This window comes from Carassius auratus, chromosome 16 (assembly GCF_003368295.1).
Source record: "Carassius auratus strain Wakin chromosome 16, ASM336829v1, whole genome shotgun sequence".
In the NCBI taxonomy this organism is placed as follows: Eukaryota; Metazoa; Chordata; class Actinopteri; order Cypriniformes; family Cyprinidae; genus Carassius; species Carassius auratus.
Window position 1 is genome coordinate 22,205,638 of NC_039258.1, and position 132,871 is coordinate 22,338,508.

A 132,871-nucleotide genomic window follows, 5' to 3' on the forward strand; every position below is an offset into this window, starting at 1 on the left:
CACAACAAGACGACATTTTAAGCTCCTTGAGTAGCCGACCCTGTGTTGGTTTGTATTAGCCGCCTCCAGTTTTCCGTTTGTTTTGCCTCCAGCTAGCGCCGTGACGTACCTCTGACGTCCGCGCAAAAGGGGTCTATAAAGGGCTCCATTACCTTCTATGTTACATTATGGCCCCGTATAAACAGTTTTTGTAAAAAATAGGCTAACGATTGCGTCATAACCACTCGGCTCTCTGTCGCATTACCGTACAGACAGGAGGAGAAGCTCGCAGGCAATTAACTTAATATGGCGTACTGGCGTTACATTTTAAAATACTATACAAAATAATTAATCAGAATACTTACTCCTGCTCACTCACGACAAAGAACTCCCCGCTCAAGCTCGCCGTCTCTGCAAGATTAACGATGGCAGTTTGCACGCACAGCCACTTAGAAGATTTACGTCTGTCAGACAGGTTGCTGACGTCGTCAAGCTTCGTTTGAGTCTGCGCGTCAGAAACGGAAGTGCTAAAAAACGCTAAAACTGGGCTTAATTTGTCTCAATTGAGTTCCAATGGGGTCGCTGTGTCCATTTCTTTTACTGTCTATGTACCGTACAGACAGGAGGAGAAGCTCGCAGGCAATTAACTTAATATGGCGTACTGGCGTTACATTTTAAAATACTATACAAATAGGGCTGGGTATTGTTCAAAATCTTTCGATCCGGTGCCAATTTCGATACCTCAGTTTCGATACCGGTTCCTAACGATCCTTCACACTCAGGATAACATTATTAATACAACTGGTTGTGCTTTTTGGATAGGGGTGCGCCATTTAGGGGCAGACTGGGACCAAAAAGTGGCCCTGGACTTTCTGGCCCACAGCAGCCCACCACATCATAACCCAAACGCTCCTGTTTTGATGTCATTTATTAATTTAATATTTAAGTAAACAGTTTGGGGATTTTAACCAATATGGCAACTGATCCTCCGTAAAAGAAAAAAAAAAGAAAAAAAAAAAGAACAACAGCTGTTCATTTAGCGACTCCTAGTGAGCTATACTTGCTCATCAAGACACAAACATTATTCTAGAACTCACACTTTGCATTCAGTTATCAGGTCCATACAAATCATGCATGAAATTGAAGTTTATAAACTCAAACGATAGCTTTATGTGCTTTACAGATGAACTTGAAGTCTTTATTCATTCGAGATGTTCAATAATAGATAATCTTTTAAATCTTTTAAAATAATTATTTTGTTTAACGAAACCAGTGTGGAAACCAGTATTTCACAAACTGGATAGATCTGAGGTGCAGGGCTCGCAAAATCGCTAGCCCCACGTCCCGAGGCTATTGTGTTTTCCAGTCCGATGGGCTATCGTGAATAGTGATGTAAAATTCCTAACTTGCTTCGCGTTGTTCACTCGCTTGAAGGGGTGAAACGGTATCATAGCTGATCGTTTGCACTCGTTTCTAAATATTGCTGATTCAAGCGTTTTAAACAATTCGCGCGCGTTGAGCTTGCGCTCACTCATTCAAAGCATGCGCTACGAGCAGCATTTTAGACAATGCGCGTACAGATAATGAATTCATCTTTCGCGTTTCGTAGCTTCTGAATGAACACATACACACAATTATATCAAAGTAATTGTCTCTGCAAGTATTCTCGTAAACACAGTCGGTTATGTTTTAAGTGAACGTATACAGTGGCCTGCTGCTTAGAGAAATTCGCTGTACCGGATAAATCTGTCTCTCTCTCTGTTTTTTAGACAACGTGATAGGGGGCGTGTTTCAAGATACGCAATGGAGTAGACCAAACTAAACAGGGAGGGAGGGCAAGCCGGCTTTGGTTGCAATACTCTTATCGCATATGTTGCACTTTGCTGACTCGGCATCCACTTTTAAAAAAGTGTAGCCACACTTTAGACCTTTTGACATCGTAAAACGGAAACGTCCTCCCCGTCAAGTCACGTGGTGGTCGACAGCCATTCACGGCAAATTTAGGTCCTTACATGCACGTATGCTACAAGCTCACACAGACACAGCCGCTTGGCAAAAAAAAAAAAAAAAACATGGCCGCTTGGTTTTTGGAACCGAAATTTGGCACCGAAAGATAAATAATTTTTATCAAGGATCAAGGATTTAATCCAACAAGATAAACATCGGGCCACGCCGCTAGCGAGAACGCGGCAGCTGTGTGAGCCGTCATAAACTGGCCATCTTTGCCAGCCTCTTGTGCCGTCCCTCAAACTCTGAAGAGTGTCTGAGGGGGAGCTCAAATGATTGCTCAGTTCAATGACGCTCGAGGTGCCTTTGCTGCAAGACAGTCAATGTTAGAGCGTGGGGTTTGAGAACGAGAGGCTTTTCGTTAAGAACCGCCATAAGAGAAGTAAATTTTCCGAAATTAGACACGACTCGATACGCCTTCGACGAGACTTAGGCCGCGGCCGAGTTCGGCGTGATCCGTTCGGCTAGAGAGGTAGTCAACACGGCATCGCTGTATAATAGCAGTCATGTCAGTGTCATGGCGGCGTTCGTGACATGTGTTGATTAAGGTTGCTGCCAGGACCTCAAAAACTCTTGGTGGAGGTCCGTGAGAAGGGTAGCGGCTCATGGGGGCGGGGGGGTGGGGGGTTGGGGGTGGCGATAGTTTATCCATCACGCGGATAGCCACATAAATAGCTCACCGAGGAAGGGGAGGCGCTTTTCTCCTGTCCACTCGGAGGGAGAGAACCGTGTATGCCGGCCAGAGCCTACTCTGAGTTCGAAGCCGCAGTTAGACAAACATAGTAGAAAAAGCAAATCTGCTCTGATTAACACGCTCGAGTGGGGGAGAGCGAGCAAGTGGAAAAACTCCAGTGCATCACTGTATTCATAGTCAAGCCGCACATATCGCCCCAAACAACACCTCGTGCGGGGCCTCGGCGACCACAGAAGCGAACGGTGGGGGTTAGACACGAGGCGACTTAAGAAATACACTACAGAGCGCGGATACCTTTATTTTTTATTCTTCTTTTTTTTACCATAGCCGTAGGCTATCACAGAGAGAACATGTAGAGACGCTGCTAACGAATCTCTCATGAGTGCCTCTTTGTGATAAACCCATTATACGGCTCTTACCTTTCGTTGACTCATCGCGGAGGAGTTAAGGAGTTAAACACTGCTCGTAGAAACCGCTGGAGAATGCGAGATGATTCTTAGGGCACAGATGATTCGTTTCCCTGAAGGAATGAAATCTGAGTGAAATGGCGCACGGCACCCAGGTATACGATGCGTGCGCATGCGTAGAGCGGTGACAAGCACCATTTGTCCAATAGGATTGGCGGGATTGTATAGGGCTTCAGACATTCGTCACACCGAAAGTGTTGTCATAGTGGTGACGTCACCGCAGCATTGAAGTGACCTATGAAAGGGAACTTGAACATCTCCACAAGCTGTGAGGAGGCTACAGTAGCAAAGACCTTTTCAATTAGGCCTATTGTTTATGCTTTTGGATCTGAATCTTTTCTATCAATAATCAGGCTTAATATTTTGTATTTTAGGTTCATTTTGATCACAAAGTATGCGCTGCCTGCAAATGTAATTGTGCAAGTGTAATTTGTTTATTATTTCTCATAATATTAATATCGGAGCTGTGAAAGTATACGTTTCAGCAGGGGTGGTTCTAGGGTGAGTGGAGATCCTGGGCTTAGCCCAGAAAAATACATGAATGTGACTTTTTATTTTAATAAATCAGAAAGATTTACCTTGTTTAAAATATACAAAAACAATAAAAACAAAAAACAAATTTAAAACATTTTATTTAAAGTTTATCTCTTGTATCCTGACACATATGCTGATGTTGTGTCTCTATCTCACTTTTTTTTTGTCTCTGTCTCTGTTTTATTTTATTTTCCAATCAAGCCTGACTGGCTACACTCGTCCTGGTAGAAAAGGAATAAGAAGCAAACATTAAGCAGTGCACTGACATACTCTTACTCTACAAAGATATCTGGTCAAAGGACTTTATCTCTGTGTTTATGTACACCTAAAGCCAAGTATAATTATAAACGCAGGGCTCTATACACTTATATTTTTGAAGGAGCACTTACACAGCACTTACAAATTGCATAAATAATTTTATGAGGCTAATGTATCAAATATAACATTTGGAATACAGAAATATGAAATTATGAAGAAAAAAAATTAGAATGGTACTTTGCCACTAGGTGGGGGCATGCCACTGCCTTAATGAGTGAGTCGGTCAGTCATTTAATCAATGGATTCGTTAGAAACGGATGATTCATTCAGAAAAAGTGTGTGTGTGCGTGTGTGTCCTAAAGACTGTGCTGCGCGACCGTTAACTGTTAGATGTTCAAAATGTAACGTTAAATCAGACACAATTTAAAACCTAAAAATAAATATAATACTATGATTAAAAGTTACAGATACCTGAAGCTGATGTATCTTGGTGTTCAAGTGTTTTGGCTGGGGGGGGGGGGGGGGGGGGGGTTACTTCCTTTTTTTTTTTGAAGAAGATTAATTTTGAAATATCCATTTTAATTTTCAAATAAATTGATCTAGTAAAATACTACACGCCATCAAACCGCCTGGCTCCAAAAGATCTCATTTCATTGGCTGGATCGTACAGACGTTCATCGCTGGTTGGCAAAGTTTACATGTCAGTCAGAAGCACTAGACTCAGTGGGCGGTTTTCGTCGGGTTTGAATGACAACGCGTTACGTACTTGGGTAAATTTACAGACACTGTGGACGTGAAAATCGAGAGATATTTATTTAAATTCTAATATAAATTACTTTATTGGGCATGAAAACTCATTGATGGCATGGTGGTAATAAAAATATTCGTGGCTTTACTGAAAACATTCGGGGCTCCAGCCCCCTTAGCCCACCCCTAACGCCGCCCCTGAGTTTCAGGATGATTAATATTTTTTGCAAATCAATCCTTTTACATTATCATGCTTTTTTTATACAGTGCACACAAACAATTATGTTTTAACATGTTTAGTTAGTGTGTGTCTACCCTGTGTCTCTCTTGATAACTGATGATGATGATGATGATAATAGCGCTCTGCTCTTCGTTGTTCATAATCTCTAGGACTAGCTCACAGCGCTCTCTGCTGGTGAAAATAATCACAATCTAATCATAAATTAATCGTATGATATAATAATCATTATCTCAGTGAACATATTTTCCAGCTCTTAAAAAAGTAACTTTGTAAAGGTTTTATTTTACAGATATCTCACCAGTCGGCGCACATTACGTCACGAAAGTAACGTTACACGACGTCATGCTACAGTCTGCAGCGCGAGCTCGATTGTGCGTGAATCGAATCTGAGTTGCTATAGCAACCTGTAAGTTCCATCTGCAGCTATAAAAGTCTGAAGTCTTCTGTTTCTGATTGTTGTGTGTTTGAAGACGAGACTCTCGAGACACACTTTTATGTCTGAAGGAGTTCGGAGCATTTCTGAGTTTCGATTATTCTGAGGAGAGTTTTATTTCATTTATTTGTTTTTATTTGGTTTTAGGAATTTCTTCTTTTTCTTATCTATTCTTTTCTTTTCTCATTGTGAAGGAGAGATATTAAGGATATTTTCGATGGCTCACATGGGCGAAAGACAAGGTGAGTGTTTTAATTTTTCATATTTGTTGTTGCTTTGGTTTGAAGTTGTATTGTTAGATTACCCTTACATTAATAACGTTGTGCAGTTTAGCAGATTTATCTCGAACACTAGTGAAATAAGCACATATTGTACTCATTGAATATGAAAAACTACCTTTTTATACAAAAGTGTATTATGTGTCACTTCACATGATTGTTTTCATCTTGGATGTGCATTATTTTCAATAATAATCTGACCAGAGTCAATTATTCCACTTATACCACGGTTAACAAACCTCAAGACATTGTTGAGCTGATTTATTTGAAGAAATTCATTAAAAGCAGAAGAAAGTCAAACAGTGTGAAACAGTGAAGTGGTGCTCTCTCAGCTTTGGGTCGCTCCAGATCCACTGCTGCTTTAACCCAGATGGCTGCTGGTCAGGAGGCTGGGAGACCGTGTGGAGACCACATTCAGAAAGCACTGTCAACCCCGACCCGGCCTGGCTATATCTGTCCTGTGCCTTCTGAGTCGACTCAACGGAAGAGGAAGAGACAGAGCTCGGAGGATGAAGATCCCAGACCCACCAAACGCTCTGCTGAAGGTCAGGCTGATTCTCAAGACATGGCTGAATTAAGTGATTTTGACATGTTCATTCACTGATGATGATTACAGGAACAGTCTTGTAGTCGCCTGTTTTCTCATTTCTTGTGATCGTGTGATTGTTGCAGATGCGTATATAAAGGGCCCAATGCTGGGTCAAGGTGGATTCGGCTCTGTGTTTGCTGGGACCCGCAGCTCTGATGGATTGCCAGTAAGACATTTTCTTTCCTCCTCGATTCATTCAAACAGCCCTCATTCACGACACTCGTGACATAAACTGTATTTAATCTGTACGGAGCTTGAGGTTATTGTCATCATTAGCAGGTGTAAAATACTGTGGTTCATCTGTCTGCAGGTGGCCATCAAGTACGTGACTAAAGACGAGGAGCACGAGGACGTGGAAGTTGTAAGTTCAGTCACATGTAGGGTTTGATACACACATAAAGCCACACTCAGGCCTCTAGCGATGACTCAAGGGTCTGCTGTCTCTGCCGCTGCAGGAAGGTCAGGGTCTGCTGCCGCTGGAGGTCGCGTTGATGACCCGAGTCAATTCAGCTCCTGTCTGTCCCAGTGTCCTGAAGCTGCTGGAGTGGTTTGACCATCCCGAACGCTACGTCATGATCCTGGAACGGCCGGATCCTTGCCAGGATCTCCACAGTTTCTGTGAGGAGAACGGCTGTCTGGATGAGAGCCAGGCCAAGAAGGTGCTGCTGCAGCTCATCGACGCTCTCAAACACTGCGAGAGCCGCGGCGTCTTCCACCGGGACGTCAAGCCACAGAACCTGCTCATTTGCACCGATACCAGCGAGATCAAGCTGCTGGACTTTGGCTGCGGACACCTCCTGAAGGACTCGCAGTATGAAGAGTTTGCAGGTTGGTCAGGAGGAGATCTCTGTGGAAGTGTGTGTTTTGGACTGGAAGCGTTTGAGCTGATCTCTTGCTCTTCTGGGGTCTCTCAGGCACTCTTTCATACGCCCCTCCGGAGTGGTTTCGTTCCCACAGCTATCGTGCCGGAGCAGCCACTGCTTGGTCGCTGGGTGTGACGCTCTACAAGCTCCTGTGCGGCTCTCTACCTTTCCAAAGCGCACGGAGGGTTCGCAGACTGCGCTTCCCGAGTCACCTGTCTGCAGGCAAGAGATGGCAAACATGCAGCTGTTCACAGTCAGAAATCAGGGCCGGAGCGAGCAGAAGTTGATGTTGTGTTGCTCAAGTACTGTGTTGTATGTGACAGACTGCCGTCAGTTGATTAGATGGTGTCTTAGAGCAGCAGCGGACGAGCGTCCCAGCTTACAGGACATTGAACAGCATCCCTGGTTACGCTCCACAGGTGGCCAATCACAGCACACTCATCTCAATGACTCCGTGTTGATTGGACAGTTGGATTGTCCTGTCAGGATCAATGTAGGTAACTGTCTGTAATTGTGAACATAGTGTGAGCAGGAGTGCAGGACACAGGAGCAGCAGAGACAGCTGGACACCTGCAGTGAGGACGAGTGGACAGCAGGCGTTTCATGTGTTTTGTAATGCTGTGCTTCACTCTGGAGCGTGACTGAGGGCTCTGTGTGGATGCTGGAGGAGCTGGACACGCAGCGCCGGCTCAAACCAGAGTCCTGAAGCTACAGAGATCCGCTCCAGACTGAGCCTAAACCAGCATGAAGAGACAAAAACATCAAAACCTTAGGAATTATTTAATTACTTAACTGAAACCTACAGAAAACATTTCTGTTATTTGAAATAAAATAACCTTTAACTGAATCTAAAAATCTAAATCTTAATAAAAACCATAATAGCATCTCATTGTCACAGCTTGTTAAAAATAAAGTTGATGAGAGGATCTCAATGTTGCAGAAGTCGTCAGAAGAATGCAGATCAGATTTATTTTGCGTTAGCATGAAGCTGCAGTTTCACAAAACATGAATTACACTTACGAGTGACAGTAAAATGCTGCAAATCATTTTTTCTTACGCTTGAAGCACGATTTACACCTTTACAAATCTTCTCTTGTGCATGCAAATTTAATTTAAACTCACAGTCTTATGTACACTTCCACAACTCCTGCCCTGCAAATATAAATATAAATATATGCAAATACTGTAGGCATTGCTTTACCTTCATAAATGACTGTGTTATTTAAACTAGTTTAAAGCCAAACAGGAGAAACACTGTGCAACAAACGAGACAGCCAGAAGGCTTTTCAATCTAAACATTGCCATCATTTACCATGGTAACACTCACTGCACCATGGGATTGTTGACAGAAATGTGGGATATTCACACTGAATTTCATTAAGTAAAAAAAAAAAAAGAAAAAAAAGAATGAATTTAACCTTTTAAAAGGTTGCTATTATTATTATTACTACTACAGATGCTACTGATTTTGATGAACAAAAATTTTATCTCTGCATCCTAATGTGCATTTCTAATAGACAAAAAAGTGGTTTTATTATTAATATTATCAGGCAACCCACACCTATTTCTTGATTTTAAACCATATCACTCATTAGAACATGCAGAAAACCAAGAAATACATTTTTCTATTTAGATATGTATTTTGTAAAGAAACAATAATGGTCTGGTTTCTACAACTTTCACTTTAGAACATAAATGTAGCTTTAAACTGGAGAAAAATAAAGATTTGACTTATATTGTGATAATTATCGATATCAACTTATGTGAAAAAAAAATCGTGAATTTTTTTTTGGCCATATCGCCCAGCTCTTAGATGAAGATACAGAAGTGCCTTGATGCCTTCCTTGGAGTGTGTCCTCTAAAGACAGCATTTTTGAGTTTAAAGGGGGGGGGGGGGGGGGGGGGTGAAATGCTCGTTTTCACTCAATATCCTGTTAATCTTGAGTGCCTATAGAGTAGTACTGCATCCTTCATAACTCCAAAAAGTCTTTATTCATAAGAGAAAGATAGTCTGTACCGATTTTTCCCGGAAAAACACGAGCGCCTGGAGGCGTGACGTGTGGGCGGAGCTAAAGAATCACGAGCGCCAGTAGGCTTTTGCGTTGAGAGCATTTGGAAGCTGTGACATTACCGTGAGGGAAAAACCATCATCCAAAACAAACCATGGCTAACAGTCAGATTCAGCTGTTTATTTATGATCCAGAATCAGATCCAGAGGCTGAAATTTAACAAGAGCAGCATCAGCAACGACGTCTCTATGTGGTATGTACTGAAACTGTATATATTTGCTTAGCGGTTTTGGTAAATGACTAAGTTCCACTTTATGTCGTCTTTTTTTTTTTTTTTTTTTTTTTTTTTTTAAGCTGTACATGTGGAAAGTGCAGTTTGATGACAACATCGCATGTTGTTTACTTGATGTGCTTACACGCCGATAGCTAAGTTAACAACACAGAGATATTTGAAGCAGTTTTACTCACCGCCTGCGGTTCCAACACACGATCGTGACCCTTTTTCGTTGGGACTGCATTATCCTTACGGAATAAACGATGTGCAAATCCGGCGTCAAACTGGGCCTTGTTTGTAAAACAAGCATCTTCGAAATGCAGGAAACAAACACAAACACTTGCACAACTCCGTTGATGCTCTGTAAAAATAAACTCCATCCACTGGTCCCTTAATGCTGTTTTTTTTTGGTAATCTGTGCAGGGTTGTCTTGCCCTGGCAACCAAAAACACACTTCTTTTGTGACATTTTGCGACGCTCTCGCTCTGATCAGTGAATCGCTCTGTTTTGCTCTCTGTGCTCTGCTATACGGGAGCGCGCTCTTCCGGGAGAAGTGCCTCAGGACCCATATAAGGAAATTCCACTCCATCTAACGTCACACAGAGCCATACTCGAAAAAAACTTTCCGAAACTTGTGACAAACCGGTAGATGTATTTTTGGAACAAAAATACTCCTTCAAACGTACAACTTAATTTTTGAAACTTTGTCCATGTTTAGCATGGGAATCCAACTCTTTAACAGTGTAAAAAACACCCCCCCCTTTAAGAATGTAGCCGAAATTTCAATGGTTCGGCTCTGGGGGTGATCTCTGTGAATCCGTCAATCAGGCGAGTACATTGAGAACCACTGAACCAGTGTCTATGAGTGTTTTTATAGTCTATGAGTTTACCTGATCTCGGATCAGTTTCATCAATTTTTTGACATTTTAATGAGACATCTGAGAAATTTAAAGGATGTGAAGTAGTTAATAGTCTCTAACTGGCCTCTTTATAAACATATAAAGCAAGCCCTGCTAATGAATATAAAACATTTTTAAAACTACATACTATACAGGCATTTCATATTTAATGGTATTTTATTATTTTTATTGCATTTAATGTATTTAACTTTCAATAAAATGTGCTTATGAAGCGGTGTAAGCATGGTTTAGCCTGAAGTGTTTTATTTGTTTGCATGTACACAGTTTTGACCAGCAGGCGTCACTAGCGATCAGTAGGCGTTTCAAAACCAGTGATGCCAAGTCCGCTTGTTATACACAGGCGGCAAGGAACTCGACCGGAAGTTGAAGTCGGCCGCGTGCCGCCATCTTGTAGCAGAACTTCACTTGCGTTAGCATTCCCATTGACTCCCAATCATTTTGGCGTCACTTTGACAGCGAATAACTTTACATCTGAGGCGTTTAAAGACTCCGTTTGTCCATTATTTATTTCTAAAGATACAAGACAATGTATAAAGTGCTCCATTACCTTCTTTGTTACATTATGGCCCCGTAGAAACAGTTTTTGTAAAAATAGGCTTACGATTGCGTCATAACCACTCGACTCTCTGTCGCGTTACCATACCAAGGGGCAAGGAACTCGACCGGAAGTTGAAGTCGGGTGGGGGCTGCCATCTTTTAGCAGAACTTCACTTGCGTTAGCATTCCCATTGACTCCCATTCATTTTGGCATCACTTTGACAGCGAATAACTTTACATCTGAGGCGTTTAAAGACTCTGTTTGTCCATTATTTATTTCTAAAGATACACGACAATGTATAGACCCTTTTACAGTTGGTAAACAAGGTGACGTATTTGTGTGGGCGGGGCTTAGCTGGAGGCAGAAAGATTCCCCTCAACACTTGAACAAATGGTAGCTAGCGAGTTTTCTTAGCTTGTTTTTTTAACAATGGCTGGAGAAAATCTGAATATATCTGCTTTATCTGAATATTTAAGGTGACTCACTGTCCGGGACTGCGATAATTATTTGAAAAAGTTAACTTTAACGGACGGAACCAGATTGGTCGACCCGTACACAATCACTCATTGGATGGACGATCTGACAGGATTACCTCCGATTGAGTGGCCTGACATCTACACTTACCTGATAGAGAAACCGAGCGTGTATAGTAAAGAGAAACTGAGGGTTTATAAATCCTTAGATTAAATAAAGAGTGACATTACAGTAAAATTATTATTAAGATGTAAATAGTTTCTAGAAATAAAAATTCTGAAGACTGCAAATTAATTATAAACTTTCTGTATTTATTCTTTCTTACCATGTTCTTAAATTCCGGTCACAATTAATCACAACAATGTATATAAAATGTTCTCCGTCGATTCTGGCAACCAACAACACAACAAGACGACATTTTAAGCTCCTTGAGTAGCCGACCCTGTGTTGGTTTGTATCAGCCGCCTCCAGTTTTCCGTTTGTTTTGCCTCCAGCTAGCGCCGTGACGTACCTCTGACGTCCGCGCAAAAGGGGTCTATAAAGGGCTCCATTACCTTCTATGTTACATTATGGCCCTGTATAAACAGTTTTTGTAAAAAATAGGCTAACGATTGCGTCATAACCACTCGGCTCTCTGTCGCATTACCGTACAGACAGGAGGAGAAGCTCGCAGGCAATTAACTTAATATGGCGTACTGGCGTTACATTTTAAAAAACTATACAAAATAATTAATCAGAATACTTACTCCTGCTCACTCACGCCAAAGAACTCCCCGCTCAAGCTCGCAGTCTCTGCAAGATTAATGATGGCAGTTTGCACGCACAGCCACTTAGAAGATTTACATCTGGGCAGACAGGTTGCTGACGTCGTCAAGCTTCGTTTGAGTCTGCGCGTCAGAAACGGAAGTGCTAAAAAACGCTAAAACTGGGCTTCATTTGTCTCAATTGAGTTCCAATGGGGTCGCTGTGTCCATTTCTTTTACTGTCTATGTACCGTACAGACAGGAGGAGAAGCTCGCAGGCAATTAACTTAATATGGCGTACTGGCATTACATTTTAAAATACTATACAAATAGGGCTGGGTATTGTTCAAAATCTTTCGATCCGGTGCCAATTTCGATACCTCAGTTTCGATACCGGTTCCTAACGATCCTTCACACTCAGGATAACATTATTAATACAACTGGTTGTGCTTTTTGGATAGGGGTGCGCCATTTAGGGGCAGACTGGGACCAAAAAGTGGCCCTGGACTTTCTGGCCCACAGCAGCCCACCACATCATAACGCAAACGCTCCTGTTTTGATGTCATTTATTAATTTAATATTTAAGTAAACAGTTTGGGGATTTTAACCAATATGGCAACTGATCCTGCGTAAAAAAAAAAAAAAAAAAAAAAAGAACAACAGCTGTTCATTTAGCGACTCCTAGTGAGCTATACTTGCTCATCAAGACACAAACATTATTCTAGAACTCACACTTTGCATTCAGTTATCAGGTCCATACAAATCATGCATGAAATTGAAGTTTATAAACTCAAACGATAGCTTTATGTGCTTTACAGATGAACTTGAAGTCTTTATTCATTCGAGATGTTCAATAATAGATAATCTTTTAAATCTTTTAAAATAATTATTTTGTTTAACGAAACCAGTGTGGAAACCAGTATTTCACAAACTGGATAGATCTGAGGTGCAGGGCTCGCAAAATCGCTAGCCCCACGTCCCTAGGCTATTGTGTTTTCCAGTCCGATGGGCTATCGTGAATAGTGATGTAAAATTCCTAACTTGCTTCGCGTTGTTCACTCGCTTGAAGGGGTGAAACGGTATCATAGCTGATCGTTTGCACTCGTTTCTAAATATTGCTGATTCAAGCGTTTTAAACAATTCGCGAGCGTTGAGCTTGCGCTCACTCATTCAAAGCATGCGCTACGAGCAGCATTTCAGACAATGCGCGTACAGATAATGAATTCATCTTTCGCGTTTCGTAGCTTCTGAATGAACACATACCCACAATTATATCAAAGTAATTGTCTCTGCAAGTATTCTCGTAAACACAGTCGGTTATGTTTTAAGTGAACGTATACAGTGGCCTGCTGCTTAGAGAAATTCGCTGTACCGGATAAATCTGTCTCTCTCTCTGTTTTTAGACAACGTGATAGGGGGCGTGTTTCAAGATACGCAATGGAGTAGACCAAACTAAATAGGGAGGGAGGGCAAGCCATCTTTGGTTGTGTGACGGCTGGTGAAAGACAGTCCGGAAACAAATGCGAGTAAACAGGATTTAATGAAATGAAGACAAGTAGAACAATGATACACAAAGACGATGGGACGATAACACTCCAGGGAGACGGTGGTTGGTGAGAAATCCGGCCTGAGGTGGAGTGTAGGTGGGAAGTCCGGGTCTTGGTGGCGTGAGGCAGCAGGAGAGAGTGGCACAGGAACTGCGGGGAATAGAGCCGAAGGTAAGTGTCCGTGGCTGAGTGATCGTGCGGAGAGTGGATGAGGTTCTAGGAAAAAACACAGACATCCAAACGCAAACTAACACTTTAACCAGACGGGGGTAACACAACGACATGAAACAACGATCTCACAAACACAAGACGTGAGACAAGCCATATATATAGGAGATGAGTAATGAGTGGCAGCTGTTGCTGATACAATTAACGGAGACGCCCACAACTAATCAGTGCAAACGCAGAACACACAGAATTCACCACAAAGTGTAAACAACCCGAGATCACGGTTTACCAACCGTGACAGTACCCCCCCTCTAAGAACTCCTCCTGGAGTTCCCAGAAGGGCCTACCTGCTGATTGAATTCATCAATAAGGGAGTGATCCAATATGTCCCTAGCAGGTACCCAACTCCTCTCCTCCGGACCGTAACCTTCCCAGTCCACCAGATACTGGAATCCTCGTCCCCTCCGTCTCGAGTCCAGAATACGATTAACCGAATATGCTGGTTCCCCTTCTACGAGACGCGGCGGCGGGGGAACCGGAGTAGGCGGATTAATACGTGCATAAAACACGGGTTTAATTTTGGACACATGAAAGGCGGGGTGTATCCTCTTGTACGCAGGAGGTAGTTTGAGGCGGACTGTCACCGGACTAATGATCTTGGTGATAGTGAACGGGCCGATAAATTTGGGAGCTAATTTGTTAGAAACGGATCGCAATGGAATGTTACTGGTAGAAAGCCACACTTTTTGACCCACGACGTAGACGGGAGGCTTTGACCGGTGGCGATCGGCCTTGGCCTTAGTGCGCTCCCTCACCCGGAGCAGAGTCTCACGGGCTCTGGTCCAGGTGCGGTGGCACCTCTGGACAAACGCGTGAGCGGAGGGGACCGTGACTTCAGATTCCAGACTGGGAAATGCTGGTGGCTGGTACCCTACACTACACTGGAACGGAGGGAGGCCCGTAGCAGACACTGGCAACGAATTGTGGGCGTACTCCACCATAGAGAGTTGTTGACTCCAGGAAGAAGGATTCTTGGAGACCAAACATCTCAACGTCCTCTCTAAATCTTGGTTGGCTCGCTCAGACTGTCCGTTGCTTTGGGGATGATAACCCGACGACAAGCTAACTGACGCTCCTAATAACTTGCAAAATTCTCTCCAAAATTTGGATATAAACTGGGATCCCCTGTCTGAGACCACGTCTACCGGGAGGCCATGAAGCCGAAAGACGTGATCTAACACAGTAACCGCTGTCTCCTTGGCTGTAGGTAATTTGGGCAAGGGAATGAAATGTGCCGCCTTCGAGAACCGGTCCACTACAGTCAAAACGACTGTCATGCCATTAGAGGGCGGGAGGGCGGTAACAAAATCTAGAGCGATGTGTGACCAGGGTCTCGAAGGGACAGACAGCGGTTGAAGGAGCCCATCAGGAGGTCGGTTAGATGACTTACCACTGGCACACACTGAGCAAGCCAAAACAAAATCGCGGACGGCGCGAACCATACGTGGCCACCAGAATCGTTGTCTAACCAACCCATTAGTTCTACTTATCCCTGGATGACAAGCCATGTTGGAACAATGACCCCACCGGACAACTTCGGACCTTAACTCCTCCGGCACAAATAAGCGGTTCGGTGGGCAACCGGACGGAGGCGTTACCCCTTCTAAGGCCGTCTTGACCTTCGACTCGACCTCCCATACGAGTGCTGAGACAACTAATCTCTCAGGCAAAATACACTCAGGAGTAACGGGACGGGCGGAGGGATCAAAAAGACGTGACAAAGAATCGGGTTTAACATTCTTGGAACCCGGGCGGTACGATAGGGTAAAATCAAAACGACCGAAAAAAAGTGCCCACCGAGCCTGCCTGGAATTGAGTCTTTTAGCAGTTCTAATGTATTCTAAATTCTTATGATCGGTCCAAACAATAAAGGGAACCCCTGAACCCTCTAACCAGTGGCGCCACTCCTCCAACGCTAATTTGACCGCCAACAACTCTCTATTGCCAATGTCATAATTACGTTCGGCAGGAGATAATCGATGAGAGAAAAACGCGCAAGGGTGGACCTTATCGTCTGAAGCAGCACGTTGGGACAACACTGCTCCTACCCCCACCTCTGATACGTCGACCTCCACCACGAACTGCCGTGTGGGATCAGGGGCGACAAGGATGGGAGCCGAAACAAAGCGGCTCTTTAGGTTGGAAAACGCAGTTTCAGCTGCGTCAGACCACCTGAACGGAGTACTGGGGGAACTCAAGGCTGTCAGAGGTGAGGCTAGTTGGCTGTAATTACGAATAAAACGCCGATAGAAATTGACGAACCCCAGAAACCGCTGTAGGGCCTTACGGGAATCTGGAGATGGCCAATCTATCACAGCCTTTACCTTGTCAGGGTCCATTCGTATTCCCTCAGACGACACGATAAACCCTAGGAAGGGGACCGACTGTGCATGGAATACGCACTTCTCCGCCTTGACAAAAAGCCCATTCTCTAGTAACCTCTGGAGCACTCGTCTGACATGTTGGACATGTTCCTGGAGAGATGAAGAAAAAATCAGTATGTCATCCAGGTAAACATATATAAACTGATCTACCATATCTCTCAACACGTCATTTACGAGTGCTTGGAAAACCCCGGGCGAGTTGGAAAGCCCGAACGGCATAACCAAATATTCAAAATGCCCTCTAGGGGTATTAAAGGCAGTTTTCCATTCATTCCCCTTCCTGATGCGGACCAAATGATAAGCGTTACGTAAATCCAATTTTGTGAATACCGATGCTCCCTGCAACCTCTCGAAAGCTGAAGACATGAGTGGTAATGGATAAGTTTTCTTAATAGTAATGTTGTTCAGCTCCCGGTAATCAATACAAGGTCGCAGAGAACCATCCTTCTTACCCACTAAAAAGAACCCCGCCCCCGCTGGAGATGAGGAAGGACGGATGAATCCAGAGTCTAGGGAATCAGAAATGTATTTCTCCATGGCCTCCCTCTCAGGAATAGAAAGAGAGTATAACTTGCCTTTAGGCGGAGATTTACCTGACACTAAGTCTATGGCACAGTCATAGGGACGATGCGGAGGAAGAGAAGCAGCCCGGGACTTACTGAACACTTCCTTCAGGTCCAGATACTCTACGGGCACGTTTGGCAACGCCATGATCTCCTTCTGAAAGACAGACACAGGAACAACAGGACAGGCAGAAACCAAACAAGACTCATGACAACTTTCACTCCACAATGTGATAGTGTTCGAACCCCATTCCACTCGTGGATTATGTTTGGACAACCAGGGGTGACCTAAAACAATGGGAGCAACAGGGGAGTCCATGAGAAAAAAGGATATAGTTTCTTGATGATTGCCGGATGTGATGAGTGTGATGGGTTCAGTATGATGGGTGACAGGAGGCAGTTCCTGGCCGTTGAGTGCGGTGACATGGATGGGGAGAGACACAGGAAGGACAGGAATGTTCAGGTGATGTGCAAGTGAAGAATCAATGAAATTACCTTCGGCTCCAGAGTCCAGAAGAGCTTGGCATTCATGATGTTGATTCCTCCACCGCAGTTTCACCGGAAGGAGGGTCGAGGATGTGGGTGAGGACTTCTCGGCGGAGATCCCACCCGATAGTAGCCTCAGGTTTACTATCGGGCTGACTCTTTTACCGGGCAAGAGTAGTTGTTATGATTAGCGCCTCCACAGTACAAGCATAGTCCTTGGGACCTCCGCCGTTCCCTCTCCCTCCGGGATAGCCGAGCTCGACCCACCTGCATGGGCTCGTGATCGTCGACTGAACCGACCGTGTTCTCTCGACTCAAGCGCCCCCTACCGGAAGAGAAGGGTTGTCTGGAGGGACCGTGTTGACGGCCCAGGCGATTAAACCTGGCCTCCACCCGCAACGCCAGGTCAATGAGTTCGTTGAGGGTAGGAGGCAGCTCGAGGAGGTAGATCTCCTGCTGAACACGGTCGGATAACCCATGCAGGAATCTATCCCACTGCGCCGCCTCGTTCCACTGGCACGCGGCCGCCAGGGTCCGGAACTCGATGGAGTATTCAGTGACAGATGAGTGTCCTTGTTGGAGTTCCGAGAGGCGATGGGCGGCCTCCCTGCCGGTCGCGGCCCGGTCGAAAACTCTCTTCATCTCTTCAGATAGGAGGTGGAACGAGGCACAGCACGGATGTTGATTCTCCCACACCGCCGTTCCCCATAAGGCAGCCTTGCCTGATAATAGTGTGAGCGTGAACGCTACCTTGGATTCTTCTGAGGCGAAAGTGCGGGGCTGCAGAGCAAAATGCATAGAGCACTTGTTAAGAAATGTTCTGCAATAAGTTGGCTCACCAGCGTAATTCTCCGGTGCCGGAAGTCGCGGCTCAGGCCGGAAGTGGTCCTGGGGAATCCCCGGGGGAACGGTCGGCGCAGGCGGGGCGATGGGCGCAGTGGGAGACGTGAGCTGATGGATCTGCTGGGTGAGCTCGGACACCTGTGCCACCAGCGCTTGGACAGCGCGTCCGGTGTTCGAGATGCTCTCCTGCTGCTGATCCATTCTCTTGACGCTATGGTGCATGAAATCGGTGAGGGTGTTGGTGCTCGCTGCTTCCATGTTGGGTGAGATCGTTCTGTGACGGCTGGTGAAAGACAGTCCGGAAACAAATGCGAGTAAACAGGATTTAATGAAATGAAGACAAGTAGAACAATGATACACAAAGACGATGGGACGATAACACTCCAGGGAGACGGTGGTTGGTGAGAAATCCGGCCTGAGGTGGAGTGTAGGTGGGAAGTCCGGGTCTTGGTGGCGTGAGGCAGCAGGAGAGAGTGGCACAGGAACTGCGGGGAATAGAGCCGAAGGTAAGTGTCCGTGGCTGAGTGATCGTGCGGAGAGTGGATGAGGTTCTAGGAAAAAACACAGACATCCAAACGCAAACTAACACTTTAACCAGACGGGGGTAACACAACGACATGAAACAACGATCTCACAAACACAAGACGTGAGACAAGCCATATATATAGGAGATGAGTAATGAGTGGCAGCTGTTGCTGATACAATTAACGGAGACGCCCACAACTAATCAGTGCAAACGCAGAACACACAGAATTCACCACAAAGTGTAAACAACCCGAGATCACGGTTTACCAACCGTGACAGGTTGCAATACTCTTATCGCATATGTTGCACTTTGCTGACTCGGCATCCACTTTTAAAAAAGTGTAGCCACACTTTAGACCTTTTGACATCGTAAAACGGAAACGTTTTGAGAAAAAACAACTACACTTGTGTTGTGTGACTACGAGTATCTTCAAAAATCCTCCCCGTCAAGTCATGTGGTGGTCGACAGCCATTCACGGCAAATTTAGGTCCTTACATGCACGTATGCTACAAGCTCACACAGACACAGCCGCTTGGCAAAAAAAAAAAAAAAAACATGGCCGCTTGGTTTTTGGAACCGAAATTTGGCACCGAAAGATAAATATTTTTTCGATACTCATAGTATCGAAGTTTTTCGTTCGATACCATAAAGGTATCGAAGTTTGGTACCAAGCCCTATATACAGAATAATTAATCAGAATACTTACTCCTGCTCACTAACGCCAAAGAACTCCACGCTCAAGCTCACCGTCTCTGCAAGATTAACGATGGCAGTTTGAGTCTGCGCATCAGAAACGGAAGTGCTTAAAAATGGGGGAGGTGCTTGTTTCTAATGTGTAGTTACTTATTTGGGCTTGTTTCCAGCTCCATAATAAGTTATGAAGCAGATAGTTTCTATAAGTTATTAAAACGTAGTTCTAGCCTGTTCTCTCTGTCCCTCCCTTTTCCCCATACACACAGGAGACAGCAGAGTTTTTTCCCACCCACGTCCTGCTTCTAATTGGCTCTGACCCAGTACTAGCCAATCAGAGGCAGAGCAGGGCAATCTGATTTTTTTTTTTCTGGTTAGGAAAATGTCAGTCAGTGAGTGACGTAAACTTTAAATTAAACATGAAGGAAAGCGCATGCTCCAAACTCGCTACGTTTCGTTGTGTTTAATCCTGAAGCGTGTCCACGGCAGGATTTAATCCAACAAGATAAACATCGGGCCACGCCGCTAGCGAGAACGCGGCAGCTGTGTGAGCCGTCATAAACTGGCCATCTTTGCCAGCCTCTTGTGCCGTCCCTCAAACTCTGAAGACTGAATTGTGCAGAGTGTCTGAGGGGGAGCTCAAATGATTGATCAGTTCAATGACGCTCGAGGTGCCTTTGCTGCAAGACAGTCAATGTTAGAGCGTGGGGGTTGAGAACGAGAGGCTTTTCGTTAAGAACCGCCATAAGAGAAGTAAATTTGCCGAAATTAGACACGACTCGATACGCCTTCGACGAGACTTAGGCCGCGGCCGAGTTCGGCGTGATCCGTTCGGCTAGAGAGGTAGTCAACACGGCATCGCTGTAAATTAGCAGTCCGCCATGTCAGTGTCATGGCGGCGTTCGTGACATGTGTTGATTAAGGTTGCTTCCAGGACCTCAAAAACTCTTGGTGGAGGACCGTGAGAAGGGTAGCGGCTCATGGGGGCGGGGGGGTGGGGGGTTGGGGGTGGCGATAGTTTATCCACCACGCGGATAGCCACATAAATAGCTCACCGAGGAAGGGGAGGCGCTTTTCTCCTGTCCACTCGGAGGGAGACAACCGCGTATGCCGGCCAAAGCCTACTCTGAGTTCGAAGCCGCAGTTAGACAAACATAGTAGAAAAAGCAAATCTGCTCTGATTAACACGCTCGAGTGGGGGAGAGCCAGCAAGTGGAAAAACTCCAGTGCATCACTGTATTCATAGTCAAGCCGCACATATCGCCCCAAACAACACCTCGTGCGGGGCCTCGGCGACCGCAGAAGCGAACGGTGGGGGTTAGACACGAGGCGACATAAGAAATACACTACAGAGGGCGGATACCTTTATTTTTTATTCTTTTTTTTTTTACCATAGCCGTAGGCTATCACAGAGAGAACATGTAGAGACGCTGCAAACGAATCTCTCATGAGTGCCTCTTTGTGATAAACCCATTATACGGCTCTTACCTTTCGTTGACTCATCGCGGAGGAGTTAAGGAGTTAAACACTGCTCGTAGAAACCGCTGGAAAATGTGAGATGATTCTTAGGGCACAGATGATTCGCTTCCCTGAAGGAATGAAATCTGAGCGAAATGGCGCATGGCACCCAGGTATACGATTCGTGCGCATGCGTAGAGCGGTGACAAGCGCCATTTGTCCAATAGGATTGGCGGGATTGTATAGGGCTTCAGACATTCGTCACACCGAAGGTGTTCCCATAGTGGTGACGTCACCGCAGCATTGAAGTGACCTATGAAAGGGAACTTGAAAATCTCCACAAGCTGTGAGGAGTCTACAGTAGCAAAGACTTTTTCAATTAGGCCTATTGTTTATGCTTTTGGATCTGAATTTTTTCTATCAATAATCAGGCTTAATATTTTGTATTTTAGGTTCATTTTGATCACAAAGTATGCGCTGCCTGCAAATGTAATTGTGCAAGTGTAATTTGTTTATTATTTCTCATAATATTAATATCGGAGCTGTGAAAGTATAAGTTTCAGCAGGGGTGGTTCTAGGGTGAGTGGAGATCCTGCGCTTAGCCCAGAAAAATACATGAATGTGACTTTTTATTTTAATAAATCAGAAAGATTTACCTTGTTTAAAATATACAAAAACAATAAAAACAAAAAAACAAATTTAAAACATTTTATTTAAAGTTTATCTCTTGTATCCTGACACATATGCTGATGTTGTGTCTCTATCTCACTTTTTTTTTGTCTCTGTCTCTGTTTTATTTTATTTTCCAATCAAGCCTGACTGGCTACACTCGTCCTGGTAGAAAAGGAATAAGAAGCAAACATTAAGCAGTGCACTGACATACTCTTACTCTACAAAGATATCTGGTCAAAGGACTTTATCTCTGTGTTTATGTACACTTAAAGCCAAGTATAATTATAAACGCAGGGCTCTATACACTTATATTTTTGAAGGAGCACTTACACAGCACTTACAAATTGCATAAATAATTTTATGAGGCTAATGTATCAAATATAAAATTTGGAATACAGAAATATGAAATTATGAAAAAAAAAAAATTTGAATCGTACTTTGCCACTAGGTGGCGGCATGCCACTGCCTTAATGAGTGAGTCGGTCAGTCATTTAATCAATGGATTCGTTAGAAACGGATGATTCATTCAGAAAAAGTGTGTGTGTGCGTGTGTGTCCTAAAGATTGTGCTGCGCAACCGTTAACTGTTAGATGTTCAAAATGTAACGTTAAATCAGACACAATTTAAAACCTAAAAATAAATATAATACTATGATTAAAAGTTACAGATACCTGAAGCTGATGTATCTTGGTGTTCAAGTGTTTTGGCTGGGGGGAGGGGTTACTTCCTTTTTTGAAGAAGAAGAAGATTAATTTTGAAATATCCATTTTAATTTTCAAATAAATTGATCTAGTAAAATACTACACGCAATCAAACCGCCTGGCTCCAAAAGATCTCATTTCATTGGCTGCATCGTACAGACGCTCATCGCTGGTTGGCCAGTTTCCATGTCAGTCAGAAGCACTAGACTCAGTGGGCGGTTTTCGTCGGGTTTGAATGACAACGCGTTACTTACTTGGGTAAATTTACAAGTACAGACACTGTGGACGTGAGAGTCGAGAGATATTTACTTAAATTCTAATATAAATTACTTTATTGGGCATGAAAACTCATTGATGGCATGGTGGTAATAAAAATATTCGGGGCTTTACTGAAAACATTCGGGGCTCCAGCCCCCTTAGCCCACCCCTAACGCTATAATAACCTTATAGTAATCATTATCTCAGTGAACATATTTTTTCCAGCTCTTAAAAAAGCAACTTTGTAAAGGTTTTATTTTACAGATATCTCACCAGTCGGCGCACATTACGTCACGAAAGTAATGTTACACGACGTCATGCTACAGTCTGCAGCGCGAGCTCGATTGTGCGTGAATCGAATCTGAGTTGCTATAGCAACCTGTAAGTTCCATCTGCAGCTATAAAAATCTGAAGTCTTCTGTTTCTGATTGTTGTGTGTTTGAAGACGAGACTCTCGAGACACACTTTTATGTCTGAAGGAGTTCGGAGCATTTCTGAGTTTAGATTATTCTGAGGAGAGTTTTATTTCATTTATTTGTTTTTATTTGGTTTCAGGTGTTATTTCTTTTTCTTATCTATTATTTCTTTTCTCATTGTGAAGGAGAGATATTAAGGATATTTTCGATGGCTCACATGGGCGAAAGACAAGGTGAGTGTTTTAATTTTTCATATTTGTTTGTTTGGTTTGAAGTTGTATTGTTAGATTACCCTTACATTAATAACGTTGTGCAGTTCAGCAGATTTATCTCGAACACTAGTGAAACAAGCATATATTGTACATTTTTTATAAAAAGTGTATTATGTGTCACTTCACATGATTGTTTTCATCTGGGATGTGCATTATTTTCAATAATAATCTGACCAGAGTCGATTATTCCACTTATACCACGGTTAACAAATCTCAAGACATTGTTGAGCTGATTTATTTGAAGAAATTCATTAAAAGCAGAAGAAAGTCAAACAGTGTGAAACAGTGAAGTGGTGCTCTCTCAGCTTTGGGTCGCTCCAGATCCACTGCTGTTTTAACCCAGATGGCTGCTGGTCAGGAGGCTGGGAGACCGTGTGGAGACCACATTCAGAAAGCACTGTCAACCCCGACCCGGCCTGGCTATATCTGTCCTGTGCCTTCTGAGTCGACTCAAAGGAAGAGGAAGAGACAGAGCTCGGAGGATGAAGATCCCAGACCCACCAAACGCTCTGCTGAAGGTCAGGCTGATTCTCAAGACATGGCTGAATTAAGTGATTTTGACATGTTCATTCACTGATGATGATTACAGGAACAGTCTTGTAGTCGCCTGTTTTCTCATTTCTTGTGATCGTGTGATTGTTGCAGATGCGTATATAAAGGGCCCAATGCTGGGTCAAGGTGGATTCGGCTCTGTGTTTGCTGGGACCCGCAGCTCTGATGGATTGCCAGTAAGACATTTTCTTTCCTCCTCGATTCATTCAAACAGCCCTCATTCACGACACTCGTGACATAAACTGTATTTAATCTGTACGGAGCTTGAGGTTATTGTCATCATTAGCAGGTGTAAAATACTGTGGTTCGTCTGTCTGCAGGTGGCCATCAAGTACGTGACTAAAGACGAGGAGCACGAGGACGTGGAAGTTGTAAGTTCAGTCACATGTAGGGTTTGATACACACATAAAGCCACACTCAGGCCTCTAGCGATGACTCAAGGGTCTGCTGTCTCTGCCGCTGCAGGAAGGTCAGGGTCTGCTGCCGCTGGAGGTCGCGTTGATGACCCGAGTCAATTCAGCTCCTGTCTGTCCCAGTGTCCTGAAGCTGCTGGAGTGGTTTGACCATCCCGAACGCTACGTCATGATCCTGGAACGGCCGGATCCTTGCCAGGATCTCCACAGTTTCTGTGAGGAGAACGGCTGTCTGGATGAGAGCCAGGCCAAGAAGGTGCTGCTGCAGCTCATCGACGCTCTCAAACACTGCGAGAGCCGCGGCGTCTTCCACCGGGACGTCAAGCCACAGAACCTGCTCATTTGCACCGATACCAGCGAGATCAAGCTGCTGGACTTTGGCTGCGGACACCTCCTGAAGGACTCGCAGTATGAAGAGTTTGCAGGTTGGTCAGGAGGAGATCTCTGTGGAAGTGTGTTTTGGACTGGAAGCGTTTGAGCTGATCTCTTGCTCTTCTGGGGTCTCTCAGGCACTCTTTCATACGCCCCTCCGGAGTGGTTTCGTTCCCACAGCTATCGTGCCGGAGCAGCCACTGCTTGGTCGCTGGGTGTGACGCTCTACAAGCTCCTGTGCGGCTCTCTACCTTTCCAAAGCGCACGGAGGGTTCGCAGACTGCGCTTCCCGAGTCACCTGTCTGCAGGCAAGAGATGGCAAACATGCAGCTGTTCACAGTCAGAAATCAGGGCCGGAGCGAGCAGAAGTTGATGTTGTGTTGCTCAAGTACTGTGTTGTATGTGACAGACTGCCGTCAGTTGATTAGATGGTGTCTTAGAGCAGCAGCGGACGAGCGTCCCAGCTTACAGGACATTGAACAGCATCCCTGGTTACGCTCCACAGGTGGCCAATCACAGCACACTCATCTCAATGACTCCGTGTTGATTGGACAGTTGGATTGTCCTGTCAGGATCAATGTAGGTAACTGTCTGTAATTGTGAACATAGTGTGAGCAGGAGTGCAGGACACAGGAGCAGCAGAGACAGCTGGACACCTGCAGTGAGGACGAGTGGACAGCAGGCGTTTCATGTGTTTTGTAATGCTGTGCTTCACTCTGGAGCGTGACTGAGGGCTCTGTGTGGATGCTGGAGGAGCTGGACACGCAGCGCCGGCTCAAAACAGAGTCCTGATGCTACAGAGATCCGCTCCAGACTGAGCCTAAACCAGCATGCAGCTCTTGTCATAAGGAAGATTTGCCTTCTGGCAAATTGCACCCTGGGCACAACACTAATTAGCCCATAAGAAACCATAGTGACTAACGAATAAAGACAAAGGAAATTAATATAGAAAAAGTCAAACTTAAGCAAACACAAACATGGGGTTGGTAAAATCTATTCCAATTCCAGAATCGGATACTTGTTGTATAATTAAAATTTCCATTATGCCTATACATTCCTGTGTGCTCATCTTTTTTTAGGTGGCAAAATGAGGCTTTTAAAAATTTATTTATCTTTGAATCATTCATTCAAGAGATTCGTTCAAAAACACTGATTCAGTCAGTTATGAAACAAGAAAGGATCAGATTTGTTATCTTCTTGTGCCAGCGCAAAACCCTCATTTGGTGTTAAAAATCTACTGTCAGGATTTACTAAAGACACCTGGGACATTATCGCTGAAAAGGCATGAACAGTCATTTTTGCGACTCGTTAAATTGAGTGATTCATCTGCGTATCAATAGAGCGAGCCTGAGTACCACTAGTCACTCTAGTACCACTTTGAGCATCACTGGTTTAAACTATTATCTCTTTGATTAAAGCCCTGTCCCAAATGGCAACCTAAACCCTTGTAGAATTTCGGGTAGAAGTCTGCTACGGACTCAAATGTGCACCAACTACTGATCTATAGCAAAGTCCTATCAAGACAGGTCATGTAACTCAGTGGCCATCTTTGAAATGCCTCTGTCATGCAAGTGCAGCTCGGGGAACATCAAATTCTCCAAAACTGTTCAGTAAGCTTACTATTAAATTTCATATTTAAAATCACCAAAGCAATATGACAACAGCTGTGTCATAAATGTTGCTACTTTTGCTCAAATAGTGTTATAAAAAAGCTTATTTCTCAGGCTAGATCAGGCAGTGTGCACAGTCCTGAAAGCACGTCTCCGAGTGCTGACTGTTTCTATAGCAAGCGGGACACTTCTAACAGCAGCTGCAGTGACCCGCTGATTTTACCGATTAGTGATTGGCTCTTTCATTCAGAAGGCGGGGCTTACTGTGATTGAACAGCTATATTGAGTGTAGCATTTTTCCCCATTCAAAACTATACGAGTGACTTGTCTTGGGTATATTATCTTTGTCTATAATAGAGAGCAGGATTGCTCAGTCCTGTTTCCCTTTCAAATGTTTACTTCACGTTGTGTATGGGTAAAAATCCTGTTTACTCTGTTAATGAAGCCTGATTTGTTCATGTTTGTGTAGCTGCACAAACCAATGCCACATTAGCCTGCTAGAAAGGGCAGAGCGACATGTATAAAAGTTGGCTCGCAGTGGCATTTCATCATAATCTTCTCCTTCAGCAACAAGGATCATCTCTTTAAACTGTGCAAGAAGCAGAAGAAGGAAGATGGAAAGAAACTCAACCTACTCGCTGCTGTTGAAAGAGCCACAGCAGAGGACAAATCTCCCCTGTGGCCATCCGGCGCTTTCTAAAAGAGTAAATTAGAGTATGCCCTCGACTAGTGCTGGACCCTGAGACCCAGAAGCCATCCTGATCCATCAGAAAGGAAGAGGAAAAGGTCAGTTCTCGTCTCGGCCAGAACTCCCTCAAAACCAGCTCACTTTCACCTCACACCTCTGAGCGATGGAGTTTTGTTTCCCACGGGTCACGTCCTGCAGGTGCAGCCCGTACCCCATCATCATCACCACCGCTGTGAAAGGAGTCCCCCATCCGAGAATTGCTACACAATGGAAGAAGTGAATTGTCGCAAATCAAAGCATTGCCAGGCTTCACCACAGACCTCTTCCTTTCTAACAAAAGAAGAAAGCCCACCTTGCCTACCCCCGGGAAGGGTTCATCCTGTCGTCCCTGAGCGAAGCGAGATGGCATTTTGATCGCACCAGAGCCTGGCTTAATGTACCAAGATAGTGATAGCAAACTCACTAAAAATCATACTAATAAATTATACTATCTACAAAAGTCTGATGAGCCCTGAATATGAAAGTAACGCTTTTAATAACACGTTAAGCCTTTTCCTCCCATAGAAAACCATTATAAGAAAGCACTTAAGGTGGCTTAATCTACTAGGACAGTGATTTTATTAAACCAAACTCACTAAGCATCATACTAATAAAGTATACTAGTATGTACAAAAAAATCAGATGAGCCCTGAATATGAATGTAACGCATTTAATAACATGTTAGTACATTAAGCCAGTTTTCTTATAACGTGTTTCTATGGGAGGAAAAGGCTTAACGTGTTATTAAACAAGTTGCTTTCATATTCAGGGCTCATCTGTTTTTTTTATGTTTTTTTTATAGTGTACTTTATTAGTATGAAGTTTAGTGAGTTTGGTCTGTTAATATCACTGTCTTAGTACATTAACATTAAGCGTTTTTCACGTTAAGGGTTTTAGAATGTCCCTGGCGCACACGTATTCCGGCAGTTCAAACTTACATCACAGTCTGTTCATTATCAAAATAAAAGAGTCAACTAAACATTTAAAAGGTTACACTAGACAGTTTAAATAGTTCATAATATACCGATTCACTGTGCTGTTATGCCAAGGACGTTTTTGCTCATATGAAGAGGATGATCTTTTTCGTCTATGCGAATGTGTGTAAAATACAAGCCATTATTACATTATAATTAATAGTTTAACATTCAAATACATTGTGAATATGGAAACATTTGGAGTTGTGCAGAATGAGACATGAGCAATAACCTCCACATTGTCACGATCATCAGCAGGAGTGCCAATGAACTCCAGCAGAGGGCACACCACTCAGGACTTTTACATTTTGTGTCCATTCTCATCTCCAACTCCAAGGGCTAATCACCACCAGGTGTTCCCCATTACCACTCCCCTATATAAACTGTGTTTGGACTCTCATTAAGTGAGAAGTCTTGTTTAGCTTGTCTTACATTTCTGAGCAGTTTCCCTGTGTTTCTTCCTTCCTTCCGTGTCTGACTTTTGGATTGTTATACAGACTGTGATTCTTTGCTGCCTGCCCCGATCTCTGCATGATTATTGTGACCGATTCTGGATATCTCTGACATACCTGACACCGTTCCTGATTACTGCCTGTCTGACCCTTCTTACTTTCAAATTTCTGCTTATGGATCCGAACATATTTGTCTCCACATTACACAAATAAATCTAGCCAAAGCCCTGTCATCATAATCACATAAAAAGATTTTATGTGAGCAACAGTGTGTTTGATGGAAACGGTTCACTTACTGCGCAGCACAACCACACATGTGCCACATTAAATGCCATAATGTCAGTTGAAAACACTGCAATTGTGCTTTAAAATACAACAATGAGCACCACAAAACCATTTAAAGAGGCGCGTTCAGTGGCCTCCATGTGGGATAGGAAATAGTCAACAAATTAAAATGACCTCAAATGTATGGAGCGCTCTCTTAATTTGATCAAATGATCATAATCACATCTATTCATTTTATAATCCTGCTACTAGCATTTAATTGAAAACTCCTTTAATTCAAGTGAGAAAGCGTTTTGGGTGTGTGTGTGTGTGTGGCTTTTGCACATCCTCTCATCGGTGGCTGCAATAGGTGCATTTTGCAGCATTAAGGTTAACTATTAATTGATTAATTGATCGTAATAACTTGCGGTTTGGCTGGTAAGGGACTACAACAAGCTTCTTCCTGGGTCTGTTATGTCATGAACCTAGATAAACCCCGCTCCCAGGGAACATGCAACACAGAGGGTGAAGCCAGGTTGTGTTGCTTTAGAGAAGGGGAAGAGAAAACTATGGGTGCATATATGAATCGCAGTTCTGTCTTCTAATGACTGTAATTGATTCATGTCTAAATGTTCTAAAGCAGCTGTTCTCAATCCTGTTCCTCTCTCTCTCTCTCTCTCTCAGCTCCAACAAACTTAACACTTATTTTCACATAGCAATGAGAAGCGCTATACATGGATGCTGTAATCAGAGTAAAACCATATTTTAAAAGCTAACAGAAGCAGTAGCATTTACAAACAACAGCGTATCTAAAAGTTTGAGACAACAACAAACAAACCTACCATTAAGAGCCATGCTTCCGCATGTTCTTCACGATCCTTTTCATTAATATTCTCTGTGTCTCAATTGGGCTCAAAATTATAAGCAATAAAGAGGACAACTGGAGGACATTCTGAGCTTGAGGGGTGGGATGTTCAGATGCGGTTGAGGCAGTTTAGCGAATCATAACACACTGAGCCATCCGACCTGTCTCAGGCCAGCATATTTCTGAGGCAGGGACTTCATAAAAACAGGAAATAATTGAGGCATCTTTGAGAAAAGGGACAGATCGGTGTTGAATAAAGGTAAATTATGTGAAAAATAATGTGTTTTTAAAAAAGCAAAGCATTGGCACATGTTAGGCTGCAGCCCATAAACTCAATCAAGCCTAGAAAAAACCAAGTCAACCACCCCTTTAACATATGGATCCTCAACGGGGGCTTACGCAGCTCCCAGCGAGAGTGTGTTATACCATTTAGAGACTAGACAACCATCTACACACTTATGGCATCAAATGGTCAGTCTTTCGTGACTGGTGAACTGCACAAAGTGTCTGAACCCAGTATCTTGTGATGTGTCCCAAGGGCTATACTTTCTACAAGAGTTGTTGGACAATGGGCACGGCCCTTCCACACTCAAAGTTTACGTGGCTGCTATCTCAGCGAATCATTACCTCGAAGCTGGCAATTCAATTAACAGAAACGATCTAATCATTAAGTTCTTGAAGGGCACCCAGAGATTAAACCCTCCTCGTCTTCAGACTGGTTAGGGTTAGGGTTAGCCCTTTCAAGCCAATACATTCAGCTGAACTACGCCCATTGTCACTGAAAACTGCTCTGCTTCTGGCACTAGCATTGGTCAAATGAGTGGGTGATTTACCAGCACTGTCGGGCAGTGCTTCCTGTCTGAAGTTTGGGCCAAGCAACTTTAAAGTCCCCTTCAAGCCTAGACATGGATATGTTCCGAAGGTACTCTCAACTCCGTTCAGAGCCCAGGTAATTACCCTTCTGGTGCTCCCTGCTGCAGATGGTGACCAGGATCTCAATGTTTTATGCCCTATCTGGGCCATGAGCCTGTTCAAACAGTCAGAGCAGCTTTTTGTTCACAATGTTAAGTAAACATTTGAAAGAGAATGCTCCAGTTACTGACATAACCTCAGTTCCCAGAAATAAGGTAATGAGTGTTGTTTCATTTGCCATGCAATAAACTGCACACAAGTCGATGACTGTCGCTTCAGTCTAATTATTCTGATGAAATGGTGCTGCAAGCCAATTTACAAATTGGCTCTGCCCTTTCTGGTGGGCGTAAGTGCCATTGGTTTGTGCATCTACACAAATGTGAACAAATCAGGCTGCAGTAACAGAGTAAACAGGTGTTTACCCATACACAACGGTCTTTCCCTTATCTCAGGGAACTGAGGTTGCATCAGTAACCAGAGGATTTTCGGTGTCTGTTTTAATTCCTTTTTTAAGGGAACTTTGAACAGCGCTATGGGGAACACCTTGTCGTGACCCATGTCTGAAGCATAAATTGAAAAAACACCAATGAGTTGGCCGGCGACAGCCTCTGATGTCACTACCGTTGCGACTATAAACAAGCACCGGGTGAACATGTCATTCTCTTCTTCTTCTTCACTGTTTGTTCTGTTTGAAGTGTGCATCTGAAAGAACTGGTAAGAGTGATCTTTCTCTGTCTATCATGGCAACTACTTGCAAGCATTTAGACAATGTATTCATCTGTGTCTGCGTTATTTGACTACCGATGACACACACGATCTTTGCGTCATTTCTTTGGTTGAAGAGCATGCATGCAATGTCTTTGAGGAAGCAATCTGCGTGCATTGTTAGCGTTTTTTTCAATGAAAAAACCTCTGTTCTTGTTCGTCTCTCTTTCTGAGAAAAAAAGGCAGCCATCTGATTCCCGCGGTTCAGGACCCATCACTGCTGAGGCACGGTGGAGAATGTGCTTGTGAGAATTTCAGGCGGATCTGTCTGAATGTTTTAGAGAGGGATTTTCCCTTTCACCCTCGTAATGGCGGCGGATATCAGAGAGCCTTGGGAGGTTGATGTTATATCTTTACCACTTTCGAATAAAGAGGTTAGTGCTCTGTTGGGGTTTTACCTAGGAAAAGCAGGAGATATTTGAGGATGGTGAAGAAGCTGAGGTTGAGCCTTCCCAATCCTCCTACCCTGCGTATGTAGAGCTGTTGGAGGTTGTGGATTATGCCACGGCAAAGTTGGACTTGCCATGAAAGTGCGCTAACAAGGTGATGCCGTGAGGCCGCCTTGATGAGTGTTATCTTTCTGACCATAGCCCTCCAGCTCAGGTGAGCCTTCCATTTCAGCCTGATCACTATACAGAGATCGAAAAGAAATTAAAGAGGTCATTTTCTTCTCGCATCCATCAGTTTCGGGATAAGAGATGTGCCAACATCAAGGTGATGCGCAAAGGCATCTATGAGAGAATGCCCCCTGTAGAAAAAGCTTTCTTTCTGCAGGGGAAACATCCTCTCTTAATCTCCCTCCTTGCCATCTAAGCCCTTATAAGAAGTACATCTCACTTAAATGGCAAGGCATACACAGCAACAGGTCAGGCTGTGGCTTTATTACACACTATGGTGGTGCTTCAAGCATATCAGACTGGTCTGCTAAGAGACCTGGATAGAGGCTAGGGCCTCTCTGCTGATCATGTAGCCAAGCGGCGGATCTCTTTCCATGCTACCAAGCAGGCCGACTATGGTGGCCATGGTGGTAGCGGAGAGACATCTGTGGACGAACCTGGCAGACACCGAGAAGAAAGAAAAGGCTTTCTTTAGGGATGCACCGAAATTTCGGCCACCGAAAATTTTCGGCCGAAAATGGCCTTTTCGGTTTTCAGCCGATAGACTTTTATCACCGAAACAACACGGCCGAAATGTTGGAATAATTTCTTTCGGTGTTTCGGTTTCGGCCAAGAATTTTCATTTCGGTGCATCCCTAGCTTTCTTTCTTCTCAATGCTCAGGTTTTGCCTTCTGAACTTTTCGCTATTTCCGTTGAGGCGGTGATCGAGAAGTTCAGGGAGACGAAGGCGTGCTCTGCTGCTTTCAGATCCTTCATTCCACGAAGGACCAGTTCTGAGCCCAAACAACATAGGGGTCCTGGCCTGTCTCGATCTGAGGATCAAAAACAGGCACAGACGGCTAGTGTTGCGACTCGTGTTCCTCCCCTACCTGCGGGCAGGGGATAAGACGAATCGTGGGTCACTAGGAGGTAAGCAGAAACTAAGGGATGTGATCCAGGCAAGGCAGCGTTCTCATCCGAATCAGAGTGATACCTAGGTATTTATGTAACCCCTCTCACCCGGGTCCTCTCTGACGCTCCTCGAACCCGGGTCTTCCGGTATGGGAGGCGGACGCACTAACAAGGAGGCTAAATGGCTACAGCCACTAGTGTCTGTCGCTAGTGCGTCTCTTCAGATCGGGGAGTGAGGTTTACCTGCACAGCACTACTCACTGGCCTCCGTTACACTCACCCCCCTAAACCTCACTCCCATCCAGGTCACGGCACCAATGTAACCCCTCTCACCCGGGTCCTCTATGATGCTCCTCGCACTCGCTCCGAGTGGGGCTCGAACCCGGGTCTCCGGCATGGGAGGCGGACACACTAACAAGGAGGCTAAATGGCTACAGCCACTAGTGCGTCTCTTCAGATCGGGGAGTGAGGTTTACCTGCACAGCACTACTCACTGGCCTCCGTTACACTCACCCCCCTAAACCTCACTCCCATCCAGGTCACGGCACCAATGTAACCCCTCTCACCCGGGTCCTCTATGAAACTCCTTGCACTCGCTCCGAGTGGGGCTCGAACCCGGGTCTCCGGCATGGGAGGCGGACAAACTAACAAGGAGGCTAAATGGCTACAGCCACTAGCATCGGATACCTATTTAAACAGGGTGTTGCTACTAGGGATCTGTTGAGACAGCTCCTTCAGCAAGCTCCCTGCCATGCTTCGGACGCAAGCTTCAGACCGAGAAGTGAATGACGTGTTCTCCCGGTGCCTGTTTATAGTCGAGCCAGTAGTGACATCAGAGGCTGTCACCGGCCAACTCGTTGGTGTTTTTTCAACGTATGTTTCAGACACGGGTCACATCGAGATGTTCCCCATAGCGCCCCTAGAGGACGCAGTGTCTCGTTCCCTACTCAGGGAACCATGGTTACATTCGTAACCTGAGACATTTACAGCAGTTTGAAAGCAATCCAAAAATACACTGTAAAAGCCATAAACTATAAACATATATATATATTTATGTTATGTTTATTGGTACATAGAAATGCAAAACATACAGTTTACATACAAAACATACAAAACATACAGGCAATATTTTATATTTATAGTCCATTGCACTGTTTACCAGACTGCATTGTCAGGGGCGGCAGTGGCTCAGTGGTTCATGTAGGTTATCTACAAACCGGAAGGTTGGTGGTTCAATCCCCGGCTCCACCTGACCAAGTGTCAAGGTGTCCTTGAGCAAGACACCCAGCTGCTCCTGATGAGCTGGATGGCTCCTTGAATGGCTGACACCTAACCCCAGCTGACACCGCAGTCGGTGTGTGAATGGGTGAGTGTGAGGCAAATTGTAAAGCGCTTTGGTTGGCCATGTGGTCTGTTTAAAGCGCTATATAAATGCAGTCCATTTACCGAATACAGATTAAAGATTATTACAGAAATACAGATTATTGAGCGGTGCAGTAGGACTATCTAACAGTAGTTAAAATTCTTCTGATTTTGTCTTGTGATAGTCTAGTAAACTATATATAAGCCTTCTTTGCACATTTATAACACCTTTGAAATAGCAGAGAATCCGTGCTTTAAAACCAACTAAAATAGAGCTGTGAGTAGAGGAACCAAGGTGCACTAGTTTTTTTTATATCATTATATTGAGTGCTATTGCAGAATTTGTAAAAACTGTCCATCTACTCCGCTCCTGCAATCAGACCTGCAGTCATTATGTAGAGCACAACTATTAAAAATTTTAGCCATTCATTCAAATTACCATGAGGAAATGCAATAATTGATTAAATGAGCAACGAATATTGTACATGCTTAAGTGTGCACTCAGTGTTGTTTGGACCCCACTGACTTTCATTGCATCAACATAAACATATCTCCTTTTGTGTTCCACAGAAGAAAAGAAGCCATAGATTTTGAAATGAGGGTTTTCAACGCGAAGGTGAGTAAATGATGACAGAAAACTTCCCATTTAACTTTTATAGCCATTAGTGGAGGGGAAAAAGTTACATCGGCATGTGGAGACTATGCTGTAATTTACACATGATGCAGTTTATGTGTAACCCTCACTCAAACTGCATTTTGATCGGTGCTGTTTAAACTTTTTTTAAACACTGGGATGTGTTTATGAATCTTTTAGAAAGTTTTGGACCTGTGGACTGCTAAACACACGCTTTACACTCTCTTCAAATATTTCCACCATGTAAAACAATAACCAAGAAATTCATTTATTACATGCCATAAATCAGACAAACTTAAAAACTAGTATAACAATTACAATTTGGCTTTATAATGAGATATATAGGGGTGAACTAGTTTGTGACATTTTTCCCTGTCATCTCAATGACCAAATGTGTTTCAGTTTACCTGAATTTACTCTTGAACTAAACGTCATCTTTCAAAGATCAGAAACATAATTTACCTACAGTTCAAATACACATCATAAACTGTTCAGTAAGCATCTACTTCTGTCTTTTTGCTTTAACTTTTCTTTTTTTCTTAAATGTTTCCCTCTCTTTTAACTAATTTATTTAGTATTTTATTTTGGGGACAATATGTCTGTGTGATTCATGACAGATTTGGTGAGATTCATATATGTATTTTAATCTCACCCTCATCATGTATCTCTGTAAATTAACGTCACCCTTGGGCATGAATCATATATATATATAAATATATATATGTATGTGGGTGTGTGTGTGATTCATATATAAAAAACACATCTGGAGTAGGATGTTACAAGGATTTAAAGACTGGTTAAAATAGATAAATTTGGCATTTCTAATATCATGTCTCATAGGACAGAAGTAAGAAGCAGAAGTGGGCAACATGCTCTGCAGAGTGAAACGAAAAAATACAAATCATTTCCTGTCAGTGAAGCACAGCAGAAAGAATCCGGATGTAAAAATCCAATTGATTCTGCCCTCAAAGAAATATAATCTTTCAGTAAACCTTCAGTACTAGATGACCTCTGAGGTTTAAGAGATGGTATATGCCCATGCAGAAGTTAGTGATTTTAACTTATTTTATTCTGTATTTTTACATTTCTGGTGAAGAAAAACACTTCTCACAATCCTTAAGAGGGATGCACCAATCAGAGAAGTTATGGATATCATGTAGACGACAATGAACGAGTTAAAAGGTTTTTTTTGTCCTTAAGGAATCATTTTTTGTGTGAATTGTTATACACAAGAATACAGAATTTAACACAGAAAAGAAAAATAAGCATTTTAATTATTGTATATTTTATTTGGCAAAACATGTCTAATTGAAAGTGTCTCCTTTCAGACAAACCAAAGCCTCAAAGCCACCAAATGCAGGTTTGGGGTTTGATATCAGTATCCAGAAATAAAGTATGCTGATGAAGAACAGGAAGTGAGACAGCAAAGGTTTTATTTACTGACACTGAACTGAACACAGTTTAACTGACATAGATAACTACCTAAATTCATCACTGGCATTGCAACCTACTCTTTCTGGTGTACGTGCATCGTTTTGTACAAGGCCCATAATTGCTGCTTGCAGCTGTATATGTAAAAATAATAGTGTCTGTTCCTGTCATGAAGGTGCTTTTGTAAAGTAAAGGCAGAAAATTAACAGCTCAGTCACGAATATAAAATAAAATGAGCAGCCATCGTCTATTCGAAGGTAAAGACTTCTGGCATCCGTTTAAATATATAAAAATACACTGGCTTTTATTGTGAAGGATATGTACAAACATCAAATGTACCAAACAGAACAAGAGTATAAACATTTTTTCTTTCTCTTTTTAACAGTGAAGACTGTAGACATTGACTCCTGATGAACCATCAGCGAACAGTTCATTTGAAACCCTGCTGCTCTCAGTGTGTATATATGAAGGGGGAAATAGTGTATGAAACTAATACAGTGTGGAACAGCAGAGTAAAAAGATCTTCACAAGGTAATGTTGCAATATTACAGACATTTCATCAGTTTTGAAACCAAAAACAGGGTTTGTGGTTCGTCTAGTGGTACGTTTTCAATAATTTCACATAAATAGTAATATGAAGAAGAAAAAAAAAAAGACATCTTAACCTGATACAAACAGCAAAATGTCATGTTTAGCCTATGTACTTGTGTCTGCTTTTCATTAGGGGCTCACGTTCAAGCTGGCATTTTAAAGAAATAGATCAATCAAAATGCATTCAATTACATCATCTACTCAGCCTCATGTCACTGCAACGTTCCTATGAAACACAAAAGATCTAATGCATCCTAAACGTCCAGGGAGCTCTTTTAACAAAACAAAAATGAATGATTAAAACCAGATTATTCTGTGAGGAACAGAGCAAAATAAGTCAAAATGCACTTTTACGGTTCTTTCACTGAACTGTGCAAAAGAGGAAATCGGCCTTTTGCATCTCAGTGAACTTAGAATGTACCATGGGTCTGGAATGACACGAGAGCGAGCCAATGCTCATTTAGGAGGAAAGATCTTCTTTAAAAAAAAACTACAAAATTCTTGCAATCAATCAGATTCTTGTAGCGCAGTCGAAATCAAAGTCTGTTTGCCAGATTCTTCAAGATAGAGTTCATGGGTAAAGAAGTGTCTTGTATTAGTAATACCCAGCTAAATGAGAAGAGACGGCGTGGGCTTCTTGCCAGGCCATGCCTCTTTAGCGTACTTCTTCTTGCGGGGTTCGCTGAGCGGGTCGGAGGCGTAGGGGCCGGGTAACGGCGTGGGGTTGAGCACGAGCGGAGGGGGCGGGGCCTGCTGGGCCAGGTCTACGTCTGGGGCCGGGTTGGGCAGGGGTAACGGCAGTCCTCCCATTATTGTGGCCCCGCCGGGCGCTCCTGTGGATTGGGCTTCATGACTGGCCGGGGGGAGGTCTCTGTAGAGTCCACCCTGCAGAGGGAACATGTGCATGTGTCGGGTCACGGTTTCCTCGATTCCCAGCGCATTGCCTCCGCCCAGTTTCTTCTTCTGTTGGTAAACAAACGGAAGCATGTAAACATTTAAATCAATCTCGACTGAATGACTTGAGATTTGAGAAATTACCTTAATAGGAACCACAGCTGTTGAGACCATGTTTCTGAAACGTCCAACAGAGGGGTCGATGTCCTCTAAAAAAGCCAACAACACAAACACTGTTTAAAGCCTCGAGTCACAAAAGTAGTGAGTCATTGTCAGAACCAAATTAAATCTTAAATCTTAATATTTAAAATGAACATAATAAATGACACTGAAACTTAAATCAACTGAAAATATTACATTAATTCAGAATGTTGATATAAATTATAATAGCATTTAAATAATGTTAAAATTTTAAATAAATATTCATATAGTGTTAAAATATAACTTAATCTCTTCCAAGGTAGTAAGAAAAGTCTTAATTCTAATTATAGGAGGTAAATAAATGATGGGACAGAAAAGCAGCAAATGCAGAACATCTTATCTGTAACTGTTACACTTCAAAAGTAATTAACTGATATAAATGTGATCACTGCATGTTCAATGTCGAAGCATGGCATTGTTGCATGTTCCACAAGCTTGTGGTTTCAGAGTAGTTCACATTAATGAATTGCTTATGGTCTGTTGAGGATGAACCAGTGGTTGACTGAGGTGCAGTTTTTTTTAAGGCTCATCACTCCACCTGGGTTAATGATCTCATCCTCTTCACTGAAGCTCACTCTGGAGTTCTTCCTTTTCCTCTTGGGTCTCTGAATATCCAGGTTGCCCTCCTCTATGGTGAGGGTGGAGATGCGCTTGTTATGAGCGGTGTTGAACTCGGTCAGGTTCTGCCAAAAGAGCCCAAAAAAATAAATAATTTGAAATCTGTTCGTTCATTCGTTGCAACGTCCTGAAATAATTTTTGCAGACCAATTGTGGCTTGTGAAAATCTCCTTAAAACCCTAAAACACGTGGCATGGATACATGGGGCAATATGGGAAGTGTAATCATCAACTAAGGCAATCGATCCAATTCAAATTTGATTTTGAACAATTATGAACAAGAAAACCAAGATTTTCCTGTAAATGTTGATTCAGTTTCACAGTGGTGCTACCCACAAACACGGCAGATGCACAGTCAAAGAACAAAAGCAGCTGGATGTGTGCCCTGGGTCTATGCATTAGGTCTTAAAATGACACCTGTGTCCTAAAGGAAAGAGAAAATCAGTCACTTCTCTTGACTGAGATTGTGAGGCTAATTCATACAGACCGTTTTATATTACATTAATTTACTCATTTCCTGTAGAATTCCCAAGTTAAATTTCATTTCAGCTTCAATAATTATTTTTCTTACTTTTTGCACTATAGTACCATGCATGTACATGCTTCCGTAACTAATACAGATGTCATATGCATAAAAAGCACAGTGAAGTTCAGAACCATTGACATTTGCAATCTTGTCTATTTTAATACTGAAAATATGTACGTAGGTGCATCGACGTTTCCACACTGGGCATTAGTTACGTGATGTTCAGATCACAGACCAAGAGATCATTAACCATCCTCTCCACTGTTTTGCATAAGCAACTGGTTAAAGCTCTAGGGGGATGACTAATAGTTTCATTAAGGTTATTTCCTGGTTTCAGAATGAGTATTATATCTGCTGCTTTCCAAGAGAATGGGATTTGTCCTGATGTCCACAGTTGAAAATTATAACAAGCATTTTCAGACTCTTTCTAAATAGTCAGTGGATGATATCTGGACCAACAGCTGTGTCGTGGGATATACCAAGGGCTTGTTGTGGCTCTTCTATTAAAAAAACAAACAAACTGGTTGTATGGCTCTGTTACTTGAGTAAATTTTCTCCTTCCCTTGTTGAAAAAGCATGAAAAGTTTAAACAATTCTTTAATTAGTATTTATTCACATTAGCTAGCCTAGCAGTTGTTTTTGCTGTGCCACCAAAATTGCTATTGAGAACATTTGAATTTCACTAGTATATAAAAATATCACATACAATTATTTCTTATGTTAAATAATTGAAATTTCAATATTGACAAAAATTGTGTCTGTGTGTGTATATGTATAGATGTATGTATAGGAGTACAAAATTCCATACATCTACCTCATGAAATACAAAATAAAACAGAGCCCGGACTTACATATGACTGATATATTTCAATTGTTTATTTCTTTTAAATTTTTATGTTCATAACTGACAAATAAGGAAAATCCCAAATTCAGTATCTTAGAAAATTAGAATATTGTGAAAAGGTTCAATTTTGAAGACACCTGGTGCCACACTCTAATCAGCTAATTAACTCAAAACACCTGCAAAACCTTTAAATGGTCTCCCAGTCTAGTTTTGTAGACTACACAATCATAGGGAAGATTGACACCTTGCACAAGGAGGGCAAGACACAAAAGGTCATTGCAAAAGAGGCTGGCTGTTCACAGAGCTCAGTGTCCAAGCACATTACTAGAGAGGCGAAGGGAAGGAAAAGATGTGGTAGAAAGTGTACAAGCAATAGGGATAACCGCACCCTGGAGAGGATTGTGAAACAAAACCCAGTCAAAAATGTGGGGAAGATACACAAAGAGTGGACTGCAGCTGGAGTCAGTGCTTCAAGAACCACTACACACAGACGTGTGCAAGACATGGGTTTCAGCTTCGCATTTCTTGTGTCAATACACTCTTGAACAACAGACCGCGTCAGAAGCGTCTCTCTTGCTGGACTGGACTGCTGCTGAGTGGTCCACAGTTGTGTTCTCTGATGAAAGTAAATTTTGAACTTCCTTTTGGATTTTAGGTTCCCAGAGTCTGCAGGAAGAGAGGAGAGGCACACAATTCACGTTGCTTGAGGTCCAGTGTAAAGTTTCCACAGTCAGTGATGGTTTGCGGTGCCATGTCATCTGCTGGTGTTGGTGCACTGTGTTTTCTGAAGTACAAGGTTTAACACAGCCGTACACCAGGAAGCTTTAGAGCACTTCATGCTTCCTGCTGCTGACCAACTTTATGGAGATGCAGATTTCATTTTCCAACAGGACTTGACTTAATTGGCCAGCAAACTCGCCTGACCTTAAAAAAAATCTATGGGGTATTGTGAAGAGGAAGATGCGATATGTCAGACCCAAGAATGCAGAAGAGCTGAAGGCCACTATCAGGGCAACCTGGGCTCTCACAACACCTGAGCAGTGTCACACAGAAGCGTCATGCCCATTCAAAGTAATGGGGCACAAGCCCCCACAGATTTCTGAGCCAAATAGATTTTAAAATGCAGATTCCAAATGACAAAAAAAAAATAGCCGAATAGTATTATTTATATATTTAATACAATTACACTGGTGAGATTAGATTGTTCAGTGCACAGCATCAGCTGCTAAATTCAAATCTGCGTTCGCTGGCTGGCGCTGAGCAGGAGACAGATGCGTTCATACAACGCTTCATGATAACCTATCCGAAACTATTCTGTTGCGCTTATGAATGCAATGGCCAATCAAGAGACATGCAGAAAAGTCACTGAAACTTTGTGTTTTGTTCACTTGCTCGCGGACTGAATTATTTAGCGAATTCTCTCAACAGAAACAACAAAACGTGTTGATGTGCATACGAACGTAAGATATTCATTTCATAATGTAAAGTGCTTCAGTGATTTTAATGGGAGTTTTTGAGAGTGCCTGAACTCTGGCTAGACTGAATGAAACTGTTCTTTGATCATGTAAATGTTCTTTACTCTCTGTAAAATTAAAGTGTTAAAATAACTAAATTACAATTTTGTTATTAAAATTGACATTAAATGCAAATTCAGTCGTATTAAAAATGTGTACATTTTTTTTTTCATACAGAATTTGGGATTTTCCTTAGTTGTCAGTTATCATCAAAATTAAAAGAAATAAACATTTGAAATATATCAGTCTGTGTGTAATGAATAAATATAATATACAAGTTTCACTTTTTGAATGGAATTAGTGAAATACATCAACTTTTTGATGATATTCTAATTATGACCACATTTTTTTTTACAAGCCGTTTAAATCACTGTTAATTTCTGTGACTGAAACACTAATTGTGCGACTACATGAGGCAAGCGATGTTAATTCATGTTTCTTTCACATTAGGGATGTTTATTTTGGTTATTTTTCCTAACCAACAACCAATGCTCATTAACCGATTATTGACCGTTAACAGACAAGATTAGAAGAAAGCGTCAGTGTCGATTACCCGTTAAAAATACTAACATTTGTTTTCTGAGAATTAATTTTACATGTGCAAACAACAGAACAGGAGGATTCACATGGTCTTCATATCACATCACGCACCTGCAGAAAAAAACATCATAAAGCTAGATAATACGAGAAATGCGTTTTCACTTAAATACGAAAATCGCAGAGTTTCGGTTCATTTTTGTGCTGCATGAAAGGAAACAACGACAAAAAGCTGCATCCTATTTTTCTTTAGGCTTATTTTACACACAAAGATTTGTTTTTATTGTGAATGTAAACAAATAAAGGCCAAACCATTTACAATTCTGATTATCTTTATGACTTAGAAGGAAAAACTCAAGTGAATGCACCGGCACTGGATGCACACAGAGTTAAGATTTGCTACTTTGACAACGCAGCCTGTTCATTATCATAATAAATGTTATCTCCGTACCGCCATAATGTTATGCAAAACATATTGGATATTGGAACTCGAGTGAACTACATAATTACTTAGCATTCAAATACATTGTGAATACGGAAACATTTGAATTTGTTTCGAATGAGAGACCCAACATTGTTTTCAGTTTTGTTTTAGCTTAAATTAATTCGTTTTGGCTTGTCGTTTATATTGCTGTAACTTCTGAAAGGCCTGCCGTGCTTCATGAAAGTTATATTTAAGACAAGTTATAAATTAAATGTGTCCATTTATTATTGCTTGGACAAAATGCTGTGCGTTTCTTTGTGAGATTGAAATAACTATAATATACTAATATATCCCTTGCATGTTATTGCTCTTTGTTGTTTCTGATTGCTTCTATTGTCCTCATTTGTAAGTGGCTTTGGATAATAGTGTCTGCTTAATAACTAAATGTATATATACACCATTTTCCAAATTATTATGCAAGAGACATATCAATAGTATTTCAGTACAATAAAGAGTGTTTTCATTTGTGTTGTGTTTCACATTATTTCAGGTAACAATCAATCTCAGACTGGTTTGGTCAATAGTCTAGGTAAATGGAAACCCTACTTAAAGAGGTTGTTTCACATTATTAAGCAAGTCACAGTTCTTATGAAATATGATGAGAAAGAAAGATTTTTCTGAAGATATGAAAAGTATGAAGATCTTGCTCAGATGAAGGAAAGTTACTGAATAGTTAAAGAATAAATCTTCATCTGACCAAGATCTTCTGTGCTCGAACTCACTCACAAAACTTTAAACTGTTCAATAATCTCTATTTACTTTTTGGAAAATATGGTTTGTTTTGATACTTTTTGCAAGACATTGCATTTTTTCATACTTTTAATCTTCAGAAAGGTCTTTCTTCCTCATATTTCATGAGAACGGTGGCTTGCTTACTAATGTGAAACAACCTCTTTAAGTAGGGTTTCCATTCACCTAAGACCTGGCAAACTATTGACCAAACCAGTCTGAGATTGATTCAGTTACCTGAAATGATGTGAAACAACACCAGCGAAATCTGACTCTTTATTGTACCGAAATCCTATATTAATCTGGAACATGGTGTAGTGTAAATGTAAATAAAAAAACTAAACAAATTTTAAAACAAGCCCAAAATCAAATAAATAAAATATCTTCTTATAAACAAATAAATATTTGGCTGTGCTCTTAACATTTAAAATGACAGCTGCATTTTAATCGTGATCCAAACAAAGATGCTGCATACATGCAACACGAGTAGATTTTAATCTAAAGTAGATTGTATCATTTAAAAATTTTTAAGCAAAAACATTCAGTGATTTGACTTCAGTTTTGTAAATACTATACATAAGAAATATCTTAATGAAACAGAAGATGAGTTGAACGAGCAGGTGGAGCTTAAAGCGTTTCCTTGGTTACCGCTGTAAACAAAGCACTTAGAACACTGCAGCAGGTGGAGCTTAAAGCGTTTCCTTGGTTACCGCTGTAAACAAAACAGCACTGCACTTATGAACTTTAAATATGCCTTATACATAAGCTAGAGAAAAAGAAAATATACCATCTAGACTCTTCTAAAGACAGTAAGTTCCCCTCAGATATGTGTTCATATAAACTCCTGCCCTTAAATGAACTGTGATTTGTTAAGGATCTCAACGGATCGTTCAATAGTCACATATTTGAATCGATTTTCAACCGGCTCATGGTTAATCGTTAGATCTTTAACCCCTAGTGCAAACTAGTAGAGCACACATGTACCTCCAGTTCAGTCTCTTCCTGTGGGAGTCCCAGAAGACCCTTCAGCTCCTCCTCGTCCCCGGTTTTACTGTCCCCGACGCCGGAGCCCGGCTGACCCTGAGGTTTCTCCCGGATGGTGTAAACACGAGTGGATGCGCCAAACGACATGGTGGAGTCGATGGGAACCTGCTGGGGCTTGTGGGGCTCCAGGCGAATGTGTCCCAGGAACGTCCCATGTGCTACAGGAAGTCAACACACACGCTGGTTTACTTGTCTGTCATCTGTGTGATGTGGCACGTTTGTCATTGGTCTGATGCACTTACTGCTGTTGAGGTCGATGAGAAACACTCTTTTCAGATGCCTGTGGTAGACGAGTGCCGCATGCACGCGAGAACACGACTGATGATCGATGGTGAAGTCACAGATGTCTGGGTTCCTCCCGAACAAATAATACTTCTTTTCATCAATGATCAGTTTCTGTAGAGAGAGCACTTCAGTAGACTGTGTGCAGTCAACAATACTACTAACACACACACAATCACATACAAGTGGGGACCGTAAAGAAAATGGGATAGTAGGAATAATTTGTTTATCTAATAACTTGATTCACTTCTATTTGCCGTAAACCTGAGCCTACTGATGAAAATACTTGTACTTTGCATTCCCCAGTATTTATTTACATTAAAACATCACTAGTACACATTTTATTTGAATACTCTAAAATCTGAAGCAAAGTTACTGCAAGATACTACAGGATTTTTTATTTTCTACTGTACAATAGTGAAATTTGAATTTTTGAGATTTTAAAACAATATCTTCCAGAATAGTGTAAAGAAAACATCCGAAATACACGTGAATTTATACAAAGTGAATTTTTTTTCATTTGTGCATTTAAATGTCTCAGAAAACGGAGTTGTGATTACTGACTTTGCATAGAAAAAGAGTTTCTTTAAAAACTCGACACTTTTGTGTTGTGTGGAAAACAATAACAGCATACAGGTTTGGAACAACACGAGAGACAGTACATGGAAGATCTTACTAAACCTGCAAACCGGTCAAATTATTATCAGATATTTTTAAATCTCAATATAATACCTCAACGAGTTTGTCTCCTTTCACAACGTCCAGATGCAGTCCTGCTGGAGGCTTCCCTGCCCTGAGAAATAAAACCAAGGCATGAATGAACTCATGAGCAACGTGCGTTTACTAAACATATGCTCATAAATAAAGCACATAGCATCTGTGGTGCTCTCTGTAAAAGTCTACTCCGATTAAATAAACGCAATATACACAAACAATGCAGTTTGTAAAACAAGTTTGAGTTCCAGAATGTGGCGGCATATCTGCTAAAGAGCACGAGAGCTAACAGTTCGCTGTGAGACTGATTGTTGTTTTTATGCAGGATACAATAAAGCCTTATTCACGCACTAAATCCTGCAAGTAAGTTACTGGAAGGTTTTATTTTTTATTTTTTTTACCATGATGGACAGTCGAAAGGTGGGTTATTTTCTGCAGTATTTGTTGCCATTGTCATACATTCCCCCCTGCTACAAGCACGCCGAGCATCTTGGGTAATCTTCTCAAACGGAACGTCTTCCGGATCATAAATATTAAAATGACGCTACGTTCCTTTAAAACTCGCGATTGATTGGCTTAAAAGCAGACGTGAGAGAGTGGGCGTCACTTAACTAGCGAATCAGCGAATCACTCGGCGGTGAATGACGGACCCAAGTCAACGCCCCTTTGCGGAGACTAACCAATAGCAGTAATGCTCGATTAATATTAATGAGCTTAGCCTTCGCCATATAAGGAAGACTCGGACTTAAATTCCCGGGAGACAGTTGTAGTTATACATAAGGCTGAATGACAATTGTAACCGTATAAACATTAATTATTAATGCATTATTTAAATTATTTAAAGTTACATGTATTGAGATTGAATTGAAGTGTATCTATTTAAATCAATCAATAAACATATGCAAACGAAAGTCTTGTGCAGCGTTGGTGGTTCTGGGTGAGTTCCTCTGAGACTTCCTCTCTGAGTCTGACCTGTCTTCTAGTTCTAGTGTGTGCACACAGGAGAGCAGCTCAGTGTGTGCTTGTCTGTTAGCTGTGAGAGATGGGAGACCTCCAGTCTCTGCGATTCTTCATCAGCGGTCTGGATCAGCGGTCTCTACCCCGCATCCTGCAGATCTGCTCTGGGGTCTATTTCCAGGGTAGGTTCTTATGATTTACATACTCTCTATTCCTGTGCATTCTGTATGAGACTTCCTCAAGGCATAAAAACACAAAACAAGAAGCAAGATAATACTGGTCTTCACCCAAAGTTTTTTGTCTTGTTTTGTTTGTGTGTGTGTTCCACTATGTCCATGCATATATTTTGCATTGTGTTTGTTAATAATTCTCCCAGTTGTATGTATCTTCCAACCATTTTTTTTTAAAAATAAGGAACAAGAATATTTGTTGAGACTTTGATTTTAGCCCCATAGATGTACAATGATGTAGAAATAATGACATTTTGAAGCTTAACTCTATTATTAGTTCTTTATATGGAGCTTTGACCCTGTATTAAACAGGCATGCACTTTTTAGAAACCTATGTGACTTGTCAAGTATATGATGCTGTTTCTGTTTAGTTTAGATCTGACTCATTTCTACATTGAAAACAGAGTGAAAAATAAAAATAAACAATGCGCATATGAAACCTTCAGTGCAAGCTGATGTGAAAGCGGACGAGCAGTCGAGTTTAGTCTCGTCCTACACTCTCTGTGACCCGACCCAAGACTGCTTCAAATAAACACAGTGTTCTTCATTTGATTAAATACAACATTGAAGTACAAATAAAACAAAGGCTGCGTACGATAATAGGAACTATGCCTCTTCACAGAGGAAGGTCGTATCATATTCAGACTCATTTTCAAATAGTTTCTCTTAAAAGAATATCTCCGGACATCTTTAAGGGTTTCGGAGCGTACATATACACGTCTACTGTGGAGGACACAGTTATCAGGCATTTTAGGTAGACATAAAAAATTAATTATATATCAATATTCCTATGAAATATGAGCTTTTATATGAAAATGTTGCTAGGGTATTACTCTTATTATTATGCTTATTTTTTTTATTACATGTTGCCTAAAGAACACATTAATATGGAAATATTAAGAGACTTTAAGCAGAAAACTGTTTATACAGTTTAAACTGTATCATTCTCTAATCTCTTTCATGCCATGAAGGAGAATCTTTGTGCAAAAGTTTGGTTCAGGTGCAAGTGTCCTGGAGCTGACAAAGTCCTGGGAATCTGATTTCTATTAAATGCAGGCATACAAAATACAAAATCTTTTTCCAACATTTTCGGGGGTTTTTTCGTTTGTTTTACAGAGGAACCTAGAATTATAGAAAAATAAATGGTCTGCAAACTAAAAATTTACTAGTACTGAATATATATATATATATATATATATATATATATATATATATATATATATATATATATATATATATATATATATATATATATATATATATATATATATATATTTTTTTTTTTTTTTTTTTTTTTCTTATCCTCAAAACAATGTAACTATGTAAAAACATTTTTTTTTTTTAAATAAATATAATTTTACAACTTTCATTTTATTGCAGTCAGGAGGCTATGACATGTTTTACTTTATGATCAAAGTTCATCTTAAAATTTTACAGGAAATTCGTATAAAATGAACCCAGGATATTATGCAACTAAGCCATGATGAAGTGTTATTGTTTTCAGGGTCCGTGTATGAGCTTTCAGGGAGTGAGGTGTGTTTATCTACTGGAGATTTTGTGAAGATCATTGGTCTAGAGCTCCTGTCTGTGTCATGTGAGGAGATCGACACTGGAACTTCCTTTGAACTGCCGACTGGATATACAGGTGAGCCCTTAAACAACAGCAAGGCGTTGCCAAGTAAATGAATATAACCTAGAGTTGAGGATTTGGACCTAGTGAAACCTCTTCTTACATTATTAAGTAAAAAGCTGGGACAGGATTCACATAGATTTAGAGTAAAGCATTGTTGAAATGGCAAAATGTGTTATTGAAGTGTTCTAATGTCACCAAACGGAATTTTCAAAGAAATAAAGATTGTTTTCAAACAGGTTTCCCAGCCATCGGACAGACATACAGATCTTTCTTATCCTATCCATACATCATTATATCATGCATAGATGTTCAAAACAAGCAACGCTTTAAGTTGAGATCATGCATTTAAAATCAAATAATAGGGAAAGAAGAAATTATTACTAAAAACAATTAAATATTTAATACTTGTAAATATTTAAGTATTAAATCTCCAGGTGAAAAAGTGTACTTTCATAATGTACTTAAAATGCTTCTTAAGATAAACCTAAGGTCATTTAAGTCTTCTTAACTGGTATTTTGGGACACCATAAATATGAACTAAAAATGTGGATTTAACATACTATCTCTATTTAAAAATTGGATTTAGTTACCACTTGTAGTACAATCAATATTTTAGTTATTTTATTTCCCAAAATAGCAGTTGAGAACACTTAGATGATCTTAAATATGAAAGAAAATGCATGCATTAAAATACAGCACTTTAAATCCATTTTTTTACCCAAAGCAGTTGTCTATCCATAAACAAGACAGAACTTAAGTCTTCAAGGAGGAAGTTGTTCAAGGAAATTAATTTGTAGACTGAAAGCTAACTGGGGAAGTTTATTAACACACTGTGCATCTCTCTAGGTCACTTCAGTCTCATCGCTGAGGACCTTCCGTACAATACAATAGAGGAAATTGTGGGTTTGTGTCCTGTTGGAGTGGACGCCTGCGGCTCCTTCACCTTCATATGCCAAACCGAGCTGACTATAGACAACTTCACGCTATCTGCAGGAAAACAGCTGACCCTGCTGTCAGTGGAGGAGGCCAGGAATGGAGAAAGACTGGCGCGGTGTCAGGTGTTTGGGCAGAACATGGCCTCGGCAGAGATCCTGCTTCCCATGGACCTCAGAGGAGAGTTTTACGAGTGCCAGAGTGACCGTGGCTACTCTCTACAGGAAATCATGTCATCATCCAGACTGAGCTGTCGTCACTTCCGCAGTAAAGCAGAGAAGAACAGTGGAAGCACGTTGATTTTTAGCCCAGTGTATGAAATTAGTGCCATCATGCATAGTAAGTACAACAGTGTCCCTCTTTAAATATTTGTCAAGTCTTTGTCCCGTTGACAGGTTGCTGGTGCCAAAGCCAGATCCATAATTTTCCAGCACAGATGATGCATTTTTTAGCACAGGAAGTTAGCATCACCCTGGTTCCTTCATTGGTTTTTGGATTATTGCAGAAATTAAGATGTGACAATTTGGCCACTTTTTAGCAATTGCCATTTTAAAGCCAAGTAAAATGTTTAGAATGAAACGTGAAAATATCTTGCACGACTTGTGTGAGCCACAGTCCTTATTTCACCCGTTTACCCAAAAACCCCTTCAGAGACCCATTGACTTCCAAACAATGGAACCAGAAGAGCTGCACTTCTAGGCTGCTTGATCTGAGAATGTGAAGTGCACTTAAAAGACTGTAATTTTTAATTCTAGTTTGGTGAATTTTACTTCATTTATTAGGATTCTTATCTATTAGCTATTTGTATTATATTTTTGCTCTTAATTACTGACGTGTGAACGCAATTCAGTTTTTATGTGAAGCATAAAAATGACAAATAAAAGGAGTCTGAATCTGCTAAAATGTGAAATAGTTTCCAGGTTTTACATTCACATTTATTCATTTAGCTGACGTTTTTATCCAAAGCGACTTACAATTGCTATATATGTCAAAGGTCGCACGCCTCTGGAGCAACTAGGGGTTAAGTGTCTTGCTCAGGGACACATTGGTATCTCACACCAAAGGCATGTGTCTTATCCACTGCGCCAACACCACCCAGAAAAATTTGGCCTGCAAAAATACATTGTTACTTTTCACCTTTTATATATAAAAAGAGTAAATTGCCAACTAGTAACGAAGCTCCACTTCTCATAGAAACCATCCTTGTCCTGAAATGCATTGGGTGTCCATTGGCTGGTTCATCTTGCCCTTTGATAAAATATTCCATATATATATATATATTTTTTTCCCCTGTGATTTGTAATGATCCAAGCAATGTTTAAGATTCTAGTATTTTCCCATTTAAGAAGATAGGAGTTGGTTTTGCATGCCTGGAGAAACTACCAGAAGAAGCAACAGAAGCAACTTTATAATATAATCAGCAAAGCAGTCTGAAGTGGAAATTAATAACTTCTGAACATTGCATCAAAAGCAGCATGGAAATTAAATAAAATTACTTTTTTGGCGAGCTCAAAGAATGGTTTGCAGATCCCCCAGTCAAGCACTATGTTGGTTGAATAGGGCTATCAGTCTTCACTCAATACCTACCAGTAGAGTTTAGCTGTAACTAACACACTTGGACTAATCAAGGTCTTGGGGTTTACCTGAAAAATACAGGCCAAAGTGTTGGAGCAGATTTGGAGTCCTCCATGATTGGGACTAAGTACACCTGTCATAGAACAGAGGTGTCCAGTCATGCTCCTGGAGGGCAATTATCATGCTCCATCCTAATTAAACACATCCTAATTGAGGATTACTAGAAAGATCCAGGCAGGTGTGTATGGAGCTAAACTCTGCAGGACACTGGCTCTCCAGCAGCAGGAATGGACGCTCTAATCATAGAAGCTTGATGCATGGAATACATGTTTGTTAATGATTTTCTTTCTGTCCTTCTTTTTACATATAGTGAGGAAGAATGTAGTCAAGTTCCCATCCAGCCTGGAAGTGGACGTCGAGGACGTGACAGAACAGTTCCCAGATTTAGTTTTCATAACCCCGCTATCAATGACTGAAGTTGCGAGTCAGCCAGCGCAGTCCTTCCCGACTATGGCAGAGATCCTTGATGCCCCAGAAGGCAATCAGTTTTTTAATTGCAGCTGGTTCCATGAACTGCAAAGTGGCAGGCAGCTCGTGTTACATGCGTGTAGCACAACAACAATGATATTAGCCTCGACTCCAAAGGGGAGGAAGGGAAAACAGTACTTCGTCATCTCCAAGAGCTATAATGGACGAATGAGAAGAAGGGCCCGGGAATTTGAATCAGTGTATGAGCTATACTTGGCATCCTCTCAGACTCCAGGACTGAAAGTGAGCGTGACCCGTCACTGCGAGGCGGTGGAGGAAGAGGGAATCCCTGCGCTCAGTGTCGGAGAACAGCTGGAGGTTTTGGGAAAGGCGCCAATGGATGGAGCTGCTCAGAAAGCTGAATGTTTAATTTGCAAGCGGACTACGGAGGTGGATGAGGACGAGGATGAGGAAGATGAAGACGACAGCGAGGAAATCTCTCTGCCACTGTTTATGGCAGGTCACTTTGTGGAAAAGCTTTCAGACAACAAGAAGTATAAATTAACAGACTTAATAAGCAGCACTTTGCCTCTGGATGTTAAAGTGGTGACTCGGGACAAAGAGCTAGAAAAAGATCCGCTGATGGGGTTACCAGCACTTCAGCTTGAGGAGACTTTCACAGAGACTATAGTGTTGACAAGTCTACCAAATCAACCAGACCGCTGCTTTGAGCTGCCAGTACGCTGGATACAAATGTCTCTGTGCTTCACCTCCGATCATCTGCCGTGGTCCACGTCCCCAGAACGTCATGTAGAGACAGTCACAGAGGTTACTGAGAAATTCTACTATGAATATCATAAACTCGTGAGCAAAATTGAGGAACCACCTCCTCGTCCACCAAAGAGGAAGCCATCCACTGCAGAAGTGCCGAAGAAGTCCAAATCTAAACCGAAATCATCAAAATTAAGGAGTGCCGTGACCAAACAGCTTGACAACCTTTCGCTGGGTGAGAAAAAGGAAAAACGAGCTCCTGCTCCGCCTCTGCCTGAAGATGTAAGCATGCACTTTTTATTTCACCCACTACAACAGAAATGCAGCGTTCAAACACCAATACCAAGGTTTCATAACGAGTCATTCTTAGATGGGCTATTCGTTTTATCTATTACTACATTTTCTGAAATTCCCCTCTGTGGTTCATGTTAATTAGTGATGGAAAAATTGCTGATACATTTACATGAAACCGTTAAAAGTATGGCTCATCCAAAAATATGATCATCCTGTTCCCAATCCACACAGCTTGCTTTGTGAAACAGATGATGTTTAGCAGAATTTCTAACATGCTCTTTGCTTTACAATGAGAGTGACTCAGGATAGATGCGTTCAACCTCCGATACTGACAAAATATCACGTAGTCTGTTTTTGGTTTTGGGTCAATATGAAGCACTAATACTCCTTTATTGCTTGTTTAAACATACAAACTGTTATCCATAAATAGAGGTCTAGACTGCATAATTGATCTTTAAAGGTATTTCTAAAGGTAATAACAAATGCAATAAAAGACAAATAAGATTTTTTTTTACAATTTGTGACAGAAATAACCTTTAGCTCTATGCAATGAATTAATTTCGAGTAATAAGACACTGTAGGACTGTTACCAATTAAATTAAATCAGTTTATCAACACAATCCATATGCACACTGTAGTGCTGCGTCTGAAGATTATCACAGCAATTACAACTGCATAAAAAATAACATTTTGAATACACAAATATTAAATGATGAAAAGAAGTACAGATAATTCAGGAATAAAACAAGACGGTCTTGAAGTCAATAAATCATTCACTCAACTGATTTGTTCAAAATGCAGATGCACTGAAGAATAAAAACCCCACTGGCGTAATTCATAGTGAATTGTTAAAACTTTCACTGCAGACTTACAGCACTGTGGTCAAATGTTTAGTGCAAACTTAAGGTACAGATTCGGACAGCATCGCACTAGTTGCATGAACTAGTTGCACTTTATCTTTGAAGCTTGACGGTTTCCTTCATTTTCACTGTGTGAGCAAGAGCATGTCATTCATCATGGCATGTCAATGGTGAGTTTTTGGGGGAATTATTGATACATGCATAACTCACCATCGCTATAAAGTCTTTTGCAAGCACCGTGTGGGATGGTAACCATGCATGCCAGTATTACTGAACAGAAACACAAACCATCATCACGTTCCTCTTTTCTTATTTGTTTAGCTGGCTCAGCAGCTTATGATTTTTTTTTTTTAATTTTCTGCAACACCATTAGACTCTAGAGCTGCCCCCTCCACTGTTGCCCCGGAAAGCCTCTTCAGCAGCTCACAGCGTCACGGTGCACAACACGTATGTGAAAAGCCCCACAACAGCATACAAATCAGGTTCGTTTTGCATTTTAAGATGTTTGTTGCTAGCTATATATTTGGAACGGCCCATCAGGGAGCTGAAATAGTGTATACTAATCTATTCTTCCCTTTTCTTCCTCCAATAACAGCACAGGGACTCTCGGACGCTGACCTCGACTCTGAACATGACTATGAGTCTATCGAACATTCATTTAAAAACCCACACGAAAGCTTGTTTTATTAGCTCAAGGACACTTGTATTCTGCGGTCTTCATAACAAGGCGTGCCAAAGAAACCAGAGAATAAAAAAAGAAAAAAGCACCAGCTAATACGAGTCCCCTCTGCACCGAAACATTATGCTAATATGAAATACTTCAGACGACACAAGGTTTAACAAACAGAACATTTATTGTAAATCATGTCCTTTTCACTGCTTTTTATTACAGTATGCTGAACTTGAACGAAAATAGCTTTATATGAGTGTGCTTTTATTAAAATGACCAAAACTAATTGAATTTTTTATTTTTTTCATGAACACTATGTAGATCTGACCACAAAGGTGATTAGGCTTCATTGTCTGTTGATCTGAAGTGGTCCTCATCAATAGTGGAGAAAATGTGTCCTTCGTTGCTGAGAAAATCCACAATTTGCCTGTAAAAACGAAAGGAGAAGTGAGAATCAAGCCGGAGTGAAAAGAACTGGTGTTAGGTGATGAGGTGCAGCCGACAGATATTAGACTCGGGCCTGGGCTTGTGTTTTTAGACGCCTTTTCACACAGTTGACTTGGTTCAGCATTACATAGAAAGAGTTTGACAATCATTTGCATATTGCAATCTGCGAAACATCTGGTGGTTAAAAATTAAACGCAGTTTCAAATAAAAGCAGTTCCTTTGAACTTTCTATTCAAAGAATTCTAAAAAAAACCAACAACAAAAAGAAAAACTATCATCATGGTTTGCACACAAATTTAAGGCAGCCAAGAAACTTAACATTTATAATAAGAACCATTATTAGTAGCTACTGCTCAATTATCATCAATTATGATTGGCAAAGACTAATGACACTGAAATTAAAATGGAAGTTACTTTAACCTGTAAGAATATTTTACAAGATCACTGTTTTTGCCGTTTATGAATAATTAAATGCAGTTTGGTGAGCATAAGAGACTTCTTTCAAAAACAAAAACGTGATTTTTTTTAAACTTAAACGGTAATGTGAGTTATCAGCTCCGCTTTACTGATTTATTACTGTTTTTGCCACTTTAGGTTTGCTAAAAATGTCACTTGTGTATGTCTAAGAGCACATGTCTGTGAATAATGAGAAACACTGAGCGGTTATGAGTCGCTAACATCTCAATAGTTGCTTAGGCTGGTCGTTTTCTCACGCAGGTGAGACTTTATCATCAGTTTAGCACTCATATCTGCTGTCAAGATCATCTCACACTTGTTACGTGTTACTAATTCTAATGGTCAGAAACGCGGACTGCACATAGCACTTTTTTTGTGTTGTTGCACATTTGTCACATTGCTGAATTTCTCTGTACTGTTGCTTCATCATAACTACAAAAACAGCCAGATAGACGGCTTAGTAACTTATATTAATTTTAACTGTTGCCGTTCATCAGCATTGTTATCTACGGAGATGGTTATTTGTGGTCAGGTTTTTTTTTTAATAAAAGCTCCTTCCTGATGTGCACGTACATCTGTTGTGGTTTAAAGAGGACTATACATTTTAAAGGTTTCTGTTACTTTTGACATCTAACTTCATGCTGTTCTTCAAGTGATTATTGAACCCTATTAAACTTAAATCTTTTTACTAATTTACTGTTTCCAGGCACAAATGACCAGCCTTTGAAAAACTGCTTGTACAACTCTCATTATGTTGTTTTATGGCTTAATCCTGGATTCAATGTTCTTTCAGTTAGCTTTGGTATTGCGCTGCTTTGTGGCTAATAGTAGGCCTCATTGATCTGAGCTCATGCACCCCAGTTTCTGAGTAAAAAAAGCATTATTTCTAGATCATTTTGGCAATGTTCACTCAAGCTGAGATGCATACATTCAGATCAATGAAGCCTAAGATCAAACAGTTCCTTAAGGAAATAAAAAACCTGTGCGGACTCAAAGAAAACAAGTTGAGAAAAAATGTAATCATGATTTGGTGACAAAATAGAATGAAATATGCAGAAGAAATTTTGGTACGCCGGTCATTTTTAACTGCAACCAAGTACATATATATTTTTTGGGGAAGTTGTTATACCCTTTGAGGAAACTCAGTAAGTTGATGTCCACTGCGATAACTAGCATTTTTAGGAAAATGAAAATCCTCTCGTGGAACTTGACATGAGGGTTAACAACAAAATAAAAATGTGCATTAAAAGAATGAAACGGATAGAATTTGCTACGGATTTGAAAGGTACAAAGGCTAAACTGAAAATACAAGTCAATTTGAAAACGGAAAAAAAATATCAAAAGTAAATTAAATACAAAACTGTGATATCTTTGTTAAAGACCGAACTAAAAGCAGAAAGATGATGAAATACCATTTCTAAATTAGGACAGAAATAGTCTCATAAACTGGGAAACAAACCACCGAGATTAAGATGAAGCTCACATGAACACAGACAGAAAATAGAGGAAGCCTCTTCAGGGAAATAAAGGACATGTTTTCTCAAAGCTCACTTGGCTTCAAAGAAGAGAAACTGAAACTAAGAAAGAGGAAGAGCCACGTCAAAGGCCCACCACAGAAGGCCTTCCTGGTAAGAGTGGCGTCCCAGGAGGAGAGGTCTGTACCTGATGACCGTGACGCTCATGCTGCTCAGCTTCTGCTTCAGGTCCTGCATGCTGATGCCTTGAGGCTCGTGACAGCTCTTGATCAGACCCAGAACCTGCAGACACCAGAGCACACATCAGAAAAACAAACACTCTCTTTGAGGAATACTAATGTTAAAAAGAACCGCATTTAGAAAACAAGCAATTTAGGTCTTTAGGATCACTTTCTATCGATTTAACATCCTTGCTGAAATTAAAAAATAAAGTAACCCTGAACCAGCAGTGAAAGAAAATTCAGCTTTGCATCACGGGAATTAATTATTTTACAGCAAGTTAAAACTGAAACATTATTTTAAATTGCAATGATATTTCACAATATCACAGTTTGAACAAATTAAATGCAGCCTTGATGAGCAGAAAAAAAAAGAAAAGTAGAAAATATTACTGATCCTGCACTTTTGAATGGCAGCGCACACGCACACAAACACACACACGTGCACACACACACACACAGTTCAACTCTTGTAGAATGAAGCATTTTTGACTCGCCTGATTCTGGTTGGCACTTAAACCATTGACTAACATCATATTAGCGCCAGAGTAACTTCCTGTGGAGCTCATGCTAGTGTGCACCGCGGGCATCATGTTCGTTCCTGCACCTCCTCCCATCTACAACAGAAACAGCTTTGATTAGCAAACACTAGTCACAACAGAGAAAAAAAAAATCATTCATGTAAACTCAATGAAATGGTGTAAGAGATTATATTATTTAACATATTTGATTATCTAGGGCTCTATGATTGTGGATGACTAAAATCAAACAGCTGTCCAGTTGAGTGATGATGTGGACGAGTGTGTGTGAACACTACACAGTAAAGTGCACTCTGTAGTCTGTGTGTCTCTGTTCGGTCTGCTGCACACACCAGTCTTTAGGATCGGCGGTCTGTGTAAAGGCCGATCTCCAGCTGATGTTGTGAGAGCGAGGCGTTGTAAGCGAGCTGCACGGTCCACACAGGAATTATCACTTGTACTCTTGAGGCAGTGTTGCATCCTCACTTAAGTTAATAAACTGCATTTCTTTTGAATTCTTGCCTGTGTTTGGTGAGATTTAATGTAGAATGTGGTGAGTAACTTGATACATCAATCTAGAAGTACATGCAAAGGAAAAAAATGTTTCTTCCATTTACTGTGTTTAAACACATAAAAGATTATATTAGCTACTGCACGGTGTAAAACCAGAACTGAAAGAGCATTTCCAGCAACAATGTTTAGACTTTAAAACTAAATAATGGATAAAAGCTCTGTTTGTAGTATAAAGCCTTGGATCAGGAGCAGACTCCTGTGTGAAAGATGCTAATGTACCACACATGGACTGCACTGCGTGTGTGTGTGTGTGTGTGTGTGTGTGTGTGTGTGAGAACCCGGTGTTAAAGACCGCCTCACATACAGCTCACAATATCAGGCTTGCGCTGTGTGTAAACTATTGTACAACAACTGCACGACTGTACAGAGCTTCTGCAGGATTTTAAGCTAAAATATAAGACTTTAAGACCTGCACAAATAAAATGAATACCATGTGAGCGGGGTATAGGGCAATGCCTATAAATTTTTTATTTTTTTATAGACTTTACTTAAACGTAATTATCAATAAATTAATATCAATTAATTAAATTAGGGTCGTGCGATATTGACCAAAATATATTTTGCTAATATTCTGTGATTTTATCAATAACGATGATTACACAAGTGTGTTATTGTGCTGATATCTTAGGGACTGCTGTGGACTCATGAATCTTTTGATATTCTTCATATTCTGTGCGCTCAGTTCACAGCAGTAATAGAAATTAATAATTTCCTACAAGTCTTAATGGGCCTTTTAACTTAAGCCATTTTTTTTTTTCCCCGAAAAGTTTGCACCATCTTCTCAGTCAAATTCTTACATTTGGGTTGTTACCAGTGTTGGTCATCATACTTTAAAAAAGTAATTAGTTACAGTTACAAATTACTTCTCCTAAAATGTAACCGAGTTAGTAACTCCGTTAAAACTCAGTAAAAGTAATTAGTTACTCAGCAAAGTAACTGTGACGTTATGTTTTATGTTCCAATCCATAATGCTATTATGTCATATAACATCTTTAATATATAAGATGTTAATATTAACTGATTGGATGATGAAAACACTAAGTATTTTAGAAATGTTTTATTTATTTGAACTCAATAGATTGCACCTTGCCATATGATATGCATAGAAATAAAACATAAAAAATAAATATTGAAAATTAAATTCAAGTGCAAAATTAAGACAAACAAATTTAAACTTGGGTAAAAAGAAACAAAGGGAAACCTGGCCATTAGTGCAAATCTCTGTAACTGTATATTAGGCCTAACGTTACTGCACAATGAACAGAACACTATCCAACTCTCATGGTGCGTTCACACCAGACGCAAATAGAGCGTCTGTCGCGAGTGATTTCAATGTTAAGTCAATGCAAAGACGTGAATAGACAACCTCCGAAAATCAGCGAAACACATTCTTAAATAGACGCTGTCTTTATAAATAAACCACATATTTGAGTTTAAAACGACTACATTCAACTACATGAAATACTTTTAAAACGAATTTATTCACACAAGTCGCGTCTGGTGTGAACACAGCATTAAATATTCATTACAGTAACATGTTAGCATGTGTTGATGTGAGGTGCAGGGAGGCACAGCCCACCCAGCCAATCATCATCGGATTTGCAACGGTGTCAGGCAGCTGATGTGTAGCCACTAGCCAAAGCATGACACCTTGCGCTTTATTCAACCAAACTGTAGTAACGCGACACTTTACATTCTCAGTAACGATAATGCCGTTGCAACAATGGGAAAAGTAATTAATTAGATTACTCAGTTACTGAAAATTTTACTAACGCCGTTATACTTAAACGCTGTTACTCCCAACACTGGTTGTTACCAAGCAAATTAAATCAGCATCAACAGAATTTATATTCTCATGCAGAGGAAACACAGAGGCTGCATTAGAAGAGACATTTACACACTGTTTAATGCACTCTGTGGGACATGGAATATACTTTAACCTGCCGTTACAAATGCATAAATATTGTTTTGATATTTTAAACTTAAAACACTGAAAACCGATGTTTGAAATCATTCAAACAGTAAGCAGCAGCAAGTCACTGTTAATAAGTCATTACGATTAAAACTAATCATTTAAACGTTTGATTCATTCAGGAATAAAATGGTCCTGTTTCGTGTTTGCTTTTCACGATATACTAATATTAAAATCACAAATTGTTAACCCTCTGGGGTTCTTCGGTCATTTTTGACCCGAAATATTTTTTTTTTAAAAATGTAAAAAATCGTAGCTTCATCGGAATGGTCCGAAACTTGGTGACTTTATTGGTACTTGGTATATGAACACCCAAAACAATTGGCGACAGGATTTCAAAAGTCTAAGTGGTCGTAAAAAAATAGCCACACTCAGGGTCTTCGGGTCAAAAATGACCCGCCATAGGAAATGAATGGGAAATTTGCAAAAATATGAAAATACTGAGTTTGTGTGTACAATATACAAATCAGCCATGATGCAGAAGAAAGGCACGCAACAGTGAAGGGGTGAATCTTTAAAAGTGCAAAACAGACAAAAAAATTCACACACACACTTATACACACAAAAACACACACACACACACACACAAATGAAAGTGTATCAGTACAAAAGCTAATTTTGGGAAATGTGTGAAATAAAAGCAATTATTCATCAATGTAAGAAATAAAGTGCACAGCAATGAAAGCATGAGGCTGTAAGCCATCAAGGTTGCAAAATAGACACACACACTCACACACACATAGGGAAATATGAGACTGGTGAAACTGTAACAGAGAAATGTGAGAATATGTGAAATAAAATCAATGAATCAAATAAAGGTGGAGACATTGGATCCAAAATGCAAAAGTCACACACCATGTCTCTCTCTTGAACACACACACACAAGCACGCGCGCATGCACGCACACACACACACAAACAGAGCACGGTCAAAGGATGGAATTCTTCCCTAGTAACCTCCAGGCCTATTCGAGCGACCCAGGCCCAGCGTGACACTTTTTTTTTTTTTTCTATTTTCCATTTACATGTACTGTTTGAAAATTATTATACGTTTGCTGTTATTTTTGTTTTTTTTGTACATAATTGCTGTTGGCAATTTTGAAGAGTTACTGTTCATTGAATTGCAAAAAAATAATTTTAATGGAAATGTTTATAATAAAAGGTTAATACAAATTTTATGATTGAAATTATGTACATTTTTTTTTAAAGTTAGAATTAAAACAATGGGTAACAAAATGCTTTCCATTTGTTCTCTTTCTAGTTCAATGTTCAGGTTTGACTGTATTATAAAGTAAAACTGGCACTTGAAATTACCATTTAAACCAACCAAACAAAAAAAAAAAACTTGACAAAAATAGTCTTTGAGAATCTGTGATTATATATTAAAATCCACAACCTGAAATAAATCACTAGAATTCACAAGCCTTTCTACAGAGTACATTCTCTATAGTGGTAAAAATGTGCTATTGCATGATAAAAATGCTTAATTTGTCCACCAGATGGCACCAATCTAATTTCAAAAATTGTTTTCTATAGGCCTTGGCTGTACTTTAAAATAAAATACAGCAAAAAATTTTAAAAAATTAAAAATTACATACATACATATACATATATATATATATATATACACACATATATATATATATATATATATATATATATATATATATATATATATATATATAAATTTTCTATTATATTCAATGGAAAAAAATGTATCATAATTATTGCATAAAAATTCATTATTATCATAAAATTCTCTCAAAACACCAAAAAAGAAAGAAAAAATATTATTGAACAAAAATACATTTGATTGATCTTACCCAAAAAAAGTATACCTGAATGCTGCCCTCCGGGTCATTTTTGACCGAAGGTCCTGAGTGTGACTCCTAAATGAAGAACCCCAGAGGGTTAAAACAACAATTACGATATTATCGCAGACCCTACAAATCACACAGCCCTATGTTTAGATATTTATAATGCGTTGTCTTCTTATCGATCCACCGGTTCACATTTAAAGCTCTGCGTGTTTGCAGGGTAAAAACATGGGGCGATTTTAGCATTAGTCTGAACTCTGAACAAAACAACAGTTGTACTGAAAATGCTCATTCATTCTCTGCAGCATGTGTAGCGTTTGGTAGAAATAAAACTGTTTCCTCGTGCAGTGCTCATTTTTATTTTATTAAATCACAGCCTTTTGGAGTTTAATCGTTACATTCAGCCATATTGCAATACCGTCCATAAATTTAAAGATGTCTTGAAATCATAATTAAGACTTTCTTGTACAATTTAAGACTTAAGACCCCAAGGAAACCCTGTTGTAAAAACAAAAAATGCAGTGCATGATTTAACATTTATGTGAGATGATGCCTAAAAAAAATCCCCTCCACCCCTCAAATTAAAAAATCCCCTCTTACAAGAGTCACCTAAGAGGGGAATTCATTAAAAAATTAAAGTCCTGAATAAATGTCTAAAATTCCTGAATGGAGTCTTAGAATAAATAATTCTAGATGATAAAAGAAGGCTTTAAAAAGATCACATCTTTGATTGTATCGGCAAATAGTGCTTTTGGTGATCGGCCTCAATAATCCTGATCCAGCATCTCATTTGAGAACAACTACCAGAATACATGTCAACTCAACAACCCATCAAAGTAAACGTTTGGTTTTACTTTTCAGTTTACGACAGAAATAAGTATATTACAGTTGCACCGTAGAATGCAGTTCTCAGTGTTCAAGGAAACAGTAAACCTTGAACACTGAGACCTTACTTTTTTTTTTTTTTATTAAATTAAAACCTTAAAAAAATATGATATTTATTATCAAACGTAAACCATAAATATTAAAATGCAAAGCACAGATGTCACGACTTTCAATTTTCTATTGCATTTCGGTCAATATATTACACTGCCCCTTTAACCCTCAAACCGTATTCACTTTATAGCCCTTAATCCTGTAATTGTGGACAAATGTGGGCACAGAGGACTCAGGTGTGATCCTATTTTTTATTTATTATAAATATTATATCACTGTCTTCAATAAAGTTTTGTCTATCCATTTATGGTGCTTTTTAAAAAAAAAAATTTTTACATTTTTGAATTTATTTACCTCAAAAAGTACCATATTTTCTATGTAAATTATGCTCTAAAGTAGATCATTGTGTGTGTGTGTCTGTGTGAGAGTGTGTGTGTGTGTGTGTGTGAGAGAGACAGAGGGTGATGAGCCAGGTGGATGATTGGATCATACCAAAAAACATGGTCATACATTAGCCCAGCTGTGTCATAGGCTCATTGAATGCATTGTTTGTGTGTGTGTGTGTATGAGTGTGAGTTTTTGCCATGATGAGAATGTTGTACAGGATCAGCCCTTCATTTGTGTGTATGTTAGATATGCATTGTATTGGATCTATTAATTTTTACAAAAAAACAAGAATGCTCTAAATTACAGTTTTTCCCATTCATTTCTATGGGTGCCCATTTTTGACCCAAATACAAGATTAAGGAGTTTTTTTTTTTTTCACCCACTTAACATCGTAGAATTGAGACAAAAAAATTTGTGTGTGTTCAGGAGGCAAACTTAGGAAAAGTAACCAAGTCTTGTACCGCTCAGATCAAGGGAAGTATTTTTTTTAAATAAATCAAAATTATTTTGCCCACATTTGTCCAGAATACGGTTTTAGGGTTAAGAGAAAGCTCTTATTAGGGGACTTCAACTCTTGATATTTGTAAACCGCAACCATGAACGCTTACTGCAAGATAACACAAAGGTGAAATGAAACATTTCCAGGATATAGCCAGTGTGAAAATAACTGAAGGCGATTATGCGTCAACGAGAAAAGCACAAACCATGTGCACAATTACTGCTGCATATTGACATTGTGCAACCCTACCAACTTGTTCTTAAAATATGCAAAAATACTTTGAAGAAAATGACAGAAAAGTGACTAGGTATTCATTAGGTATTAGGCTTGAGGTATTCGGCCAATCACAGTGCACTGGATAGACCGCTGGCCAATCAGAGCACACCTCGCTTTTCAGAACGATGAGTTTTGTCAAAAACAAAAACAGGAATACATATCAACTCAACAACCCATCAAAGTAAACGTTTGGTTTTACATTTCAGTTTACGACAGAAACAAGTATATTACAGTTCTCAGTGTTCAAGGAAACAGTAAACCTCTGTTGTGCAGCACTTTGCCTGCCCAAAAATGAAATCATTGATCAAACATCATATTACATTTTAAAAAATTTATGCGTTTGACTACCACTGTTTTTAATAATATAAATGTTAGAAAAGTGAAAAACAGAACCAATAAAAATGTAATTAGAAAAAAAAGGAGCATTATTGTTAAATAATTGTAATAAATTTAACTAATTAGACTATTCAAACTCAGGGTACAATTATTATTGCCATTATAATAAATATTTAATTGAAGTTTTCTGAATTAAATTACTTCCACATGGCCTTTTATTATCAAACGTAAACCATAAATATTAAAATGCAAAGCACAGAATGTTGGGTATTTTTTTCATATATTACATTATATAAGATTTGAATATCTTCCAGAGAGCATCTTGATCTCTAACATTGTGCTCAGGGGTGGGCGAACGGACGAGTTTGAAGTCTATGATCTACTTCAAGTGAATCATATTCACTAATAATCTTCATTATAAGGTTCAGGTTAAGAGCAATGATTGTCCACTAGATGACTGTGGCTGGTCAAATCACGTCACGTCTCCATGTTTCTTCCTCGCGTGGTGGCACATTCAAAAACAACGCAACGTGAGCTAGCAGTAATAGTGCGAAGAATCACATTTTAGTTTCAGATTACGATTTGTGCAGCACTCCGTTCCACTCCTTTAGATCGGTGTGTTTCGCTTCCCCAAAACCTAATGTCCAAATCAGTCCAATCATGTAATGTGACTAGCGTATAATGCAGTCTACTGTGGGGCATGCTTTATTTCAATAAGAGTTATTAAAAGCACATGAACTGCAAATGAAACATGTTCTGTGTGCACACTCCGACACGCAGCTAAACACAGACGAGAGAAGTATCCTTGGGCTTTCAGATGTGTGCATTAATGGTCAAATACACACAGAAATACGTCTTGAGTATTTATGTATAGACAGTCAGTTATGTTTTAAGTGAACAACTAGGCAAGAAAATGGATGAGTGTCAGTATATTAGATCAATTTCATCAAGTGTAACGCAAATACCTGCTACTGTCTGTGTCATTAATGTTAATTAAACAACAGAACACAAGATCACTCACTGCTCCTGAATTAATCCCTTTTTAACTTTAATAAGAATCCATGCATGTCTGATTCATATAGCTTAGCGTTTTAAAGTTTAACTCTGGCTTTAGTCAACATTTTGGATGATGTTTAATGCAATACAGTGTTTAAATTGTTCAAACAGATGGGGAATCTTTATAGTACCTCTTAAAATTGGGAAGATCATGATTCGGACAGTGATATGGTGTGAAAAGATGGTGATATGATATTTTGGGAAGATCGGTCACTCCTAATTCTGCTCAAAGGGATAGTTCACCCAAAAACTTAAATCAACCATAATTTTACAAAGCTACGAGAATACTTTTCATGCGAGACTTTTTTCAACAATTCGTCTCCTCCGCGTCACCCTATCGCTCCATTTTGGAAAGTATCACATACATAAACAACGTATGCAATGTACGTACGCGGATATATTGTTTACATAGTAACCCTGCATCGGCTTAATTCACGACCAAGCCCAACATGCACAAATAAGCATATCATAAATGTGATCTATGAGCTGCAGAGTGAGAGAAAAGCAGAAGGGTAGGGTGAGAAGGATATGTTAATCTCACCATGCTCTGTGGTTTGCTCTGCTGCATATGAGCGTTTACAACCTCCAGCATGTGTGAGGTGACTTCATTCATGTCCTCCAGCACTCGGACGCTGAACGCCACCAAAGACCGGTTATTCTGCAATGAGACCAAACACTCCTGGTTGGTGGTTCATACACCATTCACATATAAATATATCACTGAACATGTTCAGGGAGCCATGATGGATGGAGACCAATGGGCAAGTAGGGTACTCTATTTGAAGATAAACAAATGGTGCACAAGTTATGAGTTATGAACCTGCCAAAACTCCCAGCAGAGGAATATAAACGGTGATCTTGAATGAATGAAGTAAAAAAAATATTTAATTTCTCAAATCGAAGAAAGCACAGGAAATTATAATATAATGACATTGTGCAACAACTCCATTCACACTTACACATGTAAGCACATATCCAACAGCACTTTAATTAAGATTGTCATCAATTGCACACAAGTTCTCACCTGAAAAGAGCGGAGGTTGCCCGAGACTTTGACATAAGAGCCTGGAGGAATGACTGAGTTATCCACACCCATGTCCTGGAAAAACAAAAAGACTTATGAATAAACATTCCCAAACTTCCTTTAATCAGTCAATTTCCATGACTTAGGTTTCTGAATAAATAGATTTAAACAATTTCATCAGGGTTTCCGCATTTTATGAAGGAACAGTTATTTGAAGTATAAAAGACAAAGTCAGAAGTCTTGTTTTATGAGAAACTTGATTTAACCAAGTGTCTGTCAATGAGCTTAGAAAAATGCACTTAATTCAAACAGAAAATAATGTTTCATTCCCCAATGACAGGTATCTGTTCTTATTTGAAGCATAAACTCAACTGTGTGGAGATGTTATAAATTTGCATCTCAAGTGAATTAAAGTACCTGAACTTTAGGACGTTGAGATTTTGTTACAAAAATTAAATACTGAGGAAGATATTTTCACAATGGATGAAACATTTATTGCTACGCCAATAACTTAAGCCTTTCTGCTCAGATTAAGATTTTCTAAAGGCCTTTAGTGTAAAGACAAAGTGCGAATTAAAACTTATGACCATTTTAAGACCTGCAGAAACCACAGAAGTTGCACTAAAAAAGGACACATTTCTAGCTTGTCTAGCAAACACATCTGAGGATAACCAGACAAATCTATTCACTAAATGTCCATCACTTTATTTACTCATTGCAGTGCCAGTTTTGTATCATTGGGATACTATTTTAGTTATTTTAACATTTTCATTTTCAGTAGTTGTGTTTGTCATTGTTAACGGTTCTTGATTGTTTAAATACATCTATATAATCTGAAAACTAGCTGAAATAAATGTATATTTAAACTTTCAAGTAACGAATATGATTGTTAATGGTTTCAGTTAACTACAAACTGAATCTCAATATGATCGCAGCTCTGGAAGCCATCTGAAGCGGTACCTCGGTGTCGATCCACTGCTTCACATCCATGGGAGCCGCTGTCATGTCATCCACCTTATACTGGATGTTGATGGTGGATTTATCAGTGCTTCTGATCACACCGACAATAGTTACCTACACAAATCCAGACGAAAACAAAAATAAAGGGCCTGTGTGTAAACATATTAGGGATATGCTTGCACAAGTACATCAGCCACGAATGCTTGCACAACTACTTTCCTGTTTCATCATGACCCTGCCGTGGGACCCTATGAAATCACTTATTTTTACCAAATTCTGTTTTTTTCCCTCCCCATTTTAATTTTTCTGGATTCTGTTTTCCCCCATTAAATCTTTTGGATGGGTTAAATGCAGAGCATCAATTCTGAATAAGGGTCACCACAATTGGCAAATGTCACGACTTTCACTTTTCTATTGCATTTCTGTCAATATATCATCCTAAATATTACACACTGCCCCTTTAAGAGAAAGCTCTTATTAGGGGACTTCAACTCTTGATATTTGTAAACCGCAACCATGAACGCTTACTGCAAGATAACACAAATGTGAAATGAAACGTTTTCAGGACATAGCCAGTGTGAAAATAACTGAAGGCGATTATGCGTCAACGAGAAAAGCAGAAATCATGTGCACAATTACTGCTGCATATTGACATTGTGCAACCCTACCAACTTGTTCTTAAAATATGCAAAAATACTTGGAAGAAAATGACAGAAAAGTGACTAGGTATTCATTAGGTATTAGGCTTGAGGTATTCGGCCAATCACAGTGCACTGGATAGACCGCTGGCCAATCAGAGCACACCTCGCTTTAAAAAAAAAAACAACCTGTTTCAGAAAGATGGGGCATAAGGTTGGGATAAACAATATCGTACAGTATGTGGACAATGTGTTTTTTTAACATTAAACCACATAAACACATTGCATAACACCAAATACACAAAATTATGTTTTTAGCAACTTTATATGACCCCTTTGAAACATTTAATTGAGATGATAAAGGGGTGAGTTTGTTCACGTGTGGTCGGTTCGGAGCATCATCACACACTCACACATACTGTGGCACTGTGGTATATCAAGGATAGTTATTTAGAGAAGTGGATCTACGATACACAAGCCACCAACAGCGTCCTCAGGCGGTACACAGAAAAACACATTTTTAAAAAACATTTTATCCACATAGATCTTTGACTGTTCGGAGGTCTGCTGGTACAGACAACTTGGCCTTTTGCCTATTCTAAGTATATTATTGTAAAATATTGTATTTAAGCAAGTGCAAGATTACTACTTTTCTAACGATGATTTGACTATGATGTTTCAGCATGCTTATAGGTATGGTCTTTCCTCCTGCACTGCAATGACACAAATGTCGGAAAGCTGGCTAACATCAATTGATAATTCAATGCTAGTGGGTACACTACCACTGGACTTCAGTGCTGCCTTCGATGTGATCGACCAAGACATTTTGATTTCCTAACTTATTAGTTATGGTTTACTTCCTGAGCAATCAAGTGGTTTAAGAGCTATTTGTTGGAGAGGTCGCAAAGAGTTTATTTTAATGGTGCATTATCTTGTAGCAAGTCCCTGGATTTGTGGTGTTCCTCAAGGAAGTTGCCTCGGACCTTTGTTATTTTCAATTTTTACAAATGATATGCCGTATATACTCAGTAAGGCTACACTGACTATGTTTGCTGATGATACTACTCTTTATTATGCAGCCCCTACATGTTCAGAGCTTAATCAGGTTCTGTCTTGTGAGATTAGCAAATTGTATAACTGGATCAAAACAAATAAACTTGTTCTAAATATTTCAAAAACTATGAGTATAATATTTGGTTCTAAGTATAGATTATCTGATAATCCTAAAATTAATATACAAGTAAATGGTCAAAATATACAGCAAGTAAAAAAGGTGAAGCTTCTTGGACTTTGGCTTGATTCCACATTGTCATGGTCTGATCACTTTAACACAGTTGTTGCTAAAATGGGTAGAGCTGTTGCAGTTATGTGTAAATGTGCACAGTTTCTAAATTCACAGCTGTTTAGTCGGACTCCTAAATTTCTTTATGATAATATAATTTACTATTCAGATAAGCATTCACATTACACAAGAGAGGCGAATAGATCTCTTTACCCCTACCTAAATCTGACTCTATGAAGAGGACCGTGTTTTATAGGTCAGTTGTGTTTTGGAACAATCGTCCAGTTGGGGTTCGTGAAATCAAGGGGAAAAACTGGTTTTAAAAAAAGACTAAGACTGTATTTGTTTTCAATATCATAATATTATATGCATTGGTTGAGTGAGGCTGTATTATGTACTATGTTGTTTTTCATTATTTTATTATTCTTTTAATTAGTACTTTTTGTATTGTTTTTTTTTCATGTGTATTTACATATGATATATTCAGGAGTAATTGTGATTGTAATTATTGGGTTTTGTATGTATTGTTTGGACCCCAGGACTAAATCAGAATAGGATTCAGAATGAAGATGAAAACACAGATGGAGTGGATCACAGTCCTAAAACACGTCCTTGGTCAACATTTCAGTCAGTAACAGAAGGCCGTTTTCATTTAGATGTGGTTTAATGTTTGATGATTGCACAGTTACATCTGCGATTGCTTGTTTCTGGTTCTTCTTCACCTGTGTTTCAATCCAGAGATTCAGTACTCTTTTATAAGATTTGCAATAGCGCCTCCTACTGTATAACAACGATAACATGGAAAGACGGAAAATTCTGTCGGGGCGGAAAAAGGAAAAAGAAAAAGGCGGAAAAAGGCGGGGAAAGAGTTAACACTAAGTATAAACGAGGCCCTGGTTTTAAAGAAAAAATAATCAAAGTCAAAGATGAGGATATTGATCCCTGAGAACTAAAGCAGTGGTGTCTGAGGACTAAAATAAAAAAGGAGACAACGAGATGGAGACATTTGAGAGTACTGGTGAAAAAATAAAAATAAACATTATTTGACAAATATTATCAAATAATACTTTAAAGGATGAGATAAAAAAAAAAAAAGATGATATTCACCCTCTGTTGTGTTTTATGATTTAAGTTAGTAAAATAGAGTAGATAACTTGATGGGTCGAATAAATAATATATTCAAAGCAATTAAGTATATGGGTTTATATAATATTAAAACAAAGTGGGAAACTGAATTAGATGATAAAATAACAGAAGGAGACTGGAAACAAAGTTTAAAAGAAAATGTAAGAATCTCCACATTGGCAAGAGTATGCTTGGAAAATTAATTAATATGCTGTGTTTTATAACACCAGAAATATCTTCCAAATATAATCACTTATCTTCAGCATGTTGGAGAAACTGTGGAGGACTTAAAGCCCATTATACTCAAATATTGCAAAATTAATACAATTATTTTGGACAGAAGTAATTCAGGTAATAAAATAAATTTTTAACAAATCAAATGTATAATAAAAGGTACAAATGATAGTTTGGGGTATAGGGCTTCCGCTGTTATTAAAGATGAGTTATAATTATTTAGAGCACTGAGAATTACAGTTTTTAAAACAATAACAACATTTTGGAAAAAGGCAAGAATCTGCCTTTTTAAATGATTAATAATTAGTTAAAGTTGATAGTATTTCTTTGTTACTGAAAGAAAGTAAAATATAACTAGACTAAGTGATCCAACTCTGCCGTGTCCTCTATCAGTAAGCTACGCAATGAACACTGATCAAATGCGTTATTCTCTACATTTCATTTCGACTTTTTTTTCTCAAAACACAACGACTTTATTCTCGAAATTTAACGAGTTTAATCTCGCAATATGATGACTTTAATCTCGAGATGGTTTTATTATTTTATTATTATCGCTTGGCCCCAATCCTCTTCCATACATTGGTGATGGGTATTATCACAAAAGAAAAAAGAGAGGAAAGAGAAAGTAGAAGGAATAATTAGAAACAATAATGAGTCATATATTTGTATGTATATTCTTGGCCGAAGCCTTACAAAATGAAACACATATTTCGATTAACACCAGCGTACACTAGGGCTGTCAAAATGGCTGAAAAAAAAAAGATAAAGTTCAGTCAAATTTGGAAAATTCTGTGCACAGTAATCATCAGAACATCTCTTCACCCATCTCTGAAAATCTTCCTGCAGATGCTCATTTTAACAGGTGTTAATTCAAGCAGGTGATTACAGCACATGGACGAACATCATGGCTTCGACGAGCACCTCCGCTGTGATAAAGGTGTATTGGGTGACTGAGCTTGTGTTCCCTGACTTCGATGGAGATGCATGTAATCAGACTGACCTGTGCGATCTCGACCTCTCCCACTCTGAAGACGTCCTCGGCCTGCACCGCAGACATCAGCTGGGATACGGTGCAGGGAACGATCTGCTGCGCTCGAGCTCTCTGCACAACACACAGCACACTTTACTCTCACCCTGCCCCAGTGCTTTAGTCAACTTTATACAGTTTTTTTTTTCTTAGCTTTGATTTACTTTGATTTCTGTTTAGTAATTAACCAGTCATTAGTATTTCCTTTAGGTAGCTGCAACACCTCAGATTTTCAGGTTTCATATTTTACATATATTAACTTTTTCATATTTCATTTCAAATTATTGCAAGCTATCTTAATAGTTTTAGGCGGAGTTAGCAAAAAACAACACTGTTCCCAAGCCAGAGAACTCATCATCAGTATTTTGGTCTATTTTCTGAAGAGACAGACTAAATATAATAAACATTTAATGGCACTGAATAGGTTATTTTCGTTGTGGCGAAACACTGCAGGTGAACAGGGTAAAAGAAAAAGCTAATTGTGATCACCTTACTTACTAAGTTGATTGATTACATTGATAATTGCAAACAGTTTTCTAAAATGGTATGTTTAAATAAGTAATGGAGATATGCCCTAATTTGCATACATTTCTAGAACAAAAATCTGAACACCGGGTGAAGTCTATTTAAAAATTCTCGTCTAATTTTTTTTTGGATATTAGAGTCAAATGTTTTTACAGAGGGAGTTCTGGGTGTCTCTTTTTGTCACTCTATAATTCAGAAACTACTTTGAACAGCCGCAAAACTATATATTTTCACAATTTTGGGGGGAATAGAATGTTGTATTTGATCAAGAAAATTATATATGAACATGTATATGAACATGCCTTTGTAAAAAAATTTAGATTACAGAAAGGAGTAAATATGTAATGTTTGGTGTGTGTAAGTGCCACTGAAGTGGAGATTTATGGCTCAGTGTTGGAAAAAAACTCATTTTGAGAAGACGGTCTTTAAAAATATGTATTGTACTTGAAATCTATCAACACAGTGCTATATAAGAAATAGTCAAGTGTCTTTTGTAGGGTTTCTTTCCATTACTCTGAAAAAACACTTTATGAAAAGCCAAAAAGCCCAAAATCAAAAAATTGACAGGTGCGTGAAAAACTGTTTACCTGCAGTGTCTTCCCTTCAAGTAAAATAACTGAATATTAGAATAATAATAACTCATTTTAGAAGAACATTTCAGACGGCACTTAGAGGTTTTTATATCTGAACTCATCATTTGTATTCTTATTCTGCTTTTGTTGAGTTATATATAATCCATGCACACAGACAGGTTTCATACAGAGTCGAGACTGAAGATACTGACCCCTTTCTTGTCTCCTCCCTGAGAGGCGGCTGGAGACCCGAATCCTCCTGGAGACTGAGTGTATCCAGACACATTGGCCTCACCGTATTTACCTGAGAAACACAGAGAGAGTTTATATTTCCATCGAGAGCACTGCATGTGTGAACCGACATCGACATGTTCACAGTGAAGCAGGACTGTAGCTCGAGTAACAGACAACAACACGATGCGCTCTCGAGAGTTGAATTAGCAGTTAGCAAAACTCAGCAAGCTAGGAGCCACCGTTTGTTAAACATAAACACAGATCATTACTGAAACAAATACCTTGGTTCCACATTTTATTCGTTAATGTTTTTCTCCGGAACACGAACTTGATCGATAACACACTGGAAAATCTCCCGCCACTGCCGATCGCGCACTGCTTGACGTCACGAGTAAGTCCGCGCGCTGAAAGTGCGCACGCGCGTACCAGCAGTACCGCGAAAGTCCTTCAGAAGATTACAGATTTACTTTTTTCTTTTAAAACTAAAACTTTTTTCCCTCAACAAAAGACATATTCTGACCCCTTTAAATATTTTAAAACTAATAAAAGACGCCTAAAACGTATGGTGATTTGTTTAAGATTTAATTTCGTGAACTCTTTAACTATATACTTTTGTTATATTATATTATATTTTATTATATTACATAAAACGTATTCAAGCTCCTTCTCGTGTGTTCTAGACAATTCTTTAGTTATTTATTTAGTTAGTTAATATGTCTTTCTTGATAAATACTGATTAGACAGTGTTTTTTTATATGAGTGTCAATAAAACGGTTTATTGAAGACTTTTAATTTGAAAAAATGTATTTCTCCTGACGTCACGACGGTGTCGCGGATATTTAATGTCACGTTGTTTTTTCGTGTCGCGTGGGATTCTTCAGTAGAGTCGATACATGAATTAGTTCTGTAATATAGATATATTTTCTGGTAAGGGATATAATGGAAAAGACTGCGCAAGAAGACCTCGTCTTTTTGGAGCTCAGACAGAAGCTGCAGAGCGGCCTCTTGTTCATCCGGTAAAGTGCGGGTTTATGTCTCTATTCATGCTCGTTCAGTTATTAATGTTGAGTTCAGCGGTTCATCACAGAATATGAGTGAAGCACAGGGGCGTCGCACCCGTGGGGGATGTGGGGGTTTTAACACCCACACTTTTCCCGGTGAGAGGGTTCGACACCCGCACATTTTCTGCAGTTTTTCCGCAGTTTTGCACAAACGCCTTACGCCTTACTACAGTCGTTCCTCCGTTTCTCTGACCGCTCTGTGTCTGCGCTCGCCGCAGTGTGTGTGAGTGTGATCGGCTGATGATTGGCTGTTCTGCCTTAAGTCCCGCCTCTCTTGGGGTGTTATCGGTCAGCTCGTGCTGAGGAGGCGGGAAATTATGGTTATTTACATCTCCCTTTTCCAGGTACTTTGAATGAGTGTTTATGCTTTAGAGGTTTTTAATTAAGCTTCATATGTGTTTGGGAAGATGTTCTGTTAATCGTTTTGTTGACATGTCGAGTGTTTTCGGTATTATATTTCGTTTTTTAGACTAATGCTAATTGCTATTATTTGGGATATTGTTTGCATACCTGTTGAAGAACTATGAAATTAAAGTGTATATTATTTTAATGTTTAAAAACAGTAAATTGTTACATTATTTATACCACCAGAGAAAAAGCTTTTGTGTGGGCGTTTTTTTCTCTCCTTTTCTGATTTTGCGTTTTTTTCTCCCCTTTTCTGATTTTGCGTTTTTTTCTCCCCTTTTCTGATTTTGCGTTTTTTTCTCCCCTTTTCTGATTTTGCGTTTTTTCTCCCCTTTTCTGATTTTGCGTTTTTTTCTCCCCTTTTCTGATTTTTTTTCTTTTCTTTTTTTAATGTAGGATTATTTTTTTCCCAGCCAAACGCGTCAAGCCGGAAATCCCGCACAGTGCCAGAGAACTTTGAGCCCTGCATTTTGTACCCCTCTGTCAATGTGTTCATCATTTTTATTGTTTATAAACAAACCGCATCCATCCCCCACACTTTTGAAAAGCTTGCTACGCCCCTGGTGAAGCAGCAATAAACTACTGACAGGACACTGATTAGCAGCAAAGCCTGATTACTGTTTTTGCTCTGGTAATTATGCAGTGATGTACATGTTCAGAGCGCACGCTAAGATTGATCACATAACAACAACAGCAATAGAATAATATGAATATAATCATGTCTGGTATACTGTCCTTGTTAACATATAATCGGAGGATTATTCACTACAGTCCTGTTGAACACTCAAACAATCAGCAGTGCAGGAGTATAGCAGCAGATGTCACTGTTGGACAATGTTCAAATAAAAAGTTGTTTTGGCCACAGCTCACTTTTTAGTTTTTATGTTTTGCCAGAAGTCCTCGTGTCAGAACTAGATTTATAGAAACCTAAATGCTTTGTGTAATTTGCCCATTAAAATGAACCTTTTAACTGTGCATGCATAATTATATAATAATGTGGACAATAAGGTGGTACAGTTGAAATGTATCTTTTTAAATTAGCCATTTTTTGTTAATTTTTCTTTTCTTTTTTTTTTCTTTTTTTTTTTTTTACAGCTGTTCATGCTGAATCTTTTCTGGTAGTGTTTGATTGTTACAGAAACACGCATACCCGCTTATTAAAGGAGACTTTAAATTAAATGTTGACTGAAGAATATCACAGAGGCTTGCGTGGACAAACTTCTGATCATGAGTGTTTGAGCGCTGTGGTCCTCTCTGTGCTCCTCAGCAGTGACGCAGTCAGGGATGATGCAGATGTGAGGGTGGAGGGTAAAGCAGACTCGCTCCTGAGCGTCCAGACCCCTGCCAGGAGCTACGAGGTGCATCTGCCGTCTGCTGTGCGTCTGGAGGAGACGTGGAGTCAGAGGAGTCCAGATCAAACTCAGCACGAGTCCCAGTTCAGACTGAGGCTCAGGGTGGAGTGCCTCACAGGTACACACGCATCGTTACCCACAAACACATCCTGATCTCTTTAGTCCGCTCTAACACAAGATCTACACTGTGCTTTGTGATATGATACAAGTAATGTATATATACACCACCGCTCAAAAGTTTGTGATCGGTAAGACTTGGAATGTTTTTAAAGAAGTCTCTTCAGCTCAAAAATACAGAAATAAAACTGTAATCTTGCTAAATGTTTTTACAATATAAAATAAAGGTTTCTTTTTTAATATACTGTAAACTGTAATTTATTTCTCTGATGCACCGCTGTATTTTCAGCATCCTTCCTCCAGTCTTCAGTGTCACATGATCTTCAGAAATCATGAAATTATGATGATTTATTATTAGAGTTATCAATGTTGGAAACAGTGCTGACAAATATTTATTTGGAAACCGTGATACTTTTTTTTTTTAGGATTGTTTGATGAATAAAAAGTTAAAAAGAACAGAATTTATTCAAAATAGAAATCTTTTCTAACAATATAAATCTCCGCTATGACATCTTCTTAATTTAACACATCCTTGCTGAATAAAAGTTTTAATTTCTTTCAGAAAAAAGAAAGAATAAAAATTTACTGACCCCAAACTTTTGAACCGTAGTGTGTATTGTTAGAAAATATTTATTTTTTAAATAAATGCTCCTTTTTATCTTTTTATTCATAAAAGAATCCTGGAAAAAGTATCACAGGTTCCCAAAAACCTGAAGCAGCACAAAAGTTTCAACACTAATAATAAATAAATCCTCATATCAGAATGATTTCTGAAGATCATGTGACACTGAAGACTGGAGGAATGATGCTGAAAATACAGCTGCACATCACAGAAATAAATTACATTTTTATATATATTAAAAGAGAAAAACATTATTTTACATCATAATAATATTTCACAATATTACATTTATTCTTGCATTTTTTAACAAATTAATGCAGCCTTGATGAGCAGAAGAAACTCCTGTAAAAACATTTAAAAATCATTCTGTTCCCAAACTTTCTGTGTGTGTGTGTGTGTGTGTGTGTGTGTGTGTGTGTGTGTGTGTGTGTGTGCACTGCACTCTTATTTGATTCTCATTGGATTTCCTTCAGCAATGTAAGTATTAATGAAGCATGCACAGACACACACACACACACACCAGATTAACCGAGAACAATGAAGAACAAAGTGAACTCCAGTAGCGTGAGCTGATGCTCTGAGCCTGAGCTTTACTTCATGTCAGAACAACTCCGAGTCAGCTGACTCAAACCTCTTGATCCCAGAAAACCAGTTTAAGTTACAACTTACTTTATCAGGTATACTATCTGTGTTATATTTAACAGTCTTTGCAATGTTGTTATTGTTAACTGAAACTAAATGTTAGTTTAAATGAAGCTTGCATAAAATAAAATATGGATATTAGATGGAAAACCTAAAACACTGGAAATGAGAAATGTTGACATTGTGTTTGGCAAATCACTGAAAGTATTAAAATTACTAAAGCTAAAACTGAAATGAAAATAAATGAGCTGACTGTTTTAGCATTATGTATACTGTTTTTGTCATATGATTATGCAAGGAATTGATCAGTATACAAAAAAAGTGTAAGTTGAAGTACTAAAATTAGTAAAACTGAAAATAAAGCTAAATAGAATTATTTTAATTTAAAATGTGAAGAAAAAAAATATTAATAAATAAAATATGAATATTATGTCAGAACACATCAGATTAAGCAGACTCAAACCTATTTCTCCCAGTATTTTTTTTTTTTTCTTTATGGTTTATATTATATCTGACAATCTTTACAATGCTCTATAACAGCGTTATTATTATTATTATTGTTAACCAAAACTGATTGTTAATTGAAATAAAGCTCAAATAAGACTAAATATACATTTCCGATAAAACACTAAAAGCTTCTAAACAGAGATTAATAATGTTGCCTTGGCTAGTAACTGAAATACAGTGTTAGGGTGCTTCCACATCTCTAGTTCGGTTCATTTGGTCCAAACCAAGGGCAAACAATTATACATTGCAGCATTTTTCAGCTTTTTTTGGTTCCTTTTCACACCACACTGATTGCTTTGGTCCGAACTAGTTTAAACGAACCAAAATGCAGTCACATGACAACATCCACATCACTCATTGGCCATGACGTATTTCCTTAACTGCTTTTCAATTGGTCAGAATTTACGTGTGGGAATATCCAATACAAGAGTAAAAACCAGCAAACAACACGGTCACAACACGACTGCGCGGGCTGGTTTTGTCCCTGGACATAATCTAATACATTGTTTGTATACACCACAATATGCAAAAAATACATTTCTATAATGAAGCGCGGATGCGGCTTGAAAACAACGTTCTAATGCACTGCAAACGGTGAGCGGGAATCACTTCTTCTTGACTCTGACATGCTCATGGTCATCTGACCAAATTTCTATGAGGCTCCGCACCAGTTTGTCCACGAGCTGCCATGCTAAAGTGCAAACTGTCAACAAACAATTCCTCATCCCATAGTGCACAACGCAGCTGACTACGGCAGCTGGTTTAGTCCAAAAATGATCAGTACTTTTTGCAGTTGGGTCTGTTCGAGGTCGGATCACATTCTCACCACAACCGATCCGCTCCAGAGTTCGTTTGAAAGCGTACAGAGACCACCTCTTCAAGCAGGTTTGCGATCGCTGCTTTCACCCCTGCCCAAACGAACCGCACCAAACGGGGAAACGAACTCTGGTACGATTCAACCGAACTAAATGAGGCAGGTGTGAAGGCACCCTTTAAGTGGGAGTGCCAACATTACTGAAGATGAAATAAAAACAAATTAAAGCTAAATATAAATATTTACAAAAATTATATTATCAGTGAGTACAAATAGAAATATTTTAATTTGAATGAACACTGTGCTCTCTACAGATCTAATCAGTATCATCAGATGAATCATTGGTGATCCAAACCAGCATCATGTGTTCAGTTCAGTGTGTTGTGTGTTTCCTCTGCAGAAGCTCCGTGCAGTGTGATTGGACAGCTGCGGGTCGCTGAGACGTACTCCTTCCTGTGCCAGTCTTGTGGCTCCATGGTGCTTCAAGACAGGTTACTATTCATGCCTTCTTATTTCCATTGATTTGGTGAAGTAATGCATCGAAGGATAGTGATGCACGGTGTTCAGCTATCATCAGACTATCTTCTGACTCCTACAGGGCTTTTGGGCGAGTGCTTCCTCTGCCCAATGGAAACTGGAATGCATTAGTGGACGACTGGTGCTGCCACCCGGATCCCTTCGCCAACAGGAAGCTGCTCCCGCGAGACGGAGACTGTCTGCTCGGGGACACGTTTCTTCTGCTGGCTCGGGACAGCAGCTGTGAGCAGACCCTCGTACGGGAAGAGAGCACGCTTCAGAAAGCCTCTGCAGAGGTGAGCTGTGGGGGTTTAGAGATGCATGATTCAATTAGGTGCTAAACACCTGAGCTCTTCACACGAAGACTCACACAGTTGTAGAAGCGCACAGATCTGACTTACACAGCCTGAGGGGGACAGAGGAGGAGGACGGCTTCCTTTCATCACAATAAAGGCTGAAGAGGCGGGAGGAAATCCACTCTTAAAAACATTACGCTCGGTCGAGCTGTGGAGGAGAAGCGCTCATGTCTTTAACAGGGACTGATTCTCTTTCTCAAGGCCATGCCGAGGAGATAAAAACACACTTTCCAGCACTTCTCAAACCTTAATGACTTCAGCACCACTTCAGTTGTCGGCTTTCCTGTTGATCTAATCAAAACATTTAAAAAAAAGTGCATATTACAGTCGAAGCAGAAGTTTGAAAACAAGTTGAAAAATGACTTGCAGTTTTTGTGCAGGAGTGTGAAACACTTTTTTAAAACAAATGCTTAGTGAAAAGAAGCGTTCAGTCTCAGGAGGTCAGAATAAGCATTACATGAGAATGTTTTATTTTCTGCTCGTGTTACATGAGGTCTGCAATTTTCCAAAATAGCAAGTCACACGACTGCAGATTTAACTTAAAAAAAATAAGCTGGGCTAGTTATTTTGTCACCCAAAAATGGGTTTGCAGTTCTTCATAAACTAACCAATGACATTTCGAATTAAGCTTTTATTTATTTCAAAGTTTAGAATGGGTAAGATTGATTATTTAATTTTTAATTAAGTCTCTTCTGCTCATTAAGGCTGCATTTATTTGATCAAAAATTGAATAAAAACAGCAATATTGAGAAATATTATTACTGTTAAAAATAACTATTTTCTCTGTGAATATCTGTTAAACTGTAATTTATTTCTGTGATGCTCCGCTGTATTTTCAGCATCATTACTCCAGTCTTCAGTGTCACATGATCTTCAGAAATCAGAATAATATGATGATTTACTGCTCAAGAAACATTTCTAAATATTATCAATGTTGAAAACAGCTTTCTGCTTTTGGAACATCTTTTTAATATAAGATTATAAATGTCCTTAAATTCATCATTGGTGAATAAAATAATTACCATATTATTCGGACTATAAGTCGCACCTGAGTATACGTTGCATTTATTTAGAAACAAGATAAAACATTACCGTCTCCAGCTGCGAGAGCGCGCTCTATGTCTTCAGTGTAGACTACAGGAGCACTGAGCAGCATAGAGCGCCCTCTGGCGGCTGTAGAGAGTAGTGTTTTCTATTGGTTCATTTCTGTTGGTTCATGTCAAATTAATTTTGATAAATAAGTTGCACCTGACTATAAGTCGCAGGACCAGCCAAAAAATTAAAAAAGTGCGACTTATAGTCCGGAAAATATGGTAATTTTGTTTTAAATATCCTACTGAAACCCAAACTTTTGAACCATAGTTTATATTTCCTGTAAATTTAAAGACAATTTTTTTTTTTTCAGAATAAGTTTCATAATATGTTGGAATGGTAGGAATCTAGTAAACAATTACAAATGGTAAAAAAAAAAAAAAAAGTTGATATAACTCCATTGAAGTTTTCATCTGAAGCTGACGATAGAAAAGGTTTAAATCACACTTCAGATAGCTGAGTGTGTTATGAATATGCCTCTGGAGTGAACTGACTCCATCTGTCATGTGTTAGCATGTAACCACTGCTGTATAGAGCAGCCTGTGACGTGTGCGTGTGTGTGTGTGTGTGTGTGTGTGTGTGTGTCCGCAGCATGGGCGCAGCAGCAAGCGTGTGATGGTGTCCTGCAGGAGCTGCTCTGCGGTGCTGGGACAGGAAGTGACCGCAGGTGAGCGATGATGTGGGAACACACCATTGAGTCACTCTACACGGAGAAAACCACAGCTTATCTATATATAAATCATGATGTCGTCCATTAACCATGATGTATATTGGCCATTCTTTTTTTACATTAGCAGCTTTAATATGCTCCGAAACGTTATGTTATTGACCCTTGGGTATTTATAAAAGTGCTGTGCTTTTGAAGCAAAAATAGTCTGATTATTTTACATTACATTTATTCATTTAACAGAAGCTTTTATCCAAAGAGACTTACAAATGAGAACAGTGGAAGCAATCAAAAACAACAAAAGAGCAATGATACCACTTCACAAACCCACATCAGGAACGCTAAATCAGGTTAATTGAGCTCCGCATTGTAGATTAATTACACACTTATACTTGTGTTTAGACAAAACAGGAGTGAATGAAGAGAATTATTAATGTGTAGGCTATTAATAATTGTCTTGAGATCAGAACATTGTCTTTACTGTATGTATTCAGACTACAGTATTTGGCCTGGAAAACTATTCTTGAGCTCAGAATTACATTATAACTTTGTTCTTTATTACAAGAAAGCAATACGTGTTTCTATCCGAGAGGTAATTTCTCATAATCTCGCACCTCCAGCTGTTGATAATGTGCAATTTTCTGTGTTTAATATATTTGACTGTCTTTTGTGTTTCAGAGGTGCTGAAGATTTACATAACTGAAATATTAGTAAAGCCACGTGAAGATGGAAAGTGTGATCTAACACGGCTCAGTTTAGTGTCCCAGCCTAATTCAGAAAGGTAAGCGGGTTCATTTGATTCATTGGTGTTTTTGTCATCTGTAGATCATATCGAGTCAGAGAGGTTTTGATTGTGTCTCATGCAGGCAGAGATTCCTGGAGCGAACGCTAGCGTCCCGGCTGGTCGAGCTGTCATCCGCACAGAATACATTTCGCTTTTCCATCCAGAACCCAGATGACAGAGCTGTGATTTTGGTACAGACATTAAAACCTCATACACTTTATAAAAAAATAAAATAAATAATAATAAATTAGAAGATGCCTTTTCAGTCTTGCATCTTTTAAATTTACAAGCCATTTTCTTCATGAAAAATGGTTTTCTAGCTTTTTTTTCTGTGAATCCTTTCAAAATGTTTCAGTGTATATGTACAAAAAGGTTAATTTTGTTACATGTGTAAAATAATGTGATGATTTCCAATAATTAGAGCAGGGACTTAACAGATGTTTAGCATCCTGTTGCATGCAACTTTCATTATTCTACCGCTAGTATTCACAAATCCCAATGCAACCGTTTTGATCAGTTTACTGCATTAAATAAACAAAATGCCTAATTTGTACTGTGTACCTTACAAACACATGCACACTTTGGCACAGTGGAATAGAAGCGATTAAAGTGTTAACATGCCTGTTAAAATCAGCAAACACTACTTGTTTTACTGCAGTTATGATTGCTATAGGAGCTAAATCTTATCAATTTGATCAAAGTATTGCATTGACATGAGGTTAATTTTATAATATTGTTATTGTATTATTAAAGTGCATGTAAACATAGTCAGAGTTATTCTGGATCCCTTGCTAAACATTTTGCACCATCTTTTTGAGCTTCAGCTAAATAATATTTTGGATAATATGTTTCCTTCCCTCTGTGTCAACACTTCAACTAACTTTACGTTGGTTTGACAAAGCCAAGTTAAATCATGCTAGCAATGTGCTAAAGAATACTTGCATTGTGTTGAAACATGCTACCAAACTGTTAAAACTGGGTAGCAACATGCTATTTCATGTTAGCAATGTGCTAAACATGCTACTAATGTGCAAAATCATCTTAGCAGTGGGTTAAAACATAAAAGGTGCTAACAGCATGTTAAAACATGCTAACAATGTGCTAAATCATGCTAGCAGTGTGCTAAAACATACTTGCAATGTGTTGAAACATGCCACCAAACTTGTTACGACATGTTCAATTATGCTGGCAATTGTGCTAAAACATGTTAGCAGCATGTTGAATCATGCTAGCAATTTGCTTAAACAGTTTTGCATTGTGTAAGACCACGTTAATAACAATTTATTGACTTAAAGTAAAATCTTCAAACGGGAGTTATTACTAACAGCTTTGTCAAGCCGACGTCAAAGTTTGTTGTTAACCTTTAACTGAACCGTTTCTCTGCCATGAAAGCAGTCGATCCAAAAGAGAAAACTCTGAAACCAGGAGACTTATTTTACTCATTATGTCCCCTTCAAATCTGCTCTTCAGGTAATTTCTTTTCTCTTTTAATTATCAGCTGTGGCTTCTGAACACGGACACCCTGGTCGCCTCATTTCCAGGGGGCGACAGCTTCATATCCGCAGACAAGGATCATCCCGGAGAGCATCAGTCATGTCGGGCCGCTCAAGCAGTCAAAGTGCTGTACATCCTCTGCTCTGACAGCAAACTCCAAGAGTAAGTCATAGTTCACCCTGACATCTGCGCTTATCACTCATATTAATGTCCATATCTAAATCTCATGGGTGTTGTAGTCTAATTTAGAAATGGATGCGCCCTGTGTTAATATATTTGTAGACCACTTTTAAACCTTGGTAAAATAATATTGGGACAACATAAAGCATAAACACCTGTAAAGTTAGTTAGCCTTTAAACAAGAAAAATACATATTTTTTCAGTGTCTTTTTTTAGAGAATAAAAGAAGTAACTCCTATCCAGTATAAAATAAAATAAAATTCATTATTAGGTTTATCAGAGTGTATCGGAGTAGTATGAAAGCCTGTTTGCACAATGGAATAAAAAAAATGAAGGTATACTTATTTGTGACCCTGGAGCATATTTATATTTAAATCAGTATATTTGTAGCATTAGCCAAAAATTGAATGGGTCAAAATTATAGATTTTTCTTTTATGCCAAAAATCATTAGGATATTAAGTAGAGATCATGTTTCATGAAGATATTTTGTAAATTTCCTACTGTAAATATATCAAAACTTAATTTTTGATTAGCAATATGCATTGCTAAAAACTTTATTTGGACAACTTTAAAGATGATTTTCTCAGTATTTAGATTTTTTGCAACCACAAATTCCACATTTTCAAATAGTTGCATCTGAGACATAATTTTTGTTTTTGTCTTTACAGAAATGTTTAAAATACCAGAAAGAAGTATTAATAATAAACTGAAGGAAGTACAGCTGTAAAAAGTGTTGATCTGTAAATGCACAAGCTGAGAGAAGTGCTCTGATCCCTCCCGGAGATGTGTAATGTTCCCATGCTAAGAGCTTGAGGATGCTGTGATCACAGAGGGATTGTGGGTGTGCGCTCTGCACTTCACTGTGTCTCTGACACCAGAAGGTCGTCACGACTCTCTACTCCTCTTACCTCGTCTCGCTCACCTTTATTTCAAGTGTACATTCATTCTGCTGTTTTCCTTCCCTGTGCTGAATCGTCTCTCCTCCACGCTGTAAGTAGAGGTGCGGATCAAATGATTCATGATGCTCATATACAGGCCCCGAGCCTTTATGCTAAATAGACGATAGTGTTACAGGAACCAGACTTTTGACTGCTTACATAATGTCTGCTCGGCGTTGCAGTTCAGTCTGGCCAGAAGCTGCTCATTTAGACAGCAAGTGACTGACTGATGTAAAAAACTAAACTAATAAAGCATTTTTATGCCATATTAATGGTATATAATCCAGCAATAAATAACACCAACCTGCATCATATTTGCTGAATGAATTTTAAAATCCAAACATAGTTTCTGTTTTGCTAAAGCAAGTCGCACTTTCACAGAAAACATGATGCATTTTGTAGCATTTTTGACAATCATTTGTAAGGTGAAGTCTTGTATTCTGCCTTAATCAGCAGAAAGAACTGCTACAAAGACATGGTTCCTGTCTTCCTCTGAACCAGAATACAGCCCATTTTCACATGTCAGGATTAGGAATGAAACAATACCATGTTATATGCTTAATCCTGGTTTCAAAACTCAAACGTTGGCCAGTGACAGAAGAAAATGCACAAATGAGCCAGATGTGTTCTGCTGCATCTGCATGACAGAAGATTATATATTTTGTGGACCAAAAGCTTATTTTGAAAAGTTGAATAATATATTTTTAAATACTTATTTTTGGTTTTGATATTTTTGAACCATGTTAAAGCTAATGAATGTAATTATAAAATATGTTCATTCTTATTTTGTGAAAAACTGTACACGATGGAAAGTTGTTATCATCAGTATAATCAAACGCGATAATATCAGGCCTTTTTTTGGAAATCAGCAGAATTTCTGTTTTTTAAGATGCAAGACATCCGGTAAATTAAATATGTAACACTTAGCATGCGCATTACTAGCATATAGACTATTTGTAAGTACTTATAAAGCACATATTAATGCCTTATTCTGCACGACCATATTTTAGATCTCTTTGTCCTGCCCCATACTTAAATTTAACAACTATCTTACAAATTAAGCAGCAAATTAAGAGTTTATTAAAGCAAAAGTCATAGTTAAGTTAATAGTGAGCACTGGTCCCCAATCTAAAGTGGGACTTGAAACACACATATGAGCACAGTGAGTTGAACAGTGTAATTATAAAGCAAGTTGCAACATTGGACGGCAACCACAAACGACCTACAGTCACATAACGTCTGTTCAGGATGTCAGCAGTACATCACAACACAACAAACACTAAATTACCCCCATTATAATCAGCAGAGCTCTTTACGCTCATCCGTGACACAGCTTGGCGGTTAAGTTCAAGTTTGCTGATTGCTGTCAGGTTTTTTAAGCTAATTGGTGTCGGATTATGAACTATATAACATCAGAAGTAAAGCAGAATCACTACTGGCTGACAAACATCGCACAGTTTCCACTATAGCTTTCACTGTTATGTATTTAAATATTTAAGTTACTCTAACCATGAAAGATTTAATGCTATGGACCTTGGGAAATTTGGGAAATTTAATGACTAGTTGTTCATTGTAATTAGCCTGGGAAATTTTGAAGTTAATATGAAATGGAAATTCACTATATTCACTATATTATCTCTGTATGCTGTTGCATGCTGTTGTAAACAGTTAATCTGTGCATGTAAATTTTAATTCATGTGAAATGGCAGGCTTCTCTCTAGTGAAGACTATGGGACATATCCAATAATTTAGTGCACTTTGACTCCGCCCCTTTTTTACAGTTGACTTCAAGCTCATCATCCAATCAACAAACAGTGCACGGTTGAGGCTTAGTTTGCTAGTTGTTTTCCTTACAGGTGATTTAACTTATGTTTATTTTATTTTTCCTGTCCTTCCAGTGTGATTTTTCATCACTTCTGTGCCATGACTGAGCCTGGACCTTTATAAATTATGATCCAAGCTAGAAATAGAAATTTTTCCTTTGGTGTGAACACTGCTCTGTTCAGATATTTTGGGGGAAACCTTGTCGTTGTTTGGCTTCAGATATTTAAAATGAATTGTCTACCCCAAAATCAAAATTTTCTGTAAATATGCTCACCCACAAACCATCGAAGAAGCTGTCCAAATTCTTCATCAGATTTGGAGAAATGTAGCATTGCATGCTCTGGAGTGAATGGGTGCCGTCAGAATAAGAATCCAAACAGCTGATAAAAACATCACAATAATCCACCGCACTGGATCCTCCAGTTAACATCTGGAGAAGACAAAAGATGCATGTTCGTAAGAAACTAATCCATCATCAGGATGTTATAACTTTAATCCGTCTCTAATAACCTAATAACGTTTCCTCCAGTGAATAAGTCCATGTTGTGATCAAACATCAAAACCCACCCAACATATTTGTTTAGAGCTTTTTTGTACCGTTTTTGCTTGTAACAGTGCTTGGTCTGTGCAGATTTCTCTCCTTTTTCACTAAAGGAAACATTATTAAGCTCATTTCCATTTTTGGGAGAACTAATCCTTTAAGAGATGACTGACTTAAATAATGAAGATCTTGTAAACGAGCAACCGTTTCATTGGAGGCACAGTCTTAGCTCAGACTTCCCATTGCACTTTGAAGTAGAACATTGTGTCTGATATCAGAAGTACTCATCAGAATTAATTACTGTTGTGTAATTGACCAAATGGTACAAGAGTGTCTGAAAACGCTGCTTGTGGTAGTGTAAGATGCTTGTCTCTCTGGGCTTCTCCAGCGTTTGTGCTGCATGTGCGCTTTCTGTGGAGTCGCAGCACAGATGGGTAAATGTCAGTGAAGTGTCCTGAATAGATCATCTCCATAATGTGTGTCAGGACATAAGTCTCTCCGTTTCTCCGCTCGCTCGGCCGTCTGCAGTGCAGCGTATTGACAGATTACTGTGACATGATTAATACAGTACTGTTTCAAACTGTCAGTTCAGGTCCAGCTGCTTCTGCGGGTGCAGAGTTGTGGCACAGAGGAAGTAACGCTTTCTGTTTGCACCTTCAGTCCGTGTTCCTGAGAATATTTGTTCTAGCTCACCAAAACCTATTTTTATTGGTTCAGAGGCTTTAGCTGCCTGAACAGAAACACCAGAGCTGTTCACTGTGCCATTTGGACAAAGAAAATGTCAACTAATATAATACAGAACAGTTTATTCCTTTATTAAAGGGTTAGTTCATCCAAAAATCTAAATTATGTCATTAATAACTCACCCTCATGTCGTTCCAAACCCGTGAGACCTCTGTTTATCTTCTGAACACAGTTTAAGATAGTTTAGATTTAGTCCGAGAGCTCTCAGTCCCTCCATTGAAGCTGTGTGTACGGTCTACTGTCCATGTCCAGAAAGGTAAGAAAAACATCATCAAAGTAGTCCATGTGACATCAGATTACAAATATTCCACAAGGTAAAATAATAATTAAAGTAACTGTGTGTTGTTACCTGAATGATCCACAGCGGGGGTTTTTTTTGTTTAGTTTGTTTAGTACCTTTTTGTCAGTTAAACTGTCTGCTGTTCTTCAGAAAAATCCTTCAGCTCCCACAAAAATCTTTGTTTTTCCTGCATTTTTGTGTAATTGAACCCTTTCCAACAATGACTGTATGATTTTGAGGTCCATTTTCACACAGAGGACACCTGAGTGACTCGTATGTAACTATTACAGAAGGTTTAAACACTCACTGATGCTCCAGAAACATGCATTAAGAGTCGGGGATACGTGTGTGTGCGTGCTCTTGTTTTTGTGACGTATCAGGACACAACTCTGTATAATGACATGGGTATGACACAGGTATTACAAGGACAGTGTGACTTATGAAGACATAACCCATGTCCCCATTTTTCAAAATGCTTATAAATCATACAGAATTAGTTTTTTTGAGAAAGTAAAAATGCACAAAGTTTCCAGTGAGGGTTAGGGTTAGGTGTAGGGCCATAGAATATACAGTTTGTATAGTATAAAAACCATTACGCCTATGGGATGAACACACTTTACACAAAAACAAACGTGTGTGTGTGTGTGTGTGTGTGTGTAATTAATATTGTTTATACGATATGCATTTGTTTTTTATTTATTCCTTTTTTTATATAAAATATAAATAAATGATCCAATGGTGCCTAAAAATTTGAAACCAGTTTGAAAATGTGGATTTTTCTTCTTCTTTAAACTTGAAAATAAACAACAGGTAAATAAAAACGATTTAAGATGGTGCACTATTTCAGATCACTAATTGAGTAATAATAAGTGAATTAGTGATATTGCTAATTTTACTGTTCTGATGATAATGCAAGTGAAACCCTCTCTTTGTTTGTTTCCTAAAAATCCAAGTACATGTAAATGGCCTCCAGCTTCATTCAGCTCAGATTTGAGAAATGATTCTGGCAAGAGCAGCATGAGAAATGTGTGCCTTCATTTCCCTCTCTCGTTCATCTTCCTCTGTTTCTAGTGTGGTGGATGTCTGGGAGAAGGACATTGGTGTTCATCCTCTGCCGCTCCCTCAGAGCTCATGTGAGGAGCTCCAGAAGCTTCTGATGTCCAGCACCTCCAGACTGCCTACATTCCTGCGCTTCATGAAGTCATATCAGGTCACATACCGCTCTGACCACACGCATGCCAGAACATGTGACTGCTTAGTCATTAGACTTCTTTATTCCTTGTTCTTTCAGTTATATTTATTCATTTAGGAGATGCTTTTATCCAAATCTACTACAACAATAATATGATAAATGATACAAAATTCCAAAATTGTCTAGAAAAGAACAGACTAGGGTACAAATGTACTATAAGCACGAGTCACGACACAGTAAAGAAACCGTATAATAGAGTGCTGTAGTGATAGCTGTAGTAGTTTTATAGTAGCCTATTGCAGAAAATAAGCTCTGAAGCCAACAAAAGTTAATGAATGTTAAACGGTTTGTTTATTATGATAGTCTTTACAAATGAACACAATGTTTAACACAATAAGGCTATAAAAGCAACTGCTCAGTGTGTGATTTTTAATGTCCAGCAACCTGTGTAGTCCCATTTAGACATTTGATAGCAACCACCTTTATTAAGATACTTTTCTATTTTATACTGATGTATTTTATGCCATCAAATCAGCATGAAATTATTGTGAGCTTGTGTTAATCCCGTTCATAATTTCAGGTATTTAAAAACAAACCATTAAAAAACCTATAGACTTCTGAAAGAACCAGAAGTTTAACTAAACAGAAGTTCAAAAATGCAAACTTGTTTCTGAGTTTTGGTCCTAAAAAAATATACCATCACCGAAGCATTCCATCCACCTTATTTTAAAGTGATAGTTCACCTCAAAATAAAATTTTGCTGTTCATTTACGCACCCCCAGGCTATCAAAGATGTAGGTAGGCTATCCATGATGTAGGTTAGCTGAAACCGTGGTGCTTGGTGAATCATAAAATTAAAGTCAGCGTCTGCCCGTCTTTGAGAATAAAAAAAAAATGAACACAAAATGTTTCTATTTAGTAACCTACTGCTGCTAATTAATCTAAAGTCTTGCACAGGAAATGGTGAATAGTCATTCGCAGAAAATAGATTACTCCCACAGTGGAAAATGTGGATAAAGTGAGTTTGATCATGTTGTCCTTAAATGATGTAAGAGTAAAGCAAATATACTGGTTAAGTTGTTAAACTGCGATCCATACAGTCACTGGTTGCCTCAGTAAAGATGTATAGCTGTGTTTCATTGGCGTAAGAGCAGTAGACAATTCCATGTTCCTGAATGTCCCATAAATTAACATTGAGGAAAAAAAGGGGGCCACATACCGAGCCCTGAGGTACCTCAATGGCTAGTTGATATGACTTAAACACCTCTTCCTAGTAAAATACTATGAATTATCTCACTATGAGGCAAGACCATAATGGTGAGGATATGGACAGGAGGATAGACAGAAACATCTGGTGGTTTGCAATGTTAAAGAATCCAGCAGAATAAGGATGGATTATAACAAGGCTCTTCTTACTACCTTCTATATATTTCATATGTTTTTTTCTGAAAGTTTTGTTTCCCATCACCCTATTTGACAGCATTTTTAATTGCCCACCTTCAGCTAAGCTGACATCAGTAGCTCTTCTCCGTATTGCTTAAACTGAAATGCCTTTGCATGCAAAAGAATCTCTTTGAAGCAGATGTGCATTGGTATCAGGCAGATAGCCTGGTTGAAACTCTTGCCTCAGTTTCTGTTGTTTCTCCAGCATATTTGCTCCCAATTAAGGAAACAAAACGGCTGTCTCCTGGCAGTCCCCCCCCCCACCTCCCTGTGAAGAGTTTCAGGACTTGACCCAATGCTGATGCTGATGTGCAGCTTTATCCTCTTCAAAAGAATCTAGATTTCCATTTACATTATTACTGAGAGAAAAATAAGCTGATAAAGAGGAAACTTTTACAAGTGGTGTGCAGAAATTCCTTGGATTTCTGTAGGGTCTGCAAAACTTGAGGTGTGAGGGAACAAGTCTGACAACAATTGTTAATAATCAATAATTATGTGTTACACGTGGAGTTTTTTTATTTATTTATATATTAGCGCTTATTATGTTATTTTTCATTAAGAATGTTGCTGGGTATATATATATATATATATATATATATATATATATATATATATATATATATATATATATATATATATATATATATATATATATATATATATATATATATATAAATATATATATATATAAATGATTAAATACATAAACAAACAAACCAAAAAAACAATCACAGTGTAACAGAGAATATTCTAACTGAAACAGAACCTAATAAATTGGGAGCACTCTACAAAGGCAGCAACTCAATCAAACAATGCAAGCCTGTTCATCTCAGGTCATTAATAAGGAGATTTACATGCTGCAAGCTTTGCGTCACATTAAACAAACGTCTTTTTTGGTCCTTCTTTTGTTGCCGTGGTTTGTTTTGACCTTGTTTCTCGCTAGCAACATGTGTTTGCTCTGCCGTTGCTGTTGCAGGCAACTTTCTCCATCGAGTGGAAAACTATCACTCATCCTGCCAGTTTTTGTAGTGCTCTGATGATAAAAGGGCAGACAGGCATCGTCAAGCACACATGCCTCTGGGAATGCTGTGTACATCTCGTTCTGTGCCTTTATTGTGCTGAGAGCAAGCAGACACACGCAAACAACTGACCTATATAGATATAAAAGGTTATCGTTGATCAGGTTTACATGAACAGATGTTTTCCAGTGTTTTGTGGGAAGTTGATTCAGCTAATATCTGAACGAATCGGAGCATAGAGATCCGTTTTAGAAGTAATGGAAGAATTGACATATGTTACAGTGTTTGGTTTGCATCAAATTAAACATATTTCTAATTTACTTTCTAGCTAAACTATCTATGTTTTATATATACACACACTACTGTTCAAATGTTAAAACTTGATATGATTTTTAATGTTTTTGAAAAAAAAAAAATTCTGCTCACCACGCTGCATTTATTTCATTACAAATACTTTAAAAACAATATTACTGTGAAATAGTAATTCAATTTTTCAGCATTATTCCTCGAGTCTTCAGTGTCACATGATCTTCAGAAATCATTGTTATATGTTGATTTGCTGCTCAAGAAACATTTCTGATTATTATCAATGCTAGAAACCATTGTACCACAAAATATTCTATTGTTAAATACATAAATTTAATTGTTTTAGGATTCAAAAGAACTGCATTTAGCCTATTGGAATGGAAGTAGAAGTCTTTTGTCACATTATGAATGTCTTTACTGTCACTCTTGAGTAGTGTAGTGCATCCTTGCTGAATAAAAGTATTAATTTCTTGCCAAAAAAAGAAGAAAGGAAATCCTGATCATGCACCTTTGAACGCTAGGGTATATAAACTCCAGTGATGTAGGACCCTCTCATCAGTAGCTCTGATGTATGTAATTGAAATACTGCTGGCTGACAGTCTGTTTGATGCTGTGCATGAGTTAGTGGAAGTGAGCTCACTGAAGACCGTGAGGAATCACAGCAGGGACGAGTCCTTGAGCCAGAGTTTATCATCCCTCACAGGACTCCAGGCTGATTTGGTTAATGTGGCTGCTGTCTGTTTGCCACAGTTTTTACATTTATGTTTTTAAAGTTAAGTGGCTAACGTTTTAATTTTCAGGTTGTTATTGTAAATGAAAAGATCCCAGAATTAGAAATCCTTCAGCAGTTGGACATGATAATGCAGCTGTTTGTGAAATGTAACTCATCTGAGAGGTGACTTTGGGGTCAGTAAGATTTTGAAATGGTTAATTTTTTATGGAAATGTATGCTATGATTTAGCTAGGAAGCTTCAAATTGATCAAAAGTGACAGTAAAGACATTTATAATGTTACATTTCTTTTTCAAATTAAATAAAATAAAAAAAATTAAATGTATGCATTTAGCAAATAAATGCTGTTCTTTTGAACTTTGTTCATCAAAGAATAAAATGCATCACGGTTTCCACAAAAATAGATTTCTGAAGACTGGATACAGCTTTGATCACTGGAATAAATTACATTTTAATATATTTTCACATAGAAATGGGAATCAGTTATTTTAATTTGTAATAATATTTCACAATATGAGTTTTTTTTTTTTTTTTGTATTTTTGGTCAAATGCAGATTTTAAAAAATCCTATTGATCTTAAACAAATTATATGGTAGTGTATGTGACACGACTCCTCAAAAGCACTAAAAATAATTAATGTTATTTTCAACCTTAGTGTGAAACAATGCAGTGCATTGCATGACAAACAGTAGTACACTAATTTAGACCGGGGGTGTCCTGAAGCCCTGCAGAATTAGCTCCAACACACAAACCATGCTTTCAGTTGAGCCTGACGGACTTGATCTAAACTCTGCTGGGCTTGACACCCCTGGTTTAGACCTAAAGTCATGACAATAACTGCATTTAAATGCATTTTCAAACCAATTTAGGAAAAACAAAAAACATTTAATAGTCCACTGAGATGAAGGATTAGGAGAAATAATGAGTTACACTAATTCCAGTTCATTCTAAACCCTAGTTGAGAACATTGCACTGCGGTATTTCATGCATATTAATATTATATACTTCATATTTTGACATGTAGTAAGTCCTACAGATCTTCTATGGGTTTTTTGCACAGTGTACATATTGTATTTGACTGCAGACTTTGTGAGAGTGATCTAAACCCAGTCTGTTCATCTTCTCTCTGCAGGTGGCCTACATGACGATGTGATGCGCTCAGACACCACTGGAGCAGTTCATCAGCACAGAAGTCAGATATGAAAACATTAAACACTTTTATATAAAAGCCTGAAAGAGTTTTCTTCTTCTTCTTCTCAGTATACCAAGGTCTGCAGGATATTAGAACGAAGTGGCTCATGTATCTTTCTAACTGGGGTTTTGATGACAGGTGTTGTCTAGCCATCTGTAAAAGGTTAAATAGCCATCAAGCACATTAAATATAACTCCAGTCGCTCTTAAACCATGTTTCTGATAGCTGAGTGTGTGTGTGTGTGTGTGTGTATTTATAAGTACAGTGAGGGGATATTTTGGACAGGGCTGCTGTGGCACTGAAGGGTTAATAAGCTCATAAACACATGAGCTGGTGAACTGTGAACAGACCTACTTCACTAATTGTAGGAGAAATGGCACAAACTCTTCTTTGACATTTTATTAAGACATAATATATAGCATAATAAAAACAGAGTGGATAAAATTATGGGAAGACCCCCAGAAGATGATATTAAACATCAGGAACTTAATGGAAGCGTTTGGGTCGGTTCTTCTTCAGCGCTTTCATAGCTCTCAATCCTTAAAGATCATCTTTCTTCAAGTAGATCCTTCAGTCTGAAGATGGAGATGGATGAACTCTGATTCGCACTGGTGAACACTCACATGAGGAAACTTGAGGAACATGAGGAAAATAGCATCGATCGGTCACTCTTCTTTCAGATGATTCCATGATCTTTAAGTGTTGAAATGAAAATCTGGATTATTTACTTACACTCTGCTGATACAAATATGATTTGTGTCTTTAACATTTGCTAACAACACCATTAATAACACGGGAGGTAAAGAGAAAATAACTATTAAGAAGAAAAGCAATTATAGAAATTAAATATCATCAAAGGGATTCTGGAAATGTCAGTTTACAGTTTATAATTGTAAATTGTTCTTGCAAAAAGAAACACACACACACACACACACATATATTAAAATTAAACCGAAAACAGAATAAAATTGAAGTCTGATTTAGTATTACTCTACAATACTGTTCCATTTGTAAATTTGAGTTACCTACATTAGTTATGAACTTGCAATGAAAACTACTTCTAATGCATTTACTAATCTTAGTTTATTTTAATCTCAACATGTTAACGTCATCAATCAAAATACTGTATTTTTCGGACTATAAGTCGCACCTGAGTATCAGCCCAAAAATACTTCATGATGAGAAAAAAAATAAAAAAATATATAAGTTGCACTGGACTATAAGTCGCATTTATTTAGAACCAAGAGAAAACATTACAGTGTAGACTACAGGAGAACTGAGCAGCATAGAGCGCCCTCTCGCGGCTGGAGACGGTAATGTTTTCTCTTGGTTCATTTCTCTCGGTTCATGTCAAATTAATTTTGATAAATAAGTCGCACCTGACTATAAGTCACAGGACCAGCCAAACTATGAAAAATAGTGCGACTTATAGTCCAGAACATACGGTAAACAAAAAAAATTAGAAAAAAAAAAAATTAAGAAAGGTTAATAATTTCTAAAAAAAAATGTGACGCTCATCATTAGTTTATATAAACGATTAACAAATGAGACCTTATTGTAAACCGTTACCTCAAAAAAAAAAAGTTTATTTGCGGTATTCAGGTTTTTTTTTTTTTGTAACATGCTAATCGTGCTAGAATCATGCTAGCAACATGCTACTAAAATGGTAATCATGTTCTGAATTATTTTTTACAGAATGTCTGAGCAGATTCTTTCCTTAAATTGACAGTGGATGCTGATTTGTATCATCAGGCTCAAAAAAGATCAAATCCGCATTAAACTATCACAACAGTAGGTCTTTCTGCAAGTGCGCTATATTCCAGGTGTTGCGCATCATTCAGACATGTCAGAAGAATGCATGAACGTCTCATTAGAATCGTGCAGAGCAGTGCAAAATGGCATAAAAATTTATTTCTGGTGCTGGTTATTGTATTTTTGGTTGACCACTGTCACCCCGGCCTTTTCCAGCGCTTGCACAAAGGCACCGCAGCGCTTCACTCAGCACCTAATTTAGAGGAAACTGTATTTTCCAGCAGACTGCAGTCCATCACCGTGCTCTGCTGTCTGTGGGCCGCCGGGAGCCGGACGAGCTTCAGGTCCACAGAGGAACACAGTTAGTCCTCATCCTCACTGTGTTTGACAAATAACAGCCTGGAGCCAAACCTACTGCTTCCAACAGACGCCTGCAAAATACACGGGGAACTAGTTTACAGTAATTGTTTTTTTATTTTCCTGAAAGTTAGAGTTGGAATAGCTTCAAGAGTGTCGTTATAAACACAAGAAGAAGTGTTCAAATGAAACTCATTTCTGGGTTTTGGATTACAAAAACACATCATTCCTGCATTACTCTGTAAGTGTGTATTGTGATGTAATCTTCACGAATATCACTCCACAGCAGGTTTGTTTGCTCCTGGTTTCAGTTTTCACATGCATCCACCAGATGTGTTACTTCTGATAAAATGTGTAAAAGCATATTAAAAAGAAAAACCTGACCGCTGCTCTGTACATCTCTGCACAGAACAACTGGATTCAGAAACAACAGTGTGCACGTTTCTCTCTTATTTGCTGGAGGTAGTAGTAGTATAAAACCTTTTTTTTCTTTTATGCCAAAAATCATTAGGATATTAAGTAAAGATCATATTCCATCAACATATTTTGTTAATTTCCTACCTTAAATATATCAAAACCTAATTTTTGATTAGTGATATGCATTGCTAAAAACTTCATTTGGACAAATTTAAAGATGATTTTCTCAATATGTAATTTTTTCGCTCCCTCAGATTCCAGATTTTCAAATAGTTGCATCTCAGAAAAATATTGTCCTCCCAACAAACCATACATCGATGGAAAGATTATTAATCCAGATTTCATGTGATGTATAAATCTCTATTAAAAAATGTTGACACTTAAGACTAGTTTTGTGGTCCGTGGTCTCACACACACACACACACACACACACACACACACACACACACACACACAATGGGAGCATGTAATGAACCTTACATCAGGCTTTTATTGTTTAGTATGATATAGTGAGAATTTGGAGCTCATTCTCAGTGAGGAAAAAACGCTTCTCTTTTATTCAGAGACTTAAACTGAGCAAAAATATGCAATTTGATACAAATTCTGATATTTATATGGAAAAAGTCAGATGAATTTCTGATGCCTGTAATGTAAATCAATGAGATCTTTATAACACTTACCATAAAATTATAGAAACATCAGTCATAACTCTATATTGCCAATAATGTCGTTCATGATAATTAAATAATCAAAACACATAATGCAATGCAATACAATGATGACACTTTAGGATTGTAATAATATTTCACAGTTTTACTGACTTTACTGTATTTTTGATTAAATAAATACAGCCTTGGTGAGCAGAAGGCTTCTAATCTAGCAGACGTATGACGTGTATTGTGTGATGTTGGAGGTTTTATCACGCTGTCTGGGCAGCTCATAGGTTGATATGGTTTGTTTAACAGATATGATAGTGAAACAAACCTGCGGTGGAAGCGGTCGTCCTGGTCGGGTCGCAGAAGCACTGTAGTGAGAACTTTCCTCTTTCTTACTTCAGCAAATAATGTGAATGAGTTTGCAGAAGTTTTTGTCTCAGGGCGCTTCAGTGATCTGTCTGTAAAAGGCCTTTCGGGGTTCTGCGGTGCATCCAGAGAAAACGGCTTGGAAAGAAAATGAAAGAACTGTCAGTGAAGAAAGATCAAATAATGATTTACAAAGTTTATAAAACCTACCTGCAGAAAGAGTGATTTCTATAATACAAGAGTCCCTCAGACCTCAGCTAATTCTGCTGTACTCTATGCTTTTACCACTCTGAAGAAGAAGACTTTATTTTGCATTGAAATGTAACAAGCGAAGATCTATACGAGTTTCTTCAGGTTTTTAAACGAAGCACACTGACACATCCCAGAAACACATGAGCAATACAATTTAGGACCTTCAGCTGAGTAAACCCTTATTTAAAAAAGTTATTACAGTAATTAATTAAAATCATATTAAATTCACTACAAATATTTCAGGGTCAGTGAGATTAGCTTTGAATTCATACTTTAATTCAGCAAGGATGCAATAAATTGATCAAAAGTGACAGTAAAGACATTTATAATGTTACAAATTATTTCTATTTCAAATAAATGCTGAAGATTCTATTCAACTGTGAATCCTGGAAATGTAATGTATCATGGTTTCCAGGGGAAAAAAAAATCTGGCACAACTGTTTTCAGCATTGATAACAATCAGAAATGTTTCTTGAGCAGTAAATCATCATATTATTCTGATTTCTGAAGATCATGTGACACTGAACTGAATTCAATGATAAATGATAACTGAATTCAATGATGAACTGTCTTTAACTATCATTCTGCATTATCGACACACTGTTTTCCAAATGAATGTTGTTCAGTGCTTTGACGCAATGTATTTTGTTAAAAGCGCTATATAAATAAAGATGATTGATTGATTGAAGACTGGAGGAATGATACATGATGAATAAAAACTCAGCTGTGAACACAGGTATTCACATAGAAATCATTTCCTATGAATTTTACTGTATTTTTGATTAAATAATGAATGAATAATTGTCTTGATGAATAGACTTCTTTTAAAAACATTACAGAATCCTATATAGAGAGAGATACTGCACATTAGTGCTTTTTTATGAGTTTTATTGTTTTTTAAATAATTGAATGTGTTAAATTGACATCACAATTTTCTTTAAAATCACCATTTCACGCACCCTTTCTAGTAGACATGTTAAGAGCATAAACAGGTTTGATTGTAAACAAAACAACAAAAATAAATCCCATCTGTATTCCAGACTTCCATGCATTGATGCTTTTCAATAATTCAGCACACCTGCAGTATTATAATAGTGTACCTATTTCCAAAAAAGACCATGCTTTCTTCAGTACTCAAGGGGTCAGTAGAATTATACAACATGCTGTTGTGACCTCCACAGGGGAGCTGGGAATAACAGATGGACAGTAAGGCAGGACAAGATAAACAGCCCAATTTAAGCAGGAGACCCCCCAGCCAGCAGCCCACCCACAGACCAAGACATGAGAGCAATCACCCAGTCACACAAAGCACACCTGAACTGAGGATGCTACAGAGACGTGAGCCCTGCAGTGATGATACACAACATCAGATGAACTCAGGTCAGACTAACATCATTCAGAGTTTCAGCTTTGAAATGTGAACATCTCTGAGAGATTCACACGAGGATCTGTAATTCATTAAATGAGGGAAACAGTTAAGGGCCTGAGTGCTTTCTGCGAGCGGCTGTGTGTGATTTAATATCTTCAGAAAAATGAGTTTGTCCCCACAGTTCAGCTCTGAATTATTAGTTGTTTTGTGTTGAACACAGAGCCCGAGGACTCAGCAGCAATATCTCCCTCATTTGATTATTTCATGAGAGCTCTGCATCAAATCAAATAAGATTCAGCTGCGGCCGTGGGCTAGTTTTCTCCCTCTCTTTCTGTATTTCTGCATGTACGTGGGTTTCATCAACAACAAATATGAAGTTATTAATGAAACACGAGACTAGAGACTGAAAGTGTTGTCTTTGCTTCGTTGTGATGGTCATGATTTTCCAAGCCTTCACCGAGAGATTCTGCTCTTCCTAACTCTGGTTTTAATTTTATAGTTGCTAAAAAGTCTTTTAGTGAAAAACTGATTGTAAAATGATTTAGGGGATCTCTTACCCCAACTTAAATAAATGCATGGTAGCAATAATATATTTGGTTAGACTATGTTTAAGGTGTCCTTGTTACAGTGTAATTATACATTTAAGTTCTGAGTAATATCAATTAAATTCTTAGGATTAGGGACATATTAATTAGGACATATTAAAATAAAGTGGCCGTTCTGTTGGTATAATAATGGTGATCGTTACATTTAAGTAATATTGCATGCAATTACTCAGTTTCTATTTTATTTTTAAATATATATAATATCCCAAGGCAGAAACAATCTGACATAGATAAAACACATGAAAGATTTCTTCATAAATTATTATTAATAATTATTAGTGTTAGATGTACACTTACATCACTGCATTAATAATCATTCAGATGGGTTTTAAACATTTTAATTTAAATGCAGTTTTCACAGTTTTATACACAGTGAAATACTCTTCAGTTTCTAGAATATTTTGAATTTGTTTTAATTTTTTACATTTTTCTGTTTTAAGTATAAATATTGCTAAAGTTTTAGTAATTTAGTTTTTGCCAGTTTGTTTTAGATTTATTTATTTTAGTACATGAGAAATTAAAAATGTTGTCTTGGCCTTTAATTTAAATAAAATCAGTTCATTTTTATATTTGTTCGTATTTTTTATTTCCATTAATGTTAATAGTATAGAGATAACTCCATTTTTTTTTTTTTTTTTAGTTTAGTTTCTAGGTTGTGGTTTATTTAACTATAATAACCTCTGTCACCTCCTGACATCACTGTTTTATTTCTATGCACACCGAAGCATTTAACACACAGCAGATGTGTCTCCCTCTCTCCGTTCTTCTGTAGCTCTCTTTTCTTTCTCTCTCTCTCTGCTGCATTCACTAATTAGACCGTTCACCTGTCACATTTGCCAAAGAAAGGTTTTCTTTCCTCTTTGTATGTAAAATGGTCCATATCCGCTCGTCACAGTGAACTGCTGAAGGTGAGGAGGGGGAAAACAGCACAATGGAGAATAATGGAAACAAGAGAAAACGGCCCTATTAACACCATCACAGCTTTCCCTTTCTATCTGGAGATAATTGAATCGTAATGATTCTAGTTCCTTCACTGTTCCATGATTCTTTTAGTGCTTTAAAGGAATACATATTGGAAATAAATAAATATATTTAAATTGTCAAATGATGTTATCGTTTAAAAATATGTAAATATGTAGAAGTGTAAAAGGTGATTTTACACAAACAGAATTTTTAGTGGTGGCAAAAATGTTATTCGGTAATTGGCCTTATCAATTAAACAGCAGTACGAAACAAAACCAAATAAAGAACTGGATCATAAGACTCATCTATCACTGAATCAGACTAATCTTGTATGTTTTCCACTGTAGATTCAGTGCTCCGTTCACATGCATGTACGAGAAGGAACCAAATTATTAATTCTTAAATCACATAGATTAAATCTGGGTGCAACATTTATTTCAGACCTTTCAAAGCAGAGGGGGACTCTCAGTGAATAATGACTTTAAAGTGGGTCTGTTTCACACTCAAAGTCATCATATGACTACAGGTACGGTGCAAGAGTCATATTGACAACTTTTGTGGAGCTTCTTGCTTTCTTGCCCTTTTGGTACCATTACTTTGTCAGGTCACTCATTACATTTATCAGTAAGCTCTTATCAAAATCACCCCCCCCCCCCACTCAGAAAGGCAGTGTAACCAGAGAAGTAGTAATGGTCTCCATCAGCGGCGTGATGAAGGGAAGAGTCCCGGTTGAGTGCCACACATCTGCTATCTCTACTGCACACTTCAGCAGTATTACATTGTGTGTTACAGGACAGCATGTACGGTTTAATTAGAGCAAGCTTCAGACGGGCCGCTCTCTGTAAGCACACATTACACTGCTGCATGTTCATTAATGGAGTCATATCTGATGATTTTGACAACATGAAAAGTTAATAAAGTTTTGTATGCTAGTCCATAATTTAGATTATTTTAAATTTTACACACTTTCTCAAGAGTTAAACAGGTTGTTTTGCATTGAGTGGTTCTTTGTGCATTAACATCATTAAAATTCATTGCCTTTTGGAGCAATTTTGTCATTTTGAAGTCAAAATGTAGCTTATGTGATTCATGCAACAAGGGAGTTTTTGTGTGTGTGTGGCTGTTAAAATTTCACAAAATATTAATTTTTCAGCACGACCCAAATAAGGTGGTTTACCATTTAATGATAATATAATTTATTATATAGGTATTTAAATGTCAGCATGTTTTTGAAAATGGCACATCGGCGCGTTAAGAATTACAAACAAATCTTTGGATCTTCCTGTTTAGTCCAGCTCCTTGTTTCTTTCTTTCTTTTTTTTTAAGTCTTCTTTTTTTAGTTTATTTTTTCTCTAGTCTTTTGATAGGTTCAATCCTTCAGTCAAGTTTAGTCTTGTAAGTTTCAAAGTAATGTAATATTTTACTACTTGCTATGAAAAAGGAATCTGATTGTGTAACTCACATTGCTTGTAATTTTACCCCCAACACTGTCAATAGCTGGGTTTCCATCCAAAGTTGCGGATTTAACTTCTGATTATCTCTTTTTATAGGGGAAGTTGTTATGCCCTGTGTGAGCAAAGTCTCTATAACTAGCATTTTCAGAAGAAAATAAAAGTCTGCTGATTTTTCAACCAAGTGTATGTCTGCTTTCTCTCGGAGTAACCTGCACACAGATCTACTCACTTATTTGCATCCATTTTGTGTCATCCAGTTGGATATTTGACAGTCCCAGTGGTTTGAAAAACTATAGATCAAACTGGTTTTGTTTTCCCACACCAGGAAATTGACAGGGGGCAGTATCAACATCTTAAATGCATGATGGGTATTGAGGTTTTGGCAAAAGTCCTTTTTCTCTGTTTTCTCTACTCATGTTCACCAATTATTCCTGTTTTATTAAAAGTCCATCTTGCCAGCAGTGAGTCACCCCTTTAAATAAAAGTATCTATAGTTTCAGCACAAAGATTAGTTGTTGTTGACATGTAGAAGTCATGTCAATGAACATGGGTTTCTAACATCAGCGTACAGAATGAACCACTTCAGTACAGACTATTTTGTGCCACACAGGACGTGTTGAACAAGACGTGTTGAAAAGAAGCAATTTACAGCAGGGTAGTGTGATTGTAACAGGTGATGGCTGGTAATATATCAAAACACAGTTTAAATGCATTCAGCTGCAGTCTGGGGATTGGCTCATCTGATCAAACACATGCCTGTCAGATGATTGTGAGCTTTATAGACCCAGAACATTTTAAAACATCAATATGACATGCTGTGCAAACAGGACGGGGAATTAGGGTTTTTATCATCTGAAGAAATGTCAAAGTTTTTATGTTTAAGTTAACTGTTTTTCAAACCCTAGTGAGCAGCTTTGCTGTCTTCATAAAAAAACATCCACTGATTTAAAATGGAGATTTGCTCACTATTTATTTCAATAATTAAATTTTTTGAATGTCATATTTTTTTAATGATATTTGCTTTCATGGCTCATATGATATAGTGAGAATATGGAGGAAAACACCACCATTTTATTTTAATATACAATTTGCTACAGATGCTAAAACTGTATTTACATAAAGAAATTCTGAGGCTTGTAATATAAATCAATGAGATCTTTATAAACCATATAGATGCGGTAGAGCAGATGCTTACACGAAATTATACATCAGTCGACACTCTATATCTATTTTTGTCTTGATACATTCGAACATGATATTTCTAAAAACTGATGTCTGGAGAATGAAGTAAAGCCAAGCTGCTTCAGTAGTCCATTAAGTGTCCATCTGGAAATATGTCTAACTATATCAAAGTTATACATTTAATTTATAAAAATCTGTAAGGATTTGACAGCAAACAGGCACAAGCTGAAGGTGAATGTTTGTACAATAATACTAAAAAACTTTTTACCTGATAAAAGTGTTCCTGTAGCTCAATTGGTAGAGCATTGTGCTATCAAGCGTTGGGGGTTCGATTCCCCGGGAACACATGATAGGTAAAAATTGATAGCCTGAATGCACTGTAAGTCGCTTTGGATAAAAGCGTCTGTTAAATTAAATTAAAAGTCTAAACTATCAATCAGACGACAGAAGGCATGCAGTAGACATGGTTTTGATTATGCCAATCATTCTGTGGCCTATACGTAACAAATATGACACAGTTGGCTTTATATGGTTAAAAGCAAAGAGCTTGAATGAAGAGATGCTGATTGCATGGAGTCTCCCCATCAAATCCAATGACAAATAAATGAGGTTTTTAGAGAGTGGTATCCATTTACTCAATACAGCATCTTGAACAAGTGCAAAGTAATGAATGAGTCTAGCTCATGATTTATTTTGACAGAAGTCATTAATCGTAATGCCACAGCTCAGGCGTGTACTACACACTCCATTACATTTAGCGCAAGTCCCGCTTAAAAGCATCCTAACAAGATTATGTTGCAAACCATTTTGGAGCCCCTCGTTTTATCAGTCCCTATATCAGCGTGAGATGGGAACTTACTGCTAAAGCATTTTAATGGACTCGTTCAACTAAAATGACCATCCTGTCATCATTTTCTTGGAAACTTAAAGAGTACCCATTATGCCCCTTTTTACAAGATGTAAAATAAGTCACTGAGGTCCCCAGAGTGTGTATGTAAAGCATTGGCTCAAAATACCCCACAAGTCATTTTCTATAGCTTAAGTTGCCACTTTTATTGTTTGAGCCAAAATGCGTGGTTTTTGTCCTTGTCCTTTTAAATGCCAATGCTTCAATCCCCCTTTTCAGAAGAGGGCGGAGCTTGTAAAGCCAAAGCTCCTGCCTACACACTGGCAACACACAACAATCGCATGTACTGAAATTGTCATACAGAAACTTTTAACGCCATCAGCTCACACTTCTGTTGTTTCAGGTTTGGCATCATCTGAGGTCTTCTGAAGGGTTGACATCATCTCTTCTCAGATGTTCTGGATCCAGACTGAAGCTTGTTTAAATTCTAGTTGTAAAAACAAAGAAACAAATAGAAACATAATTAGCGTAGCTGCTGTTCCAACAAAGTAAAATTAATTAGTTTAACCCAAGCTAAAGAATAATAATGCGTATTTGATCAGATACAACTGCAGTATAAGATTATGAGATGCATTATTTGAATGCTTGGCCAAAGAGATGTTTCTTTAATCTTTTTTTTTCAAGATGGCGCCGCTGAGTCCGGTCGCCGTCCAGGTCGCTCCGCTTAGATTATGTTTTTATTTAAAAAAAATTTTACCTACTTTTGCTTTCTCTTTTTACACACATTACCTCTGCACTGATCATATACAGCAAAGAAACACTTTTGGACATTAGACACCGCTTCACTGACCTGTTTCAGGACACTTTATCCTCCAACCCATCGTGGCAGTCTGAGATTTATGGAGCCAGAAGAGTCTCAATAAAGATAAATGCACACACTACATTCACATATGCACACACAGGATTCATAGATGCACACACATGATTCATAAATACACACACAAGATGCACAAATGCACACAAAATTCACAAATGCACACACAAAATTTAAAAAGCACAGAAGATTCACAAATGCATACAAAATTCAGAAATGCACACAAAAATCAGAAATACACACACAATTCAGAAATGCAAACAACATTTACAAATGCACTCAAGATTCACAAATGCACAGGACAAGATTCAGAAATGTATTTCTGATGCACACACACATATATCTTGATTCACAAACTGCTTGCGGTCTGTGAACTTCACTGCATTTGTGTGTGAATTTTGAGACTCCCCTGACTTGGCTCCACACACAAATGTTTTTTTTTAAACAGGGAATGATCAGCAACCAATCAGATATCTCTCTTCTTTTAGCCAATCACAAGAATGCACCCCATGTGGGGGGATTGTTTACTTATAAGCCAATCACATGAACGTGTTCACACAGCAATTGTATTAAATTGTATGAAAATACAGATGTTTAGATTACAATTCAGGTTTATTTTTTATTATTTTTTACTAAATATAAATTTAAAAATGTCTCAATACATATAGCCCAGTGACTGCAGAAAAAAAGTTAACCATGGATTCATAAATTTGCAATAGGCAATTATTTCATTTTATTGAAATATTTTAATGAAAGTAAAAAAAAAAAATGTTTAAACCTTTTTGAATATTTAAATATATCTAAATATTCTTTTGGATGCAATATAGAAGTCACTTTAATTATAATATTCAGTCCCTACATGAAGAGAGAGTCAGTGGTCCGCTGCGAGAGGAAAGTGGCTCTCTGGCTGCGAAAAGTGGGTCTCCGGCTGTCGTTCGCTTAGGAAAGTGAGTTGATCGCTGCGTGAGGAAAGTGAATAGTTCGCTCAACTTCGCTGCTTGAGGAAAGTGAATCGTTCGCTGAGGAAAGTGAGTCGCTCGCTGGGTGAGGAAAGTGAGTCTTTCGCTGCGTGACTCGTGAGGAAAGTGAATCGTTCGCTGAGGAAAGTGAGTCGTTCGCTGCGTGACTCGTGAGGAAAGTGAATCGTTCGCTGAGGAAAGTGAGTCGCTCGCTGGGTGAGGAAAGTGAGTCGTTCGCTGCGTGACTCGTGAGGAAAGTGAGTCGCTCGCTGGGTGAGGAAAGTGAGTCGTTCGCTGCGTGACTCGTGAGGAAAGTGAGTCGCTCGCTGGGTGAGGAAAGTGAGACGTTCGCTGCGTGACTCGTGAGGAAAGTGAGTCGTTCGCTGCGCAAAGTGGGTCGCCGGCTGTGTGAGGTAAGTGAGTCGTTCGCTGAGGAAAGTGAGTCGTTCGCTGCGTGAGGAAAGTGAGTCGTTCGCTGATTGGCTTATAAGTAAACAATCCCCCACGTGGGGTGCATTCTTGTGATTGGCTAAAACAAGGGAGATATCTGATTGGTTGCAGATCATTCCCTGTTTAAAAAAAGGCATTTGTGTGTCGAGCCAAGTCAGGGGAGTCTCAAAATTCACACACAATTGCAGTGAAGTTCACAGACCGCAAGCAGTTTGTGAATCAAGATATATGTGTGTGTGCATCAGAAATACATTTCTGAATCTTGTCCTGTGCATTTGTGAATCTTGAGTGCATTTGTAAATGTTGTTTGCATTTCTAAATTGTGTGTGTATTTCTGAATTTTGTGTGCATTTCTGAATTTTGTATGCATTTGTGAATCTTCTGTGCTTTTTAAATTTTGTGTGTGCATTTGTGAATTTTGTGTGCATTTGTGTATCCTGTGTGTGTATTTATGAATTATGTGTGTGCATGTATGAATCCTATGTGTGCATATGTGACTGTAGTGTGTGCATTTATCTTTATTGAGACTCTTCTGGCTCCATAGAGATTCTCCGGAACGCCGAGATGAACAATGGCCACCTGAATAACCACCCGAGGCGATGGATCAAGAAACATTGCGGGAAACGTGCTGGGATTCGCAACAGACTGAGGAAAAGAGCACACAGTCCTCCTCTACCAAGCATTCTGCTCGCCAATGTCCAGTCTCTGGAGAATAAGATGGACGATCTTTGAGCCAGGATAAGTTTCTAACCAGACATTAGGGACTGTAACATCCTTTGTTTGTCTGAAACATGGCTGACGCCCTTGGTCCCGGACGCTGCTGTAACGCCGTCTGAAAACTTCTGTTTTACGGATGGACAGAACAGCCGAGGCCGGCAAATCCAAAGGCGGAGGAGTGTGCTTCATGATTAACAAGAAATGGTGTAACCCCAGGAATATCTCCACACTGTCGTGCTCCTTCTCGCCTCATCTGGAACATTTATCCATTATTTGCCGCCAATGCTATCTGCCACGGGAGTTTTCATCGATCATCATAACTGCTGTTTATATCCCACCACAAGCAGACACTGGTTTGGCTTTGTCTGAGCTTCACGATGCGCTCAGCGGTTACATCAACAAACATCCTGACGCTGCTATTATCATCGCTGGGGACTTTAATAAAGCAAAACTCAGGCAAGTTATGCTTAATTTTTTATCAACATGTATATCCTGTCCAACCACAGGACCGAATACACTGGATCATTGCTACACACAGTTTAAAAATGCCTACAAAGCTCGCTCACTACCGGCTTTCGGCAAATCAGACCATGCCGCCATTTTCCTCAAACCGGATTATAAACAAAGGCTCGTTCAAGATCCCCCGGTGCAGAGGGTGGTGACGCGATGGTCCCCCAATCAGAAGCAACTCTACAGGCTGCTCTTGATGACGCAGACTGGGAAATGTTTCACGCAAGTTTATCTGACGTCAGCGAGTTCAAGGATGTAGCATTAATCTTTGTAAACACGCTAGCCGAACAAGCTACGGATACAACAACTATAAGGACATTCTCAAATCAGAGACCGTGGGTGGACAGATCAATCCGTGCAGCAGTAAACAAATGCACTGCTGCTTACAACACCGGTCTTCTGTCAGGAAACATGAGCGAGTACAAAGCAATGCCAAACACAGATACAGGGAATGCATAGAGTCACATTTCCAGCTAAATGACTCCCGACGCATGTGGCAAGGACTAAGGACCATCTGTGCCTTTGGACATAAATCCTCTGCAGAGGTGAGAGCAGATCCGTCGCTGGCTGGCGAGCTAAACACTTTCTACAGCCGCTTTAAAAGCAATCTTAGCAATGCAAGTCTGCCGATCAGCGCGTCAGGAAGCAGCAGTCAGAGCAGCAATCATCATGTGATCACCATGTCGCAGGATGAGGTTCGGAGGGCTCTAAAGCGAGTGAATGTAAGGAAAGCAGCTGGACCTGATGGGATTTCTGGCCGTGTTCTGCGGTCCTGCGCTGATCAGCTCGCTGCTTTGTTTACATCCATTTTTAATGAGTCTCTTGCTACATCGGTGGTTTCCACCTCATTCAAAAACTCTGTCATCATCTCTGTGCCTAAGAATAATAAACCCTCTTGTCTGGATAACTATCGTCCAGTTGCCCTCACATCAATAGTCATGAAGGTCTTTGAGGGACTGGTTAAAAACGTCATCTGCTCCTCCATACCAGATACTTTGGACCCTCTTCAGTTTTTCATCGCCCAAACAGATCCACTGATGATGCCATCTCTCACATCCTGCACTCTTCTCTCACACACATTGACAGCAATAACAGAAACTACGTAAGGCTGCTATTTAGTGACTATAGCTCAGATATTAATACTATAGTCCCCTTAAAGCTAGCTTCTAAACTCATAGACCCCGGCCTGAATTCTTCACTCTGCGACTGGATTCTTGATTTCCTCACCGGCAGACCTCAAGTGGTGAAACTAGGCCAGTACACCTCCAGCTCCATCACCCTGAAAGTAGGAGCCCCACAGGGCTGTGTCCTGAGTCCCCTGCTCTACTCTCTCTACACACATGACTGCGTGTCTTCGCACAGCTCCACATCTATAATCAAATTTGCTGATGATACTGTGGTTCTGGGCCTCATTCACAACAACAATGAGACCGCATACTTGGATGAGGTAGAGAAATTAACATCATGGTGCCAGGACAACTGTCTCTCTCTGAATGTGAGCAAAACTAAAGAACTGATTGTGGACTTCAGGAAGAGACAGCAGCAGCCCTTTACACCTGTTATGATCAGCGGGACCCCTGTGGAGAGGGTGAGCAGCTTCAAGTACCTTGGTGTAAACATCTCAGAGGACCTGACTTGGACTACTCACATTCAAACACCGGTAAATAAAGCCAGGCAACGACTGTACCATCTGCGACAGCTGAGGAAATTCAGGGTCTCACCAGCAATCCTGAAAACTTTCTATTCAGGGGCCATAGAAAGTGTATTGACTCAGTGTATCTCAGTGTGGTATGGGAACAGCTCCAGTCAAGACTGCAAAGCCCTGCAGAGAGTTGTGAACTTAGTTGAGCGCATCTATGGGTCTGCTTTCCCCTCTCTCCAGGAGAGATATTCATCATTCTCTACCTCACATTGACATACTGACAGTAGCACATTTGCCTCTTGTACATTCCTGTGTATCTTAATATTTGAGACTACAGTATAATGCACATATGCATATTGTATATACCTGTGTATCTTAATATTTAAGACTACAGTTTACTTTCATGCACATTATTTTGCGTTCTGTATTTAATTCTAAAATATATATATATAAATATCTTTTTTATATTTTATTCATATATTTTTATTGTATACTTTTATTTCATTCTTACATAGCTATATTTATGTATAGTTTCATCTGTGTTGTTTTCTTTAATAATTGCACTGTCCATGGAGCGGACCTGATTCACATTTCACTGCTGGTTATATATGCTATATATAATTTTGCATTTGACGAATAAAAATCTTGAATCTTGAATCTAGATAGACAGAGAGACTGTCTCTGCACTCGGAATGTTATCAGGAAGGCTATTCCAGAGTTTGGGAGCCAAATGCAAAAAACCTCAACCTCCTTTAGTGGACTTTGCTATCCTAGGTACCACCAAAAGTCCAGAGTTCTGTGACCTTAGCGAGCATGATGGATTGTAGCATGGTAGAAGACTAGTTAGGTACGCAGGAGCTAAACCATGTTTCGTAACTGATTCAGAACTAAATATTTTGCCAGTGCAGAGACTGTAAAATTGGGGTAATGTGATCATATTTTCTTGACCTATTAAAGACTCTATCTGCTGCATTTTGGACTACCTGTAGCATGTTTATTGAAGATGTTGGACAACCACCACAAAGTGCATTACAATAGTTCAGTCTAGAGGTCATGAATGAATGAACTAGCTTTTCTGCATCAGGAACAGGTAACATTTCGTAGCTTGGTAATGTTTCTAAGATGGAAGAATGCTGTTTTTGTAACATGGGAAATATGATTTTCTTGCTGTCTAAGTTGCTATAACTATAAGTTGCTATTTAATATAACACCCAGATATTTGACTTTAGAGGAAGAAACAGTACCCCCTGGGCATGGATGCACTAGCACACAGCAGGCCTTGGGCTCTACACAAGTATGCGTTTCCCCCAGTGAGTTTGCTCGCACAATCACTCTGCAAGGCCAGGGAGGATGAGGAAAAGGTCTTGCTGGCTGCGCCATATTGGCCCACTCGGACCTGGTTTTTGGAACTCATGCTCCTTACGACAGCCCCTCCCTGGTGCATCCCCCTGAGGAAGGAACTTCTTTCTCTGGGGATGGGCACCACATGGCACCCTCGTCCAGATCTTTGGAACAACCATGTGTGACTATTGGACGGGATGTGGCAGACCTAAGTGATCGGCGGTGACAGACACTATAACTCAGAATAGAGTTTGCTTTGAAGTGAAGTATGTTTGCAAACTGGTGTTCTTTTCGCAGAGAAGACCCCTAAAGATGCCCATTTAGATTCATGCTTTCTGTCTTGCAGAAGACTTTGAAGCATAGGCCGTCACCCTCCACCTTTATAATGTATGTTGCTGCTATCGCAGCACATCACAGTTCAGTGGACTGCTGAAAACATGACTTGATAATTAGGTTCCAAAGGGGTTCCAGAAGGTTAAATCCTCCTAGGCCCTCCTGGGATCTCTCTGTCATCCTGGCTGGACTTCAGAGGGGTCCCTTTGAGCTGCTGGAATCAGTTGAGCTGAAATACAGTATCTGTCTATTAAGACAGCGATCCTGATTGTGCTCACCCCTCCATCAAGAGAAGAGTGTCTTGTGTTCAGGCTAGCCTACTCTCACATTGTCCTGGGCAACACCTAATACCTTTGCAAGGTTTTACAACATTTGTGTATAACCAGTCTCTTCCAGTGTGTTAGGTAACAGGTAAGTGGCAACTGGCTCAGTGTCATGCTTGTGGCACCATTTCCTCTCACATGGGGATGAAAGTGCCTTTCTTCTCTCAGTGGAGTTACTGGGATGTTGAACCCTGGGGTCAAGTATCCTCCAGCACCCTTGGCAGTCAGACTAGGCAGAGCTGCCTGACACCAGGCCAAGTAACTTGTGTTAACATCCCAGTAGTCCTGGTCAGCCCATGTTCAGGTCTAGGTGTCCATATGTTTGATTCCCTGTGGACAATCACATATGTGTATTCTTCCATGTTAGGTTTCCCATTCATGAACCCATGTCTTCCCTCAGCAGACCTGCTCTGTCAGTCTCTGCTGGCAGTAGTTCCTTCCTTACTCCCAGGTAGGACCTGCCTTAAAGACTTGTTTTTGTATGGTCAGTCATGCAGACATGTGACGTGATCATAGACTGCTCAGGCGGTTGATGTACGAAACAGCCGCAGTGTTGCCCATCTCGGGACTCGGGGGTGCAACCAGTGCTGAAGTGGCCTCATATGAAGCAATCCGAGCGGCGTGACTGTGGCTGCAGATGACATATGCCCCAGATGCCATATGCCTCTGAAGGAACTCAGGCAGTTCAGCACTGACTGGGAACGCTCGTTGGTGAGATGTGCCATCATACTCACCGAGTCTAACTCCATACCAAGATAAGATATTCTCTTCGCTGGGGAGAGCTTGCTCTTCTCTTAGTTGCCCTGAAGCCCCAACTGACTGAGGTGCTGGAGGCTGTGACTGCACAACTCCTCTCGGGACCGGGCCATAATGAGCCAGTCATCGAGATAGTTGAGGATCCTGATGCCCATTTCCCAGAGTGAAGCAAGGGCACCCTCCGCGATCTTCGTGAATAAACGGGGGGACAGGGAGAGCCCGAAGGGGAGGACCTTGTACTGCCATGCTTGACCCTCGAATGCAAACTGCAGAAACGGTCTGTGGGCAAGGGAGGATCGAGACATGAAAGCACGCGTCTTTCAGGTCGATCGCTGCTAACCAATCCGGGGCTGAACACACAACTGAGTCATCACAGCTACACTCCTTCGACCTCTTGAACGCTGGCGAAAGGTGGCATCATGGGTGAGAATGAGGAGGCAGTGTGTCGCTCATTGTCAACCCACGAGCCTGGCAACTCAGAGGAAAAGGAAATAGCTCTTTCATTGAAAAAGTGGGTGCTGCCGGCCAACCAGCGGCGGAACAGAAAGAAAAGTAAACTGAGGATTTCCCACAGGGCGCAGCTGATATGGACAACGCAGGAGGGCGCCCACCGCAACGAACAGGCTGAGGCACGGCCCACGTTGGATCAGCGGCAGCCAGAGGATCACGTCGGGGCAAGATGCACTGTATGGCCTCAGGCTGCTGTTGTTCTGTCAGTGACTGCTGGGCACAGCCATCGACAGCATCACCGCACAGGACAGCCTGGGAGATGGGAGCATCGAGAAAGTGCTCTTTGTCAACGTCTCTCATACCAACCAGGCTTAACCAGAGACTGCACTACTGGACCACCAGAGTGGACATCGCCTTCTCAAGGGACTGCGTCGTGACTTCTGTAGCCCGGAAGGGTGAGGTCAGTCACCGTGCGCAGCTCCTGCATCATCCTCGGGTTGGTTCTACCCTTGTGCATTTGTTAAAGACTTGGCTTGGTGAGTTTGCAGGATAGCCATGGAGTGCATGGCAGAGGCAGCTTGGCCTGCAGCACTGTAAGCCTTGGTAGCGAGAGTGGCCAACAGCTTACAGGCCTTAGATGGGAGATGCGGTCTATTCCTCCCAGTGGCAGCGTTTTGCGGACACAAGTGCACTGCAATCTCACTCTCCTGCTGGGGAATTGAGGGTAGTGAGGACGGAGGAAGGAAACAAGCGGCTTCTACCGCTGTGGCAGGTAAAGGCTGCTGATGCACAGTCACTGGCATTATAGCCGCTGGATTGGCTATGCTGATGGCCAACTGTGCACGTTCACATTGACTGGCTATTTTTAAAGCATTGTCCAAGGCCACAGCTCCATGCTCATGTATTTTTAATTGAAGTGCAGGATCTAAACCAGTAACAAATTGACGAAAAATTTCACAATTTCGAGCAGTGACGTCATACTGAGGAAATTATTCTGTCACTAAACTGGTGAGCTCAGCTGCATAAAGTTCGAGAGGCTCCTGAGGCTTGTGGGGACGGGCATTCAAATATGTTTGGGCAATACTAACGTGCCTGCAGGTTGATGTGGTTATTTTACATTGTTCGAGTCAAACAGCAAATGTCCATATCAAAAAAAAAAAAAAAACCCAGGAAGATAAAAATAGCCAACCACCGTTGCCACCAGTGTAATACTCGGATTTGCGGGTCTTGAGGAATTCGTTCTTACCGAGTATTATGCGTGGGTTCTTGGCTATTTGCTGTATCTGTCGTGGTCATTTGATAGAGGGGTCAGGACAAGTCTTCTTTTCTCAGAACTCAGTGTTTATTTTAACATTTTCTCGTGCTCTTTTTTTTCTCTTCCTATCCTTTCTCCTCCCCTCTCCCTGTCTTCCCTTTTTTTTCTTTTCCTCACGCTTGCGAGATCTTGCGTACTATCTAACTTTAGTTAAACCTTCCCATTTCAATTCTTACATGCGGCTCTCTCTCCGCACTGAACACAGCTCTCGAGTAACCAGCTACTCTGTTCAGCTTTTCCGTGTCTCGTGTTTGGATGCTTGATACCGATTGTTAGCGACGGGCTTGAGCGCACAGTCTCCGAGCCATAGATCGTTAAAGGTAAATTTTCCCATTGTGCTAGCCAGGATGATTTCAATTAAGCTAAGCAGTGACTCAGTATAATACAGTATGTTCGAAGTTCGCGCGGGTTTCTGTGAAAGTCCTTCTAACATGCTGCCGCATGGACCTCGTAGTTCTGGAATGCTGTGATACCAGTGTGTTACCACCCAGATTCCTCATACAGAACTACAACAGGTGAAACAAATGAATGCCATTGCTGCTGCGAGCGCATTTTGACGGAAGAACAAATTAATGGACTAGCATATCAATTTAAGACGTGGCTAAATCTTTTTTATGACCTTGTATGGAAAATCTGGATGTTTTTATAACTTTTTTTGGGCTTAAATTCTTATTGTTAAATTTATGACTTTTTATGGCCCAGCAGAAACCCTGAGAAAGATGAGTGAAAGGAAAAAGTATGGAAGAAAAAGATTCACAACCAACAAAGAGAACTGCAGCCTTATGAGGATTGTCAAAAAAAAAAAAAAATAGATTCAAGAATTTGAGTGAACTTCACAAGTAATGGACTGAGGCTGGGGCTCATGCTTCCCTCTGCTGACCAGCTTTTTGAAGATGCTGATTTCATTTTCCAGCAGGATTTGGCACCTGCCCACACTGCCAAAAGCAGCAAAAGTTGGTTAAATGACCACGGTGTTGATGTGCTTGACTGGCCAGCAAACTCACCAGACCTGAACCCCAAAGAGAATCTATGGGCTATTGTCAAGAGGAAAATGAGAAACAAGAGACCAAAAAATGGGCTTCCATACCACCTCAGCAGTGCCTCAAACTGATCACCTCCATGCCACACCGAATTGAGGCAGTAATTAAAGCAAAAGGAGCCACTACCAAGTATTGAGTACATGTAATGTACTCATAATAATGAACATAATTTCCAGAAGGCCAACAATTCACTAAAAAAAATTTTTTTTATTGGTTTTATGAAGTATTCTAATTTGTTGAGATGGTGACATGGAGGGTTTTTGTTAAACGTGAGCCAAAATCATCACAATTAAAAGAACCAAAGCAGTCTAATTTATTGAGATACACCTGTAAGCAGGTATTCAAGTGTGTGTATTCTTCTCTGTAAAGTGGCACAGTGGAACTTGTTTGTTCATTCCTCCTGAGAACAGAAGGTAAACAGTACAATGAAGTAATTAAAAGCAGTTCGTTATAAATCTCCCACATACTGTGTGTCCCAAAGAACACTGTTTTATTTCCCCGTCGACAGGGTCAGGCTGAGTAAACCTGTGTGTCTCGAGGGCACAGAGATGCGTGAGAGCAGCACACACTGTTCACATCATTGAGAGCTCATACCTATCTTGAAAAATAAGTCTAATATGTGGTGTTAATGTAAAAGTGTGTGTCTTTGTGCAGGCCGTGTGTGATCATTATTCTCTCTCTCTCATGCACCATTGATGCACATCTTATTACCAGAAGTTTAATAATGTGTGTCGTGACGCTCCAAAGATGCTCTTTTCTTTATGAGTTCAACCAACGCTCATTTGTTCTTGTGCAAAACATTTGTCCTTTACACTTAGTAGTTATTCATTATAGGCAGGGCAAAAATTTTAACTTGCACTTGCCTAGCAAATATAGTAATAACTGGTCTGTTTGCATGTAACATCTCTTGCAATGTAATAACTGCTTCATTATGTAATAACTGTTCATATGGAGGACCAATCCTGCAGAAATTAAAAATTAAGTAAATAAATAAATAAAAGATAAATACATAAATTTAATAAAACAAAAATAAATAAATAAATAAATGTAATAAAAACAAAAATATTTCATTTCAAATAAAATGTAATCCTGAATTATATTTTAATTACTATTTTTTTTCTTTTTGTATTTATTTTACATGTATTTTTAACATTTATTTACTTATACCTTCATTCATTTTTATATTTAATTCATTTATTTAATTTTAAATGTATTTATTCATGCATTTATTTATCATGTATTCATTTCTAGATTCATTTATTTCTTTTTACTTTTCCGTGTGCAACATGGAAATGAGGGAGGCGGTGCTTGTGGAGCGCTGGTGAATCATTGGTTGAGAGCTCACGCAGAAGCCTCTGATTAAAGGGGGGGGGGGGGGGGGTGAAATGCTCGTTTTCACTCAATATCCTGTTAATCTTGAGTACCTATAGAGTAGTACTGCAACCTTCATAACTCCAAAAAGTCTTTAGTTTTATTATATTTATAAGAGAAAGATAGTCTGTACCGATTTTTCCCGGAAAAACACGAGCGCCTGGAGGCGTGACGTGTGGGCGGAGCTAAAGAATCACGAGCGCCAGTAGGCTTTTGCGTTGAGAGCGTTTGGAAGCTGTGACATTACCGTGAGGAAAAAACATCATACAAAACAAACCATGGCAAACAGTCAGATTCAGCCGTTTATTTATGATCCAGAATCAGATCCAGAGGCTGAAATTTAACAAGAGCAGCATCAGCAACAACGTCTCTATGTGGTATGTACTGAAACTGTATATATTTGCTTAGCGGTTTTGGAAAATGACTAAGTTCCACTTTATGTCATCTTTTTTTTTTTTTTTTTAAGCTGTACATGTGGAAAGTGCAGTTTGATGCCAACATTGCATGTTGTTTACTTGATGTGCTTACGCGCCGATAGCTAAGTTAACAACACAGAGATATTTGAAGCGGTTTTACTCACCGCATGCGGTTCCAACACACGATCGTGACCCTTTTTCGTTGGCACTGCATTATCCTTAAGAAATAAACGATGTGCAAATCCGGCGTCAAACTGGGCCTTGTTTGTAAAACAAGCATCTTCGAAATGCAGGGAACAAACAAAAACACTTGCACAACTCCGTTGATGCTCTGTAAAAATAAACTCCATCCACTGGTCCCTTAATGCTGTTTTTTTTTTTGGGCAATCTATGCAGGGTTGTCTTGCCCTGGCAACCAAAAACACACTTCTTTTGTGACATTTCGCGACGCTCTCGCTCTGATCAGTGAATGTCTGTTGTGCTCTCAGTGCTCTGCTATACGGGAGCGTGCGCTCTTCCGGGAGAAGTGACCTAGAACCCATATAAGGAAATTCCGCTCCATCTAACGTCACACAGAGCCATACTCGAAAAAAACTTTCCGAAACTTGTGACAAACCTTCAAACGTACAACTTAACTTTGTCCATGTTTAGCATGGGAATCCAACTCTTTAACAGTGTAAAAAACTCAGTATGCATGAAATAGCATTTCATCCCCCTTTAAACTAAGATCAGAGTTTGAGAGTTGGATGTATCAGATCGACCGGAGAGATCCAATATATTTTCACAGATTCCCATTTATTTAACCCTCATTTCCATGTTGCACACGGAAAAGTAAAAATAAATAAATGAATAAATAAATCTGGAAATAAATACATCTGGGAATAAATAAATACATATAATAAATAAATACATTTAAAATAAATAAATGAATAAATAACATATAAAAATTATAAGTAAAAGTTACAAAGAATAAAAATAAATGTAAGATAAATACATAAAGGAAAAAGTCACTTAAAATATAAATTCAGGATAACATTTTATTCTAAATTAACTATTTTTGTTTTTAAATCACATCATTTATTTATTTATTTTCCTTTTATTACATGTATTTATCTATATATTAATTAATTTATTTTTAATTTCTGCAGGTTTAGTCCTCCATAAGTTCACGGCGAGCTGTACACAGTCCGTCATTGCTGCACTGAGGAAAAATATCTCCCAAGTGCTTTAGTTGTTCTGTAGCTGGATGTTTGGGTCCACATAGCTCTCTCCATTTACTCCTGAAATCTGAAGTGGATTTATTTAGTTTTTGAAGAAGATGCTCCCTCTACTACTGAAATTTGTTTATGTCTAAGTTTGTAACAGCATGCAATCGCACCATGAGTTATTTTTCTTAATCGCACCATACTACCATATGTGATATCCAAAAAGTGAATTTTTTTATGCACCGTACGATCAGATGACTGACTTTTAAACCGAGCACATTTTCTGTAAAGTTAACAGGCTTGTACTAATAGAGTGTTTATTAGAAAAGGCTAGCACTGGAATGGCTGGAGTTGAGCTCTCGAAGCTCCGCCCTCTTGCCCAGAGCACCAGCTCATTTGCATTTAAAATGAAGACACAAAAATGATGCGTTTTGCCTCATACAATATAAAAGTGGAAATTTTAACAAGCTATATAAAAAAAATATCTGTAAAGTATTTTGAGTAAAAAGTTCACATACACACTCTGGGGAATTCAGAGACTTATTTTACATCTTGTGAAAAGGGGCATAATAGGTCCCCTTTAAAATAACTTTCAGAGCTCAGAACAGTCCAAAAAAAATTATTGTGACTTTATGGCTCATTCTTTGTTTTCTGACATAATAAATCTAAAACTTTAACCTATAGAGCACCCAGATTTACACGTTTAGTAATGTGGCCCATGTGTCATAGTGTTCATTGGTGCTCTTGTGCAACATGCATTCGTCAAACAGGTGAAATCTTTCATGACATCTGCCATTAGTTAACTATAAGTGTGCACACTACAACACACAAGTCAGCAGCTGAAAATATCAAAGGCTGAGTCTTGTAGAGTGCACTTGACTTAAAAGACACTATATGTAGAAATCAGAAACCCTTGTTATAAGCGACACCACTGGCTGTTGTTGCTTGTGCACTCATGCACGTAACTTACAAGAGAGATTGAATGTGATTCAAGGCACTGATATACTCATGACATTCTTTTTAAAGCTATATACTGTTAACGAACATCTAGATGCTGTCCATTAAATTTGTAAATATGTGCAGCATGCTTTCGTCTCAAAAACAAAATAAACACAACAAAAATGACATCGGTGAGAAGGCAGTCATTAAGAAAGCACCTGATCATGTTTGCACCACCTCTGCAATCCACCGGCATCATGCAGTGTACACACATATTGTGATAGTTTGATTGTTATGTATATTTAGACTATAATTTAAATGAATCCCTTTTCTTTGCATAACATGCTGACATTACAGCACAGAATAGCACACCTAAATGCCTCATCCTTTTGATTAAGAAAATGTCCTTCACATCCAGTGTACAGTCATTCATAGGAAACATAGGAAGTCAGGGAAGGTCTTATCTTTGAAGTTTAATTAACAGCTGTTCACACATGAAAGTGATTAATGCATGGCAATTTCTACATATATCTAAAAATAGTAGGCCCATCAAAGGCACAACAGCAAACAGACTGTTTGAAATCAGCATGAAACGTTGCGACAGACTTTACTACTACTACAATATTTTGACTATGTTTAAAATGGTTAGCAAACAAACATTACAAAACTTAATTTTTCTTTAAAAAATATATTGGAATCAGCAGTTGCAAATTCTGATATTAGAATATAACTAAATGCTGTTAAGATAGCAACATACTTGCTATCTACAACACCACCTATCATGCTGAACTATAAAGTGACTGTAAAAACAATTCAATCTCGTTGCAATTTGTTTGTTTTTATGAACTAGTAGCTACTTTGTTTGATCTGTAATTTATCTGTAATTTCCATACAATCTGCTACATCCCAATGATGGTTATGTATAGAGGTAAGGGACAATTCACCTCATACAAATTCATTCTACACTGAACAAAATTATAATGGCCTTTTATTGTGGCCAGCCTAAGGCACACCTGTGAAATAATCATGCTGTCTAATCAGCATCTTGATATGCCACACCTGTGAGGTGGATGGATTATCTTGGAAAAGGAGAAGTGCTCACTAACAGAGATTTAGACAGATTTGAGAACAATATTTGAGAGAAATAGGAATTTCTCATTTTCTCACATTTTTCTCACAGATTCTGACATTTTCTCACAGAATCTCACATTTTAGCTTAGTAAATGATTTGACTTTTTGGTTATCATTGATAAAGGCTAATTGTCAGAGATTTTAACATTCACGTTGATAATACAAAAGATGCATTAGGACTTGCATTTACTGACCTAATAAACTCTTTTGAAGTCAATCAAAATGTCACCAGGCCCACTTATCTTTTAAATCATACGCTAGACTACACTTAATTATATCTCATGGAATGGATCTTACTGGTATAGATAGTGTACCTAAAATTGATGATGTTACTGACCATTTCCTTGTATGCTGCATATTACTGATATTAACTATATGTCTCCGTGTTATCATCCAGGCAGAACTATTGTTCCAGCCACCAAAGAGAGATTCACAAATAACCTGCCTGATTTATCTCAACTGCTGTGTGTACCAATAAATACACAAGAACTAGATTAAATGATTATCAACAAGGGCACTAGCTTCTCTAATACTTTAGAAGCGGTTGCCCCCATCAAATTGAAAAAGGTTAGACAAAAACGTACTGTGCCATGGTACAACAGTAATACTCACTCTTTCACGAAAGAAACTCTAGTCTTGAGTGCAAATGGAGAAAAACTAACTTGGAAGTTTTTTGAATTGTCCGAAACTCATAGATCGATTACAAAACTATACAGGTATTCAAGGGCAGGCTCTAAGATGGTTTAGATCCTACCTGTCCAATCGCTACCATTTTGTTTATTTAAATGGGGAGTCATCTCATTTATCACCAGTAAAATATGGAGTGCCACAAGGATCTATCCTAGGTCCTCTGCTATTTTCAATATACATGTTGCCTCTTGGTAATATTATTACAAAATACGGGTTTAGCTTCCACTGTTATGCTGATGATACTTCAATATATATATATATCAACAAGACCAGATGAAATTTCTAAATTATCTAAACTAACAGAGTGTGTAAAAAAATTTAAAGATTGGAAGACCAATAATTTTCTCCTATTAAATTCCGATAAGACAGAGATATTACTTATTGGACCAAAAAACTGTACACAGAATCTCTTAGATTACAATTTGCAACTAGATGGATGTACTGTTACTTCCTCTACAGTCAGAAATCTGGGTGTTATATTAGACAGCAACTTGTCTTTTGAAAACCATATTTCCCAATCTTAGAAACTTTGCCAAGCTACGAAACATGTTAACTGTTTCTTATGCAGAAAAGCTAATTCATGCATTCATGACCTCTAGACTGGACTATTGTAATGCACTTTTAGGTGATTGTCCTGCATCTCCAATAAACAAGCTACAGGTAGTCTAAAATGCAGCAGCTAGAGTCTTTACCAGGTCAAGAAAATATTATAATATAATAATATAATAATAAAATAATATCATATTAGCCCAATATTACGGCTACATAGTATCAGTTACAAAATATTGTTAATTACCTATAAGGCCCTAAATGGTTTAGCTCCGGCGTCTTCACCCACGCTACAATCCATCACGCTCACATCAAGTTCACAAAACTCTGGACTTTTGGTAATTCCTAAGATAGCAAAGTCCACTAAATGTAGAGCTTTTTCGCATTTGGCTCCCAAACTCTGGAATAGCCTTCCTGATAATGTTGGGGGTTCAGACACACTCTCTATGTATAAATCTACTTTAAAGACATCTCTTCGGCCAAGCATTCAAATAATGAATCTCATAATCTTATACTGCAGTTGTATTTGTTCAAATGCACATTATTATTCTTTATCTTGGGTTAAACAAATTAATTTTAATTTTGGTTGGAGCAGCTACACTAATTATGTCTCTATTTGTTTCACTGTTTTGCTAGGATTTACACAAGCTCCAGTCTGGATCCATAACACCTGAGAAGAGATGATGCCAACCTCTCAGAGGACCTCAGATGATGCTTACCCTGAAACAACACACCAAACTACCAAATTTTGCTATAAGTTTGATTGCAACATAATAATTGCTGTTAATATTGTTTGTCGTCTGTTTGATTATGTCTTTGATTTTTACGTACATTTCTGCCATATGGGAATAAATACTAATTCACTCTTTTGGAAAAGCAGAAATACAGCAGTTACACAAAGCACTGCACTTATAAACAATACTATAATAAGAATCCTATAATTTTGAAAAGAAAATGCTATCTGAACTTTTATGAATGGGGTCAGTTCTCTTCACATTTACATTCAGATAACCCCTTTTTTAATCTCAGAATGGTGATTTTTTTTTAAAAGGCAAAGACGGAAAATATTACATAATGAAAGCTGGAATTTTGCTCTTTGTTGCTGTATACAAATCAAGAACTGTTAGCATGTCAGGATATCATTTACCTGTAGGTCCCGAGCCATACATGATATTTACATCTCTAGTAATGAGCTCAAAATGAGAGCTGTGTGTCCATGTGCAAAGTTTACTGTATGGCCTTGTTTGCTAGAGAAGCAAATACATAGAGTACTTTCATGTCCAGTAGATTCACTCAGCATTCAGGGGCTAAAACTAAATTTTGGAACTTATCTAGAAAAACTAAATCATTATTTGTTTTCTGGTCAATACTTTTTCATATACATACATTTTACATATTTTGTTTTTTGTGACCAGGTTTAATGACCCTAACTGTTAATTTTGGCTTTCTGTGACTTCCAGATTGTAAAATAAGCTGCTTTTCTTTGGACATGAAAGGAAATATTTGCAGGGAGGACTTATCTGTCTCTCTGAGCCTGTCAGCACTGTGAATGTGTGTGACGATGGTGAATGTGGGCTCAGGATTGCCACACAGGGCTGCTCCTAAATGTGATTATTTGTATAGTTTTTCACTTTTATGGAAAAAGCAATATTCAGTGTTTATCATCCTTTCATGCTTTAGCATAATGAGGCATGAAATTGACTTTCTTTTCCCCCTGACTTGTCCCCTGCCAACATTTATTTTGCCCAAAGCTTAAAAAAAAAAAAAAAAAAAAAAAAGATGGAAGTCTTTAGTGTAAAATATTTCAAACCACTCTAAAACTGTAAAGTTTCTAGTTAAGTTTTTCAATATTTTTTCCAGCACTTTTTTCAGCCGTTTCAATTAAATTCTTACTGACGAAGAAAGAAGTTAAATCTCTAGCAGAACAAATTCCTTTTTTTTTTTAAAAGGGTGTGTGTATGGAAACCGTTTTCTGCCGCAGAATGAATGAATAAAGATTTGAAAAAACTCAGGATTGCGTCATAATAATTTAGTGATTTAAACAGTAAGACAAGTTTCCACAGGTGTTTGAAAGGATATTATGCAGCAGCATATATATGGTTTACAAAGGCGATTGCAGAATGCAACCACATAAAACCCAATTTTTTTTTCTCAATATTTGTGTGTGCTGTGTATTTTTATGCGTATTATAGTATTGCATCATTAAGCAACATGCTCTTGAAATCAATCGAATCGAGTACCCTTGACATGAAGAGTGCTATTAGCATGACGCTGTTGCAGTGATCAAATCAGTCGCTTGTGAGGTTTTATGTCAGATGCTGACTCTAAAGGTGTAGCTCACGACATCTTGGAACAGAGGCTTAGTTTGGAAATACATCCCCTAAAACTCCCACTGAATCCCCTTTCTATCACAGACCCTCAATCAGCCAGTAAGTGGACAGATTGATGGCAATGTTCTCTCTCCTCAAGCACACAGTCACTGTCGGTTGTTACACTTCACAGCGCATCAGTCTTCCTCCAACACAACAGAACACAGCTGCCACAGACTGACTCAGCACAACTCAACTCCTGACTTACAATCATTTGCTTATTGTTAACATACGAAACCTGTCATCGGATGTCCTGATTGGGACGGGATTAGGATCTCTGCAGTTTTACTAAAATGGCAGTTGTTTGGATGTAAGCAGGGGCGATTCTAGGATTTTTTCAACTGGGGGGCACAAGAGGGGCCACGATTAATACAGAGGGGCCAATCTTGTGTTGTTTGAACTGTATATCCAAATCATTTCAAGAGTTCAGTAACCTTTAAAATCAGTAATAAACAGTGATACCCTATTATATTTTAATAGCAGTTATTCACTGCTCTAAATAAAAAAAAAAATCAAATACAATTTGTATTAACTTTTCACTTTACAAAAGTGAAAGAAAAACTGTAATAAATAAAATAATCCAATGTATGAATAGTGTACAACTCACAAATAATAATAATATAATTTATTTATAATAGCCTTATATAATATATATATAATAGCCTTATTTATATAAATGCAGAATAACATTAATAATTCATAGAAATAAATACACAATTAATTAATTAATATAACTAATATAAATTTAATATAATTTCATAATGTTTTTGTTTATTATCCACATCCCATTCAATTTGCATAGCAGCAGTTGCAGTAAATTTGCATTGATGAATAAACAAAATCTACTTATGTCAAGGCTAATTAATCTTGAGCATATTGATTTAAAAATATCATATATCCATACTTTGTTAGAAAGCTACTTGTTCAAAAAGGTAGCTTTAATTTAACATGTAAAATATGTGGATCCTATAAAACAGTTTAGAATAGCTTAATTAGTCCAGTGTTGTTTTAGTATTAGTTATTTATTTTGCTATTTAATCATGCATTAAATAATTATGTATGATTTTTTTGAGAATGTTTCTGGGTGTCATCAAATGACGTTTTGTCAATAACTTCTGTGAAGGGAGGGAGAGAGAGCTTTGCAGGGGCAGACAGCAATCGCGGAGCACCATGGTGATTTAGAACGCCAACTGAATTTATTAGGAATCTACAGACGCAAATAGACTAAAGGTGTAGAAAAATAAAGACCTATATGTGTATTTTGGACTTTTTTTTTTTTCACCACAAGTCTGAAAGAAGACATGTTACTGAAGACAAACAGGCCAAAATCTCAAAATTGACCAGTAAAAAAACCGATGTTTTTGCATGTGTCCAGAGGTGGGTAGAGTACCCAAAAACTTTACTCAAGTAAAAGTAAAAGTAATTCTAGAAATATTTACTCAAGTAAAAGTAAAAGTACTAGTCTTGAATAGTTACTTGAGTAAGAGTAAAAGAGTATCGGATAAAAAAATCTACTCAAGTAGTTAGTTACTAGTTACTTTAGGTCATATATACGGAGCCTATTTTTATTTAGATATATAGATAAATGTATGTAATGTATGTGTGCGTGTGTAAATGTATATATTTCATCAGCCTTTACTCCAATTTATTATAAAACCCTGTCTGTTTACTTAAGTAACAGATATAGGTTTCATGCCATAACATATTTTTAATACGACTGACTTTAACTTTCAATGTTAAATTCACATTTAATATAATGTGATATAAATATTGCTACTAATCTTTCATTGTTCAGAAAGAGAGCAAATAACATTTACATTATTAAAGATAATTTTCACTGACAGTCTAGATTGCAATCACTCTCAGAAACTCCCATTAAAATCACTGAAACTGTTAACACTGTGAAATCAATATCTTAATTATAGATTCGTACACACATCTGCACTTTGTTGTTTCTGACGAGAGGATTCACCAGAAAGAGGTATTCAGTCAGTGAGCGAGTGAAGGAAGCACCGGCATTTCAGCGATGACTCATCGGAACACCTCTGATTGGCCATTGCATTCAAAAGAATCGTGTGTGATTGGTTATAATGCGCAGCGCTGTAAAAACACGTCTATCTCTGGCTCAGCGCCAGCAAGCGATCACAGATCTGAATTTAGCAGCTGATGATATGACTTGCTGAACGTACTCGCACCGGTGTGATTGTATTAAAATTAATAAAATCTTAATCGGCTATTTTTTGTCTTTTGGAAGCTGCATTCAACTTGACTCCCCTCTGTTATAAGCCACACACGTACAACAAACTACTGTCATAGTGGTATCGTGTACTGTAATCGAATGTAGCCCAAGTTATTACCTGTTAAACAGTAGACAGCACACACGTTCATCTAATAAGGATCTCCATCGCAAGCAAATAATAGCCTTTGCAGATTTGCTTTCAATTCAGTGCAGTTCCATAGCCACGTTTTCAACGCTGCTGATGATAAACGTTACAACTCTGAGTGAACCGCTTCAGACGCTCAGCGCGTGCGGCAGGGAACTGAACGACTCATTCAAACTGATTCATGAACCAATTCACTTGTTTGCCAATTGGTTTGATCAAGCCTTTGAACAGAATTGACTCAAAAGAATGAATCATTCGCGAATGGGCATCGCTCATTGCCCAGAGAAAAGTAGACGGCGTGTTTGGAATAAACTGAAGCATTTATAACATTTATTGCATTAAGATAAAGTAACGAGAGGTGCGTCGCTCACAGTAACGAAGTAAAAGTACAGATTTTTCCCAAAAAATTTACTCAAGTAAGAGTATAAAGTACCCATTTTTAAATATACTCCTAAAAGTATTAGTTACCCCGAAAAATTACTCAAGTAAATGTAACGAAGTAAATGTTACTACCCACCTCTGCATGTGTCTCACCCATATAGACTTTTTTTAAAAAAAGTCTTAAGTGTGGAGCGTTAGATAAACATTACACGATTTGTTTCGTCACCTCACTTGAGTGAAAAAAGTCGCTAATCGACTGCATGATTCAATAATGACTTTATTAGAATTGCTATTATAGTTTTTTTAAAACCATTGCTTTAAATTGCGTTGTTGCCTTTATCGGCTCGTTCGGCCGAAATCGTAACGCAGTAAACCCCTTTTAAATTCAGCATCAGAGGAGCATAGTAAATATAATGATTAGCATCTTGGTCTGCTCTAGGAGATAACATCGTCATCGAACCTGGTCTGTCTAACACCGAAAGACGTTAACGTTAGTACCAAACACTTCTTGCACTGCAACAACTCGCTAATCGAAAAACATCAGCTATTTAAAATTGGTGCTTTTTTTTTTGGAAAACAGCAGCTCGCTATTCTTAGTCCTCGTTGAGAAGCATCGCGACTCAATCATGAGTTATTTACTAAACTGAAAGATTATAATTTGAATTTGTGAGTGACAGACAAGTAGAAATGTGGGGGCACACTGGGGGGCCAATCAGTTTTCAGGAGGGGCCAGTGCCCCCATGGCCCCTCCCCTGGCTACGCCACTGGATGTAAGTGTTACGGACAGGGATGGGCAGTATTTCAGATACATGTATATAAAATACGTATTTGAAATACAAAATATTATTTTGTATTTTGAAGCCTTTGGAAAAAATCTAATGTAATTTGTAATTAAATGCATTTAAGACGGGTATTTTTGTATTTTCAAAATACATAAAATACTTTGAGCCAGTCAACCTCTTTATCAGGGTGCTGTTTTCATGAATCAACTAGTTCAGACCAGACACGCACACCCCCCTCCCCCCCAACCCCAACATTCATCCACGCCGCAGCTGTACAACTCAGCCTTGAATCGGCAACTTTTCTGGAATAAAGTGAGGATGTGCTACTTGTTGATTAAAGTAGCTTGTCAAATGTGTTTGAATCATTAACGTTACTGCTTGTTAGGGATGGGTGATATCATATGACAATATCGTAGATTCGTAGCGATGGTATAAATTGTGAATCGATGGAACTTTTTCTAAATCTTTTACATAGGACTTTACGCTTTTTCTTTAGCTTTGTGCAGTTGAAGCCTTGTTTATAATTTCGCAATTCGCATGGCTCTAAGCCATGAACCTGCTTACTGCGTGCGCTCCTCAGCAAACCTACAAGGCTTTTATGCTTGGCGTGCTCTCCGCTGTATAATTATGTGAAACGACACAAGGCGACTCTGAGTAATTGTTCTCCAAACCACCAAAAAGCAGCGATGATAGGAAGCAGTTTGCCGAATAATTTGTCAAACATCTCTTATACTCTTATAAAAAGTTTTTTAATACACTTCTTAAACCTAAACAAATAATCAAGTTAAGAGCGGTAAACTTGAATTTTGATTTGTGACATTAGAACAAAACATATTAATATGATAACATATGTATAACACTAAATTAAACAATACTGTGTTATATGTTTTTTAATTCATTAATTATTTTATTTCAATTAACGATTGTATTAAACACCTACCATTACTTTATTCATTATTTCTGCTATGCAGGCTAATTTTGTAAATGTAATCATTGTACATTTTACAAACATGGTGCTTTATGAAAATGTAACTGGACACATTTCCAAATTGTGATTGTGTTTACCTATGCAAATGTTTGTTTATGTAGAGATGAAATAATTAGGTTAATCATTGTCTGTCTACATCAGTTTAGTGTAGTGATTGTGTGCATTTGTGAGGACAATGATGAAAGATACACCACACTTTTAGTTTTATTGTTCACCAAAAAATTGTGCCAAATGATTTCTAATTTAAAAAAATATATATTTTAGATAAACTTTATATTTTCTAATTATGTACATAGAAACAAAAAAACTTTACATTAAACAAATATAAAAGTTACTATACGACTTGCGTAAAAAAAAAGCATCAAAAGAGTTTGAAATTCAGTTTTTGCTGTGGTATCAAAACTGATATTGATAATTGTGAAACCATGCCATATATTGTTACTGTAAAGTAAAATTAAGATTTTGGTCATATCACCCATCGAAATTCCATCAACTAGTTCAACTGGGCGGGTTAGGTCAGCAATATTGGATGGCAGATACTTGAAGATTGTGAAACAAACAGAACTGGGCCACATTGGAACGCCAGTCTGTCACATTGCCTTTTAATGATGGTGATAAAACATAATAAGAGTTAGCTTTTGTAGTTTTTTTTTTTGTAGTTTTTGATTTCTTACACTGCAGGGGAAGGAAAGAGGCATATAAAATTAAAACGAAAGTTTCTGAGCAGTTGCAGACATCTAAATGCTTTTTGGCATTCAGATAGATTTCAGCCTAATAGGGATACCTGCACTGAATCTTCAATTTCACATGTATTTTGTGTATTTTCAAACTACAAAATACTGTATTTGTATTTAAATACATTTTTCCACACAGTATTTTGTATTTAAATTTTTCCACACAGTATTTTGTATTTGCATTTTAAATACATTTCCATGTATTTATGCCCATCTCTGGTTACGGAATAGTCATGGTTACACATACAAACACTCAATGTCATCTGCTTTTTTGTTTGAAAGCCAAGCCCACATTAAGCCCCTGTGACGAGTGGGTCAGGGCCGAAAGCCGTGGGATCAGGAGCGAGGCCGGTGGAGTGATTGGAAATGAGTGACACCTGCTCGACCCACCGGTCTAGAGTCCCACGGAGGAGATGGAAGGATATAAACTGGAGCGATGACAGTGACGGATGGGAGAGGACCAGGCCTGGGTTTTAGTTTGTGTTTGGTTTTTATTTGTGTGCGTCAGTCTTCCGTGAGGGGCTGACGTGCTGCTTTGTCTTTATTTTAAAATTAAAGTTTATATTTGATTGTCCACCGGTTCCCGCCTCCTCCTTCCCGTGTTCATGGAGTTTTAATTCGTTATAGCCCCGTTCTAATTTTTTTCTCAATAATCAGTCATAGATCTGTCACTGCTTTAGTCTAAATTAAAATAAAATGTTACCTTTTTTTTGTTGTTGTTTGAATCAATATGTTAGCCTTAAACGGATAGTTCACCCAAAAATGAAAATTAGGTGTTTATCTGCTTACCCCCAGGGCATCAAAGATGTAGGTGACTTTGTTTCTTCATTAGAACACAAATTGTGATTTTTACACAGCGGCATTATTCTTTCTCATGTTGTTCTGATAGCATATTATGTTATTTTCATATTTTCATCCCCGTGTACATACTATGTACTGTAACAGAAATGAGTCGAACCAGACAAATTAAAGAGTCTATCAAAGCTGTGCGTTGAAACACGAGCCAAATTCCTCAGGAAGTCATAAATCAGTTCTAGTGCCACAAGAACCAAGCAATATGACCAACCAACTTGTTCACACAACAGCTTTCAACATTACCACCACTAGAACAATTATTTATAATTTCAATTCGAAGAAGAGAAATTTGGTGTCAAATTTGTTGTTCGTAATAGAACCCATGAGTTAAACACTTCCACTGACTTCCCCCCCACCTAGCAGAACCAGACTGAAATTCCTAAGGGGGAAGGGCTTTAAACCTCTGTCTTCACAGAAAAGTCTTTGTCAGAGAATGGCAAAGAAACTGCTTTTGTACATACATATGGACCAGAATGAATTCAAAAAGACTTATAAATGAATCAGTCCATCGCATCACTCCATATTCATGTATGTGTAACCCACACATTTGACTATCATGTTATAATCACTTTTTGTGTATGTTTTTTTAATAACTATGGGATAGCTGAAGGATACATAGTCATGTCTGGTATGTGTGTGATTGAATCTACTTGCTTGAAATAGCCCTGACAATCATTTATTTGTCACATGTATCATATTCGTGTTAAAGGAATCATGTCCAAAATTATACCCTGCAAGAGCAGGAAAATTCGGACCACATGCTTGGTAAGATAAACATATGCTTTATGATACCCCCGAGCCAAGACAATATCTGATTGGTCAAGACAACATTTGAGGTGTGGCCAACAGGCCACTTAAATACTTTGGACACCATAAAATCTGGCTTTTAGTCTCTAGCTATGCTGCTGCTAGCTTGTAGCTTCTAGCCATGCTGTTTAGTCATCACTGTTCTTTGAGTGCGGTTCCAGCGTGCTTTGGTCTGCAAGCCTGCTGCTACTTAGCCACGATGAGAAGGAACACAACCTTGTCTCGTAAAACTTTATTTCTTTTCTTTTCCGTTTGAGAGTTTCGTGTTCGGAGTTAAGTTTTGTAACGTCGACCTCGTCTGCGCGTTTCAACGCCAACCAGCCACACAACTCAGATTCAGCCAACGCCCAACAACCACGGGCTTCCCAAGACGTCACTTAAGCGACCACTGAACTTCCACCCAATCAGCGACACCGGGATACCCCTTTCAACGGGAGTCCCTTTCACAGAAAACCAAGGCAATGTATTCCCAGATATTTGTTGTGCTGGTGTATCTAATATAATTTGAACCCCATTGAGGAACTCAATGCGAGCGTTAATTAAGTGATTGATGGCTGTTGCGGGAACAGACACTATTGTGCCAGTGCGGAAATACAGACAAAGGCTCCTGTGGGAGAAGTTACTTTTGCGGCAGTAGGGAAATACAGACAAAGGCTCCTGTGGGAGAAGTTACTTTTGCGGCAGTAGGGAAATACAGACAAAGGCTCCTGTGGGAGCAGTCACTGCTGTGGCAGTGGGGAAATACAGACAAAGGCTCTTGTGGGAGAAGTTACTTTTGCAGCAGTGGGGAAATACAGACAAAGGCTCCTTTGGGAGCAGTCACTGCTGTGGCAGTGGGGAAATACCGACAAAGTCTCTTGCGGGAACAGACACTGTTGTGCCAGTGCGGAAATACAGACAAAGGCTCTTGCGGGAACAGACACTGTTGTGCCAGTGCGGAAATACAGACAAAGGCTCTTGTGGGAGAAGTTACTTTTGCAGCAGTGGGGAAATACAGACAAAGGCTCCTTTGGGAGCAGTCACTGCTGTGGCAGTGGGGAAATACGGAAAAAGTCTAATGAAAGAGAAGTTACTGTTTCATGACAGAGTTAGAGCTGCTTTTTTTCATTTAAAGAAAGTGGATCCTGATTTATTTTGTCAAACTCCAAATCAGACTTTAAATTTGACTTCTGCACTATATTTCATGTTTTCTGAGTCATACAATAGCTTTGTGTGAAGACAATTTAATTGGTAAACATTTACCCTTTTATACTGAAATGATATCAGTCACTGTCTAACTAACATGTAGTGCTGTCAAAAGATTAATCGCATCCAAAAAAAAAAGTTTTGTTTACATAATACAGGTACTGGTCATATAATTATAATATCATCAAAAAGTTGATTTTTATTTCACCAATTCCATTCAAAAATTTAAACATATTGTATTAATTCATTACACACAGACTGGTATATTTCAAATGTTTATTTCTTTTAAATTTTGATGATTATAACTGACAACTAAGGAAAATCCCAAATTCAGTATCTCAGAAAATTAGAATATAACTTAAGAAATGATTTTTAGAAATCTTGGCCAACTAAAAAGTATAAAAATGAAAAGTATGAGAATGCACAGCACTCAATACTTAATTTGGGATCCTTTTGTCTGAATTACTGCAGCAATGCGGCGTGGCATGGAGTCGATCAGTCTGTGGCATTGTTCAGGTGTTGTGAGAGCCCAGGTTGCTCTGATAGGTGCCTTCAGCTCTTCTGCATTCATGGGTCTGACGGTATCTTCACAATACCCCATAGATTTTCTATGGGGTTAAGGTCAGCTGAGTTTGCTGGCCAATTAAGAACAGGGATACCATTGTCCTTAAACCAGATACTGAAAGATTTGGCACTGTGTGCTGTGTGAAAATGAAATCTGCATCTCCATAAAGTTGGTCAGCAGCAGGAAGCATGAAGTGCTCTAAAGCTTCCTGGTGTACGGCCGTGTTGACCTTGGACCTCAGAAAACACAGTGGACCAACACCAGCAGATGACATGGCACCGCAAACCATCACTGACTTTGGAAACTTTACACTGGACCCCAAGCAACGTGCATCGTGTGCCTCTCCTCTCTTCCTTCAGACTCTGGGAACCTGACTTGCAAAGGAAATGCAAAATTTAGTTTCATCAGAGAACACAACTGTGGACCACTCAGCAGCAGTCCAGTCCAGCAAGAGAGACGCTTCTGACGCGGTCTGTTGTTCAAGAGTGGATTGACACAAGGAGTGCGAAGCTGAAACCCATGTCTTGCACACGTCTGTGTGTAGTGGTTCTTGAAGCACTGACTCCAACTGCAGTCCACTCTTTGTGAATCTCCCCCACATTTTTGAATGGGTTTTGTTTCACAATCCTCTCCAGGGTGCGGTTATCCCTATTGCTTGTACAATTTTCCTTCCCTTCGCCTCTATTTATGTGCTTGGACACAGAGCTCTGTGAACAGCCAGCCTCTTTTGCAAAGTCCTTTTGTGTCTTGCCCTCCTTGTGCAAGGTGTCAATGGTCGTCTTTGGTCGTCTTTTGGACAACTGTCAGGTCAGCAGTCTTCCCCATGATTGTGTAGCCTACAGAACTAGACTGAGAGACCATTTAAAGGCTTTGCCAGGTGTTTTGAGTTAATTAGCTGATTAGAGTGTGGCACCAGGTGTCTTCAATCTTCAACCTTTTCACAATATTCAAATTTTCTGAGATACTGAATTTGGGATTTTCCTTAGTTGTTAGTTATAAAGATAAAAATTAAAAGAAATAAACATTTGAAATATATCATTCTGTTTGTAATGAATGAATATAATATACCAGTTTCACTTTCTGAATGGAATTAGTGAAATAAATCAACATTTTGATGATATTCTAATTATATGACCAGCACCAGGCACGTGCACAGGTAGTGCTCAACCTGTGCAGAGCACATGCCCTTTTTGCCCTTACACTCCGAAGTGCCCTTTTTTTTTTTTTTTTTTTTTTCAATGCTATTGGTCACCATTTACGTCTGTATGTCTGTTTTACAAATATTTAGCAAATGAAAGTTCTTAAAACGAGCTTGTGTAAATCTAATTCGATTCTCAAGCTGTCAGTAAGCTGATAACTCCGCCCCCTCTATATTCATTGAATCAACTGAAGTTCCACAGCAGCCGCACAGTTGACAACAGCTGACAACAGCTCATATTTTATTTATTGGATGTCTGTCTGACTGGCTGAGACATGTGGGACGCATAGACAGTAAAAGGTGGGACGTCGCCTGAGAGAGAGGGCTAGCATTTGCCATCTAGTCATAGCCAATACATAGCCAACACTTAAATAGCCTGGGCATATAGTAGCATTTCATCTTTTATAAAATGCGATTTTGGCCAAATGCATTTTACCACAGGAAAAACTGAGCGCTCCGTCTATATAGCTAAAAAAACTAGTTTGTAACCTGTAGATGAAAATGTAATGTGATCCCGGCAGCGGCAGGCGCCGTCGCCGTTTTAATGACGGACAAAAAAAAAAAAAAAAAAAACATTTATACGCATTCGCTGGTCAAAAACGATATATTGATAACAACAACATATAATTTGTTTTTACCATCGGAAAATCATAACAAGTTTCGTACTGGAATTTACACAAAGCA

General features: G+C 38.9%; 4 protein-coding genes and 2 pseudogenes across 7 annotated transcripts; 4 read left to right on the forward strand and 2 right to left on the reverse strand.

Moving 5' to 3' along the window:
* The first annotated feature begins 5,477 nt into the window (after window positions 1-5,477).
* LOC113116542 (serine/threonine-protein kinase pim-1-like) lies at window positions 5,478-7,950 on the forward strand (annotated as a pseudogene).
* A 15,024-nt stretch (window positions 7,951-22,974) lies between these two features.
* LOC113116543 (serine/threonine-protein kinase pim-1-like) lies at window positions 22,975-25,394 on the forward strand (annotated as a pseudogene).
* Window positions 25,395-36,211: 10,817 nt separating this feature from the next.
* On the reverse strand, window positions 36,212-45,466 carry ppp1r8b (protein phosphatase 1, regulatory subunit 8b). The gene is made up of 7 exons (XM_026284761.1): window positions 45,313-45,466; window positions 44,930-44,990; window positions 44,158-44,311; window positions 43,856-44,073; window positions 38,159-38,303; window positions 37,564-37,628; window positions 36,212-37,488 (listed from the first exon to the last, which is right to left on the reverse strand). Exons 1-7 carry the CDS (start codon window positions 45,366-45,368, stop codon window positions 37,135-37,137), a joined length of 1,053 nt encoding a protein of 350 aa, XP_026140546.1. The 5' UTR covers window positions 45,369-45,466; the 3' UTR covers window positions 36,212-37,134.
* Window positions 45,467-45,538: 72 nt separating this feature from the next.
* On the forward strand, window positions 45,539-54,764 carry themis2 (thymocyte selection associated family member 2). Its single transcript, XM_026284760.1, has 6 exons — window positions 45,539-46,050; window positions 47,603-47,743; window positions 48,578-49,003; window positions 50,610-51,760; window positions 53,006-53,114; window positions 53,228-54,764. Exons 1-6 carry the CDS (start codon window positions 45,954-45,956, stop codon window positions 53,320-53,322), a joined length of 2,019 nt encoding a protein of 672 aa, XP_026140545.1. The 5' UTR covers window positions 45,539-45,953; the 3' UTR covers window positions 53,323-54,764.
* On the reverse strand, window positions 53,468-72,305 carry rpa2 (replication protein A2). Its single transcript, XM_026284762.1, has 9 exons — window positions 72,170-72,305; window positions 71,867-71,958; window positions 70,531-70,632; window positions 66,252-66,365; window positions 65,292-65,366; window positions 64,809-64,925; window positions 56,396-56,515; window positions 55,868-55,962; window positions 53,468-53,729 (listed from the first exon to the last, which is right to left on the reverse strand). The coding sequence occupies exons 1-9, from the start codon at window positions 72,180-72,182 to the stop codon at window positions 53,642-53,644; spliced, it is 816 nt and encodes a 271-aa protein (XP_026140547.1). The 5' UTR covers window positions 72,183-72,305; the 3' UTR covers window positions 53,468-53,641.
* Window positions 72,306-72,714: 409 nt separating this feature from the next.
* Window positions 72,715-92,752, forward strand: ube3d (ubiquitin protein ligase E3D). Of its 4 annotated transcripts, none has more exons than XM_026284763.1 (10): window positions 72,715-72,904; window positions 74,622-74,824; window positions 77,809-77,899; window positions 78,007-78,220; window positions 79,964-80,039; window positions 80,718-80,820; window positions 80,906-81,014; window positions 82,322-82,479; window positions 87,897-88,035; window positions 92,649-92,752. In XM_026284763.1, exons 1-10 carry the CDS (start codon window positions 72,828-72,830, stop codon window positions 92,667-92,669), a joined length of 1,191 nt encoding a protein of 396 aa, XP_026140548.1. In that variant the 5' UTR covers window positions 72,715-72,827; the 3' UTR covers window positions 92,670-92,752. The 4 variants fall into 4 exon arrangements, with proteins under 4 accessions (XP_026140548.1, XP_026140549.1, XP_026140551.1 ...); XM_026284764.1 differs by having other exon boundaries at window positions 74,625-74,824; XM_026284766.1 differs by lacking the exons at window positions 87,897-88,035; window positions 92,649-92,752 and adding an exon at window positions 83,167-86,713.
* Window positions 92,753-132,871: the final 40,119 nt, after the last annotated feature.

Excerpts from the sequence above, each read along its gene's own strand:
- ppp1r8b (XM_026284761.1), bottom strand. The coding sequence starts at position 45,368 with ATGACAATGGCAACAAATACTGCAGAAAATAACCCACCTTTCGACTGT. Across the intron at positions 44,074-44,157 it reads TCTCATCGACCTCAACAGCA|CACATGGGACGTTCCTGGGA; the intron begins GTAAGTGCATCA and ends GACTTCCTGTAG. Across the intron at positions 38,304-43,855 it reads AGGAAGAGACTGAACTGGAG|AACCTGACCGAGTTCAACAC; the intron begins GTACATGTGTGC and ends CTCTTTTGGCAG.
- themis2 (XM_026284760.1), top strand. The coding sequence starts at position 45,954 with ATGGGAGACCTCCAGTCTCTGCGATTCTTCATCAGCGGTCTGGATCAG. Across the intron at positions 51,761-53,005 it reads CTCCGCCTCTGCCTGAAGAT|ACTCTAGAGCTGCCCCCTCC; the intron begins GTAAGCATGCAC and ends CAACACCATTAG. Across the intron at positions 53,115-53,227 it reads CACAACAGCATACAAATCAG|CACAGGGACTCTCGGACGCT; the intron begins GTTCGTTTTGCA and ends CTCCAATAACAG.
- rpa2 (XM_026284762.1), bottom strand. Across the intron at positions 56,516-64,808 it reads AGAGCAAACCACAGAGCATG|ATGGGAGGAGGTGCAGGAAC; the intron begins GTGAGATTAACA and ends TTTCTGTTGTAG. Across the intron at positions 55,963-56,395 it reads TAAGTGCCAACCAGAATCAG|GTTCTGGGTCTGATCAAGAG; the intron begins GCGAGTCAAAAA and ends TGGTGTCTGCAG.
- ube3d (XM_026284763.1), top strand. The coding sequence starts at position 72,828 with ATGGAAAAGACTGCGCAAGAAGACCTCGTCTTTTTGGAGCTCAGACAG. Across the intron at positions 74,825-77,808 it reads CAGGGTGGAGTGCCTCACAG|AAGCTCCGTGCAGTGTGATT; the intron begins GTACACACGCAT and ends TTTCCTCTGCAG. Across the intron at positions 82,480-87,896 it reads TCTGACAGCAAACTCCAAGA|TGTGGTGGATGTCTGGGAGA; the intron begins GTAAGTCATAGT and ends CTCTGTTTCTAG.